The sequence below is a fragment of the Mytilus edulis genome, chromosome 10, assembly GCF_963676685.1.
Source record: "Mytilus edulis chromosome 10, xbMytEdul2.2, whole genome shotgun sequence".
Classification (NCBI taxonomy): Eukaryota; Metazoa; Mollusca; class Bivalvia; order Mytilida; family Mytilidae; genus Mytilus; species Mytilus edulis.
This window is the reverse complement of record NC_092353.1, coordinates 44069698-44212521: the sequence shown is the minus strand read 5'-3', so window position 1 is coordinate 44212521 and position 142824 is coordinate 44069698. Positions and strand designations below refer to the sequence as shown.

The window sequence follows — 142824 nt, the reverse complement described above, 5'->3', positions numbered from 1 at the left end:
TTTTAGACTTCAAAACTGAAAATAATAAACTAGTTGAAAGTAGTTCAATCACAAAAAAGATTAGATTTTGGTTCACAAAGTTTCCTTTAACAAAAAGTTATTTCATGCAACAATTGTCAACAAAAAATTTAAGGTGAGCGACACAGGGTCCTTGGACCCTCTAGTTCGTAAATCTTAGTAATCTTTTACAAAAATCCTCTCCTCTGAAACTACTGGGCCAAATTAATCCAAACTTGGCCACAATCATCTTTGGGGTATCTAGTTTAAACCAGGTGCTCCGCAGGGCGCAGCTTTATACGACCGCAGAGGTCGAACCCTGAACAGTTTGGGCAAGTATGGACAAAACATTCAAGCCTGATACAGCTCTGAATTTGGATTGTGATCAAATTTTTGACATTACATGGGTTTTTTTTTTACACAAAACAAATGTCAAGATTTTACAAATCAATTAAAGATTTCTTCTTCAAACTTTTTAAATCTAAAATTAACAGTACTGGCCTTCTCGGGTGACTTTTGCAGTTCGTTTAGGTATTTTTGGTCTCTATGTGGCATGTAAAAAGTAAATAGTTGACACAGCATAGGTTTCTGACACAGAATGAATGTGGTCTAATGAACTTAAAAGTTTTTTTTTGCCTTTGAGCAATTCACTATGCTGTTGAATATTAATCCTCTCAAAAAAATGTTTGAAGAAATTTTCTTTTTATTTATGAAATCTGAAATGAGAAAAATTTAACCCCCCTTTTTTTCACATCCCCGTTTCCCTTTTTCCAAAACTGATATCAATTCAAATTTCTAATGGAGTTTGCAACAATAACTACTCTTTTAAATACATCATAAAATATTAAAATGTAAAATAAAGTGCTTGTTATCACTGAATGGTAAAGATTGGTTGGTAGTAAAAGTGAATATACATTGTTTATTGTATAAAACAATAAAAAAAACTTCATCAGCAACATTTTATATTGGCAAATTTCCAATGAAGTTATTTACATAAAGTTATTGGCAAATAAAAATAGAAAATGACATCATAGTCATGTCTGGCAAATGTCCAACATACATTATCTAAAAACATTTTAGATAAGATAAGGAAAAAAAGCTTCATCAGCAACATTTTATATTGGCAAATTTCCAATGAAGTTATTTACATAAAGTTATTGGCAAATAAAAATAGAAAATGACATCATAGTCATGTCTCGCAAATTTCCAACATATATTATCAACTACTATTCTATACAAAGAAAGATAACTCCAATTGAAAATTAATTGCTATTGCACAATATTGTGCAATTAGATATTTCTTGCTATTGTGCAATACTGTGCAATTGAAAATTTCTTGCTATTGCACAATACTTGATATGGAATCCTGATTTGGACCAACTTGAAAACTGGGCCCATAATAAAAATCAAAGTACATATTTAGATAAAGCATATCAAATAAGCCCAAGAATTTAATTTTTGTTAAAATCAAACTTAGTTTAATTTTGGACCCTTTGGACCTTAATGTAGACCAAGTTTAATTTTGGACCCCCATATGGACCAACTTGAAAACTAGGCCAATAATTAAAAATCTAAGTACATTTCTAAATTCAGCATATCAAAGAACCCCAAGGATTCAATTTTTGTTAAAATCAAACTAAGTTTAATTTTGGACCCTTTGGACCTTAATGTAGACCAATTTGAAAACGGGACCAAAAATTAAGAATCTACATACATAGTTAGATTCGACATATCAAAGAACCCCAATTATTCAATTTTTGATGAAATCACACAAAGTTCAATTTTGGACCCTTTGGGCCCAATATTCCTAAACTGTTAGGACCAAAACTCCCAAAATCAAACCCAACCTTCCTTTTATGGTCATAAACCTTGTGTTTAAATTTCATAGATTTCTATTTACTTATACTAAAGTTATGGTGCAAAAACAAAAAATAATGCTTATTTGGGCCCCTTTTTGGCCCCTAATTCATAAACTGTTGTGACCTTAACTCCAAAATCAATCCCAACCTTCCTTTTGTGGTCATAAACCTTGTGTTAAAATTTCATTGATTTCTATTTACTTATACTAAAGTTATTGTGCGAAAACCAAGAATAATGCTTATTTGGGCCCTTTTTTGGCCCTTAATTCCTAAACTGTTTGAACCAAAACTCCCAAAATCAATCCCAACCTTCCTTTTGTGGTCATAAACCTTGTGTTAAAATTTCATTGATTTCTATTCACTTTTGATTCACTTTTACTAAAGTTAGAGTGCGAAAACTAAAAGTATTCGGACGACGACGACGACGACGACGCAGACGACGACGCCAACGTGATAGCAATATACGACCAAAAAATTAAAATTTTTGCGGTCGTATAAAAATGTGTCCGGTGACCCGGCCATCCAACCAAGATGGCTGCCATGGCTAAAAATAGAACATAGGGGTAAAATGCAGTTTTTGGTTTATAACTCAAAAACCAAAGCATTAAGAGCAAATATGACATGGGTAATATTGTTTATCAGGTCAAGATCTATCTGCCCTGAAATTTTCAGATGAATCGGACAACCCGTTGTTGGGTTGCTGCCCCTCAATTGGTAATTTTAAGGTAACTTTACTGTTTTGGGTTATATAATCTTGAATATTAATATAGATAGAGATAAACTGTAAACAACAATAATGTACAGCAAAGTAAGATTTACAAATAGGTCAACTTGACTGAAATGGTCAATTGACCCCCTAAGGAGTTATTGTCCTTTATAGTCAATTTTTAACAATTTTCATAAAAAAAAAAAAATTTTTACTAACATTTTCCACTGAAACTACTGGGCCAAGTTCATTATAGATAGAGATAATTGTAAGCAGCAAGAATGTTCAGTAAAGTAAGATGTACACACACATCACCATCACCAAAACACAATTTTGTCATGAATCCATCTGCTTCCTTTGTTTAATATTCACATAGACCAAGGTGAGCGACACAGGCTCTTTAGAGCCTCTAGTTTTTTGCTTTGATCATTTTCTTTTGGAGGGAATATTATTGCTCACAACCATATTTTACCCCGTCACATTCTATATGTATATGTTATTCGGTGATTTTCGTTGCTACCTTGCAAAATCCTCGCACCTGTCAGACAGTCTTCATAAGATCCCGACCTCATTTCATGGATCAGTGAACACAGTTTAGCATTCGCGGTCAAGTCAATATCAAGTCGGATACTAGAAGCAACAGCTCTACTTTATTTGGTGTTTGGAATGATTGTAAGGTGTACATGTCCAGCTGGCGGGTGTCATCATGACCTTATTTTCATGGTTCGGTGTTTAAACATAAGTGTTTGTGGTTTTTTTTTCTAATACTAGTACTATATGAAAAGTTCAACCATATTTGGTGTAGGGGAACATTTTACGATGTTCTTGTCAGTCTGTCAGGTATTATTTGTCCTTGATCTTATTTTCACCGTTCATTACTTAGTGTTAAGTTTTTATGTTTTGGTCTGTTTTTCTCAAATTATAGAAAAGCAATAGATTAACTATATTTGGTTTATGGAATGATTGTAAGGTGTATATCATTGTTTAGTTTTTAAATATTTATTTGTAGTGGATTGGGATTCCCCCGAAGCAAGTTTTGCAGCTTATATTAATCCATTTCCACTTTGCGGGTGCGGCATTAGCCTACTCTTTTTCGAAATCTACAAGGGTGTCTTTAACGTGCAAGAGATATGGCTCTCTCTTAACACGGGTCAGCCATTTATCGTCCCCTACCGACGGACTATCATCGTTTCCTCAAGATCATACTCGCAAATGGTGTCAAGAGAGAGCCGAAAATTCAGTCCCTGAAATTTTCATCCCGGAACAGGAATCGAACCAGCCTGCTGTTTGGCAGGTATCATCTGACCTTGACCACATTTTCATGGTTCATTGCTTAATGTTTTAGTTTCCATTGTCAAGTTTGTTTCTTTAATACTATAAGAAAGATGTGAACTATATTTTATGCATAGATTGATTGTAAGGTGTACATGCCCTGACCTTGACCTCATTTTCATAGTTCATAGGCCAATGTTGAATTTTCGTGGTTGGGTTCGTGTCTTAGAAATTGTAAGCAATTGATTAACTATGTTTGGTGTTTGGAATGATTATTAGGTGTACCTGTATTTCTGGTGTGGTTTATCTGACCTTGACCTTTATTTTATTTGATCATGTTAAGTTAATGTGATATTTGTTGTGGAGCTTTACATTTAGGACTATCAACATAAAATTAATGTTAATAAAGCAGGGAAGACATTTCTGTGTGCACTCTTATTTGTCGTTGTAAATGTTTCACAGATTTTTCAGTCTTATAGGTTTTGTTAGGCTCTATGGTGACCTATAAAGTCAGATAAAGCCCACATTGACTGTCATGTTTCACTGCACACAAACATTTCCAAGAGAAAAGCAAGTTGGACTTTGATTTCAGAACAATTTTCTCATCCCATTAATGATGAAGATCGAAAAAAAATATTCCCTTGAATTTGACAGTTGTAGGAAACTACATTTCATTGCAGTAAAAACAATCTGATTCATAAACATATATCTTGGGTGTTTTAACCCATCATTATTTTTTATTTGGCATTTCTATAGAAAATTTAGGACACTTGAGGTTATGGTTGCTATGCTTGTGCACAGCGGGAAAAAGGAGTGAAAATTGGTTAACTTCCAGTGATGTTTCAGGCCTAAAGTAGACTAGACATTATTATTCGATTGTGTTCACGTGAAATTTGCGAGAGAAAAAAGAAAAGAAAAAAAAGAGCCCCCCCCTTATATTTCATCTTCGCTAGTCAATGCATGGTTCCGATCCAGAGAGGAGGGAAGTGGATCGTAACCCTTGGCTAGCGATGCCCTTATTTGGGGTTTGGATGCTTATATAGAGAATCGCTGAAGCACGACTGTAGCGGGTCCCCTTTTACGGACGACAGTCAGTGCCCGGGCCGTCCCCCTCTTTATGAACATTTCTGGATCCGCCACTGGACAATAATATGACATTGTTTATAACAAAGATTCCAGGGGAACTTCTGTCAGGCAGAACAAATATACAGTTTGTACGTAATTAATGCTCAACGGTTTATCATAGATCCAAATGTATTTGCACCGTGATAATTTACTGTTTTGTGAAAATTTGTCTTTAATTTAAAAGTTTACCAAGTTCCATATTAATATTTAAAGTATATAATGAGATGCAAAAGTCCTAAAGTAAGCACATACGTTACTGAAACTCCATTTGCGCATTTTCACTGAACTACACATTTTTGTTTGCTGAGGCCGGGCAATTGATGCCCACATCCACCTGTGGGATTTTCACGCTGCGTTGAAGACCCGTTGGTGGCCTTAAGTGTTTTTTTAGTATGAAGAAAACAAATTGCAATCACTAAAAGAATAAAAATTAATGGACATCTCCATCACAGCAAATGTGCAGTTATCGGTTGTCAACCAAATGTCGTCAGTCTTTTGAGGGAGTAAAAGTCCGATAAAGTTACACAAGGTTTGTCTGCCAAGTTTTTTGAAATTTCACAAAGCCCGGGGCGCGTATTACTGTTCATAAAATAGTTGTAAATTACCCACAGCGTTCAGTATATATATAAAAAAAAATGAAACTACTATACGAATAAATAAGAATGGCCATATTACATCCATTTCATTTTAAGTTTGGTGGATAGTTAGTGGTGTCATTGGCAATCATACCATATCTCCTTATTTTCAAATCTTCATCACAGCAATTGTTTTAATTGTGCAGTTATCTGCTATAAGCACTATATTTACCGTGATTAAATATGTCACAGTTTGGCTTTCATCACTCGTCTTTTTTCAGTCATACCCAGAATATGTATAAATTTCATTTTCTTAAATATTAAATGCACTGTAAAGCGAACATTATGGTGTATATATTTATTTTGAGTCATTTATATTTCACATTTGAATTGTTTTCTTGTTTAGTATTTACAGTTATAAAGTAAATATGTTCATTTTGCCAATTATTGTACCGATTTTGCCCTTCGGTGGGTCCTCTATTAGAAATAAAATTTTATCATATGTTACATTGAATTATGCTGAGGAATTATGTAGTCAGACAGTCACATCTTTATCTATATCCAGGAACATATATATTATACTGTTCCCAGCTATATCTAACGTCTAGACAGAATTCAATTGGATCATGCTAAGAAACAAGCTTTTTGAAAAGCTAATATTTTTCGAGTGTAACGGCATTAAGCGCGGACGTCTTTGAAGACACCATCAATTATTTTTCCGTCTTGTTAATAATCCCTACGAGTTGTTGGTCATTTCAATTTTGAAATTGAACATTAGAACATATAAGTTAGTTATACATAAACCAGTTAAAACCGGCTAGTTGACTACGGTATATACAATTACTGAATACTTGGAATAGCTATTAAACGATAACAATTTACATCACGATCCAATTCTGAAATTTTCTGTCATAACAAATTACGGATAATTAAAAGCAGTTTCCAAAATTTTGACAAAATAGTCAAAACAAATTCTCTTCAAATATGAGGTGATCGATTGTTTAGAGATTTTACTATTGCATTGTGGGATACAACTATATAAACAGCGGGTCGTGTTAAACTTTAGCGTGGGTTAACAATGAAGTTTGCCGAGGACAATCAATTGACCATTAAGGACTTGTCATTTAACTCAGACGAAGAAATAAATAAGCTTGACGAGAATATAACCAAGTTAAAGGTAGGAATTTTGTTTACATTGCTTGTTTATTTTATTTTATTGCATTTTCTCTTGTTAAATTTCGATTCTCTTTCAAGTCCTTGTTGAATAATGTTCGTTGATTTCGACGATATACTGTAAACTACTGCTCATCTCATGTTGACTTGGTATGTCAGGCTCCGTGGCATTATCAAATCTAGTATCAAATGCGGTTTTTAACCGGTGTAGAAATGTTTTAAAATCCATTCACAAAATTTTCAGTTAATACTGACGTGAGCTGTTGTCCTGTCAAATGCTGCGCGTAGCAGAAACGGGATTTCGGAGAGAAACGGTTTATATACTCCGATTTTCAGATTTGTCATCTGATTTGCAGCAACCAATGAGATTCGCTTAAATGGACTAGTCCAGAGAAAATTGTTGACGTAAACAGGAATTCTCTATAGTCCATTTCTCAATTCTTTTTTAATCGACTGTGATTGGATAATTAAAATGGTATCGTCTCCTGGTTGATTTTTCACTTAGAAAAATAAAAATTCTCATCCTCTCATGATATGAACTTGAGAACAATATACAATATTGGAGTGGTTTTTAGTGAAAATAGAAATCAACATTTTCCTACCTATAAATGATTTTTTTAATCTAAGTTGTAATTGTAATATATCTTTCACACTATTTTCATTTTGATAATTCTAATCATAATATTACATTTTATCAAACCCTATACAATGTACATTAGTTAACAACATGTTTTTTTAAAATCCTTCACAAATATCCTAGATAATTTTACAAACTACTTAAATATGACATTAAGAAATCGAAATTTAATTTTGAAATTTCCCATAGAATATAAGATCCTCTCAACTATATGGGACCATTATACTGTTAGTGTGATAGTCTACTATATACATTTTTCAACTCTGCATTTGCAGGTTATTTTTTTTAATTATTTTTTTTCTGTGTAGGCTCCATAATATTCTCTTTATATCTTTTAGGGAAATGGTAAAGTTGCCCTTGTAATTGTGGCATGTCTTTTGTCATACTATTTTATACTATTTCAAAGCTGAAAAATAAATGTAAAAAGAATTTATTGTCACAATCAACAATTACATTCAAATAATTTAAACACACCAAAATGTTATTTAAATTTTTAAAAAACAACCTATTTAAGTCAAAATAGTTACATTCAGTGGCCGATCCAGAAATCTTCATAAGTGGGGGCCCACTGACTGACCTAAGAGGGGGCCCGTTCCAGTCACGCTTCAATGATTCCCTATATAAGCAAGGAAATTTTTTCCCAAAAAGGGGGGGCCCGGGCCCCCTCTAAATCCGCCTATGTAATGTCTTGATGAAAAAGACATTATATTTTTGTATTATTTTGTTTCAAATGGAGCATATTTTGTGTAATATTTAATATCTCATCTGGCCAGAATTTGGGAGATATGACCCTTTTAGTTATAGAGACATACATATTATATCTGGAAAGTTAACAAGTCTAGTTCTGACAAATAACTGTCAACTTATTTTTCAATGCTATTCAAATTATACCTTGAATATTTTAAGCTAGGCTTCAGTATGAATTTATGAAATATCCTCATCATGCAAAATTGCTGGACTTCAGTTAAATTTAAGGGTTATAAATGGTCTGAGTAAAACTATTAATTTATGGGCCAGCTGAGGCATGCCTTCAGGTGTGGGATTTTCTCGCTGTATTGAAGACCAATTGGTCACTTCCCGCTGTTTTCTTCTCTTTGGTCAGGTTGTTGTCTCTTTGACACATTCCACATTTCCATTTTCCATTCTAATCTTTATTTCAGGTATGTGGCAGTGGTTCAAGAAGAAACAGTTTGGAGGCTGCAAAGTCACCAAACTCCAGCAAAGGCAATGGAAAATGTGGGAGACCAGCCAACCCTATTCCAAGGCACAAAAGAGATTCCCATATTAAAGCAGAACATAAAAGGAGGGATAAAATACAGGTTTGCTTTTATAAACAAAGATATATCTTTATTTTTACAGCACTGGTATTTTTGCACTTATAAATTTGTAAATGTTCAGGACTATGCAAAAACAATTTTCCATTTTAAAATGCGAAACATTTTCCATTTGAAAGAAATGGAAATTTGTTTCTGTGTTTTTCTTACTATGCTTGTAACATACATATATATATATTTCATAAGTAGTCTATTTTTGAAGTTGAATGTGTATTTTAAGGTGTAAATGATATTATATTTGTTTATATATGATAATATATTTTTGTGATGCATTTTATTTATATTGCAGTATTTGAATATTTGCTATATGAAAAACTGCTGTCTGGTGCATGTTTTTTTCAAACACATATTTTTCTGAGGTACAAAAATATCTTAATTTCACCTGAGCTCCCAATACTTCTCCAATTTGAAAAAGGGGCATAAATCTTGAATAATGTAACTGAAATTCATTGCATCAAAATTAAATTCATTTAATACTTCAAAAGAAACATGGCAAATGAAAAAAAGTTTCCACTTTTTTTGTATATAGACACCCAAAGGTTCAGATGAATATTTCTATATCTATATATATACATTTATTGATTTATTTTTGTATAAAACATGATATACATTCTGATTTGCACAATCTTTTAAAGGCATGCATATTTCTGTGTGTTACTCAATGCATCATTTTTTCAGAATGAATGAATATTTTATGATTCCAAATGATTGAGGTTATTGAGTTGGTTAAAATCAGGGACCAAAGAATTTGGACCTTTTGAAAAATCTTAAAGCTTATTTGGGCCAGATCCCCATTATTCTAGGGTCAGGTAAAGTATCTAAGGTAACTGTATATGTGTGAAATGTTATAATTGTTGTTTATTTATTGAATATATGTATTGGCATTAAAAAAAAAATCATAGGCTTCTATCTTTTCAGATGGATAATGATTTTGTTAAAAAGCTGATTTCTGAGTTGAAAATAGTTTATACTCTTGAACATGTTTATAAATGTAAACTTTTTCATAAAAAAAGTGTGTCTGAAAGGGAAGAATTTCAATGTTTAGTAAATTACAAATCTATGATGAGAAGCTATGATATTTTTGGGTCAAAAAATTAATATAAAACTGCTTTTTGTTTATAACTGCAAACACAAAATTATTTAGCATTTGACAATTCCATACTCAAAAGTTCATCTTAATTAATACCTATCTAAGGGAAGTAACTCAATTGTTGCAGATGAAGCAAAAAGCAGGGATATTTTGATTTTGAAGTTATTGTTTGAGCTAATACCATATTTATTCTCAATAAGGAACTAATTTTTCTAATGATATATTTATTTCAGTGAAATTTGAATAATTTAAAATCTCAATTTTTCATGCCTGGGTTGCTTATTTTGTTTTCAGAAAGGCTTTGATTCTCTACGTGAGCTAGTTCCAGCCCTAGAAAATGTTTCCTCTAAAGAAAGCAAGTCATCAATGTTGTTTAAAAGTAGGTATTAGATATTTTAGTATGAAATATATGTAAAATTTAAGTTTATAGTTACTCTTGATGTGTTTTCTGTCTTGTTAAGATATTGGTATTTAAGGGTTGTGTCAAGTCTATTGATACAGTTACTAGTCTCGGTAAAAATTGTTTAACCATACAACAAAATTTGGACTTCTTTAAATTCACTATCATAAGTTAATTTGGATTATTTTCAAGAGACTTGTATAAGTATCGGTTGACCTGTCACATAAATTGTTCGCTTGTTTTTACTTAAGTTTTGTTGTGAAGCCTCCGAATTAATGGGGCACTCACCCAAAAATTCTGACCAATCTCCCTATTGTAGCTGCTGAATACTGTCGCCAACTTAAGGTTGAATCTAAGGCCGAGCAGGACGAGGCCCTTGCCCTGCACCATGAAATAGAGTCACTGGGTAACCAAATTCAGTAAGTCTAAAAACAATTATTATTTGTGTTGAATTTAATGCAAATGAATTGTAATGTTTTTAATGTAACGATACATTATTTTGTTTTTAAAACCTAAAAACATTGATGAGCGTATTTATTTGTCATGTTTGTATGCAGCAAGATATTCATACTATACTGCTAGAATTTTTCTTGATTTTCAATTTGTTTGACAATGGAAGACAAATAGAAAAAGTCAAAATTACTGCATTATCTCCCCTTGAATTGATTTTTGTCCAGCTTGTATCAACCAATCAAATCATTTTATCAAAATTTGAAGCCAGTTTATTCAAATGTCCTCACATGGAGAAGCTCAGTCTTTAACAGTAAACAAGAGCAGTTCAAGATCTGATTTTAAGCAGGTTTCTAGATTTTTCCTCATGTCAGAGGTTTGTACTTTTATTGATATCGAATTTGCTTTACCTTGCAAGAGGGAAAAAAAAAGAAAAAGATCTTGAAATCTTATTCAGATGAGAGATTATGCATGTTGTTTACTTATTTAAACATGATAAAGGTTCTGTTTATAAGTCAATCTTGCCTTTCACAGAAAAAAAACCATTTTACACTTGTGAAGTGGTTGAAAGCTAGTACATCATCTTGGGGAGATTGCAGTAACTTATATTTCAAAAATACAAGTTTGAAACTCAGTCTGTTTGTAAGAGTTATCACAAACTGTAAGCTTCTTTAATTAGATAAAAATTTAATTATTTAAGAAAATTTTATCATGTAAGTATCATTGGAGACCTTTTTATCTCCAATTTCCCCTTAGAATCCATTAGTATGGATATTGTAGATTTTTTGATTTTTTTTTTGCACAGATCCATATTTATATTAATATTGTTATTGTTTTAATTGTAGATGATTTACACTAATTTTCTTTTTTTTACAGGAGTATATGATATTTCACATAGTTTACAAATGTATAATTAGTAACGATAAATGTTCTAAATTATAAATGCTTTTTGAAGTATGAAAGCATTTAAGTTTATAGTTTGTGATGCACAAAATTCTAGCAGTTTAGTATACAACACATTTCTGACCAAAAAGCACAGGTGTGTTTGATATTTTTTTTAAAGATTTGTTATGCAAGAAGAGTAGAATTGGAAAGTGAATATTCACTCTTGCTTTTATTTTATTTTAAACAAATTCTCTGCTTTGGGTGTCAGAAATGTCCATTGCTTTAAAAAGGAGACAAATGCATTGAAAATATTTTTCAAAAAAAAGGCCTTGCTTTAGAGTTTTTTTCAGAACAGATATTTTAAAAATAAAAAAGATAAGATAAAAAGTTCTTGAAAATATTTTGTAAGTGTCTATTTTTAGATTAACAAAACTTAATGTACTATTATAAGAATTCTTACCTATGGAAATTTTATATGTTATTTCCAATGATCTTTACAAAAATAATCCATACTTGTATAAATTCTAAACTTTTCATTTTTGATGAGAATGCATTTGTCTCTTGAAATTAATTACCTTACCTTTTTTCCAGGTATATTTCATGTGAACGTCTTCTCATTTTGTGTACTACTTATTTTTTAGTATTCTACAAATGGAATTGCCTGCTGTTGGTATAAAACTACAAGAGAAGTCCAGCACTGACCTTGATGCAATGTTTGACAAGTATGTGAAGCAGAAAACACAAGAAAACTGGAAATTCTGGATGGTATCCTTTGGTTTTTATCTGTTATGCAGCGTGTTGTTATTGTCTCTCCTGAGATACATAGAGAGTAATCAGGCATTGATTAAAGTGTCAACATTTGTATAAATCTTTAGATTTCAAAAAGAGGAAGAGGTAGTTACTCCATATTTTGTATATGCCTATTGTTTCTGACATTATGCAAAGTCAGGAAGTAGCAAATTTTTATTAGTTCTTTAAACTAAAAGGAAGCCTCAGTTGGGAAGTTTTCCAATAGTTCGTCTTCAGTAATCACTAGCCTTTAATTGCAGAGTTTGAGAGTTTGAACCCAATCATGAGGATTGGCTAGTTCCTGTCGGAGGTTTTGTTTCTTTTAAGGTTCTCTGGCTTCCTACTGAAAAAAAAAGATTTTACACACACCAGTCAAGCAAAAGTACAACTTTACTATATGTTTTTTAATGAACGTATAAAATAAAGCTATTCGTAATTTTTGAAACTAAAGTATCAAATTATCTCCCCCTTCAAATTAAAGATATGTAGAAACCTTGTAATTTGGAATCAGAGTGAAATAAGATATCATTTGATTAAACTTAAAGCAGGTGGTTATTGCCTTTTACTAATAGAAAATTCAATACATTGTAATACAAGTAGTATATTTTGAAATAAGTGTAGAATAAGCTTTCTTCTAATTCATTAGTGACTTTATAAACCACAAGTTGCATTTGCTAGCAGCTCTTACCTCCCTTTTGTTATTTAACATTTATTTTGATAATTTTTAATGCCCTTTCTCTCCATTCTGTACTTTTATTTTGTTTAAAAGCACAAATTACTTTTATCCAGCTTTCATTATATTTTATTTACATGAACATGTTGCATGACAATTTGAGTTGCTTCCCTTGCAATGTTAAAATTTTGTAACAAGGGAAACAACTCTAATTAATTTAGATAAAAATGAATTCCTTAACATGTTGTCAGTTCCGCTTTTTGTTGAAACCATTGTTTGAGGCTTATAAAAAAGCTATGGAAGGTGTGACCAGGGAGATGTTTGTGAATTCAGTTGGAAAGTGGGTCGAAGAAAATATGTCCCTTATAAATCTCCGACCAGGTAAAAATTAATATATATAATTTAGTAATAGTTCTTTACTTTATACAGATGATACTAAACTTTAAAATTAACAAAACTACAAAGTAGAGATTGTCGTCTAAAAATGCTCTTCATTTTGTTCCTAACAGATGAAAAACATGGCCACCACAAGAAAATTAAATCTGCATCATATTTAAATTGCTTCAGACTGTGCAACAATTCTATCTAGTCAAGATATAATTCTGTATATGTATATAAAAACTACAAGTCTATTATATAAAATTATTTACAAATTAGTTAACACAGCATATTAAGACTGAAATTGTCAGTTGATCAATGAGATATAACCTCCTTAGTTGACAAATTAGTTATTGCTCATTGTTGTTGAACTGGTTCAATGAATGCTTACCATGGAGGCAACTATCATCTAAAGACCAAAAGATGAGGATTTGTAAACATTTACAATCTTTATTTATTAGACATACTACATACTAATCATTACAAGACCTCATTATACAAAATGTGAAACAATTCAAAAAAGAAATGTATGCTAAATGTTGATAAGAAGGCAACTACAAACGACAACCACTAAATAACAGGCTAAAACAAAAGAAAAAACATCTTGAATAATGAAAATGTAAATTTAAGGAGGAGGACAGCTAACTTGCAAGTAAATATATCTATTTTCCCTGTCAACTGTTTAATTTACTTGCATTGTGCAACAGTTCTTCAGAAACCCAATTATTATATCAATAACCCCTGACTTAAAGAATTTTTTATTATATGTAGATCTGAACTATTAAATTTTATAAAAAGAAGATTAAAGGACTTGTATTTTACAGCTGTTTTGTCAGCACTGAGGAAGGTCAGCACTAAAACCAAAATAATGGACAAACCAGAGGAATTTAAAAAGAATGTTGAGGAGATAATAACACATTTAGGTGATGAGAATGGTAATGATTCTTCAGAAAAGGATGCAGAGCTGAAATCCACAAATACATATCTTAAAACTGGACAACTTCCCAAAGAGCAGAGTAATTCAGTTATATCTTCCGCACCATATCATCATCTTACCCTGCCACCATCCCTCACTTTACGTACAAGTTCTCAACAAGTAGGATCGGACAATAAATTCAACCACGGAGATTCTAATTTACAATCATCATTGACGACGCCCTCTACAATTTTCCATCATGATGCACATGTGCAGTCATCGTATGATGCAAGTCTGCCAAACGAAATAATGAGCACTAACTCAGGACTTACCACAGGGGAGATAACAAATGATCATTCTCATGATGTTCCTATGACATCATTTGATCTGTGGGATATCCCGTCTAAACTTCCGTCAGTTGATTCCTCCTCTTCTCTTGTGGATATGGTTTATACAAGCGCTGAGGAAAACATATTATATGATTCGATTCTTAACTCTTTCAGACAAAGTGAATGTGTAAGCTCAGTATTTTCTTCGTCACATGATCTGATGCAGGTTCAGCCTCTCCATGACTTGTCAGATATAACACACGAGTTATTTCCTTCCTGTATAACAACGGCATCAACAACGTGTCATAATTCCACATTCCCTGTGATGTCAACAGGTTATGATCATACCGCAGTTGACATGTTGACACATCCGTCATTCTCTGACCTTGACATTATGCCATCATCAATGGAATCATCTGTTGATCCTATTTCATTCCTGTTGGATGCCGATTCAAAAGATAGCACGTTTCATTCATCTTCATTTTCAAATTTATGATGAACAATCAGTATTATTCTTCAGCTATTGTTAAAACTATTGTTACCCAGGCTAAAAACTATCGTTACCCAGGCTAGACTTTATTATTTCTGTTTGCATTACAGCATTACAAATAACCCTTGCAATGTTCAATTTGTAAAATTTAACCAAGATTAAATAAAAAAAAAATCAATACCAAAAAACAAACAAATTGAGAAAAAGAACGAGGGTAAAATGAATTGCTTTCCTTAATTTAGATACAGAGAAAAGAAGTTAATTAGTTTAAGGGTTGTCTTATCTAAGCAAATACAGAATCTTAAAAGTATTATTGCCAAAAATCAGGCACATATGTATTGGTTTATAAGTTATAAGAATTTAGTGTTACCGGTACTTTATAATTGTATATAGAAATACAATATGTGATATTTGATTTTATTATTATTTTCAGCATTTTTGAGTTGTTGTTATTTACCTGTAATCTGAAATGATTTTGTTTTTGTTCATTTTAATTATATCAGGTGTCTACATAAAGATGCAGAAATTGTTTTTGCTCATTATTTGCCATTTTCATGTCTAATTGTAATCAGTGGTCAAGTATCAATTTTCTATTTCAAACAGATAACTAATGAAAGATATCTTAAATTCACTTCTTGATCCAATTTTTGGTTGACATTTCAATAACAGGGAAATCATAATTTGCTGTTTTATGTCATCCTCAATATTGTGAAATATATGCCACTGGACCAAACAATCAATCAGTATGATACCTTTTAATTTTTATGATTTTTTTCATATAAAAGATACATGTATTCAACTGTTTTCAATCCTCTTTTATTCAATATGAATTAGGACCTACAAATGAATGTCTACAAGGAATTGATCCAATTGGTTAGGTTTTCCCCTTTTAATTTTGCATGTTGACAGTAAAAACAAGGTATTTTCAAAAATGTTTCTTCAATGAAAGAAAAAAAATTTTGTCATTTTTGGTTTTTTGACGACCATTTGGATTAAATATTTTTCATTGGATACCAATTTTCGTGGGTACAGGTGAACCATAAATTAAAATGTTCAATGAATTACAAATTTTCAATAGGCTGTGTATGCGAAGATTTACAAAACCATGAAATCAAATATCCATGAAAATTGCAAGTTTTCCTCAAACCACGAAAATTGATACCCAAGAAATTAAATGATCTACAGTATTCTTCAGATTCTTTGAATGTAAACCTTTAATTTGATATACTGGTTTCAATTTGATTTATTAAAAACTTGCATTAAGAGATTTAATATGTATAATATAATAAATGTGTCGGTATGTTAGACAATCATTTATGAATACTTGAAAAATATTCTCTAGAAATTACCAAGTAGTTTTTTTATGTAACTCATAAAGATTCAAGTAAAGGGCATTATAAGATATTAAAACAGTTCTGCATGAAGGAAAGATGATATTTTGTCAACTAGAATATTTACTCCAAGTGTAAAAGTAATACATTCTGTCCAACTCATTAATCCCTTAACTTACCCTCTATGATTTTCCTACTTGGATATTTAGAGAATGGACTAGTCGTTTTGTAAATTTAAATTCAGGCAGGCCCTTTAAATTTAAGATTATAAAGTGGCAGAGCAAATTATTTGGACCTCTACTTTAATATCTTACAATTATATACATGTTTATTTGGTAAATTTATGTTTTTATTTCACATCCGATATGTTATAATAATGTATATGCTGTAATTCAGAAATAATTGGGTGCATCGGATATTGTGATTTTTGAAAAATGGACAAAACAGTGAAACTTATTATCACAATTTAGAAAAATCTGAAAAAAGATTTAATAACAGATACCGCTAATCAAATTCTTGTCATTGCTGTACTATCCCAATCGCATTATTTGCATTCATGAAAACCTCAATAATCATAGGATACTGGGGGTCCTGGAGGGCTTGGGGTCCCCTTTAGTGGGAAAAATTTATTTGATTATATAGGGAATCACTGATGCATGACTGAACACCGCCCTCATTATAAAAAGTTCTGTATCTGCCAGTGATAATTTCGAAATTAACATTATTTGAAATAAAAAAGCAAAGAACATTTATATTCAGAAAATGGTAAATAAATGGCAAATATTCTACAGCCAACAATATTTAGAGATTTCTTAATGACACTTCTGAATGTGTTGTAGTAAAATAGAAAATTACTGAAAAATTTAAACTGTGATTTTAATTCAATCTGTATACATCCAACGGATTTGGTATAAAGACGCCATAAACAGTATAAGAAACGCATTACCTTGTGCAATGCCAAATTAAGATGCGATTTTAATTATTGCAATGAACTTTCTTTCAGACCACTGCATTTAGAAATATCATCCCAATAATTTCTGAATTCACATAATATATAATTTCTGTGGTTTATATTACTATTCACTTCAATTTAGTGAAGGGTTCTCTTGAATCAATGTTATACTTTTGATCATGTTGATGTGGCATTTTATTTTGTTGCCGAGATAAAAGAAATATTTTAAGAGCTCTTATTATTTTATACATGAATTTAGTGAGAAGACCAGACAACTTATTAAAAATGATAATGATATGTAAATATAAGGAGTTATGGTATGATTGCTGATTAGACATATATCCACTAGAGTTCAAAGGAAGTAGATGTTAGCAGTACAGCCTTCAACAACTGAGAAAAAATCCATACTGTATAGTCTGCACTGACAAGAAAAATGTGGAATAATTATAACAAAAGCACTAAAATGGTCTAATTCATAATAAAACAATTTTAGAAAAACAAATATGACAGACATGAACCAACAACAACCGCTGAACTACAGGCTCCTGACTTGTGACAGGCACATACAGAATTTGGCAGGGTTGAAATAGTTGTAAGCACTCAACCCTCCCTTAATCTGCTACCTTGATTAGACAGCAAAACAAGCTAGAAATCAGTATCAATTGGCTTTACTTAAGAGATGGGTTCAAGCTGGGACTAAAAGGACTAACTTAAAAAAAAAAACACCAATAGAAACAAAGCAGCCAAATAAGAGTATTATCAGTAACTGAAAGCTTGTTCAAAAACAAATTTTAACTAATAACTAAATCATGTTCTCGCACACTAAAGTATCAATCTAACAATCTGTACACATCCAACTGATTTAGTTCATAGCCGCTATAAACAGTAAGAGAAAAGCGTGATCTTGTGCAATGCCAAAATATAAAACAGTATCAGCATGATGTAGTATAATGAGTTATTATAACTCTACAATATAAAGAAAAAATTCATCATAGATACCAGGATTAAATTTTATGTCGGCCAGATGTGCGTTTCGTCTACAAAAGACTAATCAGTGACCACACCACTATAATGACTTCACTGTTATACTCACCAATATAATGAATTCACTGTATATCTCACCACTTCTATAAATTCACCGTATATCACACCAGTCATGAATTCAGTGTATTACACACCACTGTACTGAATTACCCTTTTTCACACCACTATAATAAATTCACCGTATTATTCACCACTAAAATGAATTCTCCATATTACTTGCCACTATAAATAATTCACTGTATTACACATCACAAATGAATTTACTGTATTACACACCAATGTTCTGAATTAACCCTTTTAATACCACTATAATGAAATCACAGAATTACTCACCACTAAAATGAATTCACTGTTTTACTCACCTCAATAATGATTTCATCGTATTACTCGTCACTATAATGAATTCACCGTTTTACTCACCACTATAATGATTCATTATATTACACACCTCAAAAATGATTTCACCGTATTACAACTATAATGAATTCACCGTATTACACACCTCAATAATGATTTCACCGTATTACTCACCATTATTATCAATTCACTGTATTGCACACCACAATTATAAATTCACTGTATTTACTCCCCACTATGAATTTCTCCCCACTATGATAAATTCACAATATTACTCACCACTAATGAATTCTCCATAATTCTCACCACTATAATGAATTTTCAGTATAACTCACCACTATGATAAATTCACTGTACTACTCACCAATATAATTAATTCATCACTAATGAATTCTTCATAATTCTCACCACTATAGTGAATTTTCAGTATAACTCACCACTATGATAAATTCACCGTTATACGCCCCACTATAATTAATTCACTGTACTACTCACCAATATAATAAATTCACCGTATTACTCACCACTATAATGAATTATCCGTATTACACACCACTGCATGGAATTCACAGTTTTAATACCACTATAATGCAATCACAGTGTAACACACCACTTTAATGAATTCATCGTATTACACACCACTAAAATGAATTCACTGTATCACACAACACAACTACAATGAAATTACAGTATTACACACCACTAGAAAAATGATGAATTCACCGTATTACTCACCACTTTAATGAATTCTCCGTATTACACACCACTAGAATGAATTCACTGTATTACACACCACTGTACTGATTTCACTGTTTTGACACCACTATATTGAAATCAAAGTATTACACACCACTATAATGAATTCACCGTATAACACACCACTATATTGAATTTGCCGTATTGCTTACCACTATAATGAATTCATCGGATTACACACCATTAGAATGAATTCACTGTATTTCACACCACTGTAGTGAATTCATCGTTTTAACACCACTATAATGAAATCACAGTATTCGAACCACTGTACTGAATTCATTGTTTTACTAACTACTATAACAATTTCACCGAATTACTCAACTATATAATGAATTCTTCGTATTACTCACCTATACAATAAATTCACCGTATTACGAACCATTATATGAATTCTCCGTATTACTCACCACTTTTACAAAATTCACCGTATTACACACCACTTATAAATTTACTGTATTACACACCACTGTTATTAATTCACCGTTTTAACACCACTATAATGAAATCACTGTATTACACACTACAACAAAGAATTCACCGTATTACTCACCACTTCAATGAATTCACCGTTTTACTCACTACTACAATAAATTCAAAGTATTACTCACCACTATGATGAATTCACCATATTACTCACCACTATAACGAATTCATCGCATTACTCACCACTGTGATGAATTCGCCGTATTACACACCACTATAATGAATTCTCCGTATTACACATCTCAAGAATGAAATCACCGTCTTACTCACCTGATTAATAATTTCACCATATTACTCACCACTTTAATAAATTCACCGTATTACTTACCACTATAGTACATTCACCGTATTACACACCACTGTACTGAATTCAATGTACAACACACCACTATAATGAATTCACCATTATAATGAATAAACCATATTACACACCACTATCAAAAATTCACCGAATGACACACCAGTATTATAAATTCCCCGTATTACTCACTTCTATAACAAATTCACCGTATCACTCAACTATATAATGAACTCACCGTATAACTCACCACTATAATGAATTCACCGTATAAATCACCACTATAATGAATTCACCGTATTACAACCATAATACTGAATTCATCGTATTACAACCATAATACTGAATTCATCGTATTAAAACCATAATACTGAATTCATCGTATTACAATCATAATACTGAATTCAACGTTTTTACACCACTATAATGAAATCAGCGTTACACACTACTATAATAATTCACCGTATTACACACCACTAATGAATTCACTGTAATACACACCACTGTACAAAATTCAACGTTTTAACACTACTATAATGGCCTCTATAATGAAATAACCGTATTACACAAAACTATTATGAATTCACCATACTACACAACATTTTAATGAATTCACAGTATTACTCTCTTCTTTAATGAATTCTCCGTTTTACTCACCACTATAAAAAAAAATCACCGTATTACTCACCACTAAAATAAATTCACCTTATTACACACCACTGTACTGAATTAACTGTTTTAACACCACTATACTGAATTCTCCTTATTACTCACCACTTTAATGAATTCACCGTATTAATCACCACTATAATGAATTGATCGTATTTCTCCTCACTATCATAAATTCACCGTTTTACTCACCACTATAATGAATTCTCGGTATTACACACCACTAATGAGTTTACTGTATTACACACCACTGTACTGAATTCACCGCTTTAACACCACTACAATGAATTTACAGTATTACACACCACTATAATGAATTCACCGTATTACACACCACAATGATTACTTCACCGTATGACACGCCACTATTATGAATTTGCCGTATTATACACTACCATGATAACAAATTCACTTTCTTACTCACCACTATAATAAATTTTCCGTATTACTCACCATTATAATGAATTCAATGTCTAACTCACCACTGTAATAAATTCTCCGTATTACTCACCACTTTTATGAATTCACCGTATTACACACCACTAATGAATTCACTGTAATACACACCACTGTACAAAATTCACCGTTCTACGCTACTATAATGAAATAACCGTATTACACAAAACTATTATGAATTCACCATATTACACGCCACTTTAATGAATTCACCGTATTACTCACTTCTATAATAAATTCTCCGTTTTACTCACCACTATAATGAATTCACCGCATTACTCAGCATTATAATGAATTAACCGTATTACTCACCACTAATGAATTTATTAGCCGTATTATACACTACTATAATAAATTCACTTTATTACTCACCACTATAATAAATTCTCCGTATTACTAAACACTATAATAAATTCACCGTATCACTCACCACTATAATGAATCGTCGTATTACTCACCACTATAATGAATTCACCTTCAGTATTACTCAACACTATATAATGACTCTATAATGAATTCATCGTATTACTCTCCACTATAATAAATGCACCATTTTACTCACCACTATAATGAATTCACCGTGTTACTTACCACTATAATGAATTTACCGTATTACACACCACTATAATGAATAAATAATACAAATGTATTGCCTAGTGGAGGGCTAAATCTTATTTTATAAAAATAAATTCTTTTTAAACAAACGTCTGAAACTGATATTAACAAGATGCTTGATTTATTTCTATATTTTGCTACATTTGCAGGACTTGTTTTTTCAACAAACAATCAGTATTACCCACAGGCACTCGTCTCAGATTTTTTCCCCTATATACCTTTATAGTGTTATAAAAAGGTATATAGGAATATAGAAGACGAGTGCCTTTGATATTACCAATGACCGACTCTTCATTTCGACTTAGTTCATACTAGGCTAAATTAATAAAGGAGCTTCTAAAAAATTAAAAGAGGCTAGCATTATTCTTTAACTTCACTATCCACTAAAAAGATGATGTTGACTCACTTAATATTTCAAAGTTAGGTGACTATGTTGAAAGCATCTATCCCATCTACCTTGAAATAACTTTCCCCGAATGTGACCTACCGAAACACGATTGGACTTATCACCTGTTTTGTACTTACATGAGTAACTCGACGGGTGCCGACGTGTGCTCCCCGGTTATCATCACCCCCGGGTTTCAGAAGAGTCTGCGGTACTCAGTCTCAAGTCGGCGTCGATGTCTTTTGGTATACGGTTGATTTTTATTTGTCTTTCTAAGTTTGAATACTCCTTCTGTTTTTTTTCAGTCTTTTGTTGAAAATTTCTGTTTTGTTGCGTAAACCCCTGAGGGTTTACGCAGTATATATTGGACGAGTGATGTAGTCTTTCGGAACACCGGATGTTAGTCGGAACACTTCTGGTCTTTCTATGACCACCTTTCAAATACATGCGCAATAGCTATGACCACCTTTCAAATGCATGCGCAATAGCTTACAAATCTGTTGAATATGCATTAGCATCTTAAGTTGCTATAGAGATATTTTACGTATGATCTGAAATTTATTAGTATATAATATTTTCTTGCATACGATTACAAGCTGCTAATATTAACCTACATGCGTAGTATTTTAATTAGTCAAACGATGTAACCAGCTGTGTTTAGATATGAGGTAAGATTTCATGTAAACAATGCGCTTTATATTCTGAACGAGAATAATTAAAAATAAAATCTTTAGAAAGAGTTTTAGTAGCATTTTATTTTAGATTTTACGTTTAGTGAAGATGTACATGTTGTAAAAAGCAAGCTATTTATTTTTTTTATACTGAAATTAAAGGGAAGTCTTTCTTGCATATGATTAAATTACAGTTATTTTTTTTGGTTAAATATTGCAACTTTAATATAAAAAAAAATGTTTATTAAAAATAAAATTAAATAGATATTGAATATGAAAAAATAAAATATTTTGAACGGGAACAATTAAAAATAATATCTTTAAAAAAAGTATTAGCACTTTTTGAAATTTTACGTCTAGGATAGACCAAGGACATGGAAATATAATCATAAATACGTGCCTCAAATAGGTGTAAAAACGAGGATTTTAAAAAAATTCGTTTATTGAAAATAACGTTAAAATTAATTATGAAAGTTATGTCCGTATTTATTTTCATTAATATTGCAAATTTAAAGTTATTTTCTTTGTTTAAATATTGCAACATTATTTACTTTTTTAATAACCTCTGAATCCTTTTCGTCATTAAAATGCGACTGATAAGTATAGATATTCAATATGAAGGGGGAAAAAATAACCGTGACTGAAATCTAAATCTAAAATTTATTTTAAAAAGATACACATTTGACCATGCAGATGTAAGAAATGATACTTCAAGCAATGAAACAACGAATTAAATGTGCCACTTTAATTACGACTGATAACCTAAAAATGAATCATGCATGCATTTTTAGCAGACTTAACCAGGTCGGCGATAAGATATCGAAAATAAAAAAAGAAGATATTGGGTTTGGTGTCAATGAGACACCTATCTGAAAGAAACCAAAATAACACAGAAATACAAACTATGGGTCACCATACGGCCTTCAACAACAGGCAAAGCACGTACCGCATAGTCGGCTATAAAAGGCCCCGAAATGACAATGTAAAACAATCAGTCAAAAAAGAAAATTAACAAAGTCCGTATCATCGTATGCGTAACTTAGTTGCTCACCAGAGGAACTTTACGCAAGCGTTTAAACACGCGTTCCATAAGTTTGAAGTACGTCGAAATGCAAAGGTATACGCTTTGTGAACGCTTTTACTTCAGGAAAATTTTAATGGAACATAAAAAAAATCATTCAGTTCAAGCGTTTGTCAAACGTATATACATGTACCTGTAAACTGCACGCACATAATATATACATGCTACACGAGCGTTGAAAACGCTACAGATAAGTTTTAGACACGTTAAGGGCACATTGCATACAAAAATACTCGTCGCCTTAAAGCTTTCATTTAGGAAAAGAAGTCCGATACGGGTGAAACTTCATCAAACCTACAGAAGATATTACACCCTCTCTAACCATGCAACATGGGACTAGACATAGAAGTACAGGAACTACTCACATTAGTTTGAGCTGTACAAGATCTACAAAAAAATCCCGCCTGCCTCAAAGGTGCATATATAGGATCGACCATGGTCCAGCACTAATGATACAAATACCAACCAGAGTTACAATGACGTGGTAGTAAGTCTTTAAAGGCCACCGAGCGGCCTCCAAAAATGAAAAAAAAACTACTATTTATTTGGCTATTAAATGCCCCGACCATTAAGATTTAAAAACAAAAATCAAACAAAACTAAACAGCCTTATTGATAACAAAATAATTTACGAAAACAACTTGACCGACATGAATTATCAACAACCATCACTGTACTACATGTTTCTGGCTTTAGAATGGACATTGGCACATAAACAATGTGGTGGCCATAAACCCAACCCTCCCAAATGAACCAACCCTTAAGGACAACACATCGCAAGAAAAAACTGTAAAATATCAGTTGCAATTCGCGTCCTTAAAATTATGGGTACGGTGCACAATAATCACTTACATAAAAACAATAGACACAAATCACTGAAGTTGGGAATGTAGGAAGACCAGGAGAAACGCTAAGGTACGCTTTACGCACACCCAATACACGCTTTAAGCTCGTTGTGCACACGATACAGATATGATTGACAGGTTGAATGCATCAAAATTACTAGCGTTTTGGTAGCGTGCATGATTTTTTTTTAAGCTCGGCCGACGTACGTCGGATCTATACGTTGATGTGTGTAGTCGGTATTACATTATTTAAACCGCTAAACAGGCAATGTCAGTTTCTAATTCTTATGCACAACAAAAGTAATATAAGACAATACATCTTTATTAAACAATTATCTAATATATATATATAATGCCAAACAAGCATTTGGGTTTACGATTGCATTTCTTTTTTTTAAAGAAAGCAACTTGTTCTTTGTTTCGATTAGAAGTCATTATGACAAGAGACAATATATGATATTAAAAAATATGGTAAACTTCTTCTTTTTCTATATCGTATATATAAGTGGGTAAGACGTGGGGTTTACACAATACGGATAATAATCGGAAACAATTATAAAGAATAAGAGAAAAATGGACAAAAAAATGAGACTACTATATAACATAGTAGTCTCAGAAAAAAAGAAAAAGAAAGAATAATGATCCCCACTGAAATGCCAAAATTTCGAGGCTAAAATATAAATAATAGAGAAAAATAGCCTTAAAATTAATGAATACAGTAATGATGGTCCCTCCCCCCATGCCAGAAAGAAAGTGAATATTTATTACAGCACATTTATATGAATGATTTTTTTTAGATAAATCCAATTTAAGATATATGAAGTATATATCAGGTGTAAACAAAAAGTCTTCTAACCTAGCTGTGCTAGGAGAGCTTGGTAGATTCCCTTTATATTTTTCAATTGTATTATCAATGCTAAAATATTGGTTTAGAGTAAAGAATATGAAAGATGGTTTACTGTATGATACCTATATGTGTAACAAAAACATGTTTAATAATAATATTGAATGCTGGTATTCATCCATACATTTCATTTTTAAAAAGATGAATATTCATAATTTGGAAGTGAAGCTCAACTTTTTTATCAAGTCAGTTAAGCAAAAACTTTGTAATAGTTTTTTAAAATTTTGGAACACAAAAAGAACAGATACACAGAGTAGTAAATTAGATACTTATTTCAAACTTAAAACTTGTTTTTCGAAAGAAATGTATCTATCCTTAAACAATTTTCAATTGAGAAGTGCCATATATGTAAAATTAGAATCAGTGCACATGATCTCAAAATAGAAAGAGACAGGTATAAAACATTATATATAGAAAGAAATCAAAGGCTTTGTAAGAAATGTACTCTAAATCTGGTTGAAGATGAACTACATTTTATAACTAGTTGTCCAGCATACAAAAATGATAGGGAGATATTTTTCAAGGAGATCAACTGTATTTGTCCTAATTTTATACATCTTTCAAATGAGGCAAAATTTGTTTGGTTATTTACTAATGAAAATTTGTCTGTACTTAAATATTTAAGGAGCTATATTATTACATGTCTAGATGTTAGACGAAATGTTAATTAATGTATGTAATAACAATGATAATTGTAATGATTTTATGGTTCTCATCCTGCCTATTAACTAAATGTAATTGATTTTTATAGAATGAAGATAATAACACCTATCTGAACTTTTTTAATGTTTCATTTTATTATGTAAAAATGTTTTTCTGTTACAAATCATGATGTATTGTTCTATGTGTACATGCTATGCTGCCCATCAAGGGCCCTTGATTGGAATAATAAAATATTCTTATTCTTATGAAAGAAATAGAACATAGCTACCGAAATGTAACGACTCCCAGACAGTGGTCCCATACTCAAAGATAAAAGGAGAAAGACTTAAGATCACTTAAATCAGAGACATATATATGTCTCTGCTTAAATATGATATAACTTGCAATACTGATAAGGTCAAAGCAACTATTACAATACAGTGTTAAAGTAGACACAGTGGCGGATCCAGCCATTTAAAAAAAAGGGGGGGGGGGGTTCCCAACCCAGGACAAAAAGGGGGGGTCCAACTATATGTACCCATTCAAATGCATTGATCGGCCAAAAAAAGGGGGGGTTCCAACCCCCGGAACCCCCCCCCTCCTGGATCCGCCACTGAGACATATATATATATGTGTATATAATATCCTCTTTCGTAACAAATTGTTTAAATGCAAGAAGTAATCTATTGTAATAGATTTTCATTATACCTTTAATCGTTTATTCACATATATATATATATATATATATATATATATATATATATATATATATATATATATATATATATATATATATATATATATATATATATATATAATTGTTTGTATTTTACTACCATGTATAGCAAATTTTTATCCATTCGGTCATTACCATTTATTGTAAATGCGTTTGTGCCAATAAAATATTGTCTATTGTCTATTGTGACGTCTATAATTATAGTAATTTCACTATGTGGGATATTGGGGTCAAGAGTATAATACTATTACTAGCTCATTCATAAAAAAAAAAATTTGTCTATTTTTTTTTGTTTACATAAATATCTTGTAATCCACTGCCGGTTAAAACAAATCTGTCAGAAAACAAAATCCTAAATTGAAACTAGATGGAATTCACCAAATTTATATTTACAAACAATCAAATGTCTCAACCGTGAACTAGTGAATAACTTGAACAACCAATCAAATGTCGCTGTATCATGCTCTCTTCACATGCCGTTTCTTACCATTCTAGTTAGTGGAAAAAACCGGTGAGTTCCGGAAAGACCGTTAAAAATTGGTTAAGGAAAACATATAATCTTATTATTAATACAATTTTGGGAAGCAGACAGTATCAAATTTTACGACAGTGACAAGATAACAGACGGAAAAGTTTGGTAAATATTTCTCAGTATTTTCATTATAATTACCGCGCACCTGCTAATTGATATTTTATAGAACATGATGCAGCGTCTGGTGTTTATGCAATGTGTGCATTTGACAGTTTATATTTGTTATAAGACACATTCACATTTCTACCTGCGCAGCAGTGCATATGACGGAGAACAGCCAGTGTTTAAATGAATTGTATTTAATTCAGTAACTGTTTTATTTAGATTTTGCAAGTAAAATAATAAACCCTTGATCAAACATTTCCTTATTTGCAGACGTATTCATAAAAAAAGCACAATAAGGGAGATAACTTATAAATTTGCAAAAAATGAACTTGCTAATTTTACCAGACAGTTTTGTGTATAAGTATAGACTGTCCCTGTTTTTAACAACTGGCAACAACGATTGTCAACATAGAAAAGTATAAGGAATCATAATAAATAAAAACAACTAGATGTGGTTTATACATGTACCTAAATAAAATTGCATGTAGACAACACAAATGGAAATACACAATTGTCAAAGGACAATACATGTATGTTGCATTTACTTCCTTAGCTCAACCATTCTGGGGCTGGCAATGTAAAATTTATCTACATATACTAAAGAAAACAATTTCGTTGCACATCCCCGCCTCAATAGTCATTCAAACATTATTTTTATTTATTTATTTGTATGCAAGTCGGTTACTGATCCAGAACTTTGTATAAATGTACAATGTATAAGGGGGGCCGACTGACTGACCTAAGGGGGGAAGGGGGTTCTATTCATGCTTCAGTGATTCCCTATTAAAAATCAACAAAATTATTCCCACTAATTTATGTAAGTACAATCTTTGTAAAATATAAATTAATAAAGTCAACATATCATTTATTATTTTTATGCCCCTGCTGTAATGGAGGGTGAATTTAGTTTACCCTTGTCAGTTAGTACATTGTTGGTTGGTATTCTACATTGGTATCTGTTCTCTAACTTTAGTTTGCCTAAATTAATTTTTTTGCAAAAGAAAACTAAAAATTATCATGAAACAAAACAACAGTCTTAGAAAGGGTAAACAGTTCCTGTTAAACAAACAACACTCCATGTACAGATGCTATTATTTTAATGTATTAACTGTCACATTACTGGTGGCATCAATACTATTTTGAAAATCCAGTGATGAATTTAATGTTCAGTTCAATGTACCATATAAACATAGAGAGGATGTGATACAGGATACCTACGAATAGAACATGGTCTGCTGTGACACATATTCTGTACATGTATAAATCAAGTTCTGATATTTGTAAAAAAAAAATGGATTTTCTCTAACTGTAAAACAAATAGAAAGTTTATTTTCTCTTTAATAACATTTGTTTAACAACAAGTGTTATTACTATTATAGAATGGTTTTCCCTCACCCTGCAGCCGGGTCTTTTTTACCCTTTGTGTCAACCTTCTTTTCTTTTTTTAAACAGCTGACATAAACCATCAGGTTTCTTTTACAGCTATAATCAATGATGCTAATGCTGTAGTTCAATATTGTCTAATTATGTCTTATAGAACATTTCATTTATCCTTCTTAAAGTTGAAAATAGCTTACCGGTATATCACAACTGTAGATCAAGATATATTGCCAAACAAGTTTTTTGCTAGAGTTTAATAAATATTTGTGATTTAAGGGAAAAAAACTCTGTACTAAGAGCAAAATTGCATGAACCTTGTGTTATTTTTCGCAACAACAATAAAAAAAAATCACTGTCTGCCATCCCTGTAAAATTTTCTTGGGTATTAAAGGGGAAATCAACATTTGGAACTTCAATTTCCAATGGCGTTATAGTTGAACAAATTATTTTTTTTCAGATTTATTAACTGAAGACTGATTTTTCTCTGCATTTAACAAGGCCATAGCTATTGAGAATGCCAGCAGTACCGGGTGATATTCCTGGAATTCCACAAGCCCAGGGACTGTATAATCCAGAATATGAAAGTGATGCATGTGGTGTAGGATATATTGTCAGTATAGATGGAGTCAAGTCACATAAGGTAAGGAAAGATCATCGAAATTGAAAAGACTAATCTTCACTTCTTACATGTACATTTGTATATACATTTTGTATGTAAATACAAAAAAAAAAAAAAAAGATGTGGTATGATTGCCAATGAGACAACTGTCCACAAGAGACAAAAATGACACAGACATTAACAACTATAGGTCACCGTACGTCGATTTGTACAAGGGTTAAAGCATCAGATTAAAGATTTATTGAATGTCCCTTTGCTCAGCCTCTTTCTGATTTCAGCTTTCTGGTTATCGGCTGCTTATTGTGATAGATCCCCTAATAAAAAACAATATTCACATCATATGTTCTTGTCCTTATATGATGATCGAAGTTTTTAAAGACCGTGACTGGCTATACAGCCCTCGCATGGTAGGCTTCGCCTTGTCCTTATATGCATACTTTTCATACTTATATTTGTCACTGGACTTTTGAATATTTCGCATGATTTTTGGAAAATATCACAAGGATATGAATATCTAGTTAACCACAGTATACAACCCAGTTACCACAGTATTGTACATGTAGAACAGTGGCGGATCCAGAACTTTTCCTAAGGGGGGGCCTGCTGACTGACCTAAGGGGGGGCCTGCTCCAGTCATGCTTCAATGATTCCCTATATAATCAACCAAATTTTTCCCACGAAAAGGGGGGGGGGGGCCCTGAATCCGCCTATGTAAAAGATTAGTGATAAATAAATACAAGATATATATGTACATGGTGTATATTGATCTTAGTGCATAGTGTACATTAGTGTATGTCTAACATTTTATATAATTAAGGTGTTAGTTCATAAAAGATGAATCATAATTCCTCTCTATTTCTCTTTTTTTACATTTTGTTTTTAAAACTTCGAATGTTTGTAACTTGCTTTACAAAACTTGTTTTACCAATAGATATTGATTTTTTGAATTCAATTTGAGCTTAACTTGGATTATACAGATTTACAAGGTGACTTTAGAAGAAAACTATTATGCAATATATTTGACATTCAACAAATGTTAGATTTTAATTAAAATTTGAAATGCTGGTTATAGAAAAAAAATTTGAACGTTTGGTGTTGTAGTAGTCCTATGTTTCTGGTAGAACGACAGGGGCGCATCCAGCCATTTTTAAAAGGGGGTTCACGACCCAGGATAAAGGGGGTGGGGTGTTCCAATTTTATGTCCCCATTCAAATGCATTGATCATTAAAAAATAGGGGGACTTACAACCCCCTGAACCCCCCACCTGGATCCGCCACTGAAAAGATTATCAGTAAAAAAGGGTGTCCATTGAACATAGAAAATGATAGTGCAGATGCCAGGGGCATCTGTGTTCTATAAACACATTCTTTTTCAAATATAAAAGGCCTATAATGATGATACATTTTGAAAAATTAAGCTGGTAATATATGAAATTTTCAAGCCATAAGGTCATATATTTATTTTACTTTTTTGACCTGAGGAATGATCAATAGTCCTATAATTACATTTCAAGTCATAAAATGCACATTTAACATGAAAGAGTGAATGTTTGAGAGTGCAACTTATTGCCAAAGATGGTATGAATATTTCATTTCATGTTCTGTTATGACATTCACAAACCAAGAAAACAAACAGACTTCCAAAAGAATGACAATATAACAGAACCTTTTAGTTAAAAAAGAGATGCCAAATGAAAAACTCTGTGCTATTGACATGATAGTGTAGATATACATCTATACGTCACTGTTATAGGTTTCTTGAAATATACCAGTAAAACAAAGCATGCTAGAAAAATCTGTTTTAAGGACCCATTAATGGGCATTATGTTTTTCAGTCTGTGCGTCCATTCATTTGTCTGTCTGTCTGTCCTGCTTCAGGTTAAAGTTTTTCGTCATAGAAGTTTTAAATAAGTTGAAATACAATCAACTTGAAACTAAGAACACATGTTCCCTATGATATTTAGGGGCCATTGGATTCCCTGCTAATTTAAACCCTGATAGGTTACAGATGTGGACACACTAGGTTTGTTGTTGTTTAAGATTAATCCTAATCTTAAGAAGGATATTTACTTAATACTTGTGATAAATTCTTTATTTCCTTCTTTGTAATTGTAATCGGCCAGTTACCTTAAGTGCTAGACATATTTACACTTAGTCTTTTAAGGCCAAACAAAAAAAGTAGGTGAGTTTACTGTCACATGCTGAAAAAAAAGGGAAGGTATTTTTTTTTCTTATACATTGTGTCTATGGGAGCAACATTGTGACTTTAACAGTGCTTAATTAAATATGTCAAAAATACTTTAGGTTAGGGGATAAAAATACTTTAGGTTAGGGGATAAAAATTTGGGTAGGTAGGGTACAGTAAACACACATACTTTTTTTTGGCCTAAGCTAAGTTTTTATAGTGGGGAATACCAGATTACATAGGTACATGTATTTAGAAAAGTGATAAATCTGTATAAGTCATAGTTAAGAAAAGAAATATCATATGTCATTCAGCTTCTGACAATAAGTAATTACGTGGAAAACAGGTTGACAGATATAAGATTACTTAAGTTATGAATATAGCTGTTAACTAAAGTGATACTTTAATATGTAAAAAAGTATACCTTTATTTCTGGTTACCTGACTGACTTATTTTTGCCCCTAACCAATTTGAGCGTCAGGCAGGTAATGTTTAGAATTTTTGAACAGAAGAGGTGGGGAGTATTAGTCCTTAAAACCTAAGAAATAAAGCAGAGTGTATCTTAACATTTTTTTTTAGAAAATGTTATGCATCAAGAGTTCATATTTTCCATTGTGAAAGGGTACACATTTTTAGGGGGAAAACAATGAAAGGGTTATTTACTAATTTAAAATTTGAATTCATAAGCTTTCTCATCTGCTACTTTGTCACAAAGTTATCATTGTATTTATTGAGTTTATTCAAGTGAATTAAATATATCAGTAAAAGTTACACATGTTACAGATATCTGGTGTTAATACACATGATGTGGTGAATAAAATTGAGAATGGAAATGGGGAATGTGTCAAAGAGACAACAACCCGACCAAATAAAAAACAACAGCAGAGGTTCACCAACAGGTCTTCAATGTAACGAGAAATTCCTGCACCCGGAGGCGTCCTTCAGCTGGCCCCTTAACAAATATATACTAGTCCAGTGATAATGAACGCCATACTAATTTCCAAATTGTACACAAGAAACTAAAATTAAAATAATACAAGACTAACAAAGGCCAGAAGCTCCTGACTTTGGACAGGCGCAAAAATGCGGCGGGGTTAAACATGTTTTCTCATGTAGTCAGTACTGATAAGATATCATTAAATAAAATCATTAAAAGACTACATTTCCAAATAGTTGATAAAACATTTGTAAAAAAAGGCAGTACCATGTGTTCATCAGGTTCTGTTTCAAATGTTGTATAACATGATGGCAATAATGTAATTATGTATTACTTCTAGTCTAATTGAAATCATAATGAATATCTTCACAGATGAATAAGAGACATCATGCTTTATCATGTTTATCATTACTACTGGATTGAAAAAAATGTGAAGATAGAGGTTGCACTTCTGTAAATATAGACTATGCAATTTCCCATAGGATACCCCTTTATGGCAAAAACTCTGCAACTTTTACAATGAAATTTCTTAAAAATATATCCTAGAATGGAAAGTTGATAAGAAACTTAGACACTCTTTTATTCAAAAGTAAAAATTGGGCTGTGCAGCATATTTTCAATATTTGTATGCCCCAAATTTCTAAGAGGTTAAACTTATATTATAATTCTGTACTGCCCCTCCCTTCACTCTGGGTCTTCCTGAAAATTAAATTTTGCCGCTATCCATCTGTTCTTATACTGGTAACATTTCCAAATGACTTCTATGAGATGAAACATAGAGATCATATCTGGAAACCAGTACCTAAACAAAACAAAATATCTATGAACATGATGAATATTTAATATATATCTGCCTAAAGAGGTGTGGATTTTGAAATAGCTGTATTTTCAATCTAGTCATCCTTAGTATCATTGCACTGCCTGGTAGCAAGTAGAACTGGTTGAGGAACAGTAATATTATGAAGCAAGAAAGATTTAATTTTAAAATGTTACATAATACTAAACATGCTAAAATTTGATTATAAAGTGAAGGAAAATCACTTTATTATCAAATTCTATATATATGTATATATAATCAATACTTGATGTGAAACATAAATACCAATTCTGACGTAGATATACAAGTATGTGGAGGAGTTTTAATGCCTTTCCATAATCAATAATAGCTTCTTTCTAAAATGAATTTGTAGAACTTTTTTATCATTGGTTCTAAGACTATTTAGGAACGTGTTTTGTCCCACTCAGGATAGATGAAACAAGTCTTCTACAATTAGTATAAAAACAGTGTACATGTATTGATTTTTGCTTCACTGACTAGATGAAATAACATTGATAGATATAGAAAGATAGATAGAATGACTTTGTTCTCTGGTGGCGTTACATTAATAGATTTAATAACTGACAGAGTTATTGTGATCATTACCATTACGGGTAATTCATAAATCTGTAATTCATAAATCGAAGTTTCTCAGATTTTAGTGTTGAACCTCCTTTGTTCTATTGAAGGTCTAATAGAGTTTACTAGTAAAGTATCATCCGTAGCAGTATGTGCAAAAAATATTGCTCCACACTCATATTGTGATACCCCTCCCCCCACACTTATATTTATTGTGATGCACATATTTGTAAGTGCCTTCATCCAATAGCACCTCCCTCTGTCCTTTATCCGTAATTTAAGTATATACCAGTTGACCAAACCTTTTGAAATTTCTATAGATTTAGGATTTTTCGTAATACAGTATTTCAGGTCTAAATAAATTTTAATGGTTTTGAAATTTACTGTTCAAGAGTTATTCCCCTTAATTACCTTCAAACTTCGTTCATTAAAAAAGTTCTCTTATTTTTTTCTTGAAGAAATCTTTTATTAACATGATTAATGCTGAATTTCACTCAGAGTCAATTTTATTCTGATTCACTAAATTTAGAGTAGGAATCCTCTCTCAAATTAAAGTTATCAACAAGACTTTGTAGATTGAATGATAGGTAAACAAGTATTCTATGAAGCTATTTTCATTTGAAGCTAGGTCAGTGGTACAGGTACATGTAGGTTCATAACATTAGGCCAATTAAAATTAATTGATAGATTTTCATCCCCGCCCGCCCCTCTGAAATCGTCCCGCCCCGATTTTTTTTATTTTGAAAAATTTACGATTTCCGGATTTTGTTCGTTTCTGTTACCGGTAACCGTCAATAATTTCGTTTCATTCTAACTTCCTGTTTCAAATTTCGGTTTTCATATTATTTGTTTCGGGTACTTCAAACCGATTATGTTGATAAATTCAGCTACTCAGTGATGACAATATCATCTACGGAGAATAGAGATAGATTACCAGAAGGGCATAAAATATTCGGCTTACGAGTGATACGCTGTGTCCAAGAACGTAAATTCACAAACTTGAAATTTCTGTCTGAGAAAACCGTTGATTTTTTTTAATAAAAATACATCGACGTTGTGTCGGCAAATTTGGGCTGTGGATGATTTCCAAAGCGCAAGAATCGTGGAACAAATTGGTAGAAAAAAATATAAACTCACCGTCTGGATTAAAGAAATTGACAAAAGCACGAACTTGTTAGATCTATATATATGACCGTATATTGAGATAAAAAAAGTCAGCAAACATAAATATTGTGTTATAGAAAGCCGTTAGATTTACCCATGGTTATTGGTTTTGTTTATATATGCTTCAGTCTTGCATAACTTGAGAATCTTAAAAGCGCCAACCCTACTATTCTCAACACTGTTTGGCTTTATAATATTTTGATATGAGCGTCACTGATGAGTCTTATGTAGACGAACCGGGCGTCTGGCGTACTAAATTATAATCCTGGTACCTTTGATAACTATTTGACTTCTCATTTCATTCATAATACTTCTGTTGCATACCATTGCATTTGTATAATTTTATGGGGACTATAAACCATCGCTTAGAAAGCAAAATAAATTTGGAGTTGGTAGTACAACTCAGAATAGAGAATTTCTCCATAATTTTACTGTTTACTGAAAATAGGTTTCTAAAGTAGCAATTGTATGTAGAACAGTCGGAAATTTATGTACAATTCTTTACATGTTTACACATATACATAATACAAGCTAATTACAACACTTGCATATATATGAAGTTCATGTCACAAGAAGGTTTTATATTAAATAAAATTTAAAATATAAAATCCTCCCACCTGCCCCATTTTTTTCAAAACTTTGGATGAAAATCTACTAATTAGTTTTAGTTGGCCTTAGGTGCAGTAACCACTTATAAACATAAATATGTATATTTGTTGTAGAAAACAAGTATTCTCACAAAGACAAATAGAAGTTCACTAAGCGGTAGCCTGGAGTTGTTCACCTTCTTTCAAATTATGTTATGTAAAGGATAAGGCCACATGAAGAAGTTTGTTAAGTTGAAAATAAGGCCACATCAAATTTGTGCATGCAGTTCCTTAGAATCGTTGCTCCAAATTTTTAAAAACCTGAATTTTTTTTTTTACCACCATTCCATGAATACTTCTTGGAAATCAACTATTTCTATATATACGACCACAAAAATGTGTTTAGGAAGAAGGGGACGAGAAAGAGATCTAAAACAAGCATTTTTCTTGTTCAAGGTCAATAACTAGTGTACATGTGTATGGATCTCTATGAAATTGTACCACAAGGTTCCTTACCAAAAAAAGGAATGTTGGGAATAATTATGGGGGTTAAGGCCATAATTGATTGATTGATTGATTGATTGGTGTTAATCATCACTTTCAGCACTATTGTGCTATTACGTGCCTGTCAAATTTTATTGATGGAAGATGCGAGAATGAGGCTGCAACTCATAGAGCATTGAATGGATTCTCAAACACAAAGATGACTTAAGGACATATAACAAATATGCACTTCCAATTTTTATACAAGATTGATTTTGGCATTCTGCTAATACCAATTCTTCCACCACTTTTGATCAAAGTGTGATGTGTGCATAATCCCAATTATGAGGAATTTATATAACAATTAACACACAAATAATGTGTTGTACAGATAAAAATGTTCAAGTAAATACAAAGTGATTTATATTAAGAGTGCTCTGTCTGCACTTTGTGATGCACAGATACATGTATGTTTGTATTACAATTGATAATGGTATCACTTAAATTAATCAGGTATGTAGGTAAACTGCCATTTGTGTGAATGACATACCTACTTTTACTCAATATGATAACCTATTTCTTCCTTCATCTATAAATGGTCATAGAGTATGTTTACATGTATTTATAAACATGGAAGTGATTTGAAAAGTTCAGAAATAAGGCATGCTATGGTCATGTTAGTATTACATGCATATGAATCTGTTATGAAAGGGTATTTTTGCTGACACTGCAATATTTTTTAAAGTACCGGTACTTAGTTTTGATTTTAGATCTTTTCTGAGCAATTTAACATTTTCAAATAAATTTTTCAGTTAGTATTGCATGCATATCAATGCATATGAATCAGTATTGTTATGGAAGGGTATTTTTGCTTACACCCCAGTTCTATTGTTATAATTCATAGTTTCTATTTTTATCCAGACACACCTTTCCCTCGGTGTATAACTATTACTGACACTACAAAAAAATTTAAAGTACTTAGTCTTTTCTGAGCATTTTAATAAGAACTCTCAGATAGAAATTTTATATTATGTAATCTGTTATTTTATGAGGATCAATCTTGAAGTGCAAATATATGACAGACAAACTTCTACTAATAGTGCTCCATCTAGCTACATTTCATGCTTCATTGACTTTAAAGCTAGTGAAATCAATACTTTGCCTTGTTCAGTTACATGTTTAATTGAAAGGTTTGCTGAAGATAGTGTTTACAGAGTCATTTAGGTTTAAATCATATTAATGGGTTAGGAACTTTTTCTACTTTTCCTTAATAATATTTTGTAACTCCTATGAATAATTCATAGGCACTTCTGAATTTAAAAACTTGCATATTAGCCCAATTCATTTTTATGCTCACTGTGCAAGAGGAGGCATTAGGTTTTACCCTTGTCCGTCCCTACGTCCATAAATCCATACGTTGCAAAGTTGGAAACTTAATGAAAATGCTTATAACCCCAAAACACAAATCAAAGATGAATTTTGGTGGTATCACTTTAACCATAGAGAGTTGTGCCCCTTTGCAAATGGAAACATTGCTGAATTTTTTGTTTTGCTTCTCTAACTTAAGTTTGCCTCAGTGTAATTTTATTTTTAATAGTTTTAAAAGACCTTGTCTAAAATTCTCTTTTGAATATTTTCAAATCCCAACTTTAAGCATATTTAAGTAAAAAATCACCAAATGAACATCGTCTTATACAGTTCCAGATTACCGAATTCACTGGTCAGCTTTGAAAAATTAGGAATTAATACCTGAGTTTGGCTTCTAGGCATGGAAGATTACATTTTTAGGAAAAAAACTTGGAGTAGAATGAGTAAATTTTCATCCCATTAGCCATTAGAATTGATTATAGTTATATTGATTAGAAATGTTTCTTTGATTCTATTGCAATTGGAAACTAGTTATAGACAGTGGAGATATTCCAGCTCATCTCCACACAATATAGATTTAATATAAGATAGAAATAAACTTATTTGATGAGCTTTATTGATGAAATATTTGTTTTCATTTTCAGATATTACGAGATGCCCAGATTATGCTTCAGCGTATGGAACACAGGGGAGCCTGTGGGTGTGACAACGATACTGGAGATGGCGCCGGTGTCATCACAGCCATACCCCATGACCTCTATGCTAAGGAACTCAAGTAATTATAGAAAATAAAATGGAAAATTCAGTTGGTGCATGCAAATGAAACTTGGTTTTGAAGTAGACACTTGTACTTATCATATTCAAATGATGATACATGTACAAGATATTCTAGGACAACTTAAAGGTTTACTCTGTGTTGCTTGATGGCTAGACCATGGACATAACAAAAAGTGTATAAACCTGCAAAAAAAGAGTAGAAAAAAATATAGTATAATGTAAACCCAACATTTTAAAGGGGTAGGGGTTTAACTGACTGCATCAAATAAACATATACATAGTGTAGTTCATCATAACATGTACTCATAATTCTGGGTTTTTTTGCTTACACATGTGTAGGAATATGTGATAATAATACAACGGAAATTTGTACATTTTCTCTCACATCTTAATTGAACATCTGAAGGGGAAAGCCAGTTTCTCTCTTTGTACTCGGGCTTCCCCCACCAATAAAAACAGCCCACTACAATTTATCCTAGGTTGTTGACAGTGCCTTAAAAATCCAATTAATTTAACATATATTTACAGAGCAGAACAGAGTATTGAGTTACCAGAAGCTGGGAGCTATGCCACAGGAATGATGTTTATAGACAAGGATAAAGGTCCAGAAATCAAATCTATTTTTGTGAAATTTGCTGAGAACTTTGAATTAAAGGTATAAAATTCTTTCCTTGGTTTAAGTATATTTTTTTGTGGCTTTGAATTTGATTTAGTTATGACTTTTCATTAGTTTTGTCTTTTTTCAGAAAGATAAGTCGTTTGTAAATTTCTTGTAGAGTTTTTTTTTGCCATTGATGAATTGTCATTTAGTGCTCAGTGGAATACAATGGGTCCATGTTCAATAGCTTAATTGGATTAATATTGAACTAAATATTAATAAAAAAGGGATCTGATCATGAAGTATAATTCATTGAGACAGCAAAGCAATGACACAAATAATTGAGAGTTCTAGAGGTCAACCTAAAGTTCTAGAGGTCAACCTAAAGTTCTAGAGGTCAACCTAAAGTTCTAGAGGTCAACCTAAAGTCTTCTAATGCACAAATATCAAAGTCAAAATCTTTTAAGATAGCAGTACGCAAACAAATACAGAAACCATTAAAAATCTGCCTTCAAACAATATAAGAACATATTTAATTTAGAAAAAAGATGAATTTCAGTTTACAAATACAGTCTGGCTAAATAACAAATATTGTAAATAGATGCACACTGTCACTGTTGATTCTCATCTGAAAGGTGTGATACATCAATTTTTGATCATTCAATTTTCTCGAGTGTTCACCCCAAGGACTTATCGCACCAAAGTCATGATGGTGCTTTCTCAATAGATTTGATAAAAGATTGTACTGTCAATTCAGAAATTACTGCAAGGTTTTTATGGATGCCAACAATGGGACTGTTCGAGTATTGCAATTATAAGACCTTGCATTCTAATATCAAATACATATACATGTAACAGTATGCAGATATTTATTAAATTGCAATAATTAATCTCTCGTTATTGTCCTTTCTTCAATAATCACAATAATAAATGTGTGCAATATTTTCTAATTTGACAGTACATGTATTACAAATATGGAGCTATTATTTAAAGGAAACAGTGCTATTTGAAAGCCATCATGCTATTAGGTTAATATAGATACATTCTGAAAGTGAAAATTTTCTGCACTTTAAACTTTTAAAACTACTAGTCCCAACACCTATATTCTGAGATATTTCTCATGTGTCTGAATAAATTTTTTCAAATACTTACTGGTCCAAATAAAATTTTACTAATCTTGAGGAAAACAGTGTAGACTGAAATAAACAAGCATTACAAATACTACATTTATATTGAAAAATATATCCTCTATTTGAAACAATAAACAGAACTAAAAGGAATACAATGAACAATTCACCGTTAATTATTATTCACATTAATCATTTGTTAATATAAATTGACAATGTAGGTAATAGGATGGAGAAGCCCACCAGTGGATAGATCGGCTATTGGGAGTATTGCTCAGACCACAGAACCATTAATATTACAGGTAAATATACAACAATAGAATTAACAAATAGTGTGAATTTAAGAAAAAGTTAAATGCAAAGATAATTTAAAAAAAGATGTTATGTCAGTTCTAATATGAACTTAATTTAAGTTTTTGAGTAAGATGATGTTTTAGGACTTTTCATTATTAAGGACATTTGATTGAAGCCATCACTTGGTATTTGTCATAAGCAATGGTTTGTTTAGTTTTTTGTCTTTTATGAAAAAGACATTGAGACATAGGAATTCTAATATGGCAGGGACAAACATAGAAAGTGATTTAAAGCTTTGCATTTCAGGAGTCTTTTTCACAAAAAAAAGGACTAAGATTGATCTATGCTGCATTGTTCATCACTTACAATCAATCTTAGTCGTAAGTTAATTTGTGAAACAAACTCTAGAAGGTTGAAAATACAGATCCTCCTATTATGAGTGCAAATGGCTTTTTGTCATTAACTATAATCTGGCATAAAAATTATGTCAGCTATGACCTCATGAAGACTTATTTATGTTAGTGTTAAATTTATTTCATTTTTGTTTAGAAATTGGTCTATGGAATCACTGTAATATGTCTAATATTTCTGAGTTAAAAATTCAATGGTCAACTTTTATTTAGAGCTTTTTTGTTTTCTCAATTTCTATGATAAATTTCAGGTGTATAAAATCATTGTTCGGTGGCCATTTCCAGCTTTCAGTTTTTACCAGTGTTTGACCAAATTTTCATTATTATCTGATCAATTTTATCATGTACAAGTAGTATTAAGGAGGTCAACTATATTTGGTGTATAAATGCTGACCTTCACCTAATTTTAGATTTTCACTATAGATGCAGTCATGCAGACAGGCCTTTTATCTCCAATAATGTCAACATATCATTCAATTATATAGATAATCAATAAAGCAGGCAAGACATTTTAGTCTGTCCTTCTCGTTTCATTTTGATTGAAATTTATGAATTAAACTTTGTCTCATATTTGGGCATCTAGCATGATTCAGTATTATGGTGAGCGATTCAAATCTCTTTACAATGAAGAAATGGTGCATCTATTAAACAAAGCATTGATTGTTATGGATGAAAAAGCTTTGGTTATAGGTGTTCATTATCAATAGCCAGTGTTAAAAAAAAGATATACATATTTTACTGTAGCAACTTTGTAGGATATATAGACTAGGTTAAAAAAAAAACCTTGAATAAATGATACCATTTTCAAATGGAAAACAGAAAACCTGAAGGTTATTTTCTTACTGAAATGAATATTTGAACTAAAAAAATATATTGAATAAAGTTTATACCTATTAGTTTCAATTTCAAAATTCTTAGATATTAAACATCACAAGTAGGCATGATGATTTGAAAAGTACATTGCTTGTTATTTAGTTACATGATGGAAGTTTTTAACGACCTTGACTGGCTACACAGCCCTTTCACGGTCGGTTTAGCTACATGCAACCCATTATTAGGCTTTGACTTTGTTTATCAATAAATAATTCAGGTGTATCCAAAATTTGCACTTTTGCATAAACCTTCACATTGAACTTGTAGATCATAGATATAGCATACAAATTTAGTGTCCCCATTATATCCATTTCATGTTTATAAAGTTAAAATAACATCATTTAAAAACTTTAAATATTTGTTTGCCCTTTAAAAGATATTTGTAGGTCACAATTATGACCAAATTAACAATCATTGTATAAGGTTAAAAAAGCTTTTGATCTCGGTCCAGTCTGAATTATTGAATGCTTACATGAATATTTGATATATTAGACATAATAGTATAGTTTAAAGTTTTATTGATTATAAAATACCTGCTTTTAGAGAAAAATTACATGTAAACTTTAAATACATGATCTGTGTACATGCATTAGATCATGTTGAAATCATGACCAAAATAATCTTAATGTAGTTTAATGGTTTGTTAAACAAATGAAAGAGGCATAAATTATTACCAAGTTAAAACTTTTCCAGACAAAAGTATGGGATTATTTGGCAAGTTTTAATTGATTGAGTCCCTATACTGATACAGTAATACCCCATACTCATTTTAAAGTGTACTTCCAGCTGCCAAACTTTCCATCTCCACTAAAAGGTTGGGGTTTGGGAGGGGGGGGGGGTTGGAGATTATGCATTATAGAGGACTTTTTTATTCTAAATTTTGTATTAATTTAAACTTTTATCCCAAACAGATACAATTTAATTATCTATCCCTTGATTTAATTAGTGACAATAACATTTGTGATGGCCTTGAAAGTCTTTTTACTATGCAAATAAGCAATATTTTAACAAAACAGGGAAAAACAATAACAGAATAACATTTGTGATGACCTTGAAAGTCTTTTTACTTTGCAAATAAGCAATATTTTAACAAAACAGGGAAAAACAATAACAGCAAATACTATATCCCAAACTCTAGTGATGAAAGAAGGTGATAAAAAGGGTGATTTTTGTTAAAGAGGGATACTTTAATCTGCCTTAAAGGTATCACGCCCATAGCGGGGATGACATGTAGGTCAACACTATTTAGTTGATAATGTGAAGAAGTATGAATACGTGTCTGTTTGAAAAATGATACACATGGTAATGTTTTGAACTCTTGACCTCATGTTCATGCTTCAGATTTTAATTTAGATTTATATCTATACATGGATGTTAGAATAATTTGTATGGTCATTCATTTCATTTTCATAAAAATGCATCTGACAGCTTCATATCACCTCAACATCTTTCAGTTCTAATTTGTCAAAACTTTTTTTCCAAGTTAAACAAAATTGCATTAATTTGTATCATAATATTTTATGTTAAAAGAAACCTTGTATTCATAAGCTTTCCACTTTGCCCTTATCTGCCTTAAATCTCAATAAAATATGTTGTATCCCTATGAAGAATGTACAAAGTTTATTAAACATACAAGCTGTTGCAGTCATGATTTTAATGTTATACATAGGTGATATAAATTTTCCATTGCAAACATATTAATGATGTTCAATCCACTAAAACATAAAAATTACTAGACTACATCTTTAAAAAGTTATTAGTAAAGCATACTGTTTCTGAGTTGCTTAACCTCCATTTTTGTTTTTATCTTCAAATGATTTTCTTTTTTCTGTATTAACATATGTAACAATATTTCCATATTATAAGGAAAAAATTACTTTTATTTATTCCAGTAAAGAAAATATTCAGGCTGTTTTCCATTGGATTTTTTAAATATTTCGAATACTTCTGACATGAACTTGTTTAATTATGAAAGCAATCTTGTGGTCTAAATTGTGTTATTGAATTCTACTTTTATTAATCATTACTGTTAACAATAGATTATATTGATATTTTTTGTTATTCTGAAAGTACAAAATATATTCTGGATCTGTTTATTGTTAATAATTTGGACATTAAGTATGCTGATATAAAAGGAAAATCCATCTATCTGAAATGGACTTGATTCTAAAATATTAGGATAACAAAATTATTTTCTTTGAAGTATTGACAACTTGATCCCTGTCCATGAAGAGCAAAGGAAAGAAAACTATTTTCCCTTTTAAGTTATTTAAATAAAATTTTTTGAATGAGCAATGTTTTGTAGTGAACACGATATTGCACAGTTTCAATCTTTTAAGAATATTAAGAAACAATTTACAGAATTTGAATTTCTTCCATTGCTCTTGCATGTGCAAGGAACCAGTTGTTGTCTTATTTAATGAAAATTAAAGCTAAAAATTGTTTACTATGCAAAATGCAACAATTATCTACGATATAGTTTTCATCTACTGATTTGAAAATATGAGCATCCTTATTAAATGTCCATATTTCACACATTTAAAGTGTTTTATTGAAGTTATTATGTACTGCTATCTGATAATTGTGTTCTACATGTTCATTTTTGTTGAGATATGCCCTTAGCACATGAAAAGTTTCTTTGTAGGAGTAGCCAGCCATCATATCTGGCGGTGAAGAGTTCCAAGGAAGGGAGGCAACTCAGAAATAAGTGTTTACTAAGTAAATGAATAATGACCATACTTTTCTATTGCAGCATAAATTTATAAACATGGACTTTGTATTTAAATCACATAAACACTTAAAACACATTTACATTTTGAAGAGAAAAAAAAAATATAATAGATTTATTTATAATGGAAACGTAATGATATAAATGTTGCTGCAATCCTCATTCAGTGAAATTCAAATTTGAGAATAAAAAGGTAGTAAAAGGCAATTGTATGTTTTTAGGTGCAAAATATTTACTAAACAGGCAGCCAGATCAAGGTTGCTCTTCAATTTGGATTTATGCTTCATAACTTGATCTAAGGGCAACATTCATATTAACAGAACATATCCTGATCTAAAGGCAACATTTATAATAATAGTCTATAACAGAGCATATCCATGTCCTAATCTAAGTGCAACATTCATATAATAACATGACATATCCTGATCTAAGGGCAACATTAATAATAACAGGCCATTTCCTGATCTAAGGGCAACATTAATAATAACAGGCCATTTCCTGATCTAAGGGCAACATTCATAATAACAGAACATATCCTGATCTAAGGGCAACATTTATAATAATAATAAACCATATCCATGTCCTAATCTAAGGGCAACATTCATAATAACAGAACATATCATGATCTAAGGGCGACATTCATAATAACAGGACATATCCTAATCTAAGGGCAACATTCATAATAATAGAACATATCCATGTCCTAATCTAAGGGCAACATTCATATAATAACATGACATATCCTGATCTAAGGGCAACATTAATAATAACAGGACATATCCTGATCTAAGGACAACATTCATAATAACAGAACATATCCTAATCTAAGGACAACATTCATAATAATAGAACAGGACATATCCTGATCTTAGGGAAACATTCATAATAACAGGCCATTTTCTGATCTAAGGGCAACATTCATAATAACATATCCTAATCTAAGGGCAACATTCATAATAACAGGCCATTTCCTGATCTAAGGGCGACATTCATAATAACAGGACATATCCTAATCTAAGGACAACATTCATAATAATAGAACAGGACATATCCTGATCTTAGGGCAACATTCATAATAACAGGCCATTTCCTGATCTAAGGGCAACATTCATAATAACAGAACATATCCGAATCTAAGGACAACATTCATAATAATAGAACAGGACATATCCTGATCTTAGGGCAACATTCATAATAACAGGCCATTTCCTGATCTAAGGGCAACATTCATAATAACAGGCCATTTCCTGATCTAAGGGCAACATTCATAATAACAGGACATATCCTAATCTAAGGGCAACATTTATAATAACAGAACATATCCTAATCTAAGGACAACATTCATAATAATAGAACAGGACATATCCTAATCTAAGGGCAACATTCATAATAACAGGCCATTTCCTGATCTAAGGGCAACATTCATAATAACAGGCCATTTCCTGATCTAAGGACAACATTCATAATAACAGGACATATCCTGATCTAAGGGCAACATTTATAATAACAGAACATATCCTAATCTAAGGACAACATTCATAATAATAGAACAGGACATATCCTAATCTAAGGGCAACATTCATAATAACAGGCCATTTCCTGATCTAAGGGCAACATTCAAAATAACAGGACATATCCTAATCTAAGGGCAACATTTATATTAACAGAACATATCCTGATCTAAGGACAACATTCATAATAACATGACACATCCTGATCTAAGGACAACATTCATAATAACAGGACATATCCTGATCTTAGGGCAACATTCATAATAACAGGCCATTTCCTGATCTAAGGGCAACATTCATAATAACAGGACATATCCTAATCTAAGGGCAACATTCATAATAACAGGACATATCCTGATCTTAGGGCAACATTCATAATAACAGGCCATTTCCTGATCTAAGGGCAACATTCATAATAACAGGACATATCCTAATCTAAGGGCAACATTCATAATAATAGAACATATCCATGTCCTAATCTAAGGGCAACATTCATAATAACAGGCCATTTCCTGATCTAAGGGCAACATTCATAATAACAGAACCTATCCTAATCTAAGGGCAACATTCATAATAACAGGACATATCATGATCTAAGGGCAACATTCATAATAATAGAACATATCATGACCTAAGGGCAACATTCATAATAACAGAACATATCATGATCTTAGGGCAACATTCATAATAACAGGACATATCCTGATCTAAGGGCAACATTCATAATAACATATCCTAATCTAAGGACAACATTCATAATAACAGAACATATCCTGATCTTAGGGCAACATTCATAATAACAGGCCATTTCCTGATCTAAGGACAACATTCATAATAACAGAACATATCCTGATCTAAGGACAACATTCATAATAACAGAACATATCCTGATCTAAGGGCAACATTCATAATAACAGGACATATCCTGATCTTAGGGCAACATTCATAATAACAGAACATATCATGATCTAAGGGCAACATTCATAATAACAGAACATATCCTAATCTAAGGGCAACATTCATAATAATATATCCTAATCTAAGGGCAACATTCATAATAACAGGACATATCCTGATCTTAGGGCAACATTCATAATAACAGGACATATCCTGATCTAAGGGCAACATTCATAATAACATATCCTAATCTAAGGACAACAGTCATAATAACAGAACATATCCTGATCTTAGGGCAACATTCATAATAACATATCCTAATCTAAGGACAACAGTCATAATAACAGAACATATCCTGATCTAAGGGCAACATTCATAATAACATATCCTAATCTAAGGACAACAGTCATAATAACAGAACATATCCTGATCTAAGGACAACATTCATAATAACAGAACATTTCCTGATCTAAGGGCAACATTCATAATAACATATCCTAATCTAAGGACAACAGTCATAATAACAGAACATTTTCTGATCTAAGGGCAACATTCATAATAACATATCCTAATCTAAGGACAACAGTCATAATAACAGAACATTTCCTGATCTAAGGGCAACATTCATAATATCATATCCTAATCTAAGGACAACAGTCATAATAACAGAACATATCCTGATCTAAGGACAACATTCATAATAACAGAACATATCCTGATCTAAGGGCAACATTCATAATAACAGGACATATCCTGATCTTAGGGCAACATTCATAATAACAGAACATATCCTAATCTAAGGGCAACATTCATAATAACAGAACATATCCTGATCTAAGGACAACATTCATAATAACAGAACATATCCTGATCTAAGGGCAACATTCATAATAACAGGACATATCCTGATCTTAGGGCAACATTCATAATAACAGAACATATCCTAATCTAAGGGCAACATTTATAATAACAGAACATATCCTGATCTTAGGGCAACATTCTTAATAACAGAACATATCCTAATCTAAGGGCAACATTCATAATAACAGAACATATCCTGATCTTAGGGCAACATTCATAATAACAGAACATATCGTAATCTAAGGGCAACATTCATAATAACAGAACATATCCTGATCTAAGGGCAACATTTATAATAACAGAACATATCCAGAGATCTTATGAACAGATTTATATTTGCAGATATTTAAACTTAATTATCATTCATTCATTTCATCTGTCAATCATTTTGTAAATATAAAATATAAAAATAAGAAGATGTATGATTGCCAATGAGACAGCTCTCAATAAGGGACCAAAGACACAGAAATTAGCAACTGAAGGTCACTATACAGCCTTCAACAATAAGCAAAGTCATACCACATAGTCAGTTTTAAAAAGTCCAGAAAAAATAATGTAAAACAATTCAAATGAGAAACAGCCTAAGGTAGCAATACACAGTTAGGAAAAAAACTTAAAATTGACACTCATAATTTTTAAACATCCTCTTTCCCCTCCTGTCTAACAAAGAAGGCTTTATATGTGTGTTATGCATGTATATACTTATAGAAAGAGAATCTTCCATAGATTTCATTTCTAATGGTCATAAGGGTGAAATATAATCCCTCTTGGGTGTAACCATGGCAACAATCTGCATTTCTTAGATACAAAATATAGCAAAAAAGGGGGGTGAACATGTCACAAAAGTCTCCAAAATTTGGTCTAAAGGAAAATTTCAATCAATTACAGTGATACCTTTCCTGAATCCATAGGTTAATATCTATCAAGTGGTCCAAAAAAAATCGTATGCTTATCTGCTCGTTTTTCCATAAAATTGAATTGAAAAGATCGAGCGCAAAATCTTTGTTGATAAACACTACAATAATTTATGGACCTATGAACGGTACGGATAGGAAAATACGGACTGTCAATCATATAAATGGCCTATAAAACATGTTAAAAATAATCAAAATGTTCATATAAACCCACTAAGAAGGCTATATTATTCTTCAATTATCTAAAAATCAATTTTATTGTACAAAAACTTTCATATTTAAAAAATTCACAGGGGCCATAATGCGAAACTAAACTTCTAACTGTGTATTGCTACCTTAAGGATTAACAATTTTTTTCCCAATTCCACTTTAAATAGATTTCTGTTTTCTACTAGCTAAAACGAGCAAATTGGCCTGCTAGTTTTGAAAATCGGTTCAGAAATAAATATTTTATGAAGGTTAGCAGTTGACACTGAAATGCAACAAAAAAGTGATTTTATGAAACATGCCATGTCAAAGTGCATTTTCTCCTTTTTTAGTCAAATTTCTAAAACTTTACCTTCTAAGCCTGTCTTTTCTAGTTTAAAAACTTAAATTAACCTTAACAGTAGACAAATTATACAAGTTAAAGCTATTTTAAAGCTCTAGAATGTCAATTTTGTTGTGTATTACCATACCAAAGCCTTGGTTAAAATTTAGTAAATACTGAATTCATTTATAACAGCTGGAAAAAATTTAGGCTAAATTCATGCTAAATTGTGACTTTATACTTGCTAAAATAATAAATTTGATTTAGTCGCATGAAAAAATATAAAGCGTTTCCTTCTAAGGTTTCTACATAACGCGCAATCTTCTTTTCCAAGGGGTAGCCAATAAAGTATCAATTTATGACGGAACCAAGTCTTTGTGTCAAAATGTCTATATTGGTTGCTAAGGACAATAAACAACAAAACTAACATATATTGTCATTCTAAAGGTTGTTTCTCCCTCAGCATTGTATCTATAACCTAATTATCAATAGATTTGTGGTATGATTTGTCTTAAAAAAAGCAATTCTTTGCTTTGCCAAATGCCATAAGGTAGCAATACACAGTTAGGAAAAAAACTTAAAATTGACACTCATAATTTTTAAACATCCTCTTTCCCCTCCTGTCTAACAAAGAAGGCTTTATATGTGTGTTATGCATGTATATACTTATAGAAAGAGAATCTTCCATAGATTTCATTTCTAATGGTCATAAGGGTGAAATATAATCCCTCTTGGGTGTAACCATGGCAACAATCTGCATTTCTTAGATACAAAATATAGCAAAAAAGGGGGGTGAACATGTCACAAAAGTCTCCAAAATTTGGTCTAAAGGAAAATTTCAATCAATTACAGTGATACCTTTCCTGAATCCATAGGTTAATATCTATCAAGTGGTCCAAAAAAAATCATATGCTTATCTGCTCGTTTTTCCATAAAATTGAATTGAAAAGATCGAGCGCAAAATCTTTGTTGATAAACACTACAATAATTTATGGACCTATGAACGGTACGGATAGGAAAATACGGACTGTCAATCATATAAATGGCCTATAAAACATGTTAAAAATAATCAAAATGTTCATATAAACCCACTAAGAAGGCTATATTATTCTTCAATTATCTAAAAATCAATTTTATTGTACAAAAACTTTCATATTTAAAAAATTCACAGGGGCCATAATGCGAAACTAAACTTCTAACTGTGTATTGCTACCTTAAGGATTAACAATTTTTTTCCCAATTCCACTTTAAATAGATTTCTGTTTTCTACTAGCTAAAACGAGCAAATTGGCCTGCTAGTTTTGAAAATCGGTTCAGAAATAAATATTTTATGAAGGTTAGCAGTTGACACTGAAATGCAACAAAAAAGTGATTTTATGAAACATGCCATGTCAAAGTGCATTTTCTCCTTTTTTAGTCAAATTTCTAAAACTTTACCTTCTAAGCCTGTCTTTTCTAGTTTAAAAACTTAAATTAACCTTAACAGTAGACAAATTATACAAGTTAAAGCTATTTTAAAGCTCTAGAATGTCAATTTTGTTGTGTATTACCATACCAAAGCCTTGGTTAAAATTTAGTAAATACTGAATTCATTTATAACAGCTGGAAAAAATTTAGGCTAAATTCATGCTAAATTGTGACTTTATACTTGCTAAAATAATAAATTTGATTTAGTCGCATGAAAAAATATAAAGCGTTTCCTTCTAAGGTTTCTACATAACGCGCAATCTTCTTTTCCAAGGGGTAGCCAATAAAGTATCAATTTATGACGGAACCAAGTCTTTGTGTCAAAATGTCTATATTGGTTGCTAAGGACAATAAACAACAAAACTAACATATATTGTCATTCTAAAGGTTGTTTCTCCCTCAGCATTGTATCTATAACCTAATTATCAATAGATTTGTGGTATGATTTGTCTTAAAAAAAGCAATTCTTTGCTTTGCCAAATGCCATAAGGTAGCAATACACAGTTAGGAAAAAAACTTAAAATTGACACTCATAATTTTTAAACATCCTCTTTCCCCTCCTGTCTAACAAAGAAGGCTTTATATGTGTGTTATGCATGTATATACTTATAGAAAGAGAATCTTCCATAGATTTCATTTCTAATGGTCATAAGGGTGAAATATAATCCCTCTTGGGTGTAACCATGGCAACAATCTGCATTTCTTAGATACAAAATATAGCAAAAAAGGGGGGTGAACATGTCACAAAAGTCTCCAAAATTTGGTCTAAAGGAAAATTTCAATCAATTACAGTGATACCTTTCCTGAATCCATAGGTTAATATCTATCAAGTGGTCCAAAAAAAATCATATGCTTATCTGCTCGTTTTTCCATAAAATTGAATTGAAAAGATCGAGCGCAAAATCTTTGTTGATAAACACTACAATAATTTATGGACCTATGAACGGTACGGATAGGAAAATACGGACTGTCAATCATATAAATGGCCTATAAAACATGTTAAAAATAATCAAAATGTTCATATAAACCCACTAAGAAGGCTATATTATTCTTCAATTATCTAAAAATCAATTTTATTGTACAAAAACTTTCATATTTAAAAAATTCACAGGGGCCATAATGCGAAACTAAACTTCTAACTGTGTATTGCTACCTTAAGGATTAACAATTTTTTTCCCAATTCCACTTTAAATAGATTTCTGTTTTCTACTAGCTAAAACGAGCAAATTGGCCTGCTAGTTTTGAAAATCGGTTCAGAAATAAATATTTTATGAAGGTTAGCAGTTGACACTGAAATGCAACAAAAAAGTGATTTTATGAAACATGCCATGTCAAAGTGCATTTTCTCCTTTTTTAGTCAAATTTCTAAAACTTTACCTTCTAAGCCTGTCTTTTCTAGTTTAAAAACTTAAATTAACCTTAACAGTAGACAAATTATACAAGTTAAAGCTATTTTAAAGCTCTAGAATGTCAATTTTGTTGTGTATTACCATACCAAAGCCTTGGTTAAAATTTAGTAAATACTGAATTCATTTATAACAGCTGGAAAAAATTTAGGCTAAATTCATGCTAAATTGTGACTTTATACTTGCTAAAATAATAAATTTGATTTAGTCGCATGAAAAAATATAAAGCGTTTCCTTCTAAGGTTTCTACATAACGCGCAATCTTCTTTTCCAAGGGGTAGCCAATAAAGTATCAATTTATGACGGAACCAAGTCTTTGTGTCAAAATGTCTATATTGGTTGCTAAGGACAATAAACAACAAAACTAACATATATTGTCATTCTAAAGGTTGTTTCTCCCTCAGCATTGTATCTATAACCTAATTATCAATAGATTTGTGGTATGATTTGTCTTAAAAAAAGCAATTCTTTGCTTTGCCAAATGCCATAAGGTAGCAATACACAGTTAGGAAAAAAACTTAAAATTGACACTCATAATTTTTAAACATCCTCTTTCCCCTCCTGTCTAACAAAGAAGGCTTTATATGTGTGTTATGCATGTATATACTTATAGAAAGAGAATCTTCCATAGATTTCATTTCTAATGGTCATAAGGGTGAAATATAATCCCTCTTGGGTGTAACCATGGCAACAATCTGCATTTCTTAGATACAAAATATAGCAAAAAAGGGGGGTGAACATGTCACAAAAGTCTCAAAAATTTGGTCTAAAGGAAAATTTCAATCAATTACAGTGATACCTTTCCTGAATCCATAGGTTAATATCTATCAAGTGGTCCAAAAAAAATCATATGCTTATCTGCTCGTTTTTCCATAAAATTGAATTGAAAAGATCGAGCGCAAAATCTTTGTTGATAAACACTACAATAATTTATGGACCTATGAACGGTACGGATAGGAAAATACGGACTGTCAATCATATAAATGGCCTATAAAACATGTTAAAAATAATCAAAATGTTCATATAAACCCACTAAGAAGGCTATATTATTCTTCAATTATCTAAAAATCAATTTTATTGTACAAAAACTTTCATATTTAAAAAATTCACAGGGGCCATAATGCGAAACTAAACTTCTAACTGTGTATTGCTACCTAAGCAATATGTAAGTTGGTCTTGGTTGTAATAGGGTTTATCTAACCTGACTTTTAGGCAAACAGATATCTGAATAAGGATCAGTATATGTATGTTTTTGAAATATTGCACTAAATTTTCTTAACATCATGTAGTGCATATCATTAACCTAAGCTCTACACACTTATTCTGGAGAAGATGCAGCATCATTTTATATTTACTATTTTAGTTTCGAATCCACCATTAAGGACTAATACATTCACTGTGGATTCATAATTATTCGTTTGATACCAATTTTCATGGGTTTCGTGGATACAGGTGAACCACGAATTCAAATATTAAACAAATAACATTCTTTCCATAAGCTTTGTATACAGAGATTGGCTAAACCACGAAAATCAAATATCCACAAATATGAAAGTTTTCAGCAATCCACGAAAGTTGGTACCAAAGAAAATAATTGAATCCACAGTATATGAAAGTTATTTTTTTTTACTTTGTAAATATTAACAAGCACAAAGTCTATGGTTTTGTTACCTTGTCTGTCTCTCCCTCACTACTGTGTGTGTGTAAAATCATTGTCCGATGTAATTCAATGGGGAAGGTGTGTTAGAAATGCTAGAAAATGTACATGGATATATATGCCCAGCAACAGATTTTTGGTTTATTTGTGTTGTTTACTTGTCCTAGATATTGATTATGCCCAAATGTGAACAGTTATAGATAGGTTTCAAATAATGAGGTAATTTGAGTTTAATATTGTTCCTTGGCCACCATTTTGGAGTTCTAAATTGTTGATGTCTTATTTTGTTAACCAAATTAAAACACACATTTGATATGAGATCCTTGCTAGATGATAGTTATAATTAAGCAAGAAATGATAATTGTTTTGAAAAGTCCTTTTTTATTACGACCGCAAAAAAATTTTGCGTTTGTATAATGGTATGATGTTGTCGTCAGCGTCTTTGTCGTTGTTTGCGTCGTTGTCGTCGTCTGCGTCGTCTGAAGACACATTTGGTGTCCGGACAATAACTATAGTTTAAGCGAATGGATCTCTATTAAATTTAAGGAAAAGGTTCAATACCTCAAAAGGAAGGTTGGGATTGATTTTGGGGATAATGATCTAAACCGTTTTGGAATTAGGGCCCAAAAGGGGCCCGAAACAAGTATTTTTCTACTTTCAGGATATCAACTTGTGTAATAGTATTTCAATTGCTCTGAAATTGTACCATAATGTTTAATACCACAGTTAAAAAGTTTGGATTGATTTTGGGGGTTATGGTTCCAAAGGTTTAGGAATTATGGGCAAAAAAGGGGGCCCAAAATAAGCATTTTTGTAGTTTTCAAACAATAACTTGTGTTTAAGTGTATGAATCTCTCTGAAATTATACCACAAGTTTCCATACCATGAAGGGATGGTTAGTATTGATTTTGGGGGGTTATGGCTCAAAATGTTTTGGAATTAGGGGCAAAAAAAGGGGAAAAATTAGGTTTTTTGTCAATGGACAATTAAGACAATTTAAAAGCAGTGTAATGGAGGTAACTCAAAAACATTCAACATACAATGTTAGGTATGTTCGGATTTACCTCCCTCACACTACTTGTAAATTAAAAATGTATAAAGAAATGTCAGGTTTTGGACTAATTGCAAAAAAAAGGGGATGGTGGTAGTTTTCAATTTTTTTTTTCCAAATTTCTCAAATTCCAAATTTTTGAAAAGTTTGAAGAAGATATCTTTAATTGCACAATATTGTGCAATAGATTTGTAAGATTTTGACATTTGTTTCGTGTCAGAAACTGAAATTATGTGAAAAATTTGATCACAATCCAAATGCAGAAATGTATCAAGCTTGAATGTTGTGTCCATACTTGCCCGAACTGTGCAGGGTTGGACTTCTGCAGTCGTATTAATCTGTGCCCTGCGGAGCACCTGGTCTAAACTAAAGTGGTCAGTACAAGTTGAATTTGGTTGATGCACACTTAAACATCCCAGCATTGTGATAAAAGGGAAGTAACTCAAGTCAAATTTGTGTCAATGGAAATTTTTCTGGAGGGCACATGAATTTTTCCAAACATGCATAATAGATATGAGCATAATGAATATGATGGCAGATGTGGTATATGTTAAAGAGACTGTTCCTAAAAACATTCATTGGCTTATATTAATAAAAACATCAACACCAGCAAACACCCTTTGACATGAAAAATACAGATATACTCCAATATTGAGCAAGAATTGTTATATATTGCTAGTGATATAATATAGGTCACATTCAAAAATTGAAACTGAATAAAACTTGTGTATGCACATCAGTGTATTATTTAATGTTGTGAGACAAAAACATATTATTTAAAAAAGAATTATAGAAAAAAAAAAGTATATTAATTTGATTTGATGATGACTAGTTGTTATGAATGCTGTTGATGGCTTAACTATCCTACTAGAGAATGGAAAACTAAAACATCTTTCTTTTTCAGGTTTTTGTCACTGGTAAAGAGGATCCAAAAGAATTTGAAAGACAGGTGTGAATTTCTTTCTGAATTAAGAGTAAACTATATATATAAATTAAGTTTTCTGTAACAATAAATGTAATTTTCACAAAACATCTGGATAATATATTTTCAATTTCCTCATGGTGTGAGACTTTTAATAATCGTCAAAAATGATATATAGTTGTGAGTAACTCCATATTGCCAAAAAATTACTTTCAACCAACTTATTTTTGCGAAAGCTTTATTTTGCAACTTTCATGAGTAGAATAGTAATGAGAATATAAATCATTGTTAATATGAAAAATTTTGATCTTTCCTTATTAACCTTCACCAGTCAAACTTGAAAATCATGAAAGGAGTAGGTCCGGTAAGGACCGATTTTGGCCTCAAATTTCAGGTTCATCTGACGAAAGATTTTGACCACTTTTTAAACACTTAAGTGTCTATTTTATTTGAATTAATTAATTTATGTGAAAGATTTTAACAGATTTAGTCATTAAAAACGATCCGATTCAAGCTCAAATATGAAAAATCTACCTAATATGCCGAAAAATGTCACTTTTCAGATGGTTTTTGGTAAAAATGAAAGTGGCCGCATCCATGTTCATCCTCAAACTTTATATATGTTATGTATTATCATAAAATACAACTTACATTTCAATATTAAGGATGAACACGAATGCAGCCACTTTCGTTTTACACGAAATTCGTCTAAAATTTAACTAAAATGCTAGAATTATGAGGATTTCAGTAATTTAGCATGACTTAATGGTGCTAGTACCGGATATATGTGCATTGTATTGTCAAAAACAGCCCATATTTATGTAGCAGAAGCATTCTACTGTCCAAAAGATAACTAAAGGTTTACATTTTAACAATTTTGTAAAACTGCTATATTTTGGGGCCAAAAAGGGGTCTTACTGAACCTACTCCTTTATCTGCAGCTAAATTTACTGATAAGGGTTAAAAGCGAAATATAGTCTTCTCAAATTAATTTGGTTTATATGTGTGTCTTACTGATCAGATAATATTTATTCTCTGTATTTACAGGTGTACCTACTGAGGAAGTATAGTACTCATCAGATACCTGAACGTGGATTGAGATTCTACTTCTGTAATCTATCTCCACAAACTATCATTTACAAGGTAATTCACTTACGAGTATAGTTTTCATCAGATACCTGAACGTGGATTGAGATTCTACTTCTGTAATCTATCTCCACAAACTAAAATTTAGAAGGTAATTCATTTACAAGTATAGTACTCATCAGATACCTGAACGTGGATTGAGATTCTACTTCTGTAATCTATCTCCACAAACTATCATTTACAAGGTAATTCATTTACAAGTATAGTACTCATCAGATACCTGAACGTGGATTGAGATTCTACTTCTGTAATCTATCTCCACAAACTAAAATTTAGAAGGTAATTCATTTACAAGTATAGTACTCATCAGATACCTGAACGTGGATTGAGATTCTACTTCTGTAATCTATCTCCACAAACTATCATTTACAAGGTAATTCATTTACAAGTATAGTACTCATCAGATACCTGAATGTGGATTGAGATTCTACTTCTGTAATCTATCTCCACAAACTATAATTTAGAAGGTAATTCATTTACAAGTATAGTACTCATCAGATACCTGAACGTGGATTGAGATTCTACTTCTGTAATCTATCTCCACAAACTATCATTTACAAGGTAATTCACTTACTAGTATAGTACTAATCAGATACCTGAATGTGGATTGAGATTCTACTTCTGTAATCTATCTCCACAAACTATCATTTACAAAGTAATTCACTTAAGGATGTATTCTTCTGACTTTTCAGTCTCGCTCAGTCTTGTTGAAATCTCGTTCTTGAATTATTTCCAAAACATGTGATACAAGTGAAAAATATCAATGAATTTTAATAATATTATAATTAAACATAACTCTTTGAAAAAATTGTGTATTTGCAATGAACGGTTTTTGAGTAATCCAGTTTTCAAATTTTACGACCAATCAAGTCAGTATTTTTGGCCAAAATTTTGGGAAAATGGGTGAGGGATACAAAAATTATTTAACAAGAATCATGTACATCCCATATCATTTTGGTCTCTTCAAATTACTTAGATATGTTTTTTTTCGATCATTTATAACAAAAAAGTTGAAATAATATGCATTTTTGTTCTTAAAACTGAGAAAAATTACAAAAATACAAAATTGACATCATGGTAAATTTTACACAAAAAAGCGTCAAAATATTATAAAACTTTCTTATATTAACACCTACATATAGTTTTTTTTAAGTACAATTTATTCAGATTGGTCCACTTCATCTTTATAGAAAGTATGAAAAAAAGTTTAATTGTGGAACTATGATTTTTTTAAAGATAATAGCCCAAAAATAGGTAAAAATCGATGAAAAGTAGGAAAATCATCAATATTGGGCATTTTCAAAGGGCCGTAGCAAAAAAAGAAGTGCACCACCATATAATTTTTCTTCACCAATTATTTTGTTACAGTCTTATAAACCCAAAAATCTGGTTAAGAAAAAAAGTTTAATTCTAGAAATATTTGGCTCCTCAGAGGTGTACATCCTTAAACAAAGTAATTAATTTAAAGGGTTGGGTTATACAGGGTTATACATTTATATTATAAAGTAATTTATTTATACTGCTATTCATTTGCCAAGGATAAAATTGAGAATGGAAAAAGGCTGGATCAAAGAGATAACAACGTGACCAAAAAGCAGAAAACAGCTTAAGGCCACAAATTTAAATGGGTCTTCAATACAGCTAGAAAAATGTGGCGGGGTTAAACATGTATTTTAAGATCAAATCTTTCTCCTTTTACCTCCAGCCAATGTAGAAAAAACAAACATCCTGAAATACACACATTAAAACTCAGTTTAAAAGAAGTCCAAGTCTTATGTCAGAATAGGATCTGAATTTATTTACAAGGTCATTCATTTATTATACAAACTTTTTTCAGGGACTGTTCAACACCAGTCAGCTATGGAAGTATTACAAAGACCTGATAAATCCAGAGTTCTTAACTCATTTGGCTTTGGTTCACAGCAGGTTTTCAACAAATACATTTCCAAGCTGGGAAAGAGCCCATCCAATGAGGTATGTACAAATATCAACAGTCTAAGGGAGATAACCTAAAACAAATGTTTAAATTTTTTTATCATTTTCGAACAGTTAAGTTTGTGTAATTTCACCAGATGAAAAAAAGTGGTTTACCAGTAATCCTTAAAAAAAATCTGGTTATGCTATAAACCTCCTTGCATATGTTTGTCAATATCAATTAATAATAGAATTATTTTGAAGTAACATACTTTATGGAAATGATAGTTACTGTGAAAGTTACCTTTGACCATTCCTGTTTTTGTGGTTTGATGAAAAATTATTTATTCCAGGGTCTTTTGATAAATGTTCAGTCTCTGAACTGTAAAGTTTTTTTTATTGCATTCTCATTGAAATTTACTGTAAAAGATGGGCGAAAGATACCAGAGGGACATTCAAACTCATAGATAAAAAAATAAACTGACAACGCCATGGCTTAAAAAAGACAAAGACAAACAGACAAATAATAGTATACAAAACACAACATAGAAAACTAGATAACTAAGCAACACGAACCCCAGCTAAACTGTATAATGTTTCTGCAGATATCTTGCCCACAATGGAGAAATAAACACACTAAGAGGCAACAGGAATCTAATGAGGGCCAGAGAAGGAGTGATGCACAGTGAAAAGTTTGGAGACAAGTTAAATCTGCTCTATCCTGTTGTAGAAAAGGCCCAGTCAGACTCTGGCTGTGTGGACAATGTACTGGAATTTCTTTGTTTTGCTGGAGGAAGAGAACTACCTGAGGTACTTAAATGAATTTTATATAAAAATCTGTACTTACTTGTCTGAAAAACATTTGCAATTACCCCTTGGTAACCCCACTCAATCTCCCTTTAACAATCTCCTGAATAGAAGATCACTATACCTTAGTTGGAAAATGTCTACAATTAAACTGCATTTTGGTGCACACAATTGTTTAAAAATAATATACAAAAGATAGACATTGAGTGAAGAAAAAGTTATTGAAGATAAGTATAAGAGTTGTGTAAAATCAATGTCTTTTCTGTTAACATCAAATGTTGGATATTTCCTGCATATGAGCCACTCCATGTGAAAAGATACGAAAAGTGTTTCTGTTAAACACTACAGGACACGTAGTTTAATTTTGTTGAAATATTTTTAAAAATGATTTTAACCATAAAATTTGGTATTAATGTCAACATTCATAAAATGGTCAATTCTGTCCTGAATTTATCAGTTAGAACAGAAAAAGATGTAGAAATATCTGACTTTTAATGTGCAGAAAACTTGATATGCAGACTCCTTTGATAGTATTGCATATATTTTGAAAGTTGTCATTTAAGCTAAATTTCACTTTTATTAGTACCAATTAGAACATAATTAAATCTGTTGAATAGTTTGGATCCATATTTAATTCATATTAAAATATTATAAAAGTTTCAAAATAAAAACTTGCCAAAGCTATTGTGACTTGAAAAGCTGTGATTGGATGACCAGAAAATGAATAGGGTGTCTTGTATTGTAACATTGTTTTTTTTATATCATTAGGCTGTGATGGCTATGGTACCTGAAGCCTGGCAGAATGACAATATAATGACCAAGGAGAAGAAGGACTATTACAGGTGGAGCGCCTATGCTATGGAGCCCTGGGATGGACCAGGTAATGTTAAGTTATTTGAAATTAAATAAATCAATGAATGAATGACAATGAGTTCTGTTCCATTAAAATATTATCGCACTAATATGAGAGTTTTAACTAAAATTGAGAATGGAAATGGGGAATGTGAATAACTACTTTATCAAGAGTAAGTGCCTTCTAGCAGTATTCAGTGGATGTTTTCCTGAATCAAGTTTCCTTGCTTCTAGAAAAAGAACTAAGGATTGTATGAATAAAGCTGTTAAGGAAATAAATTTGACTGCTTTAAATAAAATCTACAAATATGTATCCCCCCCCCCCATAAAAAAAAATCTTGCACCTCTTCAAATGTTTTCTTAGTGTAAGCTTAACTGTAAGAAGTATTATTCATATATAGATAAGTTTTGGATGTCAACATAATTATTCTGTTTCAGCCTTGTTGACATTTACTGATGGTAGGTTTATTGGAGCTACTCTGGACAGAAATGGTCTACGTCCATCTAGGTTCTATGTGACCAAGTCCAACCATATGTACATGTCTAGTGAAGTAGGAGTTGTTGATATAGACCCATCAGAGGTTCTACAGAAAGGTCGTCTTAAACCTGGCAGGATGTTGTTGGTCGACACCAAAAAGAAAGTTTTTATGAATGATGATGTACTGAAAGCAGATATGGCAAATCTGAGACCAGTAGCAAAATGGTTACAACAGGTACCTATCAAATAATCTTATGGTCAAGAAATTATCTTATGGTCAAGAGTAATAAATATAAATTGTCTTTTCCTGATCAACTTTTTAAAGAAAATATGTGTAGCGGATATTTAAAATTGAAACTTATGGTACGAAGGGGAGGGAATGAGAAATTTGTATTTCATCAATCTCCTTGATATTAAAAATAACTTTAGGTATGTGTTTTCCATCAACATCAATAAATTTTTGACATTTTTATCTAAAACTGAAAAGATTCAGATTGATCAAATTTTGTCAGGAAAAATGTGTTATATGCCCTTAGAAAGTCTGATCAGACCAAAAACCACTTATATCAAAATGCAATTCTGGATTCTGTTTTCAGCAAATATTTAACTTAAACACCTAGCTATATAGATTAATGAATAAGTGAAATGATCTTAAATATTGTATAAACTTTTGATGTCAACATTCCTGTGATAAATATATTGTTAATACATTTGTAATTCTTAGCTCACAATAATGATGGTAGAATAAAATTGAGAATTGAAGTGGGGAATGTGTCCAAGAGACAACAACCAGACAAAAGAGCATATACCGGTTACCATTTCATGGTTGAACAATGTATGTTTTTGATATGCTTGTTTGCAAGTTTCTTAAATTGAATAATTATTATTATTCCTGGATATTTCAGACTGTGACAATAAAAGAACTGAGAGCTGTACATGATCAGAAGAAAGTAGTCAGGGTACCAGTCACACGTGTTAAGTCAGAACATGGTGGCTGGATGGAAGAAGATCCTAGATTATCATTGCATGGATTCTCGGTGGAAATTGTCAACTTACTGATCCTGCCCATGGTTAAAGACAAGTAAGTTTTTTTTCATTGTTGACATTTTGTAGAATTTTTAATTTTCGAATTCATAATTGAATTTGGTAGTTTTTGTCCTTTATTTTGAGTAATTATGATATCACATTTATACAAGACATACATGTATATGTCACATGACTACTTGTTCATATTATTTTGCATGCTGTCTACCAGAGTACATTTACATATTTTGTGAAACTTTGTTTTAATGAAATGAATCAATATTGCTATTTGTAATAGAAAATCAAAGGATAGGGGGTATCTATCCCTGACACAAATTCAAGCAAGTCACAGCAAAAAACAGCCAAAAAGCAAAGGGACAGTGCTTGCATTGCTGTTCTTCATCTCAATGAGACTTCAACATGGACCAAATAAAAACCTCTCACCTCACTGCAAGATTAAGACTCCCCTAGCACTGGCTTGAGTGAATTTCTTTGCAAAGAAACTTTTGATAAACTTTGTAAGATGTAACACCATCAAATAAGGCCCGTCCAAAAAGAACATACACATAATCTGTTTTCAAAATATATACACTTCAAATTCTTAGCCTTAGAAAAATATTTATTGAGGAAATTGATGGATGATTTCATGTAAACAAATAGAATAGAACAAGAAAAAACACTCTTAAAAATTACAATTAAAAGTTACAATTTTGCTATTTATTGCAGGAAAGAGGCATTAGGCTCCATGGGTAATGATGCTCCACTTGCCTGCCTGTCAAAGTACAATCCACTTATATTTGACTATTTTAAGCAGTTGTTTGCCCAGGTTACTAATCCACCTATAGATCCATTCAGAGAGAAGATTGTCATGTCATTGGTAAGAGTTAATACACATGCATTATATTTAAATTTTCAATACAAGAAAAATAATTTGTAAATGTTAAATGATTGAAAATAGGAATTAGCTGTACTAAGCTTAATTCATGCAAATATTAGGGGGCATTATGTTTTCCCAAAAATAAAAGACTTTTAAGTGGAAGTATTTTTAAGGAGGAGAATTTGTAAAAAATAATTCTGTTACCAGGATTGTATTGTAGCTTGTTTTCTTGCTGAGATACTTTTACTAAAAACCTAAGTGAATATTAACTGTAATCAAAGCTGGATATGTTTTCAATTAACATAAAAATGAGCATTCATGATACAGATTATGTGCTTTGATCGAAACAAATATTTTATTGTAGGCTTGTCCAATAGGACCAGAAGCTAATATATTGGAGCCCAGTGAACAACAATGTCAAAGGATCTGGCTGGAACAACCTATTCTGTCATTGCCTGACCTTGAGGTTCTTAAATATGTGGATCATAATGGATGGAAGGTACAGTTACTACTGATGATTAATTTTTATGCCACCTCTGCATTAAGGTTTACCCTTGTCTTTCTGTACATACATCTCAAAATTGTATTCAGTTCTCTAACTTTAGTTTGCATTGAACAAATGTCATTAAACATATACACAAATACTTATTTCATTTTGATTTGACATATTGTTGGTTTGGAACTAATAGTATAAGCAACAGTTGTTAGAAGAAGTCGTAAATATGATGAGAGACCATTTAGCAATTTTTTTTTTATATAAGTATAAAAATAGCATTACAGAAAACAAATATAAGTTAGAACAAAAAATAGATAGAAGGTGTCGTATATCTCTCTAAGTCTACAAAATATACTGGTTTGCTTCCATAATTGGTGAAAGTTTTGAAAAAATCTACATTGTTTAACAGTGAAATATTTGTTCTTTAATTTGTTATTTATTGCCATAAATTATCAAAAATTGGAAAGAACTTATTTTACAGACAAAGGTAATAGACATCGTATATCCAGTATCTGCTGGATTTGAAGGACTGGTTCCTTGTCTAACTAGAATCATGAAGGAAGCAGAGGAAGCTGCTAGCCAGGGTTACAAACTTATCTTGTTGTCAGACAGGAAGACGTCTAAGGACCATGTGCCTGTACCGTAAGTTCTATTATGGCTTTTAATAGCTTCTACAATGGTAATTCTATAGTTATTGCGAAAGATTTTTTTATTAATATTAAGACTTCATTTTTTGGGGTAAGAAATGACAAAGTTACATAACTTAGGAAAACACAAACCCAATGAAATATTTATGCCATGAATTAAAACATATTCCTTACTTTCAAATATATTTAACAGGAGTTTGTTAGCTGTTGGTGCTGTACATCACCACCTGATTGAAAAGACACTGAGGTTAAAGGTTGGAATCATACTGGAGACAGGAGAGGCTAGGTAAGAATATACATTGAGGATTTCTACAACTACAGTTTTCATATTGGCTTTCTCTGTGTTAGTGTATTAAAAATTGTATATTCTTTTGAATTAATTATACCCAGCTTAGAAAAAAGTGGTGGTTTACTGTTTTACCTCTGTCTGTCCATCTTTCCGTCAGTCGCTCCATCCCATGAATATTTTCATCACATTTTTCTCAGGAACTACAATACAAGGATTTCAGAAAATTTGGTTTCAATGTTTATATAAGTTAGCTATACCATGTGATGTGTTTTCAGATTAACCACTTAACAACTTCCTGTTTACTAAAATATTTTGCAGGGGTATCATCAGTGAGCAGTCACTCACAGTTTCACTTGTTCAGTTAAATTTAATTCAAATCATTTTAAAATCTTTAAAAAAAAAAAAAGTAAACAAAACCATTACAGGAGAACTTCAGCATTATCTGCCTTTAATTATTTTGGAAATAAGAAAATAGAGATTGTTTCAATATTAGAATATTTTCTTTGTATGTTGCTGCTAATGCTCAAAGATGCAGTGTTGGAAATATATACTATAAATTGAAATCAGTCCTATGTTGAATTTATACTGCAATCAGTTTATTCAAAATTGGTGATGAAGTTGAACTTGCACAAAATAGTACTTGGGTTTTTGATAAGAATGTTAAGAATGCCCTCAAAGTCTGTATTAAATTACCACTATTATTTCATTCTTTCCATTTCTTTTTCAGAGAGGTTCACCACTTGTGTACCCTTCTGGGTTATGGATTAGATGCTATTTGTCCTTACCTTGTATTTGAGACAATAAAACGAGTCAGAGAAGATGGACTTCTAGACCCTCCATTGTCTGATCATGAAATCTATACCAACTACAGGGATGCTTGTGCTAGGGGAATATCTAAGGTCATGGCTAAAATGGGAATCTCAACACTTCACAGTTACAAGGTATATAAGTATTATAAACCTTAATGCTAGGGGAATATCAAAGGTCATGGCTAAAATGGGAATCTCAACACGTCACAGTTACAAGATATCTAAGTATTACAAACTGTACTATATTATTTATGGTGATTTTATTTTGGCTGATCTTCAAATGAAACTTCATTCATGAAAACAAAATTTAGTGAAGTAATAATATGTATGAGGTGGATTAATTGTAAAAACAAGAATTTTCTTATTATAATTATCATTTAAAGAAAATGTGACAATGTTCAAAGCCTTTTTCTTAAGGTTTAATAGTAAATGATAAAAATATTGGGTTAAAACTTGAATTTGTTTTTCTGCTTTTAGGGAGCTCAGATATTTGAAGCAGTTGGTCTACACAAGGAAGTGATTGATATGTGTTTTGAGGGTACAGCATCTCGCATAGGAGGTTGCACTTTCAAAGAACTGGCAAAGGAGGTATTGAATATTGTACACAAATAGTTGAAGAATGAACAATTGATACCAACATCATGGGTTTTCTGGGTTCAAATGTTCAACAAATAACATATTTTCAATAGACGTTGTATACAGAGATTCTGAAAATCATGTAATAAAATATGCACAAACATGCAAGTTTTTATAAAAGAAAAAAAAAGTTTTCAGCAATCCATGAAAATTGATACCCATGAAAATAAATGAGTCCACAGTACATATTAAAACTTCAGTGCTTTCTACTCAGTACTGGTAAATAAAGCAAACCCAAAGTTTCACTCTGTTCTTGGGAATACTTTATTAACAAAGTTAAAAAAGAAACTAGGAAAAGTTTTTCTGTATCCAGGATTAAAACAGATAGAAATGCATGAGAACCGAAAACAATATTTAAAAAAAAAAAGAATATCAAAGCCCTCTGAAATATAAGTTTTTTATTTTCAGACATTCAACAGACATCAGTTGGCATATGAAGAGAGAAATTGTGACAATCAAGTTGTGATGAATCCAGGTCTTTACCATTGGAGAGATGGAGGAGAAAAGCACATGAATGACCCTATGACTATAGCCAATCTACAGGTAAGGTTTGCCATTGGTCAGATTTTACAATTTAATCAATGATATTTAAATATTTAAGATACTTTATTTTGAAGTGTCAGAATAAATATATAAAAAAAGAAGACAGATATGATAGCCATTGAGACAACTCTCCACAACAGACCAAATGACACTGAAATTAACAGCTATAGGTCACTGTACGCCCTTCAACAATGAGCAAAACCCAAACCACATAGTCAGCTATAAAAGGCCCTGAAATATAGCTGTACTCTTCTGAACATAATTAATCAGTAACACAGGCATTTCTTTTATGTCAAAATTAGAACCAGCTAAACACACAGTGTAATTTGATATAGTTTTGAATATTCCCCAATTCCAATTTAGGAAAAACCAAAGATACATGTTAATTTTGAAAAAAAAATACTGCAAAAGAATATTCCAAATATGTTTGAGATTAATTTTGGTCTGTCTACTGGTTATAAGATTTACTTTTATTAATGTCAGTTACCTCAGGAATAGATTACCATAGCTGTATTTGGCAAAACTTTTATGAATTTTTGGTTCTCAATACTCTTCAACTTCGTACTTTATTTGGCAGTTTTAACATTTTTTTATTCAAGCGTCACTGATGAGTCTTTTGTAGACGAAATCCTGGTATCTGTGTTGAGTTTAATAAAATTTCTACTTTAAGGATGCTGCCAAGAACAATAACACAGATGCTTATGATAGATTCAAAGAATCTTCTCAGGAGAGTACACAGAAATGTTCCTTACGAGGACAGATGGACTTTATATTTGGTGATAATCCCATAGATATATCAGAAGTGGAAGAAGCCAAAGAAATTGTTAAACGATTCTGTACAGGTAAACTTATTTCACAATCAAAATAAGATTTTTCATGCACAAACTTTTAATGTCAGTATATCTGAAATGTTATTTTGGATCCTTAATGGGAAATAATAGCAACAGATGGGACAATAACTTATCCTTTCTGGCAGTTTAATTATACCCCCGCTTTAAAAAAGGGGGGGGTATACTGTTTTACCTCTGTCTGTCCTTCCGTCAGTCCATCAGTCAGTCAGTCAGTCCGTCCCATGAATATTTTTCGTGGCATTTTTCTCAGGAACTACAATACAAGGATTTCTGAAATTTGGTTTCAGGGTTTATCTAAGTCAGCTATACCGTGTGATGCGTTTTCAGATTGATCACTTGACAACTTCCTGTTTACCGAACACTTGTATGATTTTACACATGATATCCAAGTTGAAAATTTTCGTCACATTTTTCTCAGGAACTACAATACAAGGATTTCTGAAATTTGGTTTCAGGATTTATATAAGTCAGCTATACCGTGTGATGCGTTTTCAGATTCATCACTCGACAACTTCCTGTTTACCGAACACTTGCATATTTTTACACTATTAATATTAATATGCGGCGGGGGTATCATCAGTGAGCAGTAGCTCGCAGTTTCACTTGTTGATTGACTTTTGTTTGCCACATGACAAGAGGAAATTTATTCATTTATATTCAGGACTATTTAGCTAATTAACCTCTAATTCCTTGATAGATAATGATGAATATATTCCATGTAATTTTATTTTTTTGGGGCAGGGTGTATTGTAAACTAACAGAAATTTGTCATTTTAGGGAAACTTTATGTCAACAAAAAAAGTATTACATGTAGTTTTGCAAAAATAAAAACTCATTTTAAATTTTAATAAAATTATTTGGTGAAAAGAAATTAATCTTGCATTCAAGTTAGGGCTATTCCAGAAAAAATGTATGGGGGGGGGGGGGGTTGGAAGGTACATTATATTAATAATACATGGGTGATGGGTATCAGAGCAATTTTTCACACTATAATGCACTATAATTCTCAATTACAATTGTCTGGGTGGCGGGTGCTGACAAAAACTGCCTTCCAACCCCTCCATACATTTTTTTCTGGAATAGCCCTTACTGTAGAACAGTCAAAACAGTAGATGCATGCAACAATTTCTGAATTTACAGTATTTTTAAATATGTGATTTGAATTTGTATTTTCAGCTTATTATGTTTTTTTGTTTTATAGGTGCCATGAGTTTTGGTAGTTTATCTATAGAGGCTCACACCACTTTAGCAATAGCTATGAACCGGGCTGGAGGGAAATCAAACACAGGTGAAGGTGGGGAGGACGCTGAAAGATATCTCAATGAAGATCCTATGTTTAACAAAAGGTCAAAGATCAAACAGGTAAGGAGCACTTAATATACAGGTTGGAATAGGAATGCTCTGTGATCAAAAGTTCAAATATGAATTGCAAATTAGGATATTAAAGGAATGGGTACAAAATGAGCAGTTGTTTTATGTTTCAAGAAAAATAACCTATGTCAAGTAGCTGCATAAATTACAGAAAAGTCAGATTGACTTTTATTATAAAACAAGCATTTGAAAACGAATACCTAGATTCACAGTGTTAAGTTTTATATTAAATTTTGATTAAAACATATGTCTTCTCAATTATTTAATTTGTCTTCTTCAAAATGAAAAATTGATTCTAAATTCAACAGATTTTTAATCTTACTTTTTGTTGTTTGTTAACAGGTAGCCTCTGGAAGGTTTGGAGTTACCAGTTCATACCTAGCCAATGCTGATGAACTTCAAATAAAGATGGCACAAGGAGCTAAGCCAGGAGAGGGTGGAGAATTGCCAGGACATAAGGTAAGATGGCCTTGGGGAGAAAAACATGATTTCATTCAAATAAATTAAATTGGATTGGGCAACAGGCCTATGTAAGCACTCTCCACAAAAATAGAGTTTAGATGACATAAGGTAGAAAAGGGCAAGGAGCTTAGCCTGGAATTGGAAGAGAATTACATTGTTAAAAGATTACAAAGCAAAGGGTTCCTACCATGGAAACTTCCAAAATACTGAAAAATAAAGCCATTCTTGATTGTTATGCCATTCTCAGCAGCTTTCTTGCATATTCAAGAGGGATATTTTATACATGTCTATAACTATAGCAAGGACAATGCATTCTTTATTATTGGTTTGAACATAGATAGCACTTCATCACATAATACCAATCATATGTTAATCAGTATTTTTTTAAATTTCAGGTGTCAAAGGAAATAGCGACAACAAGACACTCCATACCAGGAGTAGGACTTATCAGTCCTCCACCTCATCATGATATTTATTCCATTGAAGATCTGGCAGAGGTAATTTTGTTTTACTGCTATAATATAAATAAACACAAACAATTTAAGAGGTTTTGGTGGAGGTAGTGAAAAAATGGATTTATTTTAATCAGCCCAGCTTAATGTATAATAAAAGATTAATGGATTGATTAATGGCTAAATAATGTCCATCAGCAAATAATTTAATTTTGGATGTAATGCATCTTCTGATTGTTACACATTGTTTTGTTTATCAACTCATAGACATAATTATGTCATGTGACCGTGACTGTGACGTGATCAACGTTTTTTCATGGTTTACTCTGGTTTAAAATGAAATTTAGATTTAATTTGTAAGAAATGACTGTATAGTAATATTTTTGTATTCGAAATACACAGGTTATTCAGTGTGGGTCTCATTGGGGTCTAAGCATGACGCTGGATTGCCGACTTTTTGTTAGTGTGACATGTGAAAGTCAAATTATTGTGCCGTGAAAACGGGAAATGAAGTCTAGCGGGACATTGGAATTCACAAATAAATGAGAACTGCTTACGTACATAGTGTAAGCAGGATAAGGGAATCTGACAAAACAGTAAGCGGGATCCGGGATCAGAACCCCCCCAATGAGACCCCCTTCAGTGTGCAACACATTTGTTATGTTATTTCTTCATAGACAGAAAAAATATTATAGTCATTCCTTAAATATTGCATATTTTAAAATCATGATTAGAAATTAATAAAATCAATAAAACAAACCTAAAAATTCTTAATTAAATTTAAAAAAAAATGAAACAGAAACAGAAAAAGCTGATACAAATGTAGGATATATTCATATATATATATGTATTTGTATTACTTCCATCAACTATATCCTGAATAGAACAATTCGTATTTTACAGCTAATTTATGATCTGAAATGTTCTAACCCAGAAGCACGTATAAGTGTAAAGTTGGTATCAGAAGTGGGTGTAGGAATTATCGCAGCTGGGGTGGCCAAGGTAAGTACTGGTTTCTTAAAAAAAATAAAATCTGTGACTTTGTAATTTTGTAATTTTAGTGGAGGAATGATAGCATTATGGACTATTGTAAATTCAGAAATGTTTGTATTGTTTCAACTATTGTGAGGAATTGTGATGGATGTATAGATTTTTTAAAGACAGGATGCAAATTCCACATTTTAAGAGAAATTTTAAAAAAACCTGGTAGACATGGGAATTTTTAAGCTATTTTGACACAGCATATCTATGGTTTTTTTTTAAGTTTAAATATATTTAGTTCCTGATAAAGATTTATCCAGAAACTCACAGAAATTTGTTGAGTGTTATTTTCAAATATTTAAAGTTAATTTAATTGTAGGACAGCATATTCAGTAAAGTTCATTGTATTCTTTCATTTATACAGTTCATTTGCAATATCTTTTAAATTATAATTATGATAGGGTAAATCAGAGCACATAACAATATCTGGTCACGATGGTGGTACTGGTGCAAGTAGCTGGACAGGGATAAAGAATGCTGGGTTACCATGGGAACTAGGAATCAGTGAGACACATCAGACACTTGTCATGAGTGATCTCAGATCCAGAGTTGTGTTGCAGGCTGATGGACAGATCAGAACTGGTAAAAATTTTCTAGTGACAAAATATGTATTTATTGTAGACATTTGATAGACTGCACAATAAACTAAACAATATGGTATAGATGCAAAAAATATGTTTCAAGTTAACTTAGTAAAGGATTTTATCATCATCATTTAATTGTGATCATTTGTTCACATATTTACAAATTAAATTAAATAATAATAGTATGAGAGATTAAATCATCATTGTAACAATATATATAACTTGCAAAGTAACTCTGAAAAGGGGGTAACCGTAGAATATTGCAATAAAGGTCAAAATCACTGCTTTGTAGGTTTCATCAAGATTTTCCTGAAGCAGCCTTGATACAATTAAAGTGATGAACTATATATTTAAAATATTTATGATTTGATTAAAAAGAAGTAATGGTTTGATTAAATTTGAACAGGTAAAGATGTAGTGATAGCTGCCATGTTGGGAGCAGATGAGATGGGATTCAGTACAGCACCATTGATAGCTATGGGATGTACAATGATGAGAAAATGTCACCTCAATACCTGTCCTGTCGGCGTAGCAACTCAGGTAAACTCAATAAATGATTACCTCTATTTTATTAATAATTATTTTATACTGGTCTTTGAAATAAAGGTTTATTTACGTCAGATTTTAGTATGTTAATGTTAATCCATATAAAAAATTCTTTTTATGCCTTTTTTTAAATGTCTTTGAACTGTTTACATTGACTACAATCCTGGTAGAGTTTTGTTCCCTGAAACCAAAAAAAGTTACTTCAGATCGCTTTCATCTGACTTTTAGCACAAGTACAAGATATTTAGGTTTTCATAATTCTCTTATTTTTTCATATTTTTCAGGATCCTGAATTGAGAAAGAAGTTTGCAGGAAAACCAGAATATGTTGTCAACTATTTATTCCTGATTGCAGAAGATGTAAATATTTTAAAACCTTGTCAACCGAAAAAAAATCTGTATTAATCCAATATTTTTACCTCCACCCCCTTGTTTTAATCAGGTAGTATAAAGTGATAAATATGTGCCACTAGTGTCCTTCTTTCCCACTTGAGTGTCCACTATTTATCCTAAAATGCTTGACAGAATTTTGTGAAACTTTCACTAAATCTGACTCGTATGATATTCTTTGCAAGTTTATATTCCGTTTTTTCATCAGAAAGATTTTTCCAAAATACCTTGACATGACTTTAACTTTGTCAAATCCACAGAATACATTGCACCTTTGTATCTAATTTCCTCCTTTTAAAACTTTTGATCAGATTTTTTTTTGTTTTTTTTGTTAGAATCCTCAGCATATTATTCCCTTGTGCACGTCCTATTCTGTATCAATTAGCCATTTCAGAATCTAATGCATTGTGGGTGAAGCATACACCTAAATATTTTGATTGGTCTGGAAACAATATAAAGTAACATCATTGGCCAAAATTATATTGTTCTTACAGCAAAATTTCAAGAATTATCATTTTACCCATAGGCTGTTAGTTTCAGAAACGGCAAATTGGTCAATATTTTCTGGGGTTCTTTTTAGAATAGTTATGTTAAAAGACAAACATGACGATATTATAAAATGATGAAAATATGAATTATTTGGTCTCTGAGAAAACATATATATCTGTTACTTTTTTTACAAAATGGCTGCAAATTGGGTACTTGGTTCAATTTAGTTGCTTATATGTATGGATAACAACTAGAAAATGGTGGATTGAACCTGGTTTATAGCTATCTAAACCTCTCACTTGCATGACATTCACTTCAAAATCCATATATTGACAATCATGTGTGAACAAAGCAAACAGACAGAATAGGTAAGAATATTAAAAATAGGGGTACAACAGTCAACATTGTGTTATAATTATAATGCTTTATGTCTATTAAAGGTAAGAAGTATACTGGCAAAGATGGGATTTAGAAGGTTACAGGACTTGATTGGCAAAACCGATAGATTGAAATTTGCACCAGACCCAGAAAATCATAAGGCTAAATTGCTGGATTTCAGTAAGATCTTAAAGAATGCATTAGATATGAGACCAGGAATCAACATTAAAGGAGGCAGTATACCACAGCTCTTTGAACTAGAGAAACGATTGGTATGATTTGCTGTTAAAATGAAATTGTTAACAGAGCTTTCTTTTTAAAATCTTATAAATTTTTGGACAAATGTGGATTAAAAGAAGCATGCCCTTGTGAACATATTTGCCATCAGGTATAAATGATAACAAAAGTTGTTAAATTTTAAGCAGTCATTGACAGTATCATGTGGAGAGTTTGGCTATGGTGAGCGCTTGAATCTCAGTTAATTTATATATGAACGATCAGGAGAGAAACAAAATCAGCCATACAAATCATTTAGCAATGCAAGATGATACTCTTTCTGTGTTATTGTAAATCTTAAAAAAATAAGATATTATATTATGATATATTTTGCAACTTTGTGTTTTTAAACGCTTTTAGTATGTGTTATACTGCACCCAACAAAATAACATTTCTGTTAAATGAAAATAAGTTCTTAATTTCTGCTTGATAATCCCTATTGTGAAATTCAGTTTAAATTTAATCTATTTTCTCCTTCAAGTCAAAATATAGATATAAAATTAATATTGTTGAAAACTCCACCTCACATATTTTCAATGTTTGATTGATTCCAGGACTATAAAGTGTATGCACAAGCTAAGGATGTGATAGAAGGACTGAAGAAAAATGTTGAAATAGAGATGAATATTACCAATGAAGATAGAACATTTGGTTCTACTCTTAGCTACTACATATCTAAGTAAGGTTAATTACAAGAAATAAAGGATTTTTGTGAACATAAGCAACTTTAGAAAACACTTAGAATTTATTGTTTATAATAAAACGTTATTTTCATTGATTTGCTGAAGTTATTCTTTCTTTGGTTCTTAATTTGGGAAAATGAAATCTATTCTGACCTAATTATTTTGCAACTTTGTATTTTTAAGTGCTTTTAGTATGTGTTATACTGCACCCAACAAAATAAAATTTCTGTTAAATGAATCTATTTTACTAGTTCAGAATTCAGTGTTTCTGTCAATTGATTTAACTATTGGTAGTTTAGATTTTATTTGATAAATATCTATTGCTGATTCTTTTGTACATATTCACTACATGTCCTCATGTCTTATCAAAATGTTAGATTTTAGCATAAGTTTATGGTTCTTGAGTTAAGTTAAAGTTTCTGAAAATGAATGTTGCTTAACATTCACATGTTGATATTCTTTTTTCAGAAAAACTGTAGAAGCAGGTCTCCCTGATAAGAGTATTGTTCTGAAAATGAAGGGGTCAGGAGGTCAAAGTTTCTGTGCTTTCCTAGCCAAGGGTGTTTATGTTGAACTTGAAGGAGATGCCAATGATTATGTTGGAAAGGTAGGTTTTTATATTAATCTTCTTCACTTTAAAATGCTATATTTTAATTGACTAATACGAGGGTGTTAATTTACTCCATAACATGGCTGAGCGGGTGACAATTTATTTGAATGTCACCCTCTCGTCCATACCAATCAAAAATTGACAATTCAAAGAACAATAAATTTAATTTACATCAAATAATTAAAGACAATGCTTAAGGTCTATGTTTTTGCTCAGATTTTATTATTTGACTGTCAAAATAAAAAAAAAAAAAACATTTTGCTTAACTTCTGTTGATTTTTCTAATACCTGTAACGTTATGTACGTGATGTCAAAGAAAATACTTTTATATTCAATTCATCATTAGAAGACATTAATGATAGGACATTCAGTATAATAAGTTAAATAACACATAGCTGAGAGGGTGATAGAGCATATTGGTACCTTCGAAAAAGCATTATCAACCATGGCTTCGCCATGGTTGACTATGTTTTCTCGGGGTAACAATCTGCTCCATCACCCTCTCAGCTATATGTTATTTATATATTGTCTCAAAGCTTTAAACACAGCACCAACAGAAAAAAATAACACATATTGATTTTTCTTTTAAAATGGCACATGTCTTTATATAATACAGTTTAGGTAAAGTTGGAGTTACCGTTGAAAAAATAGAAAAAATACTTTTTCTTTGATCGATAGTGATGATATAAGAAGTATTTGTGCTATGAATGAGGCAAATATTAACATAGTTATACCAATTTGAAAATAAACAAGTGATTTATATGTCAAAATTTTCACCCAAAAAATAATGACAAGCTAAGTTTAAAAAAATGCATATTGAATCCATACTGAAGATTGTAAACACAAACATAGCATGCTGTATACTTTATATAAATAATTTCTTTTAAGGTTTATGTACCCTTCTGTAGCCATTTTTGTACGAACTTTTCAAACTTCAATTGTATCAAAACTACAGATATAATGAATAATAGAGATAGGCCATTTTGTACATATTCCAAGGGGAAACTTGATGCAAAGCATTATTTTTTACTGTTCCATTGCATTTAATAGAAAAAGAGGACTTTGTGGAAAATAAATCAAGATTTTTATAGAAAATCCACAGCCTTTATCCTTGTACTTTCATATTTGGCAATTTGATAACTGATACATATAGGATTATTGCATGCAGTGCTAGCATTGATTTCCTTAAAACAAGTTTATAAATGTAGTTATTGGTTAAGACAAGTATAAATATGGCCAAAATCAAGTACACCTTTTAGGGTGCGCTCGACTTTAGTGACTCAACACGAGGTGTTTTGGAATTTACAGGTTACTTAGAACTTTTTGTAAAAAATAAACACTAGCACATCATAGAAAATCAAGTGAGTAATTTATGTTTCAAATTTTATAACAAAAATCTCTGTATTAAAGGCTGTGGATTTTCTATAAAAATCTTGATTTATTTGCCACAAAGTCCTCTTTTTCTATCAAATGCAATGAAACAGTAAAAAATAATGCTTTGCATCAAGTTTCCCCTTGGAACATGTACTAAATGGCCTATCTCTAATATTTATTATATCTTTAGTTTTGATACAATTGAGGTTTGAAAAATTCGTACAAAAATGGCTACAGAAGGGTACATAAACCTTAAGGCAAAGACAGATACCAAAGAACTATTGTAAATTGAAAAGAATACAAACAAAAGCACTTCTGCTATATTATTACAATAAATAATTTCTTTGTAGTATCACTATTCTTACAACTATTAAATGTTACTCTATTCATTCAAGAAGACTTCTACTTTGAATAGTATGACATCAATGCACAATATTGATATATTACAGGGCCTGTCTGGAGGAGAGATTGTGATCTATCCACCAAAGAATATATCGGAAGGATTTCAATCTGTCAATAACATTATAGTTGGTAATGTAGTGTTGTATGGAGCCACATCTGGCAGGGCATTCTTCAGGGGACAGACTGCAGAGAGATTCTGTGTCAGGAATTCTGGAGTTACAGCTGTCAGTGAGGTATTTTAAAGTTAAAAAACATCTTTACTTACTGTAAGCTTAATTTGCCTAAAGATTTTATTAGTGGGTCTCATTGGGGTCTAAGAGTGACACAGGATTGCTGATTTTTTGTAAGCGGGACATGTAAAAGTCAAATTATTGTGTCTTGAAAACAGGAAATGAGGTTTAGCAGGACCCGGGAAATGACAAAGAAATGAGAATTGCTTAAGTACATAGTGTAAGCGGGATACAGGAATCTGACAAAACAGTAAGCGGGATCCAGGATCAGAATCCCCAATGATACCCCCTTATTAGAATCTTATCTACTGTGGATTAGTTTAGTTTCGTGGGTGCTAATTTTGGTATAGTGCGTAACACTTGCCCTTTTTTGTGGATATGTGATTTTATGGTCTTGCCAAAGTTTGCATACAACCTGATAGAAATTGGTATTTCATTGAACATTTTAATTTGTGGTTCACCTATACCAATGAAACCCACAAAAATAGGTATCCTAGGAATAATACTGATTCCACAGTATTCTTTATCAAAACTTTGAATCACACTTTGAATTCCTAGTCTTTTATGAGTAGGAAGAAATCATACAATTTTTGAAAAGTAGTCTTTTAAGTTTGAACAACTAACAGACATGATAAAAAGTAGTTGTAGAATTATATTAGTCAACTTTGAGATATATATAACAGATGAATTAATTGAGTTATCTATTTGTCAGGGATGTGGAGATCATGGATGTGAATATATGACCGGTGGTAGAGTGGTCATCCTTGGTCTGACTGGACGTAACTTTGCTGCTGGAATGTCTGGTGGAATCGCCTATATATATGATAAGTAAGTACTAAATGTTAACAACTCATTTATAAATGCCTGTTTACGGGACATTTTATGGTAAACTGTTGTCCATCTGTCGTCAACAATAACTCAAAAACGCTTTAACCAGTTTGTATTAAACTTTGGTGAATTGTTTATATCTATTGACGTGAGCTCTCTTTTGATTTTTATATTTTTCAGATTTTACTTTTCAGTGTTATGTAATTTTATTTTGTTATGTGATTTTATTTGGTTATATGTGATTTTATTTGGTTATATGTGATTTTATTTGATTATATGTGATTTTATTTGGTTATATGTGATTTTATTTGGTTATATGTGATTTTATTTGATTATGTGATTTTATTTGGTTATATGTGATTTTATTTGGTTATGTGATTTTATTTGGTTATATGTGATTTTATTTGGTTATGTGATTTTATTTGGTTATGTTATTTTCATGTCAGGAAAGTAATTTATTCATAGATAGACTTTAAAAATATATACAAACAGACCTTATCTAGTATTGATCTTCATTTCTTACGCTGCATTTATTTTGGAAAGAGTTCCAGAATTATATTAGACTAGGTTTTTCAAGACCAATTGAAATACATCTGGACCTGTTCCTGGATAATTGTTAAGACATTTTGAAGAATTCTGCTGGATTCTCTTAGTTATTTTAGGCACTGACTATGGCAGAGACATTTTCACATCAAAACTACATATTTTTATCATAACTACATTATTAGGATAAACTTAATATAGTTTGATTTATAAGGGTACTACTAGTAAAGTCATATTTCCTTTTTCAGAACACAAGTGTTTGCCAAAAAATGTAATATGGAATCTGTTAGCCTGAATCCTTTAGATCTTCAGGAAGATATGACCTTTGTGAAGGACCTTCTGGCAGAGTTCAAGGGTAAAACAGGGTCAGATGTTGCAGCATTCATACTAGAAAACTGGGAAACAGAAAGAAAATGTTTTGTTAAGGTAAAAATATCTTAGATTAGTAAACTGATATTGTGACCTTGAAATCATCATTTACTTTTGTATAGCTCAAAATGTACTAAAGTATTACAAACAAAATGTAATAAAATTGGTTATTCCCCTGTTTTTCCATACCCAATATGCAATAATAAGGTGTTGTCCATTAGATTTAATTATCTGGTTTATATTTAGAAAAAAATTATTTTTATTACCATTTACTTAACCAGGTATATCCACATGAATACAGAAGAGTTGTAGAAGAGAAAGCTGCAGATGAGGCGGCTGAAAAGTTGAAAAAGGAACAAGAAATGAAGAATGGATTGGTGAATGGAGAGGAAGATACAAAGGAATATGATGAGGATATGATAAATACAATAGAGGAAGATGATGAAGGGGAAAGCAAGGTATTTAATTCACAGAATGCTTGAAATCTTTTCCCCCTGGTGGTCCTCACTATTATTTCTTTTGCAAAATACTAAAATTGTGCTGGTTCTTGCAAATTTTGGTGGTATGATCCCTAGAACCACTTTTCAAGAACTCTGCGTTCAAAATAATCATTCAAACTGTCAATTATTGTTGAAGACCCAATGGTGGCCTTCAGCTGTTTTTTTGTCGGGTTGTTGGCTGACACATTCCTCATTTCCTTTGTTTTTAATCTAACTACACCAAATTACATACTGTAAATTTAGAAATTATTGCGATGTTTTATTATTGCGAAAAAATGCGAGAGGGTTATAATCGCAATTCTTCTGTTAATGCAAAAATTATAGCCTGCATTTATTATTGCAATTCATTTTTATACTAAAACGCGATTTTAATTTTTGAGATATTGAGAAAAATCCTGTATAATTCAAAAAGATTAAATTATTGCAATTATAACTCTGTTGCACTTTTTGCAATAATAAACACAACACAATAATTTCTGAATTTACAGTATTTTATAAAGGGGTACACATTCAGTATGATTACAGCACTATTTTCATAGTCTTCAAAGTTAAAACTCCATGAAAAGTTTGATTTCGACAACATTTTTATTTATTTTTAAAAAGAATGTTTTATGGTGAAATTATAATGAAATGTTAGAGTGCCTAAACATCCAAAGTTATGTTTGCCTTATTGATGGTGAATATTAGTATGAAAATGTGATTCTGTTCCATGGTGAATATTGTAGATTAGAACGAAAGATATTGCATACCTAAAAAACATACCTGCCAAGTTTTGAAAGTGCCCATGGGGGTTTTAGTGCGCGACAACAATTTCAAAGGTTACAATTCTTTGCGACGACTATTTTGCGTGTGCTGTTTTGTGGTCTAGAAAAAGTGTCATATTTGTAAGATGAGCTTACATGCCTTTTCTAAAGTTTATTTGCATGATTCTAGTTATTATATATCAGTAAAAAAGATGAACATGTAGCTACAAGACCAGGAATTAATTTCATGTGTAAGGATATTAAATAATTGTTGACTTTTCTAATTTAAAATTATGCACAAAGAAAGACCTTTATCAGGTTGGGAACAACACCTAGGGGTATCCCCTCAATGTAAGGACATTAAAAACCACTTTTAAGTAAAAATGAGCACATATTCTAATATTCATATCATTTGAAGAAACTTTTCCCAAAGAATTATACATCTTATTATCTATCTGGTATAATATGGTCAACACATGTCATCTATCTGGTATAATATGGTCAACACATGTCCAAGAATTTTGGTATGTTCTTGGCCTAATATATCATGTATATCTTCTTTATTTTTCAAAATAATTGGACCCTACATTTAGAAATGTAGTTCTAAATATAATGTCAGAATTTCCCATTTTTTAGTTAAATAAAAATCTACATTTTTCATTTTTATTTTTCACAGAAGTAAAATTCCCCCTTGACTAAGGGAAATCCCTCATTTAAGTGATTCCTCATGTGGGGTTTTTTGTTTTGTCCATGTGAAAAATACATATCATTTGTTACAGCAAGAGTAATATCAATAAATTAAAATGTCAATTGTTCTTGAACAATTGAGAGGTCTTTCCTTTTATAATGTAAAATACATGTTCCAATAGACTTAAAATGTATTGAAAAGCTTTAAAACACACTGAAAATCCTTTAAATAAGGTCAAAAACACATAATTAGCTATACTTGACTTGACCTTGACCTTTGACCTTTTGACCTTTGTCAAGGTCATTAGTCCCCAATGTCATTGCTGAAGACCCCATGGGTCTAGGACCTTTTGTTATGTAGTAAAAGCTTATTTTGTCTTTTCAGAAACCTAAAACAGGCTTTATGCCCCTTAAAAAAAGGTCAAATCTCTTCGGTTAAAATGTAACAAACGTGCGCCGTAATGACCCAAACATTTTCCACTATTTAAAACTTCTGTAAGTATAATGGTTTCTGAGATTATCCCATAACAAGGTGTTAGGTCAAAGGTCAAGGTCAACATACAAATTTGACCTTGAGGTATTTTGCAAGGAAACATGAATTGATGATGATTGGTGAAAATCCTAGGTGTCTACGACTTACGGTTTCTGAGTTTTGGTGGCCAACCGACACCGGTTAATTTTAATAGGGACATAACCCTACCAATGAGTCGTGGAATCTTTTCGATCCAAATGTAACGAAGAACCGGGGTCTGGTCCTGAACAAATTTCACCCTTTGTTTTTTGTCTACCTATTACGGTTACGGTGTTGGAACGATAACAAGGTTTTTGGGTTTCGGAGGGATTACTCCGAACCGACAAAATATTTTGACTCACAGGGTGAGTTCCAGATAGGTATTCATGACACCTATACAAAGTGTGAATATGAAAGCGACACTTCTTACGGTTTACGCGGCTAAATTTGTCAAAGTTTAACGGAAGAATAATAATAATAAACAGAAGAAATACAGTAAGGTCTTTCCCTTTAGTAAAAGGAAAGACCTTAATAATAATAATAATCAGAAGAAATCCAATAGGTCTTTCCACGGAAAAGTGGAAAGACCTAATAATAATAATAATAAACAGAAGAAATACAGTAAGGTCTTTCCCTTTTGTAAAAGGAAAGACCTTAATAATAAACAGAAGAAATACAGTAAGGTCTTTCCTTATAGAAAAAGGAAAGACCTTAATTAGTGAATAAACTACTATTTATTATCTTTATGGTAGTACTGCATCATTGAAGTTTGTCAATCAGCCATGCTTTTATTCTTATTCTGTATAAGAACCTCATTGCAGGTAAAAAAAACAACATTTGCCATGTTCACGATTTTAAAAAAACAGAGGAAATCAACACAAGTTCAAAATCTAGGATGTTAGAATTATCTTGAGAGAAAACGGTTTTGATTGGCTGATTAATTTGATCATGAGAAACATAGAATTTGATTGGCTGAACACAAATGTCTTCCTTGGACACAGTTCAAAATCGGGAACCGTCATATTTTTCGTGTAGATTTTCACAAAATCGTGTTTTAGAGGGTTTTTCACGATCACGATCGTGCAATCGTGACAAAGGGTCAAAATCGTGTAATACACGCCTAAATCGTGAAAGTTGGCAGGTATGAAAAAATTTCCTGAGAACTAAATTTTTTTACAGCATGATCGTACTTTAAATTTCAGGTAAAACCAGAAGCCAAAAAAGTTGTAGATATAGAAGATGCAATCCCTGATGGCGAAATGAATCAAAAGAAGCTTGATAAGTTAAGGCAAGTATGACTCTGAAATAACAATGTACATCCTGTGAAATCATTGTTATTTCTGGGATACCAATTTTTGTGAATTTAATGGGTACCAATGAACCCCAAATTTTCTGTTGCTTTTATTTCAGATATTGTAAAACTACAAAATGAAATATAAAAAAAGAATAGATTTTTTTCCTTAATCCACAAATTTGTACCTACAAAAAGTAAATAAATTCACAGTGTATTGTATACAGTTTCAAATGAAATAATTTTTATAAAATAGTTTTTATTCCATCTGTTCTTTAATTTTTTTATGCTCCTCAAGCATACAGGCTTTTTATACAACTTTGTGGTCAGATATTGGTATCACTTTGTCGTCGTCATCATCATTGTCATCCTCAATGTCGTCTACATATGTTCTGCAAGTATTATTAAGCTAAGTTTAAATGTGAGACATAAATATTTTGAGATTTAATGAGAATTTATGATGTAGAGGTTTTATGGGAATTTATATGTTTTAGAGGTTTAATGGGAATTTATATGTTTTAGAGGTTTAATGGGAATTTATATGTTTTAGAGGTTTTATGAAGTATCCAAGATCATCAAATCAGTACAGGGAAGTGAATACAAGACAGAAAGACTGGAAAGAGATCTACAATCATAAAGGTGTCAAGGCAGGTCTAAAAGTACAGGCAGCAAGGTAAAATATTTTATGATCGTTTTCCAAATTTGCTTTTATGGGCCATTAGAGGCCAAATTTATGCTCTCAAAGTTCATTCAGAATTTGAATTGATTACAAACTTAAGAGTAAATCAAATATGCCAAATTTCCATAGAAAACATTACCCATGAAACTGGTTGACCTTGTTATAATTATAAACGTAAACCAGCTTGTTAACTTAAATCATGAATAGACAGTATAAGCACTTGCAACATAGTTCCATTACATAGATAAAAACATAAATTAAAGTGAATCATTTATTCATAACCTGAATAAGATTTCTTTTTTCTGCTGATGCCTTCTCTAGTCTTTTCATTTGACATTTGTTTTAATCACTGCACGTGCATGTCATATGTGCACACCATCTCCAAATAAGGTTAAATCAAAAGTTACAGAAATACAGTTCAAGTGAGGTTAAATTACTGATTTGCAAGCTAGTATTACATCACCATTGTTTTAGAGTTTAGACAAATTTAGATAAAAGTTACTGCTAATAGTGTTATATTATTTCAATTTTCTGCTTGTATAAATGTTTGAAATTAAATTTAACACTTAGGGTAGTACCTAACACTACAGGGAGATAATTCCATAAAGTCAGCTAAACGTTTTAATTACATTGTGTTGTTAAGGAAATATTAAGCTTCTCAATGAACAAAATTGGTGTTTGTCAAACTGCTATATAATCAGTGTATTTTTTCTGATAAAGTGGTTGGTTCAAAATTTTTGAAATTTTTATAATTTTGTTAAAGGGTCAAAGTAAATACTTTTTCAAAATTTTATGAAAATTAAATGAGTGAAATTGATTTTAGTGAAAGTGTTGGGTACCACCTCAATTGAATTATGCACCTACAACCTTGCTTATAAGTTCTGTAAGCCAATTATTATGGTATGATAATCTATTTTTAATGTTTTGTTAGATTTTGTAGGTAATACTAATTTTTTGTTTTATAGATGTATGGAATGTGGTGTACCTTTTTGCCAATCAGATCATGGATGTCCACTCAGTAATATTATCCCTAAATGGAATGATCTAGTATTCAAGGTGGGTACACAAAAAGTCTATTAAAAAGTAGAAAAAGCCAACTGAGCCTGTCTGCCAGGTGCAAAGGAAGATATATTCATATCTTCTCAACTGAATGTGCATGTGATACATTATTTTCCTGGATCGTGTTAAGTTTATATGATAGTTGTAGTAAAGCTTAATATTTAAAACTCCAAACATAAAATCAATGGTCAGTAAAGAAGGCAAGACACTTCAGCATGTAAACTCTTGTTATATTTTAGTATGAAAGATATTGAGTGCTTTATGTTAATGAATATTTACAGTCTCTTGAATTTTATGTATTTGTTTTAGAACAATTGGAAAGAAGCTCTTAATCAATTGCTGCAAACAAACAACTTCCCAGAATTCACTGGTAGAGTTTGTCCCGCCCCTTGTGAGGTAAGTCTTTACTATCTTGTTTGATTTTAGCTGTTAACATTTTGTGAGTTGATCTAAATATTGTGAAAGTACTTTTATTTGTGTGGTACCAATTTTGTTGAATTTCGCGGATGGCTTTATTCACGTATTTAAGAGTCCATTGAAAAATTACAACTATTGTCCAAATCAAGATATGGAAAGATCCCATGTAGGTTTAACTACATGGATACAGCCATGATAAATTGAGAATACATCAAATATCTTTATTGGTCAAATTGAATAAAATAACTTCCCTTTTATGTTAATGTATATTTTAGATATAATATTTCTTTAGTATGAGTAATTATTTTGTTCCAGGGAGCTTGTGTATTAGGAATCAATGCTCCAGCCGTAACCATAAAGAACATTGAATGTGCTATCATTGACCATGCCTTTGAGAAAGGTTGGATCAAGCCTGAGCCTCCTGTAACTAGAACTGGTAAAACAGTGGCTATAGTAGGAAGTGGACCTTCAGGATTGGCAGCTGCGGCTCAACTTAACAAGGTAAGAACCCTCCTGTGCATTTTAAATATGGTTAGGGCTATTCCATTAAAATGTTAGAAGGGGGAAAGGTAGGAAGAAAATTTTAATATTGAATGTGGGTCATTGGTCTTTTTCTGTATGTGTCTTTTACCATTTTGCAAAGTTATCTAATTAATGGTTGTTGGTTTTTGGTTTTAGGAATATTTTGAAAAAGAAATGTTGGGTTGACAGACAACCACTCATAGTCTCAAAATTTAATTAATAAGACATTAGGTGAACAGAAAATAGTTGAAAAAAGTGATCTACAATGTAAATTCATAAGTGCTACAGATCTAGACACAGAAAATTTTTGTTGTACCCAGAAAAGGATTTTAGCCCTAATTTTCCATATTTAAAACCTTTTGAGAACAAATGGAGGTTACAACTCCTTGAACTGCCATCAGGGTCTGCCCCTGTCCTGGGATATTTATTTTGCAATAGCGGATAACCCCTGACTACTGTCATGACCAGCACTTACAAACTTTTATAATTTTAGGCCGGACACACTGTGACAGTATTTGAGAGGAATGATCGTGTTGGAGGATTAATGAGATATGGTATACCAACCATGAAGTTAGGCAAAGATGTAAGTACAAGGACATTTTGTTCTGGGATGCTTTTTAATATTAATACTTAGCTAATGTTATATGAAATTGAATGAGACAATTAATTTACTGTAAACCAACAAATGTTTGAGACTTGCCAGTAGAAAATAATGTGAATAAATGATCATGAATGTTTAAAACTAGGTTCTCTTATAAAAATACACAAAGAAAGTTAAAAAGTTGTGAAAATAAGTTGCTGCTATTAAAGCCAGATTGAAAGGACTTTAAAAAGTATCCACTAAGATAATTTGGTCTACAAAATTTGCTTAGTTTTTGTTACAGAACTGAGCTGTGGAAACTAAAATAGCTAACTGGAAAACTGTTTCCACATAAAAAAACACAGGCTACATTATAGTGGGTCTCATTGGGGCCTAAGCGTGACACAGAATTGCCAAATTTTTTGTAAGCGTGACACATGAAAGTCATCAATTATTGTGCCCTGAAAACAGGAAATTAAGTATAGCAGGACACAGGAAATTACAAAAAAATAGAATTGCTTACATACATAGTGTAAGCTGGATACAGGAATCTGACAAAACAGTAAGCGGGATCTGAATCAGAACCCCCCCAATGAGACCCACTTTATAGGAATGATTGAGATTTTTATAACTCTGGATCTTTGACACAAATTTAAAAGACAACTTGAGGTCAACATAGGTCATCAACAAAGTGATTTTATCTCGCTTGTTCTTGAATGATTTTTAAGAAAACAACTTGGATTTCAACTAAGTGCTTACTTTATAGAAAACTCATAATTTACCATTTTCCTGCTATAAAATTTATTTCAGTCTGTTTCACTTAACTTTTTAACTTCAGGTTGTGCAGAGAAGAGTAGACCTGATGGAACAAGAGGGAATAGAATTCCAGTGTAATGTTGAAGTAGGAAAGAATATGTCTGCTGAAGATCTGATGAACAAATATGACAGTGTACTGCTGTGTCTAGGAGCTACCCACCCTAGAGATTTACCTATACCAGGTAATATAATAATATAATAATATTAATAATATTTTATTTAATAAAATATCAAGCATATTTATTTCTACAATACACAATATACCGGTATACAATACATAAAGACAATACTCACACATATATGGTAAAATAAAACAGGTAAGTGTTTGATACCAAACTTTTATATTACCCATTCAAGGAATTTAACTGTATGCTGTGTGTGATACCTGACCATGGGGTATACTTTAAAAACCTTCCTGTACCAGTTGAGTATTTAATCTTCATTATCAAATGTAAATGAATTCGAAAGAATAAACTATCAACTGATTTTTATGGCCCCCGATGAAGTTGTCGGTGCCATATAGTTTTACCCTTGTCCAAAATTCCATAATTCCGTAATCATTTGTGTAATTCTGTCATTCCGTCATTCGGCAACAAACCATTATACAGATTTTTTTTCTGAAATCCTTCAGATAATGGACTGATTTTTGGTATGTGAGTTAACCATGATGAGTTACAGATCAAGTTTACGTTTCTTTCTGCTCTATTACTTTTTTGCCAAAATTACTGGGTTTTGACTTAGATAAGTTGTTGAAAATCAGTTATACGGTCTTTTTTCTAAACGCTTTCAGATATTGGGATGATTTTTGGCATGTGAGTTAACCAAGATGAGTTACAGATCAAGTTTAAGTTTTGTTCTGCTCGGCTAATTTTTGCCTAATTCTAAAAGGAGCTAAGGACTTTTGATAAATTGTTGAAAATCACAGTTATAGAGTCTTTTTTTCTAAACTCTTTCAGATATTGAGCTAATTTTTTGGTATGTGAGTTACTCATGATGAGTTACAGATCAAGTTTAAATTTCGTTCTGCTCGACTAATTTTTGCTGTAATTTCGGGCTCTGGACTTTGATAAATTTTTGAAAATCACAGTTATACGGACATTTTTTTTTTTAAATGCGTTCAGATATTGGGCTGATTTTTGGTATGTGAGCTATACATGATGAGTTGTCAACGTATATTTGTTCCACCTAACAGAAGTTCCAATGGAAACTTTGTTATAAACAATGTCATAATATCTGTTCCTGTTGGAACAAATATTCTATACCATTTATTCTGTTAGGAACATTTACTGTAATATTTATTCCAGTGGAAATAAAATTCCAGAATATTGTTTCCATTTGGAACTTATATATTATGAAAGAACTTCTTTACCGTGACAGAGTTACAGATCAAGTTCAAGTTTCATTCCCTTCTGCTAATTTTTGCCAAAATTAAGGGTTTACAACTTTGTGAATTGTTGAAAATCTCAGTTATACGTTGTTTTTTTATTACACGCCTCCAGATTTTGAGCTGATTTTTAATATGTGAGACTACCATCATGTTTCTGTCCACATATGTTATTGAAATTACAGATTTTTCAACTTTTTGAGACGGGGCCATTTGTGTCGCTTTGACACATCTAGTTTTTTTTTTAAATTAGTAAAAAAACAAAACAAATATGAAATACAGCAATAAACAACAACCACTGAATTACAGACTTAACAGTTACCAGGATGTATGTTTATATCAATATTATCACATTTGTTTTCAGGCAGGAACTTAAATGGAATCCATTATGCCATGAGTTTCCTTGAGACGTGGCAAAAGAAGCAAGAAGGAAATGATATAGAATATGCTAAGATGTTAGCCAAGGACAAGGATGTGGTCATTATTGGGGGAGGGGACACAGGTTGTGATTGTATTGCCACTTCCCTGAGACATGTAAGTAGAGTCCAATGTGTGCATAACAATAGGAATACTATTAATTCAGAAATTATTGCATGCATTTATTACTGCGATTTTGTCATCAAAGGCCGAAATGCAATTTAAATTTTACGATTTTGAGAAAAATCCTGTTTTTAATTCATATAAAATATTTCAAGTTGCAAGTTTAAATTATTGCATTTAAAACTCTGTCCCATTTTTCACAATAATAAAAACCTTGTAATAATATCTGAATTTACAGTATTAAACTAACTATTTTATGCTCTTATAATATACTAGATTATGGAGTGTGTGTCCGAGCGAGAACTGCTCTAATTCATAACTTTAGGAATATTTATCAAAAAGTAGTATTTCAATATTCAGCCCCATTCTACTATTTAATACTGATAGCGTTTGACATTTTTAGCCGAACAAATTTATCCATTTTATATACTTCAATTATTGTATGCTGTATACAATTTGGAAATTAGTATGGCGTTCATTATCACTGGACTAGTATATATTTGTTTAGGGGCCAGCTGAAGGACGCCTCCGGGTGCGGGAATTTCTCGCTACATTGAAGACCTGTTGGTGACCCTCTGCTGTTGTTTTTTTATTTGGGCGGGTTGTTGTCTCTTTGACACATTCCCCATTTCCATTCTCAATTTTACCCCATATATGATAAGCATTTTGGATAGAAGGTCACTATGCCGGCAAAAGAAGGTTGTTGTGACCTATTATCTATCCTATATTGAACCGGGTTAAATTTTGTGTTGAGTTAATTTCTTTGTAACTGTAAGTAGTTGGATTGTCTGAACTTGTGATGAGATGTATCTTGGAAAGTAGGTTAGCTTCAGCAAGAAAGGTCAATATGACCTAGATTTTATGAAAATTAACCTTGATTATGTTTGAAGTTTTTAGTTGTGAGTTTAAAAATCTCTTTACCTAGTAAAAGAATCGTCCATGCTTGTGTAGAAAAGCATCTTAGGAAAGAAGGTCAACATCAAGGCAGAAGACGATCTCTCTTACCTATTTCCCAAGCTTTCTGACATTCAATCATTTAAACATTGTCCATAATGAGGTGAACCCTGTAATCTTAGATTTCTTATGTTGATTTATATTGTTTTATGAAATTTCATTTAACAAAGTTTTAATCCAAATTGTATAATGTTTTACTGTTATTTTTTTAGGGTGCTAAAAGCATTACATCATTTGAAATCTTGCCACCACCACCTCCCAGCAGAGCACCTAATAATCCTTGGCCTACATGGCCCAAAGTCTTCAAGATGGACTATGGACATGAAGAAGTGGAACTGAAGTTTGGTAGAGACCCAAGAATCTTCAATATCAAGAGTTCTGTAAGTGTTCAGTATGATCAGTTAAAGATATTATGGTATTTTTTAACTGTAGATCTTCTTATCTCATTCTTAAAGAGTAATATCAATATGGTTGTTAAAGTGTCAATGCTTGAAATTGAATGAACTATTTCCTGCAATTGTTTAGGCTATTTTTGGGATACGAATGCTTTTAAGTAATCTGTAGACTTATACCATTGACTCAGGGCCATGCCCTCACGTCAACCGTTTTATTCTAAACATCAAGGAACATCTCAGATTCTTGAGATTGTCTTGCTTTAAATGGTATAAAAACCAAAGGATTGAATTTAAACAACTGTCCTATAATGTTCTTCTCATAATCTTCATGTTTCGATATTTCCCTTGACTTGTATGCATGTTTTTAACAACACGGAAAATCAGAATTAAGCAGTATTTATAGTTAGTGTTTTTATAAATTTAGAAACACGTCAGAGGGAATCCCCCAGTTTTGATAACATGCGAGAGTTCTCTGAATTCCCATCTTTAAATCTATTTCTGTCATATAAGAACAAAAGTGGAGTATCTTATATGTCACCGTTATGAAACTGATATTTGATATTGTACTTCCATAAAGAAATGGTGGTCGTTTAATTAACATTTAATATACGTCCTTGCTACAAATCACAAGTCTAGGGTTTGTTTAGGTAATTATGCACATGCATATAGTTTTCTTGACTTGAAGGGGTATCAGATTGAATGGTTGCTCTAGATTCCCAACTCCATTGATTAATTTAAAACTTATGAGATCTTTTCTATGTATGTCTGCTATTGAGGGTTATTGTTGTTGCATAATTTTAAATCATATGCATCATTGAAATTAAAATAAATGTAGTCCACAAGGTAAAGGTGTAACTAGAACACCCCTTCAGCTAAAATGAAGTCTTCCATATTATCGTTTCGAGTTGTCTCCCTTCCGTAAGTAACTTCTATCAAACAACGATACGTCGAGAAAAAATAACTCATTCTGTCGATAGACATTGTATTATGTTAAAACCGATTGCAATTTAAACAGAGGAATGTGTACAGAAAGGAGTCGCTGACCTCAAGGAAGTTACATATTTAAAGAGTTAGAATGGGGTTCCACCTATAGTCCCCGTCACGTAAAATTGGCACAATGTTTTTGGTTGAAAATTTTTAAACTAACAACTGCATTCATTCAAGATGACGTTTTTCATTTAGGGGAATCAAATATCATTCCAAAAAACAACTACTGTCCTACCTTTTATTGTGTTTGCACTGTATAATCCTGACCTTAACATAATCCAAGATTATTTTATATGGTGGAATCCGACATTGTTATTACCGGAAGTGTTACCGTGGAACTCCATGTACTGTCCATTTTCTCCTGTCTCTCGGAGCTTTTCATCATCTTTATGCAAAAAGTGTGGGAAATTGTATCATCAATGACAATGATATTACCGGAGAGTAACAAATTTTATGTAAATCAGGTATCCTCGTAGAAACCAAGATGGCGGTTTTACAATGTAAATAATCTTGAAAAATGTGAAGGGCAGGATTATACAGTGCAAACACAATAAAAGGTAGGATAGTAGTGGATATTTGGATTGGATTTTTCTTCCGCTAATTGAAAAACATCATCTCTAGTGAAAGTGGCTGATATTTTAAAAAAAATGACAAAAATCATTGTGCCAATTTTACGTGACGGCGACTACAGAATTCATGTAGGAAAATAGGCGATACGGTACGAAGTGAAATACCTTCTCTCACTCTCAGTAACTGCTGTGGAAAGTAAACTTGGAATTGATAGTACAAAAATAAAACACAATAAGTACATTGTTCATACACTTGTATCCAGGATTGGCTAATTTTAAAGTTGAATAGCCATTCAGATTACGTAAATTACATTTTACACGTGCAGTTGAATTATTTTTGAAAATAATAAGTACATGTATCAATGAAAACAATGGCAATCGTATCCCTCAGAGCAATCTGCTCTTTGATTATGGAATAACCACCATCTATCAAGAAATGCCTCTATGCATGTAGTCATTATGTAATGTATGATTTGTAATGATAATGGTCAAATAAATGCTAATTAACGATTATAACTGAAAAATAAGGGCCACATTATTGCCTTATTTAACATACTTTTTTTTTTTTTTTATCTAAAAGTAAACTTATAAGGTTTGTTTTGTGATATCATTTGTGTAATCAAAGCTAATGTTGTTTTTATGCCCCATTTATTGGCATTATGTTGTCTGGTCTGTGCCTCTGTCTGTCCGTTCGTTCCGCTTCAGGTTAAAGTTTTTGATCGAGGTAGTTTTTGATGAAGTTGAAGTCCAATCAACTTGAAACTTAGTAAACATGTCCCCTATGGTATGATCTTTCTAATTTTAATGCTAAATAAGAGATTTTATCCCATTTTCGCAGTCCACTGAACATAAAAAATGATAGTGTTAAGTTCAGGTTGAAGTTTTTGGTTAAAGTTTTTGATCAAGGTAGTTTTTGATGAAGTTGAAGTCCAATCAACTTGAATCTTAGTAAACATGTTCCCTATGATATGATCTTTCTAATTTTAATGCCAAATTAGAGATTTTCCCCCATTTTTACGGTCCATTGAACATAGAAAATGATAGTGCGGATGGGGCATCCATGTACTGATGACACATTCTTGTTAATGAATTAGTTTAACCTCTGGAGAACCACCCCTTTTATGGATATGACCTGTCAATTTCATGTTTGAATTATGTTAATGTGAAAAGATATTCTATTGTGTAATTTTAGAATTTTGTTGATGATGGAAATGGAAATGTTTGTGGTATAAATACTGCATTGGTAGAATGGGTAAAGGATGATGCTGGTCGCTGGAACATGAAAGATGTTGAAGGTATACAAAAATTATTGTCAAGATTGTATGTAATTTGATGATTCAATTTTAGGGGTACAACTTTTTAAGGTTTTGATAAAGTAACCAGAGGGACACTTGAATCTCTTAAAGTTTGTATTTACAGAAACATTCCTGATGATCTAAATCCGATGTGTAATATATATCAATGAGACAGCAACCACCAACAAAATAAACAAAATAAACATTTAGAGATCTATATACAGACAAACAGTGCTGTGTATATATAGATTATACCACTGTATAGATAATGATACAATAATTATTCATTTTAGACAGTTAAATTTTAAAATTAAAACATGAGGCTCGCTGAGTGCTTTAAATGTTTAAAATTTAACTGTAGAGAGTCGATAAATATTGTATTGCACAATTTTTTTTAGTGGATTCTGTTTCTCTAATGATTTTTAAATGATGTGCATGCAGACAAACTCAATCCTTCCTTTCAATTGATCTTCAATAAGAGTACTTTTTTTCTATGAGACTTCATCAGACATGGTCGCCTTTTTTCATCACATAGCAATAAGAAATTCAGAGGAAAGCAATAAACCTTGACGACATAATCTAATTTTGACCAATAAACAACTGAGATCAAACAGACCACTTTGATTGAATAAAAATGATCAACATGTAAAGAAGGGATAAATAGTGTAAGGAAAGAGAACTCTTCTTATACCACATTCTATCTTGATATTGACAATCTACCATAATATTTTTTAGGATCAGAGAAATTAATTAAATGTGATATGGTAATGTTAGCTATGGGATTTTTGGGACCAGAGAAGAAGATTGCAGATGAATTATCAGCAAAGCTTGATGCAAGAGGAAACTTCCAGACTTCAAAGAACAAATATGCGACTAGTGTACCTAGGTTATACGCTGCTGGAGGTTAGTATAAGTGTGCATAGTAGGTTGACATTCTGGACAAAAGATAAAAGAATTGGTCAACATGCCTTTTCAGATAGACCTTTTAGGCTTTCAATAAAAGATAGACTTTCTTTGAAGTATTTGAATGTAAGTGGAACCAGTCCAGTTTCGTTATTATTATTAGATAACCTTGAATAAAGTTAGTATTAATAGAATATATAATCATAAATGTACTATTCATTTGAATTAAGATTTTTTTGTCATATAATTTACACATACAGCACATTACCTGATATTAAAGAGCTCAAATAATCTTTAATTTGTGAAAGTGAGATTAAATATTTAATGTTATAGATATCTTTAGGTTTTATATCAAGTGACCTCAATTCTTTTAACATTTCTTCATCTCAGCTGTTATGATATATTTAACCAAATGACCCAATAACAGTAGATATAGTAAATTTTAGCTCAAGGGAATTGTTTTTCTTACAGATAATCCATGACATACTGACATACTTGGTTTATCTTAAAATAAAAACTAGATTTTACTAGATGATCAGAGTGAGTCATTTACGACATGAATCTGTTAACTGTGAAAATACTGTCATCTTTTTATACAATTTGACACAAGTTAATCACTCAAGTATTTATTAAGTACTTTTTCTTAATGCAAAATGAAGATAAAATGAGATGTTAAATCGGTAATATACAGTTGAAAATTATGATAAATAGTGATTACACGTAACAAACGAGCCTTTTAGCGATTCGTTTTCTTTAATTATTCTATATGTGTTTTCTTAGACAAAAGAATAATTATACCACTTCACATCTTTACAATTTTTTTATAAGAATACCTTATTTTAAGAACCACGTTACAATATTTAAAATACTAATGTAGATGCTGATTGTGATTCCTTCCCAAAGATTTTTTTTTCGTAATATTTATCTATTTGTTTACGGGCTTTATACAACATCAAGAGATAAGGAGTTATTACAATTATCTTTTTTAATTCTAAAAAAATCATGTACATTGACTTTTGTGTTACCAGGTAGATCAACAATTGATACTAGTTTGCATATATATATATATATATATAATTCAAAACATTTTTCTAGGATAAGAAATTCAGATTGATATTTTCTTCTTATGACTAATTATTTTGTCTATTACAAGTTATAGATTGTAGAATAAATATCATATTGATATCTCCTTTTTAGGACTAATTATTTGGTCTAGTAATAGATTGTAGAATAAATATGAAATTGATATCTCCTTATTTATGACTAGTTTTTTGTTCTATTAATAGATTGTAGAAGAGGGCAGTCACTGGTTGTATGGGCAATAACTGAAGGTCGTCAGGCTGCTAGGCAGATAGATTTTGATTTGATGGGACATTCTTCTCTAGCTGGTCCAGGTGGAATAGTTTATCAACCAGAGGATTAATTTAAAAGATCAACTTGACAACTAATGATGCACATTTGATGTGCATTTGAACACACAAGACTGGTGCATCTGTGGCTTCAGAACATTGGAGCACTCTAAAGAACATGGCTTGGTGTCGTGTTTTGTTCAATGTAAAATGGATTTGTTAATCAAATAGTGTTCATTGGTGACTCGTATTGAACAACTTTACTATACTTAAAAGGATATGAGTTAACATAATACTAAACTTTTGACCTAGTTTCACCAACATCTAGGTCACTTATTACTTTGTGTCATATCATATGTCAATTCTGTGATTTGTTATTATATTTGAGCATAGATGCACATTTATAGTTTATAATTGTTATTGCGTTAATGACTGTTTTTATATTGTAAGGGTTTAAAAATGATTGAAATTTTATCAGCTTTTATTTGTGTACAGCTTTTAGAAAATTTGTTTAAGCTTGGTTTAGTATTCTCTGGAGAACATATGATATATGATTTAAAAGATATTGATGAATAATTTATTAAGTCGATTAGGTATACAAAAAGCAAATATAACAATGTGTTTGTCAGAAGAGTTATTGGATAAATGTTTAGCTCTATACTACTTTATAAACAGTGTGCTGTGTAAATATTGCTATGATAGGATATTTTCCATTTAGTTACTAAAAAAATAACCCTGACCTATACCTAAATTGTAGTTACTTTTTGGAAGGAGGCCTAAACATATAAATTTGACCAAATTTTGGAAGACCTTTTTGTGTACATAAAATTTCTGTATAATTGTAAGACAGTTTTACAAGGGATTTGCTTTATTACAATAGCAATATAAGTTTGTCCCTCATTACAACTTTCTGATGAACTTTTTCTTGGAAAGAGCATTGAAACCATTTTAAACAGAACATTTGTTCATTAAAATCAACAGGGTATTTTAAAGTAATTGTTGGTACTACATGATTGTCAAAATATATTCTGCAATTATTTGAATAAGTAATAATCTTTATTACATATCTGTACTTGTCATAATAACAACTACTGTAGCAAAATATTTTCTCTTTATAAGCGACCGTAACATTATCTTTTTCATTGTAAAACAGGTTTCTTTCTTCATATTATATTATCAATCAAGTGCATTGCTTCTTTATCAAAATTGATTATTGCATTCAGTTTCTTCCTGTAGAAAACTCCAACCTAAGTCCTGATCACTGCACACAATGACATTAAAAATGCATTATTGAGTTTTCTTCTGACCACTATTTACATTTTGCTTAACGGGTTTTTTTTTTTTTTTAAGAAGCTTACCATGTTCTTTAACATGATGTTTTACATTTACCCCTTTATTAAATCCCACAATGACCAGCACTATTTCAAAACATATAACACTAAACTTAAAAATATAATGTGAATATTGTTAAAAATTGTTTCAAAACCTTATTGCTTTACATGATGCATGACTTTTTATTATGATATATTGATTAAATGTCTTTTATAGAGATATGACAATGAAGAATGGTAATAACTGTTCATCATTTAGAATCAGTTATTTTGTTTTTAAGACTGTTGACAGTATATAGTTTTTGTTTTGAATAATAATTGTTGTTTTGTTGATGTTTTTTATTGGAGGTGTTAGATCTCATATCTATCAGGATTTTTTCAATTATGAGAATATTTAGATGTTTTCGAAGCTATAGTTCAAATAGCAATATTTTTGCCAAAGGCATATTTTTCACAAGAGTAAGCATACTACATTAAGATAATGGAAAAATAATATGCTTGTTTTTGAGATCCAGACAGTTTGATTATAATTAGAAAAATAATCAGATATCTTTTAGTTTTTATAAAAGTTTGCACATAGTGAGCATTCATGTTTAAATATTACATTCATTGCTTGGAATACCTCTTTTTGCTTTGAGATTTACAGATTTGTTAGCCTTACTTCTTTAAACATACCTGCTATCACTGTCTTATCTTGAGCGAGACTTCAGAAATGAGTATTATCTCCTCCAAAGTTTGGACTTCAAAAGAAATGGGATTAACAGCTTAAACAATAAACACCAACATGTTGTCATTTTATCGAAAACTAACAGAATTAATCTCATCTAAAGTTTGAACCTCTAAGGAAAGGAGATAAACAACTTTAACAATAATACTATGTTGTCATTGTATTAAAAAAAACAGTTTTTTTTTATACTAGGCATAGTATTGAAGTCATACTTTGAATTTTAATGGTTACTTTTACAAAATGTGACTTGGATGGAGAGTTGTCTCATTGGCACTCATATAATATCTTATATCTATAGGACATAGGAAAGAAAATTTTACACTATAGGTTTTGGCTAGAAAATACTATACTCTTAAATATTTTTTTAGTAAAATACAAGTTTGTCTAAAAAAGATCATTGCACAAATTGTCGTCCAAAGGAAAGTTGATAAAGAAAATTTCTAATACAACTCTTGAATGATGGCAGGTATGCTTAAAGAATAAAAGGATCATTGGCATTATCCCTCTGTCATGTAATAGTACTTTATGAATTAAAAATATATTAAAAATTGATAAACATCTTGTTATTTTTTCAGCAAAATGTACTGTTGGTGACCTTCTGCTGTTATTTTTTTCTATGGTCGGGTTGTTGTCTCTTTGGCACATTCCCCATTTCCATTCTCAATTTTATTAGATTGATGCATTTTCTCCACTCAAGTTTTATTTTGTCTATGAAAAATACCAAATCTGTGTTGATACTGACTTAAACATGGGAGATAAAACCATATGATAAGAGTGAGAACAGGGGTTTATTCAGAGGATGTTGTTGATGGCAGCTATTGGTCATGTTTGTATGTCATTTATTGTTTTGCATATTAATTAGGACATTGTTTTTTTCTTAATTGTTTCACATTTTGTCATGTTGGGAACTTTTATTAAATTGACAATAAAAATTTGTGTCAATATGACCATAACCCTACCAAAAAACATAAAACAGCACAAGGGCACCGATTGGTCTTCAGCACAGCTAGCTAGTCCCTACACATGTTTTGTGAGGTCTCAAACCCTCCCTTATATATTTAGTCAATGTAGAATAATCAAATACACAGCAATATGTGCAGTAAAACACAGTTTAAAAGAAGTCTTGAGTTTGATGTCAGAAAAGGTAACAAAATTTATTTTTATTTCCAATGCAAAGACGTCATCCTTTGAGTGAATCAATTGTAGTACCAAAGAACGCCATCTTCATCCTTTGAGTGAATCAATTGTAGTACCATAGTACGCCATCTTCATCCTTTGAGTGAATCAATTGTAGTACCAAAGTACGCCATCTTCATCCTTTGAGTGAATCAATTGTAGTACCAAAGTACGCCATCTTCATCCTTTGAGTGAATCAATTGTAGAATCAATTGTAGTACCAAAGTACGCCATCTTCATCCTTTGAGTGTATCAATTGTAGTACCAAAGTACGCCATCTTCATCCTTTGAGTGAATCAACTGTAGTACCAAAGTACGCCATCTTCATCCTTTGAGTGAATCAATTGTAGTACCAAAGTACGCCATCTTCATCCTTTGAGTGAATCAATTGTAGTACCAAAGTACGCCATCTTCATCCTTTGAGTGAATCAATTGTAGTACCAAAGTACGCCATCTTCATCCTTTGAGTGTATCAATTGTAGTACCAAAGTACGCCATCTTCATCCTTTGAGTGAACGCCATCTTCATCCTTTGAGTGAATCAATTGTAGTACCAAAGTACGCCATCTTCATCCTTTGAGTGTATCAATTGCAGTACCAAAGAACGCCATCTTCATCCTTTGATTGAATCAATTGTAGTACCAAAGTACGCCATCTTCATCCTTTGAGTGAATCAATTGTAGTACCAAAGTACGCCATCTTCATCCTTTGATTGAATCAATTGTAATACCAAAGTACGCCATCTTCATCCTTTGAGTGAATCAATTGTAGTACCAAAGTACGCCATCTTCATCCTTTGAGTGAATCAATTGTAGTACCAAAGTACGCCATCTTCATCCTTTGAGTGAACGCCATCTTCATCCTTTGAGTGAATCAATTGTAGTACCAAAGTACGCCATCTTCATCCTTTGAGAGAATCAATTGTAGTACCATAGTACGCCATCTTCATCCTTTGAGTGAATCAATTGTAGTACCAAAGTACGCCATCTTAAATGATCTGACAACAGTATCTTATCTATTCTGAATGAGTGTTTAAAGGTTTGGTTAGCTTTGAGGTGAATAATGACATTTTTAAGGAATATTAACATCAAACATTGGCTGAGAAATACCTGAACGCATAATATGTCTGAATATTGATTTATATTTACAAATGATGTCCTTGATCGATGATAAAATTTAGTAAATGTTTTTACTAGATTGTAAAATCGAAAAACTCTGGTCTTTTGATATTTTAGTAATGCAGAGAATTCTTTCGAATCAAATATGTTGTAACATACACTTTCATGTGTCTAGGATTGACACCTTTATTCGGTATAATCACCATATTTGAATAGAGAAATATCCCTTATGATTTTAATATCCTTGTAGTATAGTCCGTCTCTTAGTCTATTTCTGAGATGTATGGTCGCATCAGTGGAAAATACCGATTGATTTGAAAATCGATGCATCGAAGGAAAAGGCCATATTTACTCAGAACAAACTACAATTAGTGCAGACCAGTGCCTGCATTGTAAATCTTATACTGCTGCATATTTGATTGCTACCTCTGTATGAAATATGGTCACATGTAAGTAGAGAAAGATCTTAATGATTTTGAGTTTACTATGGAAAAGTTCAAGATGATAATTAAAGTTTCGATTAGCTGCACCTTTAACAATCGACCAACATTCACAAAATTGAAATTTTCCCAATTTTAAGATATAATCCAAACCTGCGTAACCAGACACCAGATCATAATAATCCTTATACCGCGGACGTCCATCTCAAAAATTAGTTTGCAAAGTTTGTGTCATGCATATAAACTCATCCTAGATACCAGGATTGAATTTTTGAATATGTGCCAGACGCTGTTCGTTTAATAGCACTAACAGTGTACCATCGGCATTTCCCCAAGCTTTGCATACTGATTGATCAAATTATAAAGATGTGCATAGTTTATTTTTGACAGCTTCGATACAATTTTTTCTCAGGTTTCCCATGTGTGGCCCTTTTTTTGGTCATTTATGTCATTGCTTTATATAGAGGTCATGTGTAACTCCAACAGTTTTCCATGAACACCCTTTAAACTTTGCCTTTGATCTAAAAAGCAAAGAAAAAGTAAAAGCAATTCGGAAAACTACTTCACCAAAGACAGCGAACTAACTCACGGCAGATAGTAACCTGCCGATAAAGGATAATTGTATTCCAATACACCCTTATATCGACGAGCGTACTTCAGGGTAGATTTCATGAAAAATAGAGTAAGAACCTTTCTCAATTGTCTATAAAGTCATGAAGACATATTAGAACAATTGTTCATGATCTTTGCCCTATAAACAATATAACAAAAAAAAATGTATGTGTGAAGTAACTACTGTTTTTGAATTCCTGGCAGTGCAATCAATCTTAATGTTGATACTGAAATCCCTGTTGTAAAAGTCTTCTGGAAATGAAAATTAAGCATTTATTGACAAAACGATGATTATTGTATGATTATTTGATTATGTCAGAGACGTATATATCATATGCCTCTAATGACTTTTAATGTGAAAATAAAATGAATTCGTCTGGAAGTGAACTTTCTGTTTTGTTAAATTGGTTATGTCACCGCCGTCAACATTAGATATACTAAATTCTCATTTCAAAACTTAAAAAATCTTAATGGGCGTTGACACCTAAATGAATATCATACTGTTAGAAAAATATAAAGGATGACGGGCTTATCGAAGTTTAGACATTGAAAATCAATCACTCTTGTATGGAAAGCCACAGTGAACCCACGATTATTATTATTATTCCTTTAAAACATTGCATGAAAAAATACATAATCAGCGGCTTTAAAACTCTCCCCAGCATATTATTATTAATCGTCATGAAAATTGCAGCACTCGCAGATTTTCTTTTTTCTAATTATTGGCATTCTTCAAAAGTAATAAGATGCGGCACAGCCCGTAGATTTTTAACACATCAGCCAAAGATTATACGTAAATATAAAAAAAAACATATCTCATTCGACTTGATATGTTAGAAATTTGACATGCTGTTTGAAGAATAGTTAAGAACATAGTTATGTTTATTTTAAAATCAAGGTTTCATATTCACCGTCTGCAAGTATTTACTTTTACTCATTGTATATATAGTTTGATTTAATTATAACAATCATAAATCAACCAATGTGATAAAATGTGTGTAAACAGTGTGAACACGCATATTTTTTTAGTTGTAAATAGATCGCTGATTTATTTTTGTAGTGATTTTAATTTACTAGATATTACAGAGAAACAAAGGATATGGGGGTATCCACCCATGAAACAAAATAAGTACATGCACAGAATAAAACACACAAAAGCCAAGTCACTTTCTTATTTATTATTTCGATTGTATCTATGCAAAAATAACAAAAACAATCAGATGTTACACATTTATGAAAATTAATTGTTGCTTGCAAATTACATTGGAGGGTTAAAAATATGGAGTTCAAATTTACCCCCCACCATCAATATGCTGCTATGACAACCATCACATACCGGAACAACCGATATATTTTTAAAATGTATAATGAACTATAGACTGTATACACAATGTACTATAGACTGACTGTTACACAGTTTATTAAATACATATATGTTTTGATAGGGTTCGTGTTGCTCAGTCTTTAGTTTTCTATGTTGTGTTTTGTGCACTATTGTTTTTCTGTTTGTCTTTTTTTAAATTTTAGTCATGGCGTTGTCAGTTTATATATATTTTTTAAAAACTAATGAATTTGAATGTCTCTCTTATATACTAGTAATTTTTGGGGCCCTTTATAGCTTGCTGTTCGGTGTGAGCAAGGCTCCGTGTTGAAGGCCGTACCTTGACCTATAATGGTTTATTTTTATAAATTATTTGGATGGATAGTTGTCTTATTGGCACTCATACCACATTTCCTTATATCTATTTAATGAAGTTCGAAAAGATATATTTCTGTCATATTCTTATACTCTGTGTATTACAATTTTGGAGGTTGACACCATAAGATTTTCCTGAATGCCAAGGACGCTTTATGACATAACAGTCTTTTGGTTTCAATTGATGTCACGATAACGAATCCAGGGCGAAAGATAAGTCAGTACTTAATATCACTCAAGTCAAATATGGCGGCCAAATTAATCAAATTTTTGGTTTTTGGTAAGTTACTTTTATTATTGGTTGTAATAGCACTCTGTATGGTATTTCTGTTGAAATTGAAATTTTACCAAGATCATGTCGGCATGAACAAGGCCTTCTTATATTTCATTAAGAACACATCACAAGTCACTTCATTGAACCGAGCATAGTAAACACACCTACAATATCCCGTATTATTTCAATCATATTCGAACTAAAAGATTCATTTTATCAAATATCCATGGATTTTAATGTTCAAAACAGAGAACGGTATTTGTTAGCTGATTTGTCTGTTATCTATCATTATACGAGAACCATACCATGAGAACAGGACGTGATAATTTTGGATCGCTTCAAGCCGTTTTTTACCCAAAATTGTTCGATTGTAAATTTGAGATATGTAGTAATACATATGTATCTGCAAAATATACGATTTTTTAATTCACTATAATTAATTTTACACTTTCTTATCACCTTTTTTTTCAACCACTGCAAGGAGAAATTTCAAACTTAATTATTTTTCATTATTCATGATAAGATCAAGGTATACCTTGTAACTTCTGCTTTCATGGAAGACTGCACATGCTGAAATTTTCTTTAGACTTAATCAATTGCATTGCAAAGGAGCCGTACACAGACTTCCATCTTTAAAGCAAGGTTGAAACGATTTTATGATAAAAACAAACCAAATAGATATATTAACAATAATCTATACTTAATTCATTTCACTGCACAGGAGCGGTACTTAGACCTATTTTTTTAAAGCACAGTTAAAACATTTTTCTAATAAAAACCAAATGAATTTGTATAAAAACAGACATGAAACAAAAGAAATGTTTGAAAAGTAGAATTGGCATTGAATAAAATTGAGAATGGAAATGGGGAATGTGCCAAAGAGACAACAACTTGACCATAGAAAAAAACAACAGCAGAAGGTCAGTAACAGGTCTTCAATGTAGCCAGAAATTCCCGCACCCGTAGGCGTCCTTCAGCTGGCCCCTAAACAATTATATACTAGTTCAGTGATAATGAACGCCATACTAATTTCCAAATTGTACACAAGAAACTAAAATTAAAATAATACAAGACTAACAAAGGCCAGAGGCAAAAATGCGGCGGGGTTAAACATGTTTGTGAGATCTCAACCCTCCCCCTATACCTCTAGCCAATGTAGAAAAGTAAACGCATTACAATATGCTCATTAAAATTCAGTCCAAGAGAAGTCCGAGTCTGATGTCAGGAGATGTAACCAAAGAAAATAAACAAAATGACAATAATACATAAATAACAACAGACTACTAGCAGTTAACTGACATGCCAGTCCAAACTTCAATTAAACTGACTGAAAGATTATGATTTCATCATATGAACATCAGGCACAATCCTTCCCATTAGGGGTTTAGTATCATACCATCATAACATATATGAGCAGAACATAACCCGTGTCATGCCAACAACTGGTTTTTGAATAAATGTGTTTAGTTCCGATGCAAAGACCCTATAAGTGAATCAATATTAACGCCAAAATATGCAATCTTTAATGACCTGACAACAGTATCGTAACTATATCCCTTCTTAATAAGTCTATTCAAAGGTTTTGTTAGTTTTTGAGGTGAATACTGACACCTGTTTATAAAACAAATCAAGAATATGATATTTAAAATAAAAGATCGGTTTCCAACCAGGTATACGCAACATCTCTTGATTTCTTTCTAGTAAGAAAATAGGGAATAAGAAACCAAATTATTTGTTTGAAACAAAATCTTGTAGATATCCCTTATTAATTTTCGTCAAGAACAATAGTTAATCTATTTATGCCTTACAAGGTCAGCGTCATTAATTTGTACTCTTAGTAGAAAGATTGGGGATACGAACACAATTTAATGACAGCTTTCTTTCATTCTTCATACTTGCCAGTAACATTGATCATAATCGAGACTGTACAACTAGAGTATGACTCAATGGTTTATTTTCCCTGTAAGTCGCAGACATCTATACCTTCTTTATATAACTTCTTATTTAAAACGTTTAGATAATCAATTTAATACTATTTTATAGGAATGGCAACGAGTACTCGAGTACTCGGGTACTCGATCGGAAGGCCGAGTACTCGAGTACAGATTTAGTACTCGGATACTCGTTTGCCTGTTATACATCTTTAGATATTTCTCTTCACATTTCCACTCACTTTAGTTCCGTTGAAATATCCCCTTCCTAAAACTAAATAAAATCCATTAACAACATAAATATGTTTATCCTTAGGCTACTTTTTGTAATAGTAGTACCAGCAACGTCTTTTTCTTCCGAGAGAATGTTTTCATGTGCACAGTCAAACAGTCTTTCGTCTGAAATTGTTGACCAGATCATATTTCTAAACAAGAACAAAAACAAAGTGACACAACTGACTAGAGACATTTTTAACGGTGTTTGTACACGGATCAACACTTTCATGGATTAATAATTAACTCATCACAAGCCGTAAAAACTTACCTCTGTTTGTTAATTAAGATTTCTATGTAAACGTGATTGATATGAAATGTACATATTAATTAATCAAATTACTCTTCATTTGAAACTTAATTTCTATACTTATTTAATTTACAATTTAAAGTACGAGAGCGACATTCAAACCCAAAAGTCAAAAATAAACTGACAATGTAATGGCTAAAAAAAAAAAAAAAAAGAAAACCAGACAAACGATAGTGAAAAAAAAACACACAGAAAAAGTAAGACTGGGCAACACGAAAAGGCACAAGTTATTTGAAGTCCAATATTGCTGTTGACAAAGTAATGGACAAATCGTATAATACAAAATACCAACTCCTCGTGAACAATTGATACATATATATTGTATACTTTATTGAATCTTATATGGAAATATTTATGATTTCATTGGAATTCGGTTGATGAACAAATGCACAAACATTAATTGCTATTATGATAAGTTATTTGTAGAAAAGGCGGTTGGTAACTCATTGTTAAATTGAAACAAAAAAAGAAGGATCAAGCTATTTGTGTAGTGCGTTTGTCTTTAGTTAATATTTTTATGAAAATTTATATAAAAACACTGCATCCCACCTAAAATCTAAACTGCTCAATAGACGTAAAAGATGCATCCGAGTACTCGCGAGTACTCGAGTATCAGGACCGAGTATCCGAGTATTAAATTTCAGATCTTTTGACATCCCTACTATTTTATCATACAAGATTCGAAATACTTGATGATATTGTAGTAATAAACCAGGTTCAATCCATGTTAAATCAGTCGGAAACCAGGTTGAAATAGTACAAAAGAATCGAAGCACTTTGGTAGAGAAGGCGATAAATGTGTACTGTATTGTTAGATTTCAATTCGACGACATGGATATCTTTCAAGTTGGATGAAGAAAATGCATAACCTCCGATTTTTTTGAAAAAATTACCACGGACGGAAAACATATCAATCTGTTAGTTCAAAAATTTTCGTTTCTGCCCTTCCATTATGTGACCCAAGAAAAAATTCAAAAAAATGGGTAGCAATTGTATCGAAAAGAGAAAATCGAGTGCACCTTTTTATGTTAGGGCGTGTTTGAGTTGAATAGTTTGTCTTGATATCGTTCAAAGTAAGATTATTCATACATCGTCTCGCTTCAGATTCTATTATTTTTATAGTCTTTATACTCTAAAAAAATCTAATCTACACTTCCACGAAATTTTTAATTATAATTTTTTTAAATGTTTAGGAATTTTCGAAAATTCCACCTGACAACCGATTAGACAATAGTTTTAAGTTGAATCAATGCAAACAAGATCAATAACTGATGCTTATTAGCTAGTTGATACTTTTGTCTTTTAAAATACAACTGACATATAAGGATCGTAATGATGCAATGTGGATAAATTTATCGGTTTCCATGAGCAAAATTGGTAGCGCGTCATCCCTACAATGACTTCCATTTCTACGATTGTGAAAATGAAATGGCGTAATGGGGAGATAATTCTGACGAAGTAGAATTCTGACTGAAATAGGAAAATGCCTGTGCCAAGTCAGGAATATGACATTTGTTGTCATGTTTAAACTTTTGGTTTTGCCATTTAATTATGGAATTTCCGTTTTGAATTTTCTTCGGAGTTCATTTTTTTTGTGATTTTGCTATTTGTGTTATTTTAAATTATGAGAAATGAAATAAAACAAACCAAATGCACAAAATAAAAAATCCTATTGACATATTTAGAGAACATACTAGTGCTGTTCAATCAAAAACAGTTATAGGTTTAATAGGGTGTCCATGGAAAAACGAGGCAGTGGATGTTTAAGAGGGTGTCCATGGAAAAACCAGGCAGTGGATGTTTAAGAGGGTGTTTATGGAAAAACCAGGCAGTGGATGTTTAAGAGGGTGTCCATGGAAAAACCAGGCAGTGGATGGCACATGATATATTTTGTTTTCAAAATTTGTTCATCTATTTCATATCACAAATTCATTCTTTCTCAAAGTTAATTTTCTTTTATTAACTGCAACAAAAAAGAAAAAAGAGAAAAAAAATACATAGAAAGCACTGAAAATTCATTGAAAAGTGGAGATAACTCTTCATTTTGTACAAAATTTTGTTGCATTGTTACTGAACTTTAAAATCATTTTCTGAGCCATCCACTGTTGATTCAAAAATATCCTTGACATATATATCCTTTGTATGATATGAACATTGCATTGGAACCAAACATTCAGTGGTAAAAAAAATATGTTGTGCCACCCATATCATAGGATTTACATGATATTTACTTGGACAGCCTCTTAAACATTACTATTAAATTGCTTCACCTCCACAGTCCCCTATCCCCCCCAAAAAGGTATTTATCAATTTAGCAGTGTTATGAGTATTTCGTTTAAACAATATTTTATTCAAATAAATTGAATTGGATTGAGGTATAGCCTATGTAAGCCTTCTCCACAAAACAAGGTACAATATATTGTATTCAAAGCAACACATACACAAACATAATGTCAACACAGAATTAATTTTTCAAAAATACATCTAAGCTGACTGGAATGATGCTTTAAATAGTTAACTCAGATCAAAAGTATGACTATTTTAAGAATGCTCTAAATTGATAACGCAGAAAAAAATGAAAAAACAGTTTTAATATTCTAGGTAATAAACTCCAACATTGATTAAGGGGTATCACATAAAAGTAAATGGTCTCCAGTTAGCTATTTAAAATAATAAATTTAATAACTCATTTTTAAAAATAACATGTTTGATATCATGTATTTATTTTTACTAATTTGTTGCAAATTACGAAGTGTTTTATTTTAAAAACACCATTGTATAAGTTTTCAATTTATCTATAACGACAGTGAGTAATAACCATATTGATACATTAAAGAATCATAATAATACAAAAAGAATTTAGAATGTTAATGAAATAATTATAAGAAAAAAATAGATAAAAGAAACTATGAATGATATAGAAATAAAGGTGCATTTATTATTTTTTTTAGCTTTTATAATATTAATTTCAATGTACTGTCGTTTGATTTTTAACTTTGTTTCAATTCTAATTATTTTTCAGCCGGTTGGGGTCGAGGAGCTTAAATATAAAAATAAAATACAGACATACAAAGTAAAACTTTATCTGGTTTTGGAGTATAAAATACATTTCATTATACAAATTTTTCTGATTTTTTTTTTATGTTTTCATGAACAGCCTTAACTATCAGCACATTGTCTTCAATACTCATAGATTGATCACCAAAACAGTATTGTTTTTGGGTATCTTTCTTTTTTTCAAAAATACAACATAACTGACACCGTTAGTTAATTGAACAAGTATTTCATTTTTCGTTTTTATTCATACTGTAGAAATCTGCTAAAATTCAATCCTTTAGAAACGATACTGATATTGAAAATGCCTACATTTGTAATTTCAGTTGAAACAAAGTTAACACATACCAACACATCATTTTGCCTTTTATTTCAATCGTTGTTTTTTTAATTGTCGTCTCAAAGCAATTCATTCAAAGCTGTGTCAAAACAATTAAATATTGCTCTAATCTTTTAAAGTATCTATTTACAACTTAAAGAAAGCAGTAATAATTTCGCTGTTCAATCTGTCACCATATATTTAGAATGCTTGAAAAGTGAAAGTGAAAAATTTGAAAATAATTGGTTATCATTGTTTGCTTAACGTCCAGTGTTAAATGAATAACGGTATACTACTGTTGCCATTATTTATGCATGGCAATGTAATTTTAAAAGTCTTTTATACATATTCATAATCTTCTATAGATTAGTAGTAAATGACTCTATTGTCCAAAACTATTGTCAGAATACTCTGAATTTTGTTCATAACACATATTTTTTATTGTAATTCATACAAACCATTGGTATACAATGGTTGGTTTAGTTGTTTTTCATTCTATTAAAAATAATCAACGAACGGTACCTTAATATTTCAGTTTCATTTATCAATTTGGTACATTCTGCTTGCCAAGACCTCGATAAAGATGCATGTACTGCGATAATGACAATGGTGCCAAACATGTGTGATGATCCCTGTATTACTGTTCTCTGTAGTGACACATGTCATAACTGTCGTAAGTAAATTAATGTTCAATTTAAAAAAGATATTTTGATCGTATACCTCTTCAACCGTTAAGGTTTTTATTCATCATTGGGTTTCAAATATTTGGCACTGAGCGTTCCTGAATAGCACGTCGGACGCATGGAATTTATTACGTGTTGTTTTCATTTTGACAGCGCTCTGTCGATACCTCTGCCGGTGTACTATAAGTCCCAGAGGGTATATTAAGTTCAGTAGTCAGTACTTGGGTACTGACATGATTAATAACAAACCTGTCTAAAATTGTCAATATAAACATTTTGAAATTGTTTACTAAGATTTCAATTCCCTCAGGCAAAGTTGACCGTAGATATAATTGACTATCTTCGTTTTTGTTTGGTCATATAGCTATATCTCCCTCGTTTAATGGTAAGGCAGAGGAGCGGATTTCTCTGCATGCGTAGGATGAATAACTATGCAGTCACTTCCAGTCACAATTGGAACGAGAGATTCGTTTCCCGTAGGTAAACTTTTCTACACCTACAGAAACATCTCTATTTCTATTAACATTTTATTTCTTCACACTTCAACACGTGCGACGTACATGTATTATTTATCATTCAATTTGTTCTCACCCAGTGTTTTCAATTTGACGAAATTATACAATATTTAATTATTGTTTAGATCTGTATTCACATTTCAAACCAACTTAGTGCAGTACCTACACAATTAAGTTTTTTAGTTAATAAGAATTTTTTTAATTTTCAGCTTTGAAATGTTACCATTGTGACGAACAACTGAACCCTGAAGACTGTAAATCAGTTGTACAGTGTCAAAGAAGTGACGAGGTATGGTTATTATATATGTAATACGTTCGCAGAAAAGACGTACATTTTGCCCTTCATTTGTACTCTTTGATCTCAATGCATTAATAACATAATGAACATTTTGTATATGAGTTAACTGTAGATGGAATGCATGACCATGAACGATATAGTAATAGCAAACAACATTATAAGTACTTAAAACATAAGCAGTTATTCACTCATAACTGATAAGCCAATATATTCTATTAGAATTAAATTAAAACTTTTTGTCAGCACGAAAAATACACATAACTTGGTGTCCTTAGGTTTAGAAACGTTCTGCCTAAATATCCGATTAATCAATCATATAGCTGTTGGAATTTTTATATTTTACTTAATTCAAGTAGCAGATTAAGTTTTTTCTGCTTTTTTATATGCCTATCTATCTACTGCAACTTGCTTCCAACGTAAAAGATGTAAAAAGAAATCCTTACTGCTGTCCTAAGTGCAGATGGATAAAACAGTCACCTGATTCATCCAAGGGAACATGCATATGTATATAAAATTGAATTGTCCCAGAAGATTCGTTTAGGAATTCAGTTTTATAATGTTTTCAATTTTAGTAAGTTCAAATGACGAAAACCTTTATTTTAGATTCATTATAATAAATTTCATTGAACAGGTAACTATGATAAGTTCCTTTCGCAATCACTATTATTACGTATAATGTAGGCTAGGCATCACTTGTGTAGTAGATTTAATTCCAAAGTGTCATTGAAAAAACTATGTAAAAGATTCCATGCCAAGAAGTTCTCCTAAGGATTTTTTTCAATAACAGAGAGTTGCTCTGGTGACCACTAAATAGAAGTTTCATTATCAATTTCCTCTCATATTATACCGGCTATTAATGAAATTTCAAAGAAAACACTTTACCATCAAAGATTCCTTGATATTATGTTCCTGTTGAAAAAGCTTTTATCATATATTTCGTTTCTGTATTTTGTAATTTGGACCTACTTATAACATACTCATAATTTCTTCAAATCTTCCAAATTTATTTTTGTTCTGCAATATATCATTATAATTACTATAAATAACAAAGGGTCATTTGTGAGAAATTGCTAGCATAAATTTATTTTAGAACATGTGTTCATCTATAATGCTAATGTAAAAAAACAGGCGGAAACCCAGTTGAAATAAATCAAAAGAATCGAAGCTCTTTGTTAGAGAAGGCGACAGATGCGTAATGTAATGTTTACAATAGTAACAAAAATTTTAAAAGTTAATAGAAACAAATAAAACGACAATTTTCTTCTCAATTACGAAGTGTTTTATTTTAAAAACACCATTGCATAAGTTTTCAATTTATCTATTACATAGTTAAGCAGAAAAATTAGATATCAAGTCGACGACATGGGTACCTATCAAGTTGTAGAAAATGCATAACCTCCGATTAAAAAAAAAATACCACGGACGGAGAACATATCAATCTATTAGTTCATTAATTTTCGTGTCTGCCCTTCCTTTATGTGACTCAAAAAAAAATCAAAAAAATGTATAACAATTGTATCGAAAAGAGAATTCGAGTGCACCTTTTTGTGTTAGAGCGTGTTTGAGGTGTATATTTTTTCTTTAAAACGTACAAAGCAAGATTATTTGATATATCAGGTTCTATCATTTTTATATATCAAAGCTACAGGTTGACTTTATAACATAAAAAAATCACAGTACCAAAAGATGAAATGTATGGGTCAAGTGAAATACCTATCTAATGAATCACAAAAACAGAGTAAGTGTGTTCGAATAGCTATATTTTTTATTACTAAAAGTACTTGACAACAGCACCAGGCGGAAACACGATCGAAATAGAACAAAAGAATCGAAGCTCTTTGTTAGAGAAGGCGATGAATGCTAACTGTAATGTTTACTATAGTAACAATTTTTAAAAAAATTAATAGAATAAAATAAAATAAAATGACAATTTTCTTCTCAATAACGAAGTGTTTTATTTTAAAAACACCATTTGCATAAGTTTTCAATTTATCTATTACATAATTAAGCTGAGCAATTAGACATCAAGTCGACGACATGGGTATCTATCAAGTTATGTTAGAGCGTGTTTGAGTTGAATATTTGGTCTTGCAATCGTACAAAGGAAGAATATTTGATACTTCATCTCGCTTCAGATTCTATCATTTTTATATATCAAAGCTACAGGTTGACTTTATAACATAAAAAAAATCACAGTACTAAAAGATGAAATGTATGGTTCAAGTGAAATACCTATCTAATGAATCACAAAAAAAAGAGTAGATGTGTTCGAATAGCTATTATTTTTTTACTAAAAGTACTTGACGACAGTCTTTCAAGTTGGATGATGAAAATGCATATTTTCGAACAAATATAATTTTTTGAGTGTGATAACTAGGTTTTATAGTCTTCAACCAGTAAAAAAATCTAGTCTGCCCTTCCACGAAATATTTAATTAGATTTTTTTTAAATGTTTATGAATTTTCGAAAATTCCACCTGACAACCGATCAGACAATAGTTTTCAGTTGAATCAATGCAGACAAGATCATTAACTGATGCTCATTAGCTAGAAGATACATTTGTCTTTTTAAATACAACTGACATATAAGGATCGTAATGGTTCTATGTGGATAAATTTATCGGTTTTCAAGAGCAAAATTGGCAGCGCGTCATCCCTACAATGGCTTCCATTTCTACGATTGTGAAAATAAACTGGCGTAATGGGAAGATAATTCTTAAGAAGTAGAATCCTGACCGAGTATTTTAAGCTGGATGATGAAAATGCATATCTTCTAAAAAAAATATTTTTTTGTGTGTGATAGCTAGGGTTTATAAGTTTCAACCACTAAAAATTTTAATCTGCCCTTCCACGAAATATTTAATAAGATTTTTTTTTAAATGTAAAAGAATTTTCGAAAATTCCACCTGACAACCGATCAGACAATAGTTTTAAGTTAAATCAATGCAGACAAGATCATTAGCTGATGCTCATTAGCTAGAAGATACATTTGTCTTTTAAAATACAACTGACATATAAGGATCGTTATGGTGCTATGTGGATAAATTTATCGGTTTTCAATAGCAAAATTGGCAGCGCGTCATCCCTATAATGGCTTCCATTTCTACGATTGTGAAAATGAACTGGCGTAATGGGAAGATAATTTTGACGAAGTAGAATCCTGACTGAAACATTGTCTGTTGAACAAGATATGCATTTCCCTTTTAGAAATAAATAAATTACCTGATGCTGTTTATACTGATTTTTGACATCATACAAGGGATTTAAAAAAAATAAGGAATAAAGTTTCCACAAATAATTACTTGAGTAGTTAAAAGCAAAACCGCTTGATGATCTGAAATATGAAACGTCTAATCCTAATCTAATCATTCTATCTAACAGTTTCAAATGAAATGATAATTGTTTCATTGTACAAAATATACTTGTTTGACTATAACTAAGTAATTTTGTTTAGTATGAAAATAAGAAGATGGTGTTTAACTACCAATAAGACAACTATCTACCAGAGTACAGTCGACGTGGATAGAAGCAATTAAAGGTCACTGTATAGATTGCAACATTGAGATGAAACGCATACCGTTTAATCATCTCTTAACTTCACAGACACGCCACATTGTTTTTGTTTTGAAAATTTTAAAAACGAATCAATTCTATTTCCAATTTGAAATATTTTGTCTTCATAGTGTTGCTTATGTTGTCCCCATAGTTCAAATGAAGTGGATGTAAGCAATTATAGACAATCGTACGACCTTCAACATTGAGAAAAAACAAATACCGTAAGTTCGGTTATAAAAGGCCCCGACGTGAAAAAAATTATAACAAAACATTTAACAAAAATCAAATATGACTACCTGAATCAATGACAAGCAACTACAGTCTCTTGAATTGAGACAGGCACATAAATAATGTGGAGGAGCTAATATAAAAAAGCAGATTTGGTATGAATGCCAAAAAGACCACTCTCCAGAGGAGACCAAATAACACAGCAATTATACATACTTGTGAGCGCTTAACCCTTCCCTAACCTGAGAGAGTGTTTTAACATAATAACATAGGAACACTCTTTAAAAATCAGTTAAAAATAATAAGCTCATCAGATTGATACAAATAGAAATACCTCTAACCAAACCACAAAATGGACGTAGACAGGTACTTATATATGCCAACAAATATTGAGTTTATATTTGTTACTGATTACAAGTGATCTTTCAATAACGAAGATATGCTAATCATTTGACCCTTTTTTAAAGGATTTGTTGGTTCATTTCTCTTATATCTTAAAAACCAGAAACAGGCAAAGAACAGTAAAAAGAATAAAAATTTCCAGCTCCCTTGAAATGTTCAGAAAATTCAAAAACCTTGTTTTGGGGTTATTGTTCCTTAAATACTCATTATAGACTTCAGGTTCATATCTTTTTTTTTTATAGACGTTTGTCTTCAAAGGGCTTAATAAACACGCTCGAATCAAAAATTAAAAAAAAAACCATATACGGTAGAATTTGAAGAACAAAGAGGACGTACAATTCCGAAAATTTTGCCACATCCCGGCAAACACTTTTTCGAATCTTTTATTTTCGATGTTGTATCCCTTTGAATGAATTTATAGCTACGGGCACATACAATGTTTCATAAGATGATTGATGATTTTGCTAAGTAATTGTTGATTAAAACTGCCGAGAGAGACAGTTCCGTAAAACGAATCAGAATAGTACAAGCAAAAAAAACCGAATAGATTTTTTAAACCACTTGAAATAAAAGAATAAAAAACGAAATGATAAGCTAGTGTTAAACGGATAGATGAGTTTCCAACGTTGATATGATGATTATGAACAGGCTAAGATGATTAAAAGCCTATACCTCCCCTGTTAAGAAGTAAAACCCAGCAATTATATCAAGCTTTAGAGGATATCGTTTGACTTCATATCCAGCATGTATGACATCATTGTCAGTAGATAAGAGGAATAAAGAGTAAAACAACATCCGTTCATAGGTTAATACCTGAAGATAAGAGGATTTACACCTACAATAATCTAATATACGTGATTGACGTCATGAACCTAAACCAGAGAGGTTTTTTTTAACCCTATTTACAACACCAATTGGAATAATAAACGAAAATTGTACTTTTATAAAAACCAAACTGAACAGATTTATATAAGCTTATTTTCGAAACAACAACTTTTGTCAGGTTTGTGATCATAGAATTTTGAGCGTCTGTAGAATACAAAATGTTAGTAATCCTACAATGAACTCGGCTTAACGATATAAATTCGTAATAAACTTCAATATAATAACACTTCAAAGATATGAATCATTATGTTTAATCCAAGAGAACCTTGTTATGAAATGACAATAAATGTTTCCTTAGAGAAATGATAGGGTCAAAAAAAGGTTTGTAGAAATCTAATAAATATTCAAATTCATTTTCTTTGTTAAAAAAAAAGATACGAGAGACAATAACAAAATGAATAAGATTTAAAAAAAATACTAAATGAATAAAGTATTAAAAAGTGTCAAATGAACCCTCAAAATGTTCGAATCACATTACTCTGTGGTATGTGTCGGTTTTCTGATATTTAGGAAAAAGTACAAACTCTGAAAAAAACAGGTATATAATGAGGTACGCCAGAATGTTTTAATTTCATTAGATATGTCGGCCTTCAGATATTTAGGATAAAGTACAAACTCTGAAAAAAACCAGGAATATAGTGTGGTACGCCAGACGGTTTCAATTTCATAAGATTTTTTTTGTTAAGCAGCAGAAGTAATTGATTTGGAACAAATATTAGATGCTGTTCAGCAAACTTGTTATTACACATAACATTGCTATATGTATATCAAATCACACATATCATTGCTATATGTATATCAAATCACGTCCAAACTTCATTGAAAGTCTGATTTGTTTAATAACAAGATGTTTAATTTTTTTGGCGTACAAAGCAAGTATTTCTTGAAATGAAGAAGAGGAAAATTCAAAACGGAAAGTCCCTAATCAAATGACAGAATCAAAAGCTCAGCACATCAAACAAATGGATAACAATTGTCATATTCCTGACTTGGAACAGGCATTTTTCTGATGTAGAAAATTGGGGATTAAACCTGGTTTTATAGCTAGCCAAACCTCTCACTTTTATGACAGTCGTATCCAATTCAATTATATTGACAAGGATGTGTGCACAAAACAAACAGACATAAAAGGTAAAAATGTCAAATAGTGGCACAGCAGTCAATATTGTGTTATAATTTATATCACTATAAAACAAAACAATATGTAACAAAGAAGCACACAAAGGCATATAGACAAAGCACACTGACAAAAATGAAAAACACGAATGCAAAAATTTACAATAGCACAATAACATAATGACGGAATGTATAAGTACAGAGACAGACACGTAATATGTATCAGAATGTCTTTCTATGTTGTGATGTTACATTATTGTTTCAGATAAGGGTCAAGGTTGGTACCTATTAAAACGTTTAAACCCGCTGCTATTGTTTGCACCTGTCATAATGTTCGTTCAGTAGTTGTCGTTTGTTAATGTAGTTCATAAGTGTTTCTCGTTTCTCGTGTTTTATATAGACTAGACTGTTGTTTTCCCCGTTTGAATGGTTTTACACTAGTCATTTGTGGGGCCCTTTATAGCTTGCTGTTCGGTGTCGGCCAGGCTCCGTGTTGTAGACCATACTTTTACCAAAATGGTTTACTTTTATAAATTGTGATATGGATGGAGATTTGTCTCATTGGCACTCATACCACATGTTCTTATATCTATATGTATATAGACAAAGCACATTAACAAAAATAAAATACAATAATACAAAAATTATCATAAAACAATAACACAATGACGGGATGTATAAGCCTAGAACCACATTGTATGTATCAAAGAAACACAAAAAGGCATATAAAGACAAAGCACATTAGAATAATGAAAGACAAGAATACTAAAATGATCATAAAACAATATCGGGATAAATAATTACACGTCTAATGGATATCACCAAAAAAACCAACACAGACTTAACATTAAAATAATATCATAAAGACAAAATAAGAATTATGTAACACGTTATTAAGACGATAAACAACGTCAGTACCAAGAATCTATAGACACTTTTAGTACTGTCGCAAAGGGAGAAAAAAGAATACCGTTTCATGAAACAACATCTAAAAATACAACACAATTTTATGAATTATAATTTACAAAAGACAACAATACTGTTTGTTTTGCTGATGTATCCATGTTTCCTGGAAAAATTAATATTGTGCTATATTCAATGAGAAGGTGAATTATTTAAACTCATCAAGCTGTAATACAACCAAATCACAGTATGTCACATCCGGTTGCATTCAAAAAGGGTCGAAAAAATATTCTCGTGAATTTGACGGTTGTAGGAAATTTATCCCACATTTATTGCAGTAAAAAGTTTTACAAGAGTCATAAACATTTATCTTGGGTGTTTCAAGGCATCGTTATTTTTATATTTGGTGTTTCTATAATATATTTTATAAACTTGAGGTTTCATTGTTACTTAAGCTTGTACATAGGGAAAAAGGGGTACAATTTGATAATTCAACTTCCAGTGATGGTGATTTTCGTGTATGCAATGATATGTGATGTGAAATTTTGTATTTGGTACTTAATAGGATAAAACTTTACTTATGCCAAGTATTTCTTAATTTAAAACAAAGATAAATTCTGCACAATTTTTTGAAAAATACAAATTGATGAGAAATCAATGGTGGTATTTCACCTCAATCACAATATAGTGTCTAACATTGCAATAAGACATGTTAAATAGAAATAACTCAGCTCATTATTTTGTATAATATTATACCCCCGTGAGTCTTTCACACACTGTATTGAAGTATTACCAGTTTAATGCCATGGATATTTTACATTGTTTACAACTGGGCAATATACATAGATACACTTGTTTTGGGACCGATTTAAAGACAGTGCAAGATGAAAATAATGAATAAGAGTTTTTAAACAATATATAAAAAAAAGAAGATGTGTTATGATTGCCAATGAGACAACTCTCCACAATAGACCAAAATGACACAGAAATTACAACTATAGGTCACCGTACGGCCTTCAACAATGAGCAAAGTCCATACCGCATAGTCAGCTATAAAAGGCTCCAAAATGACAATGTAAAACAATTCAAACGAGAAAATAACGGCCTTATTTATATAACAAAATGAATAATAATGGCTATAACAAACATCTGTTTCCTACTTGCAGGTATGCCTCGCTATCCAACGATTGACGCCGGATTTTATACCATTATTTTCTTTTTGCAGGTCTGCCTTGCTATCCAACGATTGACGCCAGATTTTATACCATTATTTTCTTCCGGCTGTGAAACAAGAGATGTAAGAATTTTTTTTACACTAAATCTATTATAGCTGAAACTGCTATAGTTTAATAGGTTTAATGCACAAGTATTCAGTAATTTTCTTTAATTTCAAACCGATTTTTGAATTGGTTTTGATATGATGTCATATAAATCTTACTTAATTACACACACTGAATAATTAATCGAAACAAAAAGAGACCAAAGACAACAAATGTAAAAAGTCGAAAAACTGACAACGCCATGGCAAGTAAACAATATTTACTTTATCAATTAATATTTCCACGTGTCAAATAATAATGTCAGAAACTACTCTCTGAAAGTTAGCTAATCCAAACAAATCTTTTTGGTAATGGATGTATCAAGTGATGGACTCTAGAAGCTTACAATGCCGATTTAATCTTATAAGCAATACAATAATTCATCTCTTAACAACTAAATCCTAATTCCTGTCGACATTTATGTACTTATCTCAATATATGTATATGAATTTAAGAGTTGCCGTTTATTTATATTTCGTAGTATTTTACAACATTGTATATTTTAGATGGAATGTAAATTTGTACCGCTATCACTAAGTCCGGATGTGTTAAAGTATATATCTACCCCTGTTTTCGTATTTTGGGGTTTGAGCTTTTCCGATTACGAAAATGGAAAAAAAGCGTGTTAGAAGTACACAATTTATTTGATGTGTGTAGTGAACCCGATTCATTTCTGTCGACACTTTTTTTATTGAAAGTCCAGTTGTCAAGACAACTGTTATACTTGTAAAATTTGTAAGCGTACTGTACATTTGACTTTCAGCACATATAAGGTGAACAGGTCAAAATGTTACTCGTACCGCTGTTATCATATTACTAGAAACGAAGCAAGTTAAAGGTTTCTTTGGATGTTTGCTTTGTTTGTATTAAAGTTGACCCAATCATTGTATTTAAGATTGACATTTTCAAACATAAAAGTAGGTGTATTGAAACCTGTAAATATGTAAATTTGATTAATTGATAATGCAAAATCATTTTAGATATAAGAATAGAAGTTTAACTCCGCATAAATACAAAGCATGTAAGCAATCAAACAGCGTTTATATCAGCATTTTGATCGTATTTGTCACATACTTATTCAAGAATTGTGTTGGATGTTTATTTACGTATCTATGTATAATGTCTTTTACATGGACTTATTTCCCTCACCTTTTTTGAGGTTTCCATTCGAATTTAACCTCTTTCTTGTATCTACACTAAACACTATACTATGTTGGAAACAAGTCTTTTTTTATTCATAATTTGTCTCCAAATTGTATCCTTATTTTACATTTTCTTTGTAAGTTATGAAACGCCTAGAGTGATTTAAAGTAAAACATGATTGGGTGGCAGATTCAATAAATGCTCTTTCACATAATGGCAAGATTATAATTGCTTCTGTTGAATTGTTCTTCTGATTGGAATTTGAGTCTTATCGGATAGAAAATGCCTACAATCCAAAACGTGAAACATAAGTATGAAATATTTGTTTAACGCTATGTTCTTGAAGCCCAAAAATATGAAAACAGGTTCAAGTGTTTAAGGTAGAAAATTAGTTGACACATTACAGCTCAGAATCCAACCTGTCACCCCACTTATTGATATACTATAAATAAAAGTAACGTTGCTTTTTAATTTGTCTTCTTAGAAGTGTATTTAATTGACTGAGCTCTGCTTTCATTTTTTATGATATTGATTGTTTAATGACATTTTAGGCATGAATATCTTCAGTATCCTCCTGACCTTGGAAATATCGAATTAGGTCACACTTTTCTTTTCAAATGCTAATTACAAAATGTATGTCTGCGACAGCTTTCGATGACTATTCGACACTTCAATATAATAATTAGTGGATATTGTCACTTAAAACTGGATTTTACCACCCTAAAGAGTCCATACATTGAATACGTCTATAAATGAGTATTGAGAAACCTAACTGACCTAATTGTTAAAGGCACAGTGTACTGTAACCTTTGGTCAATTTTCCTCAAGTGAAAATAAATCGTGATAAAATTGCATATTTGACAGTTTTCCATAATTGACCGTTATAGTGACGACCTAGAAAATCAGAAGAATTAGTGAAGATAAGTCACAAATTACAAATAAATCTAAGGTACTTGTGGACCCATTAATCTTTTCTTTAGAACCGATTCGAAATGAAAACCGTTCGTAGAAACTAAACTCTCATTTAAACAGATATCAATCAGAAATTAGAAATCAAACAACGTGGGATCATATAACTCCTCCTTTATTTATACAATACCGGCTTGTATAATACGGCTGTAAACGTTACCGATTAAGGTATTAACAGAATCCGATTTAATGCCTCGTTCACACGTACATTTATTTCGAATTGAATTCCCTTATCGCGTTCACAAGCTTTTCTTTTTTAATTCGAATTTATTCGAATTATCCAATTTCGCATTAGAAATACGTTTTTGTTAATACGAATTAAAAGATAACGTCGTTCGGACAGTAAAGCGAATTTGACGCGCATTGCAATTCGAATAAGAATTGACGTTAGGACGTAAAACGTTTCGAATGCTAACTAAACTATTTCGAATTAGTTAATGCGAATCGAATTCGAATTACATGTGAACTCAGTATAAACCTGCTTAAATAATTTGAAAAGAAAATAAAAAAATGTCTACACCCAATGACTATTCTTTGTTGAAAAAAAATTGGTTTTATGTCATATGTCATAAGATCTGATGGAAATTATGGAGCCTGTCAAGAAACATGCTCTTTGAAAGCACTGAATTAGTGAATTCGTCATTGTTACTTAGAAATGCAATGCACAGTTTCGTTTAAAATTCGTCATGTTAGTTAACAGGTAAACGTGAGATTACCGTGGACCTTTTGATAAAAAACTAATTACACCTCAAAATTACATTTCTTTTTCAGATAAACCTTTTTATCAGCAAGGTTTAATGCTCAATGTTTAGAAAATTACACTTTAAACGCATTTCATATTTTAAGAAAATTTTAAACTTAACCGGAACTTAACTGCCACACAAACAAAAACAGTTATATAAATCTAATGATTTGTGCAACAATACAAAGATGAACCAAACAAAGATGAAATGAAATTTTATTGACAAACATTACGGTACTCCTTATGACCAAAACTCCCGTCAAAAAAAGCAAAAAAAGGGAAAATAGTTCCGGGATTGGAAATTATCACTGTAAGAAGTTTGCTTATGACCTTCGCCGGTTTCAGTTCTTCTGAATGTTACTAAATACTATGAATTTTATTTGATAAAAGAGCTCACTCTTTCAGCTAAACGTCAGTTCAACTTTTTAACTTTGTACTTTTATTTGTCAATAACATAAAATGCAACATTTAGTAGTCGGTAATGCGTTTTTTACATACCAATTATAGATATTCATATGTACATCGTATCACTTGAAATTTGTCATATAGATATATGCGTTTTTTAAAACATCTTTTGAGTCTACCCTTAAGCATGACCTCTGGTTTATGATCAATAAACAAATTAGTTATGTTTTTTTTCATGTTATAAACCTATTACTTTTTTTAATTTGATAAAACACAAATCTTATATATTCCATTAAAGGTATGCATGAAAGTATTTGGTAATATTAACATAAGGAGATCGGTTGGGGATCATCCACTCCATCCAAGAGCTTTAACGTTGAAAGGTGGCTGTTGTGACGTAGATAAATGTAACTCTCATGACCCAGAAAATGAACCCACCGAACCTCCAGGCTACGTCAGAACAACTATACCTAATGGTAATTATCTAATAAAACTATATAAAGGCAACAGTAGTATACTGTTGTTCAAAAGTCATAAATCGATTGAAGGAAAGAAAATCCGGGTTCCCAACTAAAACCGTGGGAAACACATCGACTATAAGTGGAAAATAACGAAAATTAAAACACTGAAGTGCAACAGAAAACAAACAACAAAGTAACATACATAGAAACGAACTATTATATAACATCTGCATATTCCTGACTTTGTATTCAATACGTATTATATAATACTTCATGATACTATTCACAAGGTTGATTTGTTAGTTAATATCCAAATTATTTTGTATTTTAAAGGAAGAGAAAGAACACTTCTAACATTTGATATTAGACAAGGAAACACACTGTGTTAAAATGTTACGTTGAACTGCTAACTTATGAATTTTGACTTCAATTTTGATTTTTGGATCGACCCTAATAAATGTTTACTCATATTATCTTAATTATTACAACATAGATTTTTAGCGTTATATACATTTACATATTAAGTGGTATACAATACATTTAAACAGGCTGTTATTCAGAAACTGATTTCTAAAGAAATCAAGTGGCTTTATCTATTAAACAATTTGTGAGAATAATTGGCAACACAAATGTATGAGATCGACCACACATTCACTTTGTCTGTATTTGTCTCTTTTTGAAAAAAGTTTTGTAGAAAAAGCCGGACAAAATTTCATCCAAGAGGTTTTTATATCTCAAATGCTTAAACAAGTTCACGGTGTATGACTCGTGGCAGATCAAATGACATGCAGACTGTTGGATCTCCAGTCTAAAAAAACCCATGTTTAAATAATTACATTAAGCTTCTTTAATAAAGTTTTGATCTCCATTTCTTCCAACTAAAAACTTTTAAAAAGGATTTGAAATTTTGTTTCAAAAGCTGCTGCAAACTCATATACTTAATTTGGTATCTGTTGACATTGCAGATGAAATATTTGTAATCCCATTTAAAGAAATAAAAAGATTGAGGTAAACGGTATAAGCAATACCTAAATTCAATTTATTTAGATGTTTGGGAGTTACTTGAGTTATTTCAAAATATAGTTTTCGAATTAAGAAGTTTGATCAAATTTTATTTTTCTTCTGGCGCCAGGTTGGAGATATAAGTGCAGAAATACTGTCATTATTTTTTTATACTTTAATTTCAGCTCTTGCTTACAGATTTTGTAAACATATATCTCATTTAATTTGTTTGTACCACATGTCTTAAATTGGTAAGTCAAAAACAAAAATGTTCACCTTCAAAATGGCGACCAAGGGAATGAACTTAAACCCAATTTAAGAAATCTATATATGATTTGACTTTCCTCAAGTAATGTCTCTCATACTATGGTGTTTCTTTTACCTTCGTATTTGTCTATGATTAGTTATTAACTTATAACTACGTATACTATACGACTTAATATTTTAAAATTGTTTAAAGGTGTGAATCCAACATATCAAGCAAGTCAGATATTATGTACTGGAGATGATTTAAATGCAACTGCATGTGCCGCGTTAAAAGCTGCAGATCCTAACGTTTGTTCCAAACATTGCGTGGCTGAGAAGCTGTGCCAAGGAATGTGTCAAACTTGTGGTACGTCATAGTTAAACAGCATTTTACGTTTCAGATTTCCTAATTTTTGTGCGTCAAACTTTTAAGTATTTGATTTTTCACATATATTGTTTCTTTTAACTGTATTAATGCATTTGTATCTGGAAGTTATTTTGTTTTCTATTTCAATTTCATTTATTTGCAAACAATTCTACTGTACTAAATTGTTTGGTATTAATACTCTTGGGTCGATGTCACTACTGTTGAAATTTGGTCATTAGAAAGATAGCTCACACATTTTGTTGTGTGCAATATACATTAGTGTTTTTACTTGAGAAATGTTTGTTTTTTCGGATAATGCTAATTTTGTTAAATTCTAATCCGACTGTTTTGCTGCTATGTTTAAGTTTTGTGTGTTTTAATTTATTATGTCTTCATTAAGATATGAATAGGATTGATACAGCCTTCAAAAGCTCTCTACACATTACATGTACAAGGTGTAAATTAGTTTTTAAATTGTAAAACGACAGTGGATTAATGGCTGCTACTAATGAGGAAATACACACAAATACATATCTCAGTGCCAATTTCAAAATAGATTTTATATTTAAGTTTGTTGGCAATAAGTTACCAGATATTCAAGTACTGTTTGACATGTATATATCAACGCTATTTATTAGTCATTAGAAATATATAAAGCATGAGAGACAATATGCATACTAAGTGTCTTAAATTAAATATGAAATATTTGAAAAAAATGTTCAAACAGAACGATGAGTGTGACAGAAAAAATTCTGAACAGATTTTGAAAGTAGCGATTTCTATACCATACGACAGTCATCTGTTTTCAAAGATGGACAAAAAGTTAATATTTATGTCTAAATCAACAATTGAGTAAATGAAATCAAGTAAGATTAGTCTTAAGTCATCGTACATTACCTTAGACGTATTTGGCACAATGTTTTGAAATTGTTGGTCCTCAATGCTCGTCAACTTCGTACTTGTTTGGCTTAATAACTATTTTGATCTGAACGTCACAGATAAATCTTATATAGACGAAACGAGCGTCTGGCGTATTAAATTATAATTCTGGTACTTTTGATAACTATTAAGGAAAATAAAAAAAATAGATGCTATTCATTCTCAACGAACACAAAAAAGTTGATTGAACACATGACTAATATTGTATTGCATTACCCCATAATTGAAAGGTTTAGATATTTAAGCAGTACCATAAAATCCGTCTAGTCTATTTTTAAATAGACATAATCTTTAGGATTCTCTCATACTTAGAGGAAGGTTTTTCCAAAGCCTTAAAGTTAAGTGAAAGGATTTACACTATTAATGTAAGAAATATTTGAAACAAGTAGGGTAGATGAGAATTATATTAATTCGTCAAAGTGAAATGGGTTTGGCTAGGAAAATATAACTTGACTTGCACATATATGTTTTAGGTGTAATCTCATTTGATATTTTATTAAACATTATAAGCTTATGTTTATTACGCCTATTCTCAAGGGTTTCTTATCCTATTTTTATGTTAAGTTTTTGTCTTGAGGAATTACGCCATAGTCCAGTAATAATAATTTTGTGTCATAATGATAACATTATGCTTCAAGTGAATACATTAAAAATGCTTAACTCATACGAAACACTGCGTAGTATAGTGGCAACTTTTTTAGTTTTCGGGTTTCAATGATCTACAATTTTGTACTTGTTTGGCTTGCAAATTACAACGCCAGCGCCATTGGTTAGTGTTTAGGGCTAGGTATATTGAACTATCATTTTATCGGAAAAAAATACAGCTAATAGAAAATCTTGTTAGAGCATTTAAAGAATAAGACTACCTTTTGGAGTCACCAAAGATCAAGCCTATTAATTTTAAAATATTATAAATTTCAAGTTTATGTTTGCAAATAGTCTTTTAAATTGTTTGGATCTTATTAAGGTCTGAATTTGATTCCCGCCGATAAATCTTAGGTAGACAAAATGCGTTCTTTTTTAACAGATCATCAAGGATTTTATAATTCCTGGCTTCTATTTTTTCAAATTGGGCATTCTTTATATAGATTTTACCAAATACTAGTATTATTTAGTGTTATATGCACTTGGTATATGAAAATTTCTTTCAGTTGTTTGCAATGCATTTGTGTAATATGTATCTTTATTATTTGTGTACTTGCTAACTATGTCAATTGATATCACGATTGTGTCTTGTGTATGTGAAGAACAAATTTATCGCTTTCAGTAAATGATGTTGTGTCGGTGGTAATGGTTCATTTCGCATACGTGTCCTATATTAAAGCAATGACCTTTCAAACATATATTAATATTGTCATTTATATAGATGTTGAATGCCATTTCACCCATAGAGCAGCGCTTTTTAATAAGAATGACATTGTGTTCTGACATGTCAATTAGTTTCGTAAGAATGTGGTTGCAAAATTTCTTTAAAAAATGATGTTTGCATTAAGTATAAAACGTCCTTCAAGTTTATATTTTGACTTTGATTACGATTGGTTAGTTCTTGTTAGTCTTTAAATTTTACTGAGACTTCTGCAGTTGTATGGTCTGAATTTGACATTATCATTCACACAATTATATTCATGAGTTTATTGTTATAGTGATAATTCTTTTAAACTTGCCATAAATGTTCCAATGCAAAACAAGTATTGTTTTTATCTTTTGTTTTTATACCTACCCGATTTTGAAAACAATTAAATGTGCGAAACATATATCTGTTAATAAAAGAGTACACCAAACAGACCGTATCGGCAATATAAACTCAAAATGGGGAGGTCGATAATATCTGACTAAACCAATTGGTACTTAATAATAGTTATCGTCAACGAAACGTTTCACAAGCAACTGTCATAATTTTTACAATTCTTTTACACTTTATATTTTTCTTTGAGTTTGGCATAACAATCAGCGAATAAAAAAAGTCGACAGATTTGACGTATCGTTCAATCTATTTACAAAAGGCACGATTCAAATAGCTTTTCTGCAGATTGCTGGGGAAATGCCTGTCTTGCATTTTTCACACATATATAGTCTAGTTATAATGGTTCAAACGATGGCACTGTATGTGTACATATTCTGTTCGAATAACAATAGTAATAGTTTTCATAATTGTATGATTATCCTTTATTTATTTTGTGGGGCTCTATACACAAGATAGTTGCAAAGATTTAATATCCGTTGCATTGTATTATTTCATCCAATTCTTCCCCCATTTTCCTGCCAGCATCTTACCCTCTCCACTTAACATCCCAAATTTCACCAACATTTAATTACATAAGAGAAAGCATGTATTTTTGGATATTATTGTAAAAGAGAGGCGAAAAATATATCTAACGAACATGCTAAGTCATTAGTCGAAAATAAACTGACAATTCCATGACACATCTAATAAAAAAAACCGGGATAAACTTAATTACTGGGAAAGTGTAGGTAGATATTTCTCCTTATCTCGCACTCGTCGTAAGCGCGTGTTAATATTGTATTACATAACCGGTAATAAGTCTAATTTGGTATGGCATGAATCATGAACTGTTTGTCATAGTTATTTTACATCCATACTAGTACAAAAGCGTTTCAAAGCAAAATCCAGTTAACGTTAAAATTTAGAATTATGTCACTCAGTAATATTTAACTTTGCATTAGCAATAAAGTCTTTCAAATCATTTATAGTCTTTTCAAACATATTCTGTTACTCTTTTAGTTGATATGATTCTTTGTCATTATATATATCCGTTTATGGATAGTCTTTGTAAAGAATCAGGAAAACATTAACTTAGAAATATATTTGATTTAAAATTTTAAAATCAAAATGACATAATCTTTCTTCATTGTTTTTTTTTGTATTACAAAATTTTATCTCTAACAAGTCTGAGCATTGCAATGAGTATATCAGTTCGATACATATTTTGAAACTTATCACAAACATTACATCAAATACAGTCTCTAACTATTAAAGAATAAGTTCATGACCATGAATTCAATACACCTTATCGCCTTATATCCATTTGTTACTGTGTTTGAGCTTTTGATTTTTCCTTTTGATAAGGGACTTTCCTTTTTGAATTTTCCTCAGAGTTCAGTATTTTTGTGATTTTTCTTTATGGAAATCTGCGCCGCTTGAACTATTGACGTCATACAACTATCACTTTTCAATTGTGGCGTCAACTATTTTGTATAATGGCGTCAACAGTTTACTGGAATCTTTGGGGTGTCAGGTAATGACGGACATATAGCGATAAGTTGTATAGTAACGGTATATAACATTCAAAATAAACATTGAACTATCTTTTACACGTATTCTCTTCGAGAAAGATTAATAAAAGCATTATAATCAAATTTTGATTTGTATTTTTGAGGATTGATATTAATTTGAAGTTTAACATTTAACTTTTTGGATCGGTATAGATACTGAACTACATAAGAAAATGCCTGTACCGAGTCAGTAATATGACATTTGTTATCTATTTGTTTGATGTGTTTGAGCTTTTGATTTTGCCATTTGGTTAGGGACTTTCCGATCATAATTTTCGTTGGAGTTCGGTTTATTTGTTATTGTATTATATAATGATGTTTCATTTGTATTCTATATTGACCTTCTCATTAGAATATAATAACGCATAAATGAATATTTTGAATTATACATCAATGTATCAATTGATTTGATTTAAGTTTCACAACACATTTCTCTGTCTATGACCTGAAAAAGTAATTTGTTTATTTTATTTCAGCACAAAACTATAACCGATTGAATGTCTTATTCGGGATATCAATGGCAGTTGTCTATTGTCATGATTGTAGTAACAATGTTTTCGTTAATTGAGTGGGAATTCCGAAATAGTGAGATTTGAGATAATTGTGTAAGGATTGCTTTGACATAAAATTTCGCTATCTATGAAAAGAAAACTATAAGAAATACTGAACTCCAAAGAATTCAGGACGAAAAGTTTATAAAACCTAACAAAATCAAACGCTTTTAATAAACAGAAGAAATAATAATAAAAAAAAAAACAACTGGCAAATTTCTGTCTTAGTAAAGGCATTTTACGAAGCAAATGGTGGGTAAAATCTGGTAACCGAAATAAAAGATTTCCTAAACTAACAGTATAGTAAATCTCTCTGTGAGAGAATAATGACGTATTTTTCCTTGGAGAAAACCATGAAAATAAATAATTAGCCGGTTTTCGAATTTGTTACCCTGTTTGTACCATATTGAAATAATTATTGCAAACAAATATTATTTCCTGAATTTCATATCTTGGTTCAGATTATTCATTCCTACCAAGAGTGACCAAACATTACACAGTGAAACCTGTTTAAATCGAACCGCTTTGTGACTTATTATTTTTTTCTGTTTTTTGCTGATGTTCGGTTTTAATAGGTTTACAACGCATACAATTTGATATGACGATGTTTGAGGACATGTTTGGTTTAGACAGGTTTTCGGTTGATGCAGGATTCGGTTTAGTCAGGTTTCACTGTATATTCATTCTCTGTTCTTAAAATTTATTATTCAAAATGATGTTGAGCATAGAATTTTTTACATTAGAAATATTTGCCGTTCCAAATAAATAAGGTGTTATAAAAGAAAAACATTCATAAATTTAAGTGCGATTTCCCTCAATTTTAATAAATCATATGAATGGATAAAATAACTATCAGCTTTAAGATAGAGATTTTGGATATTTGTCACAATAACCCTATACCGTTCTGCATAAATTTGCGTCCCAAAAGTCATTCACAAGTATCGCAAACCGTAAATATTGTAATAATCTATATAAACTCAATACTTAAAATTTTTATAAACACCAGTCTTCAGCTTAACATTTTAATTGATATTTTTATAAGTCACGTGATAAGTCGAGAAATAACACGTGACAGGAAAACAGAAGAACATTGTAAAATTTGAAATATGTTACACGAAAAAAGGTTTACAAAAAAAAGGATTACAAAAGTATATAAAAAAACAATGGTGTTACTTCTTTAACTAAGATGCTTATATGATCTATTTACATGACAAAATAACTTTTATTTATATAAATATAGCCCATCCTAAAGATCAGTTGTGCAGATAAAATTACCTGACATTTATTGGCCAAAAAATTAGATAAAAATCAAAACCCAATGATTTGCTTAGAAATCGAATTTTGATAGATATAAAAAAGTTTCTTAGATACAACCAATAAAGACCTTAAGCGACAGACGGGGCAAAAATGTACAAGATACAAAGCCTTTTCCAATTTAAAAAAAAATTAAAGTCAAGACCAGTAGTTTATTAGGGAAATACATATTTCAATTTGCATTATCTTTTTCGCAGTGTTAGAACTAGGATCGATCGTCATTCGGGCCGTGGAAAGTCGATTCTAACATTTTTTTGTAAGCAATTATCTTTCATTCAAATAGTTTTCCTTATGGTTTAAAAAAAATTAAAAATTTATTCTGGTACAAGTTTGTGACACACAATGCACTTCATCTTTTATTTGTTTACAACTTATGATGTTCTTGGTAGTATTTTGACGCAGTTTAATAAATCAGATGAAAAATGTATTATTATAATGATATGTTGTTATTTTTGTATAATGTTTTTATTTGTAATATGTTCCTCTTGACACAATAGTATGCAATTTTTAAAATCTAGCATGCTCATTCTTTGATATGCCAGACTTGCGTTTCGGTTTTTACAGCTCTACACCATTTTATTTGATTTTAGTCTTCCAAGTACTTTACTTCGAGCACTACTGATGAGTCGTATGTAAACAAAGCGTCTGTTTGGCGTACAAAACTATAAGCCTGATATCTTTGATTTGCCTTTACGTTAAGGTATCATTCAAATTGAAGAACGCTGATAACAAAACAAGTTTCAAATACAGCTATGACTATTCCAAAATCAAGTAAAAGTTATTCTTTTTAGGGATTAAAGTGAAATAAAATTTTGTGTGTGTGAACACTGAAATTGACAAAAGTCCTTATAGATTTGTTATTCTTATTCGAATGCATATCTAAGTTGACAAATTGATTGAAAAAGTATGACATTAAATAAAAATAAGACTTCATGTCATATTTCTGGGTTTGGTAAATCTTTAAATCAACTGATATCAAACAAAAAATTGTTATATAAGACAACTTTTAATCCGTCTTATTATTTTTAGAAAGCGTATGTACTACTAGTATCAAGGACACCGTTTTTTGTACTGTCTACTACGCATGTTTTGTTGAGTCCATGTTCGATTTTGAATGTTTGTATGTTTGTATGTTTGTTTGAATTTTTTAAACAGTTGTGATGTATGTCTGTGATTCATGTTTACACAGCTTTTGATTGCTGGTTCCGTACCTTTGAGGCGAAATTGCCTTTTTTTCTGTGAGGTGGAACAGGCACTTGCACGAAGACAGCCATATTTCATAACTCAGATATTTAATAGATCTCCTTGAAGTTGTGAAAGTTAACGACTCTTAATCATTACTTTTGTCGTTTGTCGACACTTTAAGGACTGCGTTAGCTTAACGAAACGTTTGAACAACTAGGATAAAATCTGCATGTTGTTTATAAAAGTCACTGATTTGTTGAGAATTCACACATGTTCTGTGCCGTTATATGCGTTTATTATATCTCTCGTTAACAATCGTCATATAATATACTTTAATGTTATTATAAAAGCATGTTTCAAAATAATTAATTTTTAATGTTTTGAAGTTTTGTACTACCAAATAAATTTGAATGGATTATAACATGAGCATGATGAGTATTTATAATTTTATCTCTTGTATATTTTCTGCTAGAGATGCTAGTCATAAATGTTAATGCAATGCTCTTTTCTTTTTATAAATCATCTGGTATTAGACAGACAAACATGCGTAAGGGTCTGTAGCAGTGGCTAGTATATGTCACAGGTTAATATTGATTAAACATAACTTCAAATAGTTAATGATGTATATTTTGACATGATCATTTTTTAAATCACTGGGTCGATACTAATGCAGGTGGTATATTTCCCTGAGGCAAACATCAGCTCAGTAGTCAGTACTTCAGTACTGAGATGATTTATTATAAACATTTCTTTAATTGTTCGTATCTAAATTTGGCAATTATTTCAAAAGATTCTTATGATCTAACTCCTCGGGTAAAATTGTCCTAAGATGAATTTGGCTATTAAATTAGATTTCTTTTACAATAAGTCACATAGCTCTTTACTTGTTTAAATACTTGTACATACTTGGCTTTTAAATATTTGGATTTGAGTGTCTATGATAAAGGCTAATTCAGAAACTGCTTCGGATGCAACAACAAAAAAAGTTAGTGACATCACTAGTGACGTTTAAGCACTAAAGAATCCACATTATATTAACCTGTTAATTTTTCAAAAAAAAAAAAAACAAAAAAAAATAGAAAAGGCTTGATTTTTTTTATATTACAATTTCAGGGGGAAAATTCTCTTATCCTACCATCCCTTTTTTTTTAATTGATTTATTGAGAAATTATCAGCACTCCCTCAGACAAAATTTCCCTTAAATTATTTTTACATTTTTTGGTAGTTCCCTTTAAATAAAAATTTCTGTATATATATACCTGACTTTTCAAATTGGTTTCGAGGGTTTTTGATTAAGGTTATTTTAACTGCCCTTTCCACTGTACTCCCCTTCCCCAGAAAAAAGAAGAAAAACGCTCAGTTGCACCTAATTTTAGGAGGGCCATTTTAATTTTTTAACACTTAGTCGATTCCGTTGCTGGTAGTCTATATATAGAATGCATTGTTCGTATCTTACGATGGATTAATTATGAAGAAACGAGGATCTATTTATGTCGAATTGAAGGGTTTGGTGTGAACAATATTCTAATACTAAAGGACAAGGTACGATAAGCATCAGAGAACGGCCCCCTAATTTCGTTCAAATTAAAAGTGACTTACTATTAAATATAATACATTATTTTTAAAGTTTAAAACCTATATTTTTGTAAACATCAATAGATTTTTCAACTTCCGTTGATATTATTCATGCTTTGTTGCTGTAAAGACCTCAAGCTTCTGAAAAAAATGCAAAAAAATGGCAGTTTCCAAACCTTTTTCTGCATTTTAAACTATGAGCGTACCTACGACCCACGATCATATTTATACCAGGCATTCCTTGAACATAAATGTTGATGCAGTTCAAATATTTTAGTGGGTCGTAAGTACGCTCATAGTTAAAAATTAAAAAAAGTGACAAAAAATCGTCGTTGTTTTCATTGAATCATCGAAATTTTTAATCTTATGATAAAGAGTAGTGAGAAAGGAAATATTTAATCATAACAAAAGAGTAAAACAAAATTACCGAAGGAGTATTGATTTTGTATTATCGACAGATAATTGGATGAACAAAAGTGTTACAATCGTGACAAGGTTTAACGTTAATTTTTAAGAAAGAATTAACACATTCATAGATATATGAGAAAGCTACTTATACACTTAACAATCGAAATGGATACACTTTCGAAGTGTATAAAGTTCATTCAGTCTAAAGAAACGTTGGGGACAATCAAAAATCATAACTCGTAAAGATTTTTCAGATAACACAATGATCAAAACTCAAAACAACAAAACACCTCACAATTAGCTTTTTGTTGACTAACGAGAGCCACAACAAAAGCCGTGGTGAACTAAAGTGGTCCGGAAGGGTAAACAGAAATCCTAATCCTAGAGATAAATTGGTCTTGTTGCTAGTTGTGATTAGAGATTCTGTAATAAGTCGCATTGTCTTGATTACTACAAGATTTCAGAATTGTTATCAAAAACAAACTGATCATGTCTGCTATATCGTCCCTACAAAATGATAATAAAGTCAATAAACTATTAACTTTGTTAGTCTGTAGAAAGTAAATAAATTATCAGCAAACAAGTACAAAATTATATACATCACCATTACATGTATGATAAAAAAAAACCATGATAGATGAGGTATAATTTACAATGAGACAACTCGCTGCAAGATATCGAAAGATATTGAATTAATAAATAAAGGTCACCATACGGCCTTCAACAATGAGCAGAGTCCCTACAGCATGGTTAGCCACCTAAGGTCCCGACATGACAAATGTAACAAAATTCAAACGAGAAAACCAACAGCCTAATTTATGATACAACATTAACAGATCGTTTTCTTTTATTTCAGTAAAATGCTTGAAATGTGATAGTATATCCAGTCTGTCTGAATGTAAAACAACATCCGTCTGCAACGTCGATCAGGTAAAACCATTCACAACTAGAATTTATGATTTTTATAGAAGAATGTGAACTATTTTGTTAGAACTTTGCATGATTAATAAATTTCTATTAATTACCCAATAATTCAAATACTACTTTTAGGTAAAGTCTGTCACAAAAAAACTAACAATTAAGTTATGTTTAAAATGTCTTGTCGTAACAATTTTTTTTGGTGTAATTTAACTAATAACACCACACTTGTTAGACTTTTAAAGATGTAATTAAGAATTCACATGTTTCTAATAATTTTTGGATGTATACACTATACATATTTAAATTATATATCAGTGGTGTGTTCCTATCATAAAAACTGCTAAACACAGAGTCATGAAGGTAAATTACTGAAATCGTCACAACTATTACCCTGTGCATGTCTCTTCTCACTAAAAACGTGTGTTTTCGCAGTCTTGGGTTGCTGCTCACAAGGAAGCTATTGAACCAAGAGTTCCAAATGGTGAAGTTGCGATCATCCCTTCGTTAATTTTACTGACGCCATAACGAGTTGGTTGACTGTTATGGAGGAACCGTTTGACAGATATCGGATATGTTCTTTACATCGTAACTTCAATCCCTTCCGCTGTTCACGAATGTGACCTACCGAATTAGACTATTTACCGGGTTTGTAATAACATGAGAACACGACGGGTGACACAGGTGGAGCAGGATCTGCTTAAACTTCCGGAGCACCTGAAAAAAAACCAATTTTTTGGTGGGGTTCGTGTAGCTAAGTCTTTAGTTTTCTATGTTGTGTCATTGTACAATTATTTGTCTGTTTGTCTTTGTCTTTTTCTTTTTTAGCCATGACGTTGTCTGTTTATTTACGATCTATGATTTTGACTGTCCCTCTGGCCTCTGATATCTCTCGCCCCTCTTTATATAAGATTCCAAAATAGTCGTCTCATCTATAAATAGAAAAATATGTTCTATTCCTGATTCGAACATTTTGACTACGAATAAATTTGCAAGGCGGAATGTGCATGCATAGGAGGAGACACTAACCGTGTCAACGCATCCTGTCACGACTCTTTTTAAGGTCCCTTTGTTTTTGTTTTTGTTTGATTTATATATTTGTTATAGATTAATGTTGCTTACGTCGAGTTAGAGTACTGTTGCCTTTAATTTAAACTCCGCTTTGAAGTGTTGAAGGCAGTTTTTACAATCTAAACATTGAAGGACACACATCGGCCAAATTATTTAATCTGAAATCGAAATATGATACATTCTATTTATTTTATTATCTTTTGTATTTTTCATGGCTATCAGCCCTATTTTACTTTAAAACCAGACATAATCTAAATGACTTTTGATTAGAAAAAAATAATTAGACATGTATTACGAATGGTATTTCAATTGATCGGGCGGAGCTTATGTTTTAATTTGCATAAGAACAGTCTATTTGAAGATGTGTGTTATAAGGATGATTGTCGTTAAAATTGATATTGAATTCTATTCACCTGTCAGTGTAACCACACGCATATACAAAAGAAATTAGTGTATGATATGGGACGAAAACTGGACACTTCAACCAGGAGTTTATCCCAAAACTCCTGTCTAAAGATGGACTGGTCTTAAATAAGCGAACTTCTTAATCCCCACCCAGTAAAGTGACATAAATCTAGTAATAAGGCCGACAAATAATTTATTATCACAGATGGTGATATTTTTGTAATTTTTCTTCTTTTTTTTTTTTTAAATATATTGAAATGTGTTTTGCAAACATATCCTTAATACAGCAACCAGTTGAAAACACTATGTTCAAGGTTATGAACAATATAGATACGACTTATGATTGAGCAACTAGAACCCAACCAAGCCATAAGGTAAACACAAGTGCCTATGAATAGAAAGCAAAGTCTGCCCAACATGTGGTTCCCATCGTGTTGCTAATGGTGAAAATAGATTGGTTAAAAAGTTCGTATTATATGAAAGGAGGATGGAGTATGTGGTACAATACATGCAATTGTATCAGATATAGCAACAAATCCCGACGGGGTTTTTGAAAATTTCGATCTGATGGTCGCCCCTGATAAAAAGTAAAATTACAAAAATAAATATCACATAATAAGATAAGTATACGTTAAACTGGATTTCCGAATTGGAAAAGGAATGTCTGTAGCTACACAATATTTTGATGTAATGGAAATTTATATTGACAATACGATAAGGAAATAAAACCCAACTATTTGCACTAAATGTTCTCAAAAAGTTTATAATATATAAATGTCCTCCAAAGTAAGCATAGGCGTATCGAGTAAACATTATTAGTTATCTTGGTGTAATCAGGAGTGTACAGAATTTTACACCGTTGTTGAAAATTCATACACCCTGAGGCGTATCCGAATGGGTGTATGGATTTTCAACAACGGTGTAAAATTCCGTACACCCCTGATTACACCAAGATAACGAATTTATTCTTATGAACAATTCCTTTACTCATTTTTAAACCAGAATGTAAAATAGAAAAATGGTAATGAAAAACTTCCAGTGTAACATTTTTTCAACGTCGATGTTGCTGCGCATTGTCAAATACTTTTTTTCTTTATTTTTGGGAAATTCAGAAAAAAATTTGCGTTCTTTTGAATTTCCAGGAAAATACTTTTTTTTTTCAATTTTTGTTCTCAAATTTATTTATTTTTTATTTTTAAAATATTTTTTTGACATTTTATTTTATTTAATTTTTTTTGACATTTATTTTTTCTTTATCTTGGCAAAATTTTATTTTTTAAATTTTTTTTTGGCAAAATTTTATTTATCCCTGGGTGAACAAGGGTGGGGTGTTATTTACACCGGGGTAATTAACCAATCAGATTACAGTATTTTTGCTTCATAAGAAATAAAATTAATTATCACTTGAACCATTTAGAATATGAGATAGAATTATCATTAGGTTACATGAAAGATGATATTCAAATAAGGGTACTTATGTACTTAATGGTTAATTTAGTCAATACAATATGATCAATGGCAGTCATAAATCCTTGTTGTAACTTACACTCAGTTTATTTAAAGCATTTGTGTTGAAAATACATTATATCTATTCATCCAATACTTTCATGATGCATTTTTACATAAGGGATATCTTTCTGTAGAAAAATTAATATGTATCTGTACCCAATATAATTTGAAATGGTAATTAGTGTCAAAAGTTGTAGCATCATCGATCATAAAACATTATAGTCACCTATTATTAAACATAATAATATTTAAAAAGAAACTCTATAAAAATACTCTAACGAAAGCTCAAAATCAAATGACAAAATCAAAAGTTGAAAACCTTAAACAGTATTGAAAAAAATTGAAAACAACACGTTTAATAATTTCTTGAGTTATATTATTAATTCGTATATTTTAACAAATTTGATACGTTCAGGGATAGTCACATGTTGAACTATGTTTTCGAAGGTAGAGAGAGAACGGCGGATAGCAAAAAGCATATTGCACAGCAAAACGCATATTGCACGGTTATTTTTAAACTATATAAAAACCGATATACTTGGTGACGTCATGTAATGAATTTCATGATATTGTTACAAGTTTTATAAAAAATATCTATGATCGATTATTTGAAGAAAAAAAACCCTTCAAATACATCAGTTAGATTAAAAAAAAAGTAAATGAAATTGCAACTTATATGTTGTTATTGTCTAGGAGACAATATGATATCTTTAAAATTCCAACAAAATTAAATAACGATTTTGATACAAATATGGTCAGAAATTAATAATATAACAATTATAGCCTATTTATGAGGTCAATACTGGATATATTGACCAAAAGAGGTATATTGACCTCGGACTTCGTCCTCGGTCAATATACTTCTTTCAGGTCAATATATCCTTGTATCGACCTCATACAAAGGCTATAATTGTATAATACATGCATATGGTTTACTTTTACAAATAGTGACTTGGATAGAGAGTTGTCTCATTGGTACTCATACCACATATTTTTTATGTATATATTATATATATTATGTTTTATCATTGTTTAAGACGAAGAAAATATATTAAATCTATTTTTCTACAGAAATGTGTACAAGTGCAACAATTAGATATCAACTTCAATCCGCAGTTTCGACTTGGATGTATGGACGCTAAGGTATGTACACTTTCAAAATTTTGTTCGATACACCAATCGAGATGGCACCAAAACAATATAGGGAAAATATTAAGAAAGATGAAAAAAAAAATCTGAATCGTAGACATCTACGTAGACATTAGACTAATGTAAGAACGTTTTGGACCATATGGTATTATCGTTTTATTTTTATTTTTCCTTCCACCGTTAAGGATGAAAAGGTGCAATCTTCTGTTGGTGATTAGAAAATATGAACGAATACATTCGGCAGCCATAGTTTGTATTGTATCGATGTATTCATAAGTAAAGCCGTTTTAGTAATTAAAATAAATGTTATTGGGACAAATGAAACACAAGCAGTGTGTTTATTTATTCTCACACTAAATGTACAATTCTATCAGTTTCATATACCACTAAATTGTTTTTGCGTGTCTTCTAATTATCACGATTTGAAAATCGGGCCTCTGTGGCACGTAATCTGAGTAGTCGAACAACTGTATCACTATCCAGTCACCACTAAAGTGGAGTGTTCGTATCCAGCACTTGACAGGTGCACTCGTGTCATATTGACTAAGATTGTTAGTTTTCCTACCGAAAGTCTGTGGTTTTCACCGGGCATTCCGACTTCCTCCACCAATAAAAACTGACCACCACGAAATAAAGCAACAATGCTGAAAATAGTACTAAAGCACCATTCAATCAATTACAGTATGAAAGATTATGAATTACAATGACTTTTGATCTTCAACAATTGTATCGATAAAAGTGCAGAATCGAATAAATCGAATAAATATATAACGTATGAAATGGTTATTAGACTGATAAAATAAAATAAAATAAACCCCTTTGAACAGCATTGTCTTCAACATCGCAAATTTTATTGCAGAAAAGCATTTTTTCTATAACAGCAAATTCAGTCATTTGTTATTTGTTAGACATAAAGTTTAGACTCAGGTCATGTTTATAATATTATAGCAGATTATCTGTTGAACTGAAGATGTACTTTTGTTATTAGTGCCAATGATAACGCCTCGTAATTCAGATTCAGATTCTTATTTAAGAGAACTATAAGTGTTCCTCATTATAAATCATATGATAAAATTGGGAATGGAAATGGGGAATGTGTCAAAGAGACAATAACCCGACCATAGAACAGACAACAGCAGAAGGTCACCAATAGGTCTGCAATGCAGCGAGATACTATACAAAGAACATCTAAGTTTACATGTAGTATATGATAATACACATAATAGTACACATGATTTAAAGAATTGTTATAATAAGCCCTTTCAAAAGTGGGACGAAAGATGCCAGAGGGACAGTCAAACTCATAGATCGAAAATAAACCGACAACGCCATGGCTAACAAAGTAAAAAATAAACAGACAAATACTAGTACACAAGACACAACATAGAAAACTAAAGACTTAGCAACACGAACCCATCAAAAACTCACCGCATCTTCTTTAGATATATTTAAAAGTCTCGTTATAGAGTATTTTTATTGTATGCACAATCCGACTGAATAATGTAGTGAGGAAATACTTTGTTTATGCATTCGGATTGTGCATATAATAGGAACTAGGAAACAAATTAAGATGTATATTAATGTAAAAAAAAAACACTTCAAAGGTTGCATGATTGGGTCGAACATATATAGATAAAAACCCTGATTTAATACAAGCATCATTTAAATTTATAAATGGAACCAAATCATAAATTATTGTAGCAAAAAGATATGAGATATATTTTATGTACTTTTTTAATCAACGGGGACCTAAGGGCCCGATGTGAGCTTATGCCATCACTTGGCATCTGTTGTCGTCTGTCGTCGTCGTCTGTCGTCTTCGTCTGTTGTCTGTCATCGTAAATTATTTCAAAAATCCTCTAAAACTACTGGACCAAATACCTTCAGACTTTCAATAATGTTTTTTTTAGGGTATGCAGATTATAAATTGTATCCCAAGTTTAGATTAACCGACAAACATGGCCGCCATAGCTAAAAATAGAACATTCAAAAGCAGTTTTTGGCTAATATCTCAAAAACTAAAGCTTTTAGAGCAAATATGACTTGGGTAAACATGTTCAATTGGTCAAGATTTATTAGCCCTAAAATTTTCACACGAATCCAACAACCCATTGTTTGGTTGCTGCCACTAAATTGGTAGTTTATAAGGAAATTTTGCATTTTTTGGTTATTATCTTGAATGTTATTGTAGATATATATAAACTGCAAACAGCAATAATGTTCAGCAAAGTAAGATCTACAAAAAAGTAAAATGATCAAAATTGTTAATTTACCTCTTAAGGAGTAATAAACCTTTAAAGACAATTTTACACACTATGTTCGTCAAGTTGAAAAATCTACTCTGAAACTATTGGGCCTCTTACTTCAAAACTGTAAATGAATGTGGCTAAAATAGAACATAGGGCCAAATGCAGTTTTTGGCTTATATCTCAGAAACTAAAGCACTTAGAGCAAATCTGACATTGAGTAAACATGTTCAATTGGTTAAGATCTCTTAGCCACGAAATTTTCAAACAAACCGAACAACCTATTGTTGGGTTGCTGCCACTTAATTTTGTTTTGTGCGAAAATTGTGCAGTTTTTGGTTATTATCTTGAATATAATTGAAGATACAGATAAACTGTACGCAGCGAAAATGTTCAGCAAAGTAAGATATACAAAAAAGTTTTTATATGACCAAAATTATTTGCGTGTAGGCTATATTTTTCTTAATTAAATCAAATAATTAATAAAAAATAAACCTTCATTTGTTACCTTTCGAGTAAATTGAGGTTTCAATTTCAGATATTTCCTCAAAATACGGATTTGTGGACGTATTTTTCCTTTCGATAGATTTACATAACTTTTTTGTTTTAAAAAATAAACACCGTCTGTTTTTTGTTAAATTATTTGTAATTTATGTGTTATATAAATAGTGCATAAATTTGTACATTCTATTTTTACATTTTTAACTCAAATTTATCAAATGATCTTGAATGTAGCTAAAAAAGCGTCATTTTTGCGGTATATTAATCAAATTTACACTAGTTGTTTATGTTTTTTTTTAACTTTACAAATCTAGTATTACTTTTATATTTTATTTCTTTTTACGTCAAGAAACATAAACACTATGGCAAAAATGGTACATATGGATAAAATGCATTTATTTGCTTTTGAAGAAAATATGGCAGATACAATGAACATTCAAATGGCATTTTTTAACCACTCATTAATACATATTGAAAATAAATTCATCATTTATGAAAGATTTAAGCCAAAAAATAACAGGCGAGCGATTCAGGCTCTTGAGAGCCACTTGTTATCAATAGTTAAATGTAATACATACAGCATGGACTTCAAATTTTCTTCAAATGAAAATTATCTATTACAATCATATTGAATACCTTTAATGATTAAGTAATGTTCTTTTTAAATAAATCTTTTGTTCAATTTCATTTTAGGTTTGTACAACAGTTTTTGGACAGAAAACTCAAAGTCAACCGATTGGTAAACGACAATTGCGAATAAACGGAGGCTGTTGTGATCACAGTTATTGTAACAATCAGACGATATCGTAACAAATAAAACAATGCCTTTAATCGTGTTTTGTACTTAAAAACATATTAACTTAAAAATATTCGCAAAAGTTATTGCCATTTTAACCTCAAAATCACGGGGTAAAAAGAAAATAAGAATTCGTTGAACCTGTGGAACTTACACATTTAAGATAGATATAAGAAGATGTGGTAGGAGTGCCTATGAGACAACTCTCCATCCAGGTCATAATTTGTAAAATTAAACCAATATAGATATAAATACGGCCTTCAACACGGAAATTTGGTTGACACAGAACAGCAAGCTATGAAGGGCCCAGCAAATAACAATTGTAAAAGGTCTGTCAAAAGATTGTGCAACAATTTTATTATAATTGGCATTTCTTAAAATTTTGCCGCAAAACATCCGATGGATTGAACTTTTGACAATCAATGCCTAGCTTATTTGAGATACAATTAAAAAAAATATACACTACACATTTTCAAATTGCGGTTTTTATATTAATATATAAAAACTTTCATCAAACTACAAGATAAGAAGAAAAAGAAATAAAGGTCAATAAAACATCAACACCTAACGAAACGAAAAACTAACAATGTAAACATAATAGATGATAATGAATACACCTTTTTGAAATTTACACAGGTGTGAGAGTTTATTTTTGATACATCTCATGATTAATACAGATCACACAATATCTACCTGGTTGGTACATTACATTGTAGAGAAAAAACCGGTGACAAACAAACATGTCTTATGAATCTTATTCATTCGATAAAACGTGACTGGTGTTGTTCAAAAAATTGTTTTGTACGTGTATAAAACAAAAAATGTTAATCTAATACAGTACATTGAAAACTGTATTGAACTTTGAACTCACAAATGTTAATTAATAAATTATATTAACCAAGTTTTTCATAGACAATTCTGGCTGTTCTGTTTACGCCCCTTTGTTTTTTTTTTAACTTTTTGATTTTTTCCTGGAGAGAATTATATGTATTCATAATCACGTCTTGTATGCACGTCAATCATAATATTTGGTATATTTGATTCTGACAGTTGTCTTTCACCATTCTTAATTTTATTAAATAATTATTTGATGCATTATTTATCTCTGGTAACAAAATCAGAGCAAATAGAGCCAACATATTGAAATTACCAATCCTCAAATCATAACAAGCATTACAGAAATCAACATGGCCAATATCAACCAATCAAAGCACTATTTCATGTATTAAGATTAGAATTTGTCTAGAATAATCTGTATTTATACTTCTGTCATTGAGAATATGATCTTTTTATTAGTTGTTACTGGCCTTGAATTTGAATTAGTGTCTGTTGTTTTTATCGGGGCAAACGAAAACAGAACTGTTTTAACGAACATTAGAACATATCCGTCGTTAGCTGTGATAAAGACATTCATTAAGATCAACTTTGTCCTGGCGTCTGTAAAAATTCTAAAAAAAAAAATCAGTGCAACTTTACTATTTGAAACTTTTGATTCTATTAGTTACATAGTGTGCTAGTGACCTAATACGGTATATATGGGGTCAGTAAATTCCATATGGGCTGAGAGTGAAGCTCGAATCCCCATATGGAATTTACTGACCCCATATATACCGAATTACGTCACTAGCACACTATGTAACGAATTTATCTTACCGACTATCTTAACGTGTGAAATTAAGACTAGTGATTCTCAAAACGAGCAAGTCTTCAATACTGTTAGCGCTAAGAAAATACTTCCATTGATCCTACAAAAACAGATGCCAACAATAACGACTTGTAAGGTTTAAGTGTGTTTTATGAATTTGTT

The 142824-nt window shown here is 31.2% G+C and overlaps 3 protein-coding genes across 4 annotated transcripts; all 3 read left to right on the top strand.

Moving 5' to 3' along the window:
- Positions 1 to 6381: 6381 nt before the first annotated feature.
- Positions 6382 to 17595, top strand: LOC139491254 (uncharacterized). Its single transcript, XM_071278785.1, has 7 exons — positions 6382 to 6711; positions 8505 to 8663; positions 10063 to 10147; positions 10488 to 10587; positions 12145 to 12268; positions 13217 to 13346; positions 14168 to 17595. Exons 1-7 carry the CDS (start codon positions 6613 to 6615, stop codon positions 15082 to 15084), a joined length of 1614 nt encoding a protein of 537 aa, XP_071134886.1. The 5' UTR covers positions 6382 to 6612; the 3' UTR covers positions 15085 to 17595.
- A 10155-nt stretch (positions 17596 to 27750) lies between these two features.
- On the top strand, positions 27751 to 97272 carry LOC139491253 (uncharacterized). Of its 2 annotated transcripts, XM_071278782.1 has the most exons (46): positions 27751 to 27942; positions 29780 to 29962; positions 38705 to 38835; positions 39366 to 39492; positions 40784 to 40864; positions 56065 to 56109; positions 57130 to 57225; positions 59066 to 59202; positions 59748 to 59952; positions 60718 to 60829; positions 61240 to 61514; positions 62185 to 62360; positions 63029 to 63179; positions 63544 to 63678; positions 64157 to 64317; positions 64516 to 64608; positions 65339 to 65552; positions 65898 to 66008; positions 66465 to 66599; positions 67270 to 67441; positions 68652 to 68812; positions 69164 to 69280; positions 69679 to 69780; positions 70639 to 70737; positions 71178 to 71358; positions 71767 to 71900; positions 72191 to 72265; positions 73225 to 73434; positions 73993 to 74117; positions 74590 to 74728; positions 76555 to 76740; positions 77450 to 77565; positions 78357 to 78534; positions 78759 to 78935; positions 82121 to 82206; positions 82760 to 82882; positions 83854 to 83944; positions 84257 to 84343; positions 84680 to 84865; positions 85380 to 85469; positions 86305 to 86464; positions 88031 to 88200; positions 89373 to 89540; positions 92304 to 92406; positions 93142 to 93309; positions 94596 to 97272. In XM_071278782.1, exons 2-46 carry the CDS (start codon positions 29837 to 29839, stop codon positions 94730 to 94732), a joined length of 6252 nt encoding a protein of 2083 aa, XP_071134883.1. In that variant the 5' UTR covers positions 27751 to 27942; positions 29780 to 29836; the 3' UTR covers positions 94733 to 97272. The 2 variants fall into 2 exon arrangements, with proteins under 2 accessions (XP_071134883.1, XP_071134884.1); XM_071278783.1 differs by lacking the exons at positions 27751 to 27942; positions 29780 to 29962; positions 38705 to 38835; positions 39366 to 39492; positions 40784 to 40864 and adding an exon at positions 44782 to 44857.
- A 4631-nt stretch (positions 97273 to 101903) lies between these two features.
- On the top strand, positions 101904 to 141052 carry LOC139491273 (uncharacterized). Its single transcript, XM_071278816.1, has 9 exons — positions 101904 to 102037; positions 108454 to 108591; positions 109326 to 109405; positions 117728 to 117799; positions 121379 to 121556; positions 123004 to 123156; positions 133279 to 133352; positions 137397 to 137468; positions 140915 to 141052. The coding sequence occupies exons 1-9, from the start codon at positions 102004 to 102006 to the stop codon at positions 141029 to 141031; spliced, it is 918 nt and encodes a 305-aa protein (XP_071134917.1). The 5' UTR covers positions 101904 to 102003; the 3' UTR covers positions 141032 to 141052.
- Positions 141053 to 142824: the final 1772 nt, after the last annotated feature.

Bases quoted from the DNA above. Each gene is read 5' to 3' on its own strand.
- LOC139491253 (XM_071278782.1), top strand. From the start codon at position 29,837: ATGCCAGCAGTACCGGGTGATATTCCTGGAATTCCACAAGCCCAGGGA. The intron at 71,359-71,766 runs GTAAAAATTTTC...AAATTTGAACAG, and splicing joins TGATGGACAGATCAGAACTG to GTAAAGATGTAGTGATAGCT. The intron at 92,407-93,141 runs GTATACAAAAAT...AATATTTTTTAG, and splicing joins GAACATGAAAGATGTTGAAG to GATCAGAGAAATTAATTAAA.
- LOC139491254 (XM_071278785.1), top strand. From the start codon at position 6,613: ATGAAGTTTGCCGAGGACAATCAATTGACCATTAAGGACTTGTCATTT. The intron at 10,148-10,487 runs GTAGGTATTAGA...TCCCTATTGTAG, and splicing joins GTCATCAATGTTGTTTAAAA to CTGCTGAATACTGTCGCCAA. The intron at 12,269-13,216 runs GTATCCTTTGGT...ACATGTTGTCAG, and splicing joins AAAACTGGAAATTCTGGATG to TTCCGCTTTTTGTTGAAACC.
- LOC139491273 (XM_071278816.1), top strand. From the start codon at position 102,004: ATGGCGGCCAAATTAATCAAATTTTTGGTTTTTG. The intron at 109,406-117,727 runs GTATGGTTATTA...TTCTTTTTGCAG, and splicing joins AGTGTCAAAGAAGTGACGAG to GTCTGCCTTGCTATCCAACG. The intron at 123,157-133,278 runs GTACGTCATAGT...CTTTTATTTCAG, and splicing joins AGGAATGTGTCAAACTTGTG to TAAAATGCTTGAAATGTGAT.